Source organism: Apus apus, chromosome 1 (genome assembly GCF_020740795.1).
Source record: "Apus apus isolate bApuApu2 chromosome 1, bApuApu2.pri.cur, whole genome shotgun sequence".
NCBI classification, from domain to species: domain Eukaryota; kingdom Metazoa; phylum Chordata; class Aves; order Apodiformes; family Apodidae; genus Apus; species Apus apus.
Window position 1 is genome coordinate 97452362 of NC_067282.1, and position 144179 is coordinate 97596540.

At 40.8% G+C, this 144179-nt stretch overlaps 1 protein-coding gene across 4 annotated transcripts; it reads right to left on the bottom strand.

The window, feature by feature from the left end:
- Window positions 1-37934: 37934 nt before the first annotated feature.
- On the bottom strand, window positions 37935-101482 carry ERG (ETS transcription factor ERG). 4 transcript variants are annotated; one of them, XM_051641220.1, is made up of 10 exons: window positions 101365-101482; window positions 70638-70855; window positions 56386-56537; window positions 53264-53467; window positions 52227-52307; window positions 50080-50151; window positions 44997-45065; window positions 44586-44642; window positions 42713-42760; window positions 37935-39917 (listed from the first exon to the last, which is right to left on the bottom strand). In XM_051641220.1, the coding sequence occupies exons 1-10, from the start codon at window positions 101380-101382 to the stop codon at window positions 39397-39399; spliced, it is 1440 nt and encodes a 479-aa protein (XP_051497180.1). In that variant the 5' UTR covers window positions 101383-101482; the 3' UTR covers window positions 37935-39396. The 4 variants fall into 4 exon arrangements, with proteins under 4 accessions (XP_051497180.1, XP_051497193.1, XP_051497187.1 ...); XM_051641233.1 differs by lacking the exon at window positions 52227-52307; XM_051641227.1 differs by lacking the exon at window positions 50080-50151.
- Between the last annotated feature and the right edge of the window lie 42697 nt (window positions 101483-144179).

Below are 144179 nucleotides of genomic sequence, written 5' to 3' on the forward strand. Positions count from 1 at the left end.
CTGTGGGCCAGGTCTTGGCCTGAGAGCCGCCAAGGCCTGCAGTGATGAAAGGACTTTTGGCTTAATTACACTTACCGTTACTGTGCTTAGCTTCCTGGCACCATAAGGCCTAGTGGAATGCAGTCCTACAGTCTGCCATACAATACTTTATTCAACAAATTAACCTCATTTGTTGCTAATGTTGGGCACAGAGGTGTCCGTGGCACCAAGAATGGATGTCAAGAAGGGAGCATATACTTTGTGGGGGGAGGTGATAGTGGTAAGGGAGTGTATGAGAGGCTTAAAACTACTTGTTTAGGTAAGTGGTTAGCTCTCCTGTATGAGAAGACACAGATCGAAGTACTTGTCTAGAGAGAGACTTAATCCAAGAACTTTCCCTACCCACCACAATGTAAACAAAGTTTCTCAAACCATTGTAATTGCAGGGCTTACCTAGCATTTCTGAAAAAGAAAAAAATAATGCAGGAGGTATTGTGCTGTGTTGTTACACAGGTTTTCATTTACAGCCAAAGGTAGAGGATGTTAATGTTTAAATTATTTCTTGTTGATTTTCAGTTTTCCTTCACTTTGTTGGATCACTTGTTTCATTGCAAGAAAGTGTGTGTGGTCCACCTTGTAGACCTGAAGTTCATGTCTTACAACTCAGAGAACACTGTTTTGGGATGCTGAGGTGAAAGTGTCCCAATGTCTTCTGCCAAGCTTTAGCTTCCATGTTTTGACATCAATCATACACTCGAATTCTTTCTTATCTGGGTAAGTGGTCACATCATTCCAGAAGTCATTGTCTCAGCCGATACTAAGATTGTACACAGCAAGTGAGTTGGTTCATCTCCAGAAATACCTGATCACGAACTGATCTTCTTCCTCCCATCCCCTTCCCATCTCTGGAAGGAGTCACTTGGCAGCTTTCAGGTGAGCACTCATCTATTTCAATAAGCTTGCTATTGCACTTTCTTTCTTATGTATTAAAGAATCCTAGTGCATTGAGCCCTGTAGGGTACACAGGTGTCAAGCCCAAGTGGGTCTAGGTTTTTCTTGAGTGTCAGATCCAGGAAGTCCGGTGGCTAAGCAGCGGCATAAATGTACTTGTGTGGGAACTTGTGGGAGTCATTTAGGAGCCTAGAGACCAGGCTGCTGAAGGCTTTGACAGCTGCTGAGCAGAAAGTTTTAAAGTTCTTCACTTTGGGAGCTAAAGAAGCAGGTATAGACTTAAGTCCCTTTGTAAGCCAAACCCAAGTTTCAGTCACTATGTTCACTAGGCCATTTCAGTCACTAGGTTACTCTGAAGAAAAAACATCATAAGCAAAACCCCTGGAAAGTAAAAAAAAAAGCAACACCGAAATTATTATGACCTTTTAGTCCTACAAGTCTTTTAGAAAAAAAAAAAAAGAAGACAAGAACACTAGAGCCTGCACATTAGTATTGCATGCATACATTAGTATAATACATAATCACAGCCATTCATTCATTTGTTCATTCCAGTTTCAGAACACAGTCTTAACTCTGCAATGAGCTGTACTTTTCCTGTGTGCTTTTGTGCAAGGATAACTCCTACTGCTCTACCTGCAAGTCAAGAAGAGCAGAAGTGGCCTTGGAGCAGCATTCTTAGTTGCAGGCTACGGATTTGCAGTGGAAAAATATAATGATGTGGACCTAATGTGAATCAAGAGCAAACCACAACCTCTCTCTGCTTGTGGTAAGCTCTTCTATTTGTGTATACACAGCTATGGTAATTTACCTCAGCTGTGGGCTGACAGGATGGAGAATCAGAAAGCAAAACTTGCATGGCCACCCCAAAGCTGCCTTACCTATGGGTAAGGACTGTCCTGCCTACAGGGTGATTGAAGGTGTGAGGGCTTTCTTGTCTGCTGACTGCTTGTCCCAAGTGTGTCATGTCAGAGCATCCACAGCTCCAGCAGGTCAGGTCCCTACACAGCTGGCAGCAGTACCCTCTAACTCCTCTCCCGGCCTCACAGATGGAAGGTATCACTTTGGGAACCACCAAGTTGAATAATTATCCTAGTCCCTAAAATGTACCAACTTTATGAATAAATTTAAATTGAACCTTGTTCTGGTTTGGTTTGGTGGATTTTTTGGTAGCAGGGGAAGGGCCACAGGAATGGCTCCAGTAAGAAGATGAGAAGATTCCTGTAAGGAATCCTTCTTCCTAGGGAGGAAGGAGCAGCAGGAACCACCAGCCTGTGAACTGACTCTAAACCCCATCCCCTGTCCCCCTGTGCTGCTGGGGGGAAGGAGGGAGAGAAACCGGGAACAAAGGGATTTGGGCCCAGGAAGAAGGGAGGGGTGGGGTAACATATGCAAGCCCTGCTCTGTGTGTGTCTGTGTCCTGTGTGTGTTTGATTACTGTGAAATTAAATTATTATTTTTCCCACGTTGAGTCTGTTTTGCCCAGGACCTTAATCAGTGAAGAACCCTCCTTTTCCTTTGTCTCAATGCATGAGCTTTGTCCTCCTCATCCCAGAGTGTGTGTGTGTGTGTGTGTGTGTGTGTGGAGGGCAGTTGAGTGAGTAGCTATGGGGCTGTTCCTTTTGTTGTCATGTTGGGCCCAAACCACAACAAACCCTAATTGCAGGGACTGAAGAAAGCCCCATGTTCCACTGTAGACAGGCACTGCTAGATCATTCAGAAGAAAGTAATCATGGTAAATTAAAATCCACTTTTTAAAAATTACTGAGGCATATGACATATCTTTCTTTTATCCATGTGATATCAGTGAGCAGAACATTTTTAGAGTAGTTTTAATTACTTGGACTTGTACAACACACAGCTTAATGGGAACTTGTTTCAGCTCATGGCCTGTTACTGAACTCTTTGCTTTGGCTTCAATATGTCATTGCTCTTTCCAGCCCCTCCCCTTCCCCCTTCTCTTTTTTACTTTTTTTTTTTTCTCCTGTGGAGGTATATGATTGAAGAAACATAATTTCACTTTCATTGCTTCCTTGCATAATTTCACTTCATCTCCCAAACTGATGACAATGTTGTGGGAAGTCAAGAATTTGACTGGGGAGCATATTGGTCTCCAGAAAAATGTGGTTCTCTGATTTTCTAAATAGAGGTAGGAGGGCAAATAGGCATTAGGTCTAAAAGATATTGGGGTAGGTGTTGCAGAATGGAAAAAACAGAAAAAAAACCCCAAGCATGCACACTTACTTTAATGTCTATGACTGAACATTTTCCACTTGCATAGGATGCCAGGTTAAAAAAACTCAAACAGAGTTTGCTAAGATGACTCAAAGAACTGGGAAAAGTGAATGCAAGTTCTGTATTTGAATAAATGTTCCTGATGACTTCTGAACATGTTTGCTCAATGTTAGTCTGATGACAGCCTGATCTTGAAAGAGAACAGGTAAGACTCTGTGATGACTATCAAATCCAAGTTGGAGAGAAGCTTAAAAAAAGCGTAGTGTATATTCTAGAACTTGCTTATTCATTGCTAATATACTGTTTGGCTGCAAAGCAGTCATGTCCTGGTCACCCTCATATTGTTGGGATTACATGAATAAAGGAATGTTACCCTGACTTGCCTGCTCAGCCTTCAGCAGATACTCTGCAAATATTAGATTAAAAGAACAGAGTCCTTTTAATGCAATAGGTACTAATTGAATATCCTGTACCTAAATGGCTTGAAAGAGTTTTTGGAGCACTTCCAGGACATCATATATTCCCTCAGTAGAGACTGCTCAGAGCTGCCCTATCTTGTGTTAGTGTGTATTACGCAGAGTAAAACAACATAATTCCATGAGTACCACAACGTATGTATGCTTTTTCTTCTCCTCTTAACAATAAATTCTACGGTGGTCACTGTGCAACTCACCACATCACATGAGTGTTAAATTCATTCCTTCTTCACTATTCCTTGTAAATGTTCATGCAGACAAAATATGACATGATGATTGACATTAGTGAGAGGAGGAAAGTGTTTAAGGACATAGGATTTATTACTCTGACAGAGATATTGCCATGAATCTTTCACAGTGGACAAAGACTGTACTGCTCTACCTGCCTGCTCCTCTCCTTTGTTCAAGATCAGCATCTGTGGGACCAACAGCAGAATGGAGCCTTGCCTGACCTAAGCAATGCTCCATCTGAGATTTAAATTTGTGGTAGGTTCTGATTAAACCAAAACCAGCTCATGGAGATAAATTTGGTCTAATATTCTGCACTGTGGAGGTGCAAGACGTGTTCTGTTGTGCTGACTTTCATGTAGGGCAGAAGTGTCTGAGAGGGGAAGCAACCCAAAGCTGTCTCTGGCCACCCTCACTGGATATCCGCTCTCTCTCAGGAACATGCCAGCCTCAAATTTAAATGCAGTGAGCCTGAGTTGCTGTACATTAAGAAGAGCTGAGATGTCTGGGGAAAAGACTTAACAGAGGTCAGATGACTGCAGTACTCATTAATGGCTTTTGCAGTACAAACTGCTCAGTTCCCCTAAACCTATTTCACCATCTTTTCCCTTCTACTGTTCATATTGAATATCTAATTATCTAGTACTGCTTAGGATCATAATTTATTTATCTTTCCTTTGTAACAAAGATATATACTTGAACCATAAGCAGAGTAAGATTTCACTTAAGAACTGTGGTTAAACAAAAAAAATCACATTATTCATTCTTTCCCCAACAAAATTAGTAAAAGGGTCTGTGAAATGTACCCTTTGCTGACCTCCAAAATAAGAAATATCTCAAAATAAACATCAAAGTCTAAGATCTGGAACGAATTAGGTGATTCATGCTAAATGACCAATCTGCTAGTTATTGGAAAAAAATATTGTTATTTTCAGAAAAACCTGATGGTAGCCAAAGTTTGGAAAGAGCAGTATAAACCATGGTAGCCTATGAAAGATGTTTGTTGTAAGCCAGGATAGTTTTTCATTGTAAAATTTCAGATGTATACATGTGAGAAACAAATGTTTAGGTAATGATCATTTCCCAAAGTGTGCCCAACTGACCTTTGTGTGACAGAATTACTCACTTCAGTCTCAGTTCAGTACCATCAGTCATCTGGGGAAGATCAGAACGGAAGTTCAGTGTAATTTCCGATGAGATCCCCGTGTTTCTTCCTCACTCCTTCTCTCCTCTGCTCTCTTCTGTGATTTCATTTTGAAAGGATCTGTTCTGTACACCAAGAACCTTAAAATAGCAATGAATAACAGATTGATTCCCTACAGATTTGTATGAACATAAGGTATCTCTAAAAGCTGCAGACTTAGGTGCATATTATGACAGTTTATGGCTGGCAAAAAAAATAAGGAAGGATGCTTACAAAAAGACATGCAAGAAAAAGAGAAGCAGATAAAAACCTCTAAGTGCATAGCACTTCAGAACTGGGACTTGTTTTCCTCTTTCTTAAGTTGCACCTAAGTATAAGGCAACTTGGGTTTTTTTCCCTAGAAAATTGCCCTAAAACCATATTTTTATTTAAATCAGGGTGAATATGATAGCTGACCTTTTTTCCTTCAACCAAAGTGCTTAAAAGACAGAAGAGACACTCAAAACGTAGGTTTTGAAAACCAGAAATTGTTGAGTCTTCCAGCTGATATGCTGAAAAAATTTAGTCAGCTATGAAACATTCATTAATGAAACATTGATTTTTTTTATTTTTTTTTTTCCTGGCAATCTTATTTATACCAAGTTCACAAAGCTGTGCAAGCTTTTTGTTCTGAGAAGAAATAAGTAAGTGGAATTTTTTTCCCTGATAAACTTTTGCAGTTCTACAGAAAAATGGTAACTTATCTGCACATGGAGTTATTCCAGTGCAATCACTGAACAATTCCAAGTAAGTCAGTTCAGAGTAATAGTACGAGTGAACATTATGAGATTGGAATGCTGGTGTCTTTCCTTGCATCAGCTTCACTGACTTTCATTACTGACTCCATCAGAAATTAAAAAAAAAAAAATAATCACATTGCCACATGACATATCACCATTTTGCCACTCTCCCACTTAAAATTTACAGCTTCTCTTATTCCAGATGCATTAATTTGCATGTGCAGACAAGTCCTAGACTGCGAGCAATGCCTCCAGTTTCTCTCATGAAAGTGGTCCTTCCCAGGAATTCTTTCTGGGTGTTAATGTCACTGAAATCCAGAGGCCAAATTCTTGGCTCCATGATTCCCTTTTCTGCAGCAGCCTGGTGTTGCAAAGAGGCTCTAAAACTGATCAAAGAAGCCAGCTGAACCTTTTCTCTGGCACAGAGAGAAGCATCATCAAGACCAGGCTCTTTCCACTGGAAAAATGAGCCTTATTTTGTTCAAGAAATGAATGTACAGTAATGAAATTTTACAACCCCCATAATAAGCCCATTATTGAGATAGTGATAAAACATGAAAAAGCTTTAAACTTCCAGAAGTTTCATGCTAACCCACAAGAATTCTAGTCAGCTCCAATTCTAGTTTGTGACGATCAGTTTGTGTCAAATACAGGTTTGTTTAAACATTATGTTTTACAACCATAAATTTGGCTTTTTTAGCTGGAATTTGAACTTAGACTTACTTGCTAATCCATGGTCGGTGATTCAACTGGTGTTTCACAAGTTTGTCTGTGGACTTTCATATTCTGGAAGTGTCTATTTTAAACCTGCAATCTGATACTACCATCCCATTACCAAGTATCCATCTCATATGTGAATACAGCTGCTAAATAACAGTAGCTCTGCCTATTTTGTTTTTTCTCCTTCTTAGAGCAAGAGGCTCTTGAGTGCTTTATTAAAGCAGTCAATACGATTTACTGTCATTCTCCTTCATAGCTGGAAAGCTTTGGCATAAAACAGCCAAAGAGCAAGGGTAACCTAGCAGGTCAAAGCTGGAGGTGTAAATACCAGGTGTCAAAGCTGAAGACTTGGGTTTTAGTTCAGTGACATCACAAATAGGTTACAGTAGCAATGCAAACATTTTTAATACTTTTGATGCTACCTGAGAAGTCGTAGGTGTCAGATTTTTTACCACATCTTCCTATCATGCAGGAGGTAGTTCAAATTCACACTGATGTTTGTCCATCAGAATAAACACCGCTATTATTGGCACAATTTTTGTTCTCCTTTTCATTTCTCTTTGTCAGCCCATGCCTGTTAGGGCAGCCTCTCTAATTATTTTTGCATATGTCTGCTCAGTCACCCTCTCTTCTTGGCCTCCTCTCACAAATACAAGTTGTACTGAGATGGACAAGCAAAAATCCATTTACTCCCTCAGCCTGTCAATAGGAGATATAGATTGCCACTGCTGAGACCCATGGCTCAGTCCCCAGGCCTCAGACAGACAGGACATAGGTCTGATTGAGAGCCACCCAGGTGATACATCCTCAACCTGTTCAGAGATGCTACCTGAGGCACCTCATCAAGTCATTGGGAAGCAGAGACTACGAAGAGCTTCATGTTTCATTGGACTTTATCAGCATTTATTTTGTTATGTGACAACTGGAGTCACTGTGTTGCTCACATTTATCTTCTCTACCCAGGTTGGACAGTATTTGACAAGAGCAAGCTCTGCAACTTGATGCTACTAACTGGCGGTTAAAATGGATGATCTTGCTGTCATCCTTCTCCTACCTAACTTCTGCCAGAGAGTTTTCTTGGGAAAGTTATGTTCACAGCTAGGTTTAGAGAACAGACAGCTGGTGCAGGGCAAGAATATGTTAGCTTATAACCACATCTTTTCTGAAGCTTCATCTAAAATGAATTTTCAGGCAGTTACTGAGCGATTTGAGGGGGTGATGAAATAACACACTAGAAGGAATTAAACTGCAAACAAACTGAGGGGCTGAGCACTAAGTGAAAATATTCTAAATGTGAGGAGACCAAGTCCAAATGTGAGCTTGGGTTACAGAAATAATTTGCTGCTAGGGATGCATTTCCAGTCCCACTCCCCAGTCAGTAAGTGTCACAACACCAAATATGTATGTATATGGTGATCTGCAGTATAACTAGCTCAGCTGCTGGCAAAACATATGGAACACCAGACATGATCCAAAGTCCCTTGAAGTCAAGTACCCTTTCCATTTACTTCAAGTAAATGGAGACATGCTACAGGGAGATGAGCCAAGCTCACTGCTGGAACAAGTGATGACAACTCCATGCAACTCTATTTGCTTGTGCCAACAGTGAATCTGGCCTATAAACTTTGTTTTGTGGTGATCAGAGGCTGCATAATTCGTTCAGTGGTTTGGAAGGCAATTAAATTTTCATGGCCATCAGCATATCAGCCATGTTATGTACCCAATTACATTTTGACTATATTAAATATTTTTTTTCTGCAAACATTTATTTCAATGTTCCCTCTTTGTTGTTATTGTTGTTGAAATAGTCAAGGTTCGTTCACCCTCCTTATCTAAAATACTGCTGAATCTTTGAAACCTTCCCTTTCACACAGTGGCAATGTAATAACATTGATTTTATGATTATAAGTCTGGTTTTCATTTGCTAGAGAACTGACAGAGGAGAAATAAAATCACCTGACTTGTAAAAGCGTAGAGTGGAAATAACTGTGGGCATTACTAGCTTTAGTACATGTAGTGGTGTTTCTGAGCTGTCTCAATTCCGGCCATTTTCACTTCAGATGTCTGAATTCAGAGGAGACCTTCAAAGCAGTGCATTTTGTCTTCTCTTTTTTCCAAAAGGTTTAGGTGATAAATCTCTTGCTCAGTGATTCATGCAAGAAGGTCACATAGACTGTAATGGCAATGTTTATGACTGCAAGACTGCACAGACAAAAGCAATAAATAGGAGAGTGTTATGGAGGAGGGCCTGGTATTTCTTCCTCTTTCTGTTGTTTTATTTAAGTCCATAGGCTGACTGCCTGCTTTATTGGATTTGTTCACATTAGCAACGTAACAAATGACCATTATCTATGGATTGTGGCAAATTAAATGCTCCCCACATTTCCATCCCTTTTTGCCCAGCTGAATGAATAGCCTTAATCCAGATAACAGATGTCAAATTTGGTATAGCTTTTTACATATACATGAAAAGTACACACAAAAAAATACATTACATGTTATCAAGGGGAGGTGGTAAATGTAAACAGGGCCTGAGAAGTACTTACAAGCCTTACATTAATATCAGTCTTGGCAGGAGGAACTTTGTGGGTGTGCAGGAAAATGGCACTTACAGTGAAGCAAATAAATTTTGCAGCATTTCATTCATCTGTTAATTTGTCCTTATAAGCACCACCAGTGAACAACGAGGAGGAAACAACTGATTAAAAATGCTTACTGCACCTGCCTCCTTCTTCAGTCTGGAGATTTCTTCCCCTTCAGGCAGACATCTTCCTCATAAACAGTTAATCTGGCATTTAGCATATCTAAGGGACCTGTGGTGGAGGAAGGAACAAGTTAGTGATAGGTGGAATTCTCTGATAGTGTTAATAAGAAGGTAGCCCAATTACTTTTCCTAGATATGATCATCAGGTAGCTGGTAACAATTCAACAGCCTCAGAAAGAGCTATGTTAGAGCGATTAGGTTTAATTAACACATAGTCATTTACCAGAAAAAAAATTATTCAACATGGTAATTTCTCATTCATGTCTTCTTGAAGGGGAAGATGCACGCTCCAGTGTGGCTTTGCATCATTTCCTCTGCTTCCCTTTGTTAGTGCAGGAGTGAGGCCTTGATTGTGTCCTGGGTATTGTACTGCCTGGAACCGAGCTTGGTGGAATGTCAGAATAATAAATGCTTATCTTTCAAAAATAAAAATGCTTTCAGCCTATTAAGAGTCTTCACAATTGCATTTGCAGTAGTAGCCGTCTATCCTGGAACAGTTTTAGATCTGGGAGTTTCATAATTCAGGATAAAATCTGTCTCACATTTCATCTATGTGGTGAACCATGCTGTTAACATTTCTGTTGCTCATAAGGCAAGACCTACATCTACAACCTACCATGAGGTAGGTTTTGTGTGACAGTCACTTCCTTAAGAGCACAAAGCACAGGAACAAATGGGTGGCGATGATCGGAACATTGAGCTGAATGTCAAAAGCAATTTAAAGCATGCTACTGAAAATGGACACTTAGTCTCCCTGAATAGAGGTTGGGATAGGAGTAGTGACATTATCCTGCCTGCAGCCTTCTGCTGGCTGATGTCACATGGGTGACATAAGTGCCACTGTCTTGGAGGGGATGTGATGGCAGATGAGACATATAAGCGCAAATGAATATTTATTGCATATAACATTTGGGTCTTAACTCCTTAAAGTAGAAGGCAAATTGTAGGGAAATTGGGAGATCAGAATAGAAGTTGAAGTCTGAATGCAAATGCTAGCAACCATGTAAATGCTAGCAACTTACTTATTATCCAGTTTTATACTAGGCCTTGAACATGAATTGCCAATCTTAAAGAACTGTATAGTTTTTCAGCTTAATGATAAAAATTACTTTATGTTAAATTTACTAATAAAGACAGTGAAAGAATTAATATCTCTCACCCTTGCCCGGCAGCAGCTGGGTGTCTGGGTGGATCATAATTCTTGAGAATTAGTCTCTCTAGCAGGCACAGCTGCTGGAGGAGAGAAGGACCAGCAACCTCCTGGGAAAGTGTATGGGAAGTCCCCCTGATCAAAGACGAGACCAGGCTTTTTGTAGAACAAAGTGGATTGAGTGCTGTCATTTCACCATTAAGCCATATCTCCAAAATCTCTCATTAAAGAAAGAAAGGAAAATAGTAGAAAAAATAATGAAAGCCCTATTCCCACCAAGTAAACTCTTCTGTTTTTCTGTTTGTTTTTACTTTATCTCTGTTCTAGGCCTGGTTGTGGCTGTGCTGAGCTCTGTGTTCTTCAACACAGGAGAGCAGCAGGTGTTGTGAACATCATCTTGGCCTCTGTTTGTACCTTTCGAGGTTGTTACCAGCTCAGAGTTTGCTAGGCCTTTCCCTTCCCATGGGAATCTTTCCACTTCAGGCCTGGAACTGTAAAACTGAGAGACAAAAAGCAGTTTAATCATAGAGAGAAACTGAGGCAGGGATATTGAGAGATGGAGTGTCCTGCTACAGCCACAAGTACATTTTGGCCTGGTGGCCACAAGCATATGTGGGCTCTTGCTACTGGCCCCTCCATTTCACAAGCCAGTGATGGCATTACAGAGCCAGCTTGTGCCTTCGTCTCTTCAGCTACAATTGGTTCTCCACTAGTCTTACTATTTTTGCTCTAAGGGCAAGCAGTACATCACACTTGCTTTGACAACAGCAGTAATCAGTTTTTGGGCTGAATGCTGCTCTCACAAGCCTTTCTAACAACAGTTTGATGAGGCTAGAGAAGTTTCATCTGCTTAAGAAAAGCCCCCCGAGCACAGAGTGGAGTTGGGAAATATTTTTCATGCCTGTAATGAGTCAGTTGGAATTTCTAATCTGCAGCTTCTCCACAGCTGCAGGCAGCCCTCCAAAATGGGTCTGTCTTGAGGTATTTATAACATGTCTGTCACCAGGGAAGCCAAGCACCACATGGAAATGTGGCACCCAGGTTTGCAGCTGATGCAGCTCATCACAGTTTTGTCTCTCTCCCAGGTTCCCCACTGTGGCATGTTTCCCAATGCGTTTGCTCCAAAAGAGCTTGTTACAAATGTTTGCTTCTTCAAAAGCTCCCTCATGGGAGGAGCAGGCAAGCCTGGCACCTGCTGCCCTGCAGTGCAGCATCCCCTCCACAGGAAAAAAAAGGCTCTTAAGAGAGGGCTTTCACTTTCCTGTTCAAGAGTTTGAGCAAACAGACTTGGGATGCTACAGTGAACAGGTGCATTTAGGTGAATAGTACTTCTACTAACTCTTCAGAATCTTTCTGAAATAACTTTCAGTGTCTAAATCTCCTGAGCTTGCCAGGTGAGTACTTTGCAAGGATCACAAGCCAAGCTAGAGCATTGCTCTTGGTCCTACAAAGCCATGAGCTATTTTGCCCTCTAATCTCCCTTCCGACTGACTCTGAAGGTACTCCAACCTGAACTATCTAATAGCCTGACCCACCATTTCCTTCTCATTTTGTCTGCACTTTTCATCCCTTTCTTGTGTTCTGCTCAATAGTTACTCATAGGAGAGTAATCTTATCTGAAAGATGAAGTTTCTGATCTTCAAAGTAAATATGCAGCTTGGACTGCTAACGTATCATCTGTAAAGTAGCTGATAAGGGAAAATCACTCCCAAGCAGATCTGGTCTGATCGAGATCTGAAGCCAAGGTAAAGACATGGAACACCAGAAAGCAGCCAAGGAATTCAAACATCTGTGCTAACTGGAATATATGTCTGAAACTGTTGCTAGACCAACTCACCCATTGCTTCCCAAAGCAACTCCACCATTGGGTTTTGTACACACTTGCATGGCTGAAGTTTCACAGTTTAGCAAAATATGTTTGGGAAAAAACACTCTAAATGGCATTTAGGCTACAAACAGCTAAGAGTTCATGGGGTAACAGGCATTCCAGGGCAGTGAGGCAGCCCTGTGCCCACCCAGTCACTCAGCCCACCTAACAGGGCTAAGTACAGTTGCTGACCTTCAGTGACTGAGTGAGCTTTTTGTGCAAACGCTCCGAGCAAGACAGATATTTTACCACTTTGAATAGGTTGCTTCACTCTGATGGATGTCCATAGGGCAAATTCTCCTAAGGGTGGATGATCCAAAGGATGGGAATCTCAGAGAGAAATTGCTAACACTCCCTTTCTTTTTTTCTCCCTAAGGTTTCAAACCTGGAGAAAACAGGTTTGCAATGAACTAGCAGCAGCCCCCCTAGTGCTCCCTGCTACCTCTGCCTCTTGCACATTTGCTAAACTCTGCAATTACAGAAGGTTAGAGACACGGAGTCAGATTCTGCCATTGACTTCCCATGTTTTCCCTAGAGAGCAGCCTCATTGACTTCCAAGGTATTACCCATAAAGCAAACAACTGCTTCCACTCATCTGGCCCTCAACAGCCACACTACGTGCTTGCTTTGCCCACACACTGCTCCACAGAGACTATCACAAACCATGGAAAATTCCAAAATTCGCCTTTGGAATTCCTGCATGTTTTGAACAAGGGAAGGGGCTGGGTCTGCATCCAGATTAAGTTTAAATTTGGTTTGTGGCTTAAAGCTGACCCAAGACTAAAGTTCACATTCATAATTGAGGAGTGGAAAACTCGTGGATTCATCTGATGATTATTCTTACCAAAACAGCTGCTACCATTGGATTTGGGGCACACATGAAGCAGAGCTGGACACAGAGTATCCCCTCAGCATCCACTGATGCACATCATGTGACCAGAAGACCCTGCAGTCAAGCCCTAAAACCAGACTATATGAGCCTTACGATTTTCTAATTCTTATGCTGAAAAGTATCCACTGAAGCAGGTTTGCTTGTGGGCATCAAAGCTCTGCATATTTGAAAGATATTGGGACTGCTAAGCTCCATGAGCTGCCTAGACTATGTCAAGCCTGGGATTTGTCCTAATCTAGCTGAGGGTGAGTCCACTTCCACTGCTATGGCTTTTTGAGGTGAGCATTCTTGTTGCACTGGCCAGGGCATTGGGATTGGGTTAAGAGACTTGTGCCATGTGGCAGATTTATACCTTAAACCTGCATTGCTGCTTACTCTTTGAACTTGAATGTGCAGTAGTAGGGCTAAATAGAGGATGTTTATACTAAGATTTTTTTTACTCACTTCCAGGAGACTTTCTTCCCTAAAATCTTACAACACTATGTCCAGCTGCACTATCAAAAATATGGAGTCTTCAAAACTGCTGCGGGTGGCATCTCTCTTAGCTTATAGAAGAAACACAGTTTTTGGCAGGAAAAACACAACCTGCCCACACCAGCAGAGTCAGATGAAATACGCATCAAGTCCTCCCAGGTGATGTGCTCCAGCATTTCTAGAAATAAAACTATTCCATCTTTTATCAGTGCAGCACACAACACCAGTTTTCCATTCATTCCATTGCTGATTCAAAAGGGAAAGAAGCCAGACCTTTCACTTTTCCACTGTTGTTAAAGCACAAGCATTTTATTTGGAGACTCAGAACATAATTGTTAAAAGTCTTAAATGAGATTCCTGTGCTGCCAAAGATAGCCATTCAGAAACCACAAATAAGGCCACCAGAGATATTAAGACTGGTATAAACATCATGAGATCTTAAAAACAAATACTGATTCTTTCTTTCTTTCTTTCTTTCTTTCTTTCTTTCTTTCTTTCTTTCTTTCTTTCTTTCTTTCTTTCTTTCTTTCTTTCTTTCTTTCTTTCTTTCTTTCTTTCTTTCTTTCTTTCTTTCTTTCTTTCTTTCTTTCTTTCTTTCTTTCTTTCTTTCTTTCTTTCTTTCTTTCTTTCTTTCTTTTTCTTTCTTTCTTTTCCTCTCCTCTCCTCTCCTCTCCTCTCCTCTCCTCTCCTCTCCTCTCCTCTCCTCTCCTCTCCTCTCCTCTCCTCTCCTCGATGGCACTTGCAGCCTTATAATAAAACCCAAAGTTTTCAGAAAATTCAGTTATCAATAGACTTTCAGTGCCATTTACATGAAACTGTCACTTGGACTTGCCGTAGGACCTCCACACAACTGAGAGAGCTAGCAAAGTTCCCACCAGTGTAGAAGCTCAGCTGCATGTAATTTACTTCATTACTTTTTCATTCCTGTCTGGTGACAGCGATTTAACAGCTTCTATGATTGCTATTTATTGTCTATATTAGAGTAACACCTACAGGCCCTGGCCAAACTCAGGATACTCACACACACTATGAGAAAGAGCCATTAGCCTCAGGAGTTATGGTCTTACAGGACAAGATGAACAAAGGGAGGAAGAAATCAGAGATTATCTCTCCCTTCCCCCTTCACAGACAGACACTGTGCGGCAGAGTGAGATGGAGTGACTTTCCCACGCTATCTCAGGAAGCCCTTGGCAGAACTCAAAACTGAACCTGGATGCTGATTTCCTTAACCACAAAGCCTTCCTTTTAACCAAAAGCCAAAGAAGCGAGAGCAGTAACACAGACAGCAACCAGAGGAGACCCACCACCAGATGAGCTGTCATCAGGCTCCGCTCTGCCTCCCCCAGACACTGCCTGTGCAGGAGAGGCACCCGGGGTGCTCAGGGTCCCTGTTGGGGAAAGGGAGGTGGGGGGTCCCTCACTGTGGTGTTCCCAAGTGCTGGAAGGCGTGTTTCTGCAGCACAGACCCTGGCAGGTGAGCTGTGACCTGAGGGTGACTTCAGGACTTGTCCGGACACACAGCACTGGGAGGCAGCACAGCTGCCGATGTGCAGCATGAACTGCGGTGCTCAGTCAGCCCCGTCCTCCCAAGGGCTCCCTGCAGCTCCCAGGAGATGGCCAGCTGCTGGTTCTCAAGGTCCTCACTTCAGTCCAAGAGGAAAGAAAAACATGAACAGCCTCACTTGCTGTAGCATGACGGGAACAAAGGAACAAAGTACACCATTCTTGAAAGTCAACACATCGCAGAGAAATATTTCAGAGCTGGCAGGAACATCACTTTGATTAATAAAATTGGTTTGCTTGTAAACTTTTTGTATTTTAAGAAATCTGTCTGACTTTATCAGAACATGGGCTGGGGTTCTGAATTACCCTCTACATACCTGAAAAACCAATGTAAATTCATTTTATGACTCCAGACTATGTATTATTAGGTAATAAACTTAATGACTTTATGAAGGTTATTAAAAGAAACCGTATTAACTGTATCAGGGTCCAGGTATTGCGCAGTTAAATTTAAAGGAGTCCATGGAAAACATAAGTAAGGAATTAACCTACCATTTTTCTGGATATGGTGATTTAGGGTTATATCAAAAGCAGTGCTGTTGGGTTCAAAGGTCTTGCCTCCAGTGCATTGAAAATGATACATCGATGGGGCTTTGAATCAAAAGGAGATTACAGAACTAAAACCATTTTCTGGTGGGAGGTAACAGGATAGGTATGTAAAAGCAAGAGACAGATTTGCTTTTGCAGAAGAAGATGGTGGGATGGTTCAGCCCCACACAGGGGTATGAAACACACAGGTTGCTTTTGTGGGCTTTTTTTTCTGTACTGGTGGTGGCGCTGCTCAGCCAGGCAGGCTCATCAGGAATCACCCGCCCCAGGAAGAAGGTAAGGTGAAGCCTTAGGAAGGGGCTAGAATCAGATCTTCTTGTTTTAATTTTCTCTGAAATAGATTTTATGTAAATAAGTAATTGGCTCTGCAGGTTGTGCCTGTTACTGAAGAGCACTGTAACTGCCCTGGTGGGACTGAAAACAGAGTGGCTGGTATGAACAAGCCCAGCTGGCTGGAGTGATGTGTGAAATGGACAAAGTGCCTGAAACTGCAGCTGGCAGTACCTAGGGACCTGAGGGGACCTGGGAGGACCTGGGGGCACCTGGGGCATGCCTTCACCATCATGGAGAGGGCTGGAGTTCAGGGCATGGGAAAGGGGGTTCAGAGAGCATGTGGATGTCCCTGGGTCAGAGAGGTCATTCATTTTCTATCTCTGGCAGCCACGGGGCTGTACTGAAATACACTCCACTTCTGGGGGCATCTCACAGGCAAGAGCGTGCTCCCTGTCGCCCTGTGTCCTGACACAACCCTGCCTCTGCCATGGCAGCTCCAGGGGCTGTGCTGCTCTCTGTCAACTTGGTGGCACCACCCAGTTTCACCTGCTGCCTCTCTCCTCACCACCACCCCCTACAGAACTGCTGCCGTCCCCAGTCACACGGCTCTGTGACTTGAAAGAAGAGAGAAGGTTTGCTGTTTGCTTTGGAAGGGATTGACACCCCCTTTTGTTATTGCAGATCACACACAAAGGACAATCTTTGTCAGTTTTTCTCTGATCCCTACTCAGATATTTTTCCAGAGCTGATACCAATCTTGCTGGCTTCAAATGCAGGTACCCTTTCCTTCCTGCTCTGCTCTCTCCTTTCCCATGGTTATCCAAGGAAAATAAATTATTTACAACAGACTTTGACTTTGCAGCATTGTTCAATTTAGTAAGAGGGCTCCTGCTTGAAGGCCAAATCATGCTCCTCTATAGACATACTCCCTGGACTTTGATAGAAACTACAATAATTAATCTGATTTTGCTGTGTAAGTGGGCAAATACTCTAAAAGCCTGTTTTGATTCTCCTGGAAAGGCTCTGTAGGAGTGGCCATAGGCCAGTTGATGGAGGGTGAGACATCTTGCACGTGCATGGGAAGAAAAAGTTCTCTGACCCAGGGCACCCTAAGACTTGTCTGAAACGCAGCTCTTGGGGGAGATGCCCACTGACTGTGATGGTCAGTGGTTCAGCCCCACATAGGGGTTTGAGACACACAGGTTGCTTTTGTGGGCTTTTTTTTTACTGTACTGGTGGTGGCACTGCTCAGCCAGACAGGCCCATCAGGAATCACTGCAGTGACCTGGTGCAGATCACACAACACCCCAGGATGAGCTCTATGGGCATGATCTCTGTGTTGTTTCATGGGTTCCAGATAATGGGATGGCCCAGGAAAAAAAGAAAAACAAGTGCAGCTGCAGCAATTTGATGATGTGTCCTAGACCTCCAGTATCCCAGAAGCTTTGTCATTCTAGTTCCCCATTCAACAGGAGGGAAATTACACCCCTTACACTCATCCTTTCCCTTTCTACCCTCAGACTATTGACATTTCCCAGAGGAGCATTAGGCCAATGAAAGAAGCCAGATGGCTGTCTTTTCTTTAACATGTACATTTTATTTAGCAGATCTTTGAGGAGTCGAATTATGAATAAGCATTGTTGTTCTTCAGACCAGATGGGCAGGTACAACCAGTAAAAAGCATGATTTCTGACCCAACTCCAAAATGGAGGGTGAAGGTGGTGCTGGTTGGCCAAGGACAGTGGTTGGAAATTTGCAGCTCTAGTACAGCTGCTTGGGGCTTAATCTGCAAAACTGCAGCAGATTCGTTTAGTCCACACCTTTGGGGAATCCTCCATGTGTGTTCAGTAATGAACGATGGTACCAATAAAGACACTTTTGTTTAACTCTCATTGTCTAGGAACTGCCATTCTTTTCTGGCATGACCATTTGCACTCCCTTGGCTTCCTCGCTTGTCATATAGACAACAGCAAAGCCATAAAGCCATCAGCCCACGGGAACACTACTGCACTGCAAAAGAAAGCTATAGCAACTCTGCTCTGAAATACTGGTTGCCACAGACATACTACAAGCCTTAGCCCAGCATTTCTGAAGAAGTCCCTCCAGCTTTGAGGTAGAGAATGACTTTGCCTTGTCAATAGCTTCCTCCCATAAATTTAATGTTCTTCTGTTCATGAAAAAAGGTTGCTTTGGAAACTGGTCCAAGACCATGAAATCATCTGCCCACATAAACTGTAGGCTATCTCAGCCCTTGCCACCCTCAAATACACACACAGAGAGGAATGAGGATATTAAAAAGGAAGTGCATCCTAAAAACCTGAAAGCACTAAATCAAAACACAACATTGCACAAGTAATTTCTCCTCTGGGAAAGGAAAACCAAACCACATGCATCATATACCAATCATGTGATTTAATGTACTCCTGGAGTCATGTACAGCTCCTGGGAAGATAAAAGCAGTATAATAAAACAAAACACCAAAAACCCCACAACAAACCCCAAACTATGGATAGTAGAACAGCCTGAATAGCACTGCTCACTAGATTCACAGTGCCATTTCCATTAAGCTGAAGTAAAGTATGGGTGAAATGCACAGACAGGTGTTTCTGGTGTCTTGTTTGTTTGTTTGTTTTTCTCCAGAGTGTAATCAAACCTTCAGTCAATAAGAAAAGCTAAATAAGAAGGCTGAGAATGGCAAGGATGAAAAGCAAATCTCATATATACACAGAGAAAGAGAGAGAAAAACATGCTGTCAGAGGTTAAAATAAAAAATCCCATGGGGCTCATGACTCCCATGAGGCTCTGTGTAGTATGGGCACCAGCAGGACAGAGGGCTTGGGTATGACAGCTTCCTGCTCCTCCAGGGCAACCGGATGAGAGTCCCAGTATGCCCCGTGCATGCCCTATGCTCAGATAATGTCAGTGCTGCATCCACTGAAGCCCTCCCATTTCCTTCAGCGAATAAACACCTCTGCTTCCTCTTGATTCTCCCAACAGATATTTGGCGACCAAGCTTCCCAATTTCCTCATGAGAAATGAAGAAAAGTCTAGGTTTTTCCCAGTTGCGCAAATCCCCGTGATTATAACCTTGGCATGCATCAAGAAATGATTTCCTCTTTCATCAGTGAAACCTTTGCACAAGCCTCCCTTGACTCCTGAGCTGGCAGGAAAGGCACTGTTGGATTTGTCTTGGCTCAAGAGAGGGCACAGCATGCTACGGGCCAGTGCAGCCTCATCAGCTACTAAATGTAAGCAACAGAAGGTCATTTATTGGAATTTACCCCAGCCACAATCTTGATAGCTTAATGACAGTTTGTTGTGGCCCAGCTTTACTCACCTCTGCTTCCTTCTCCAGAATGGTTGCAGAGCAGAGATGTTGCCAAGGCCTTTGCCATAACAAACCTAGAGCACTATACCAGTAAAGTCACTTGCACAGTGAAGGACAAGTGTGATGGTATTTTTCCCCCAAAGTTAGACAAAGTACTGGTGAAAATCCACTAGCAGATACCACTGTAACACATCGGCATCTCTCTTCCTTTCAGCTTGGGTGTCTTAAAGTCCTTGTGCAAGGAAATAGTTCAGCATCTCATTTTTCTCTCTTTCTGCACAGTGACAGGTATGTCAGGTCTCATACTGTTGCTCTGTTTTCAGCCTGCTCACCTTTGGTATACGATTCAGTTTTCAGGGATATGACACTGCCACAACAACAGCATTCCTGGGTCAGGCTGCTGCAGTTTTCTTTTTGGGCCCTCATCATGTTGCAGAGTGAGAGAAGGACTTCACTGTATGAATAGCAAGGACAGGATACTGTGCAGTTTTTAGCCTTTTGTGTACTGAATCCATGCTCTGCACAATGGCATGTTTCAGAGATACGTGGTCCCTCAGGAGCAAAACACAAAGGAGGAAGCATTTCCTGCTGTGGCAGTTGACAGCTGGTGTTGAAAAAGGGCTTCTCAAGTGATGGAGAGGAGGCTATTTTGGGGAATTTTTGGTAATGTTATTTTGCTCTTCTTGTTAACAGCATTGATAGTTGCCATAACACAAGTACAGCAACAGATCAAAGGGAAGAGAATGGTAGTTAAGGGCCTCGGGTCAGTACGCATGTCCCACTGTGCAAACACAAGTTTGTGCAAACTCTTGTCATTCTCTGATAGGCTTGGCTGTCCCTCACTTGACAATCATGCTTTCTGAGCAAGGATAGAGATGATGAACAAGAAATTGCCACCAATCCTGATGTATATAATATCATGTGTGGACTATACTAGATGGTTTCTAAGAAAAAAACCCAAAACCTAACTAGATTGACCCTTTTTACAAGGGCATGTAGTGCTGGGATAAGGGGAATGGTATTAAACCAGAGAAGAGTAGATTTAGGTTAGAGATTAGGAAGAAATTCTTCATGGTGAGTCTGGTGGGACACTGGAATGGGTTGCCCAGGGAAGTTGTGGATGCCCCATCTCTGAAAGTGTTCTAACCAGGTTGGATGGAACACTGAGCAACCTTGTCTAGTGGGAGGTGTCCCTGCATGTGCAGGGGGGAGTGGAACTAGATTATCTTTAAGGTCCCTTCCAGCCCTAACCGTACTATGATTCTATGGTTCTAGGATTATATGATGCTATCATTCTATGATTCAGTAACTATGTCTGTGAAGAGTGTGATAGCTGGGGAGGCTGCAGTGACAATGAAGAAGAAAAAGCAGGGGGTGAAGTTAAGCTATTTCAGTGGCTCAGCCAGGTACTAACAGAGCAGGGATTTAATGGGCCATATTTTCTGCAGTGAGACAAGGGCAATTTCGGGACAAGATTAAAACAATTTTGGTGAAGTTCTGAAAATACAGGACCATTTCAGCAGGTAGTATGGGTTTGAGAGGAAAAAGCACAGGAGGTCAGTCAAAAAAACCTCATTTGCTGGAACTGGATAAAACGACTTACAACAAAAGGGTTTAAATCTGAAAACTGTATATTTTGATTTACAAAATATTTTGGTGAATTCCCATAAAATTTGTTAAACTACTTCCACCAGTAAGGGCTGAGAAGACAATGGCCAACCATCAAAATATTTAACTTAAAGATTCTCAAACAGAAGTATTTGGTTTTCCACTTCGAAACTGAGTATCGCTTTCCAAAATATATCTCTGTATAAATATATCTTTAAGATTAAGGCTGGTAGGCAAGTGTTTATCTCTGAAGTAATTTATTTGCAGTTTGGGACAGCTTTACTGGAGGCACAAAAGAAGGTTGCAGAGTTCCAGCTCAAACTGTGTGGCATGTCATGCACCACATATTACAGGACAGCTGCACAGTCTTCTTTTGTCTGTCTATCGCCTGACATGGTGACTGTCAGTACTTCTCATAGCTTCAGCTGACACAATGAACTTGACAACACAGATGAGCTTGTCCTTTGTGTTGCTACTGGGTCCATGACTACTCCAGCATGCTAGATTACTGTTCCCCGCATATATAATTTCCCCGTAGCACTACTGCTGAGGCAAGGCTGGCTGCCTTTTCTCCTTTTCTTCGTAACACTTCCTTTGTTATAAAGGGGCTGTGCAACCTGCAGGAAAAAATCTTCAAGACGAATGTTTACTTAGTTGTTGGTCAAGAGTTGGCTCCTGTGGAAGTCTTGGCTGAAGATAACGCTGTAATACACAGTCCCTTCTACGAGAGTGCCAAAAAAACAAGGGGCAGGTGGCAGTTTTTGAACAATAGTCAATTACACTTTTTAGGCAAATATTTGCTCATGTGTCCAGACAATAATGTCTTGTGGAAATGTATTTGCACAATGTCCTTGACAAAGGCTTGTCTATTAACCTAGACACAATCGTGTACAGTTCTGGAACAGTGTTTAGCACATGAGCTTCTAAGTTTAAGCAACAACAAATCATCATGTATCCAACTCTGAACAAAATAATCACCCCAAATTACCTTCATATGGGGAACAAAAAGAAAGCCTCTTGAAGAGGATTTACTTTTCACCTATAAAACCATCTGACCTGAATGCGTATGCTGGGATCTGTGACTCAGATCCCACAATTTCAGTGTGCTTCCAGTATAGCCTTGGTCACATCACTAAAGAGTGGAATTTCCAAAGCCCCCCTGGGGTCCGTATGTTGTACCATGCCTTGCCACTGCAAGTGAGCTTTGCCTGTTCTCAGTGTTGTTGGGGGCCCTGTGGTTGTCTCAACATGACACAGTCTCAAAGATCACATGCTGAGACCCCAGTGCATAGTTGGCTTTGCTTGGCACCACATGAATCATGCAGATATGGCTTCCACCTGCCCCATGCCTGAGCAGAGGGATGGGTCTGCTTGAGAACTATTGAGGCTCATCCTTGTTCATCCTCAACCTGGACATGAGTGGAAACCCTAAAGTGGGAGCTCCCATCACAGCTCAGCAGCATTTTCTTCTGGGGAGCCAGTGCCACTGATTCCAGTCCTCTCCTGAGGATGGCAGGGACAGCAGAGCCTCAATTTCAGGGCATAAAGGGAGTTCCGGGTGGTATATGGTATATGACAGTGTGCCACTGTACTGCCAGCACTCACAGTATAAGGCGAATAACAGTCTACCCCAATAGTGCCCAAACTTGGAGTGGGGCCTGCTGAGGAGGCCTTGTGGACTAGAGGTACACAAAGTTAAGCTGAATTTTCCATATTCCTCTCTGGTTTTGGGGTTACACAAAAAGAATGGCCTTTAATGGGGGTTCCAGCCAGAAGCATTTGGGAATTTTTAGTTTAGAATTTTGGGTTGTAAATAATAATTCACAAGCTGCTCCTCTGTTCTCCCATGAATTCCTTAACTTGTACCAGTATTTTCTGAATGTTTTGGCTGAAAACGTTCCAGCCTCCGCTTTGCACACCACATGTTCACCTCATCTCAATGGTGATTCAGTATCCACGAGGTGTGTGAGTCACCTCAGGGATGTGGTATTAGTTTCTTAGTCCATGACTGATGGGTGGGCACTTGCACAGGGGAGAACAAAATATTTGCTACAGACAGTAAACAAACAAAGAAACTAAAGAGCAACAAACACAGTAGTGGCTGAAAGTTTGGCAGAAATACACATTTGTGCTGGAACTGATGAAAGTGCCAGAATTCTTGTCGTTCTGCCTGGATATTAATGATAAATTAGGAACCTGTTCCCTGCTGTCAAGTTCATTACAGGAGTAGCTTGATGAAATCATGTGGCTTCTGCTAATGAAGAAAGTCAAGCAAGATGAGCAATTGGTCCCTGCTGACCTCAGAACTGAATCCAGGAGTTACAAAAAACTAAACTTGCATTGTTTGTTCATAAAAAAATGTTCCTGAGCCAATTTTTTAAGTTTTGTCCTTCTTGATGAACAATTAGAAAAATCACAAATTCCAGCTGTAGCATTCTTGACAGGAAATAATTATCATAATAATTTTATTATGATCATTATTATGCACCTCTTTCCCTCCTCAAGCTTATTTTTTTCCCCACATAATTTCAATCTTAATGTTTTCCATAGGCTTAAAAGCTCATGTTTTTGGAACATGATTCATGTGATAAAAGAAACCTTATTCTTCTGGGAAGCTATGATCAGGTTTACATTGTGAAGATCATAGAATGAGACATTTAAGGAACAACAGTTAAGATGGATTGCGCTGAAAGCCTTACTCAGTTATTATAATACTTTCTGTTTTCTTTCTTTCCAGTTCTTCACAGGCTATAAAGGAATGTCTCAACCACTATTGCACATAACTGAAGAAGTGCTAATAAGTAGGTAAGTATCAAACACCAGGACAAGTTCAAAATGCACTCAGAATATTTTTGGGGTACTGGGAGATTGACCAAAACTACTGAAGAGCCTCAAGACTCCAGAGTTCAGCACAGGTCAGGAAGATTTCATGTGCCTAATACACAGCATCATGATGGAAATCCTCCTAGGAGTCTTTGTTCTGACCCCCAGTATGCTGCCAGCAGTGTGTTGATGAAAAAAAAACTTAAATCATCTTCACAGAAGAGGAAAAAGTCACGCCTTGAACAACCATACTCAATGGCTTCTTAAGAGGCAACTAAAATACCTGCTCTCTTAATTACCTCTCTCCAGAAGACATGTGTAACTATGATTACAAAAATCAGAGCATATACAAAGGCAAAAAATATTCATTCCCCTGGGCCAAAAGCTGCTTTTAGTTACACCCAAGAAACCACATTAAAGCCTCCTGCCTGCCAGGTGCCAAGCCAACCTCCAAGCACTGAATCCCATTTGCTGCCGCTGACATCAGCGAGCACAGAAGGCACCCACAGCTCCCCATAGCAGCTCAGCACTTGCCAGATGAAGCACTGGTGCCCTGGCAGGGCATTACATGTGTGCCCAATTTTGCGTCCAAGGCCAGCCCCATCGATGTCCATAAGAGCTGGACTCGTGTTTATAGGTTGGAGAGAAACAGGCCCTGAGGCAGAGCTAGGCCCAATCCAGTGCCTGTTTTGGCCTGAGACGTTAGCTCCTGTGCTGATTAATTTTTGCAATGAGCTTTCTTTTAACCCAATTTCTGCTGTTAATGAAAGCGAGAGGATGAGAAGCCGGGCTGGAGTCCGAGCGGGCTTGCAGAGCTGCAGTCAGCTGAGCATCTCTTTGTGCAGCACCTCCGTCCTGACCCGACACCACACGGCTCCTCCAGACCCTGGCGCCTCCTGAGCGGAGGCTGACAAACATGCACAGTCCTGCCAAACCCCAGGACCGACCTGAAATGTGCTCAAAACAGGGGCTCCGGCCAAGAGGAGGTTGCTCTAACCCACTGCACCATCTAGTGTCAGGACATCTTAAAAACACTCAGGTCTCCCAAGCCCACGTTTTTCGTTCCGAAGAATCCTTAATATTGCTGCGCAGCGCATTTCCACAATCAGGGTCTACTTCGTGAAGTCTTTTTTGTCATTGTTTAATTTATTTAATTATTTTTTTTTTTGTCCTGGGGCGTCCTGAGCTTAAAAAAGGCAGCAAACTGCTGCCCTCCAGAAGGGCTACTGGCTACTCTAGCATGGAGCAGTCCTCTCCTCTGAGGCTGTGTTGCCACTTTATTATTAAATATTATTACCTTTAGGAGTTGTGCTGGAATGGTGCATGACAGTTTGCAATCCACTGAACAGAGCAGCTTCCTACCCAAAGACATAAGTAGCAAAAGTATATTGATAAGGAGAACAAAAGGAGTGGTCAGTGCAGTAATTGGGACATACAAATCCTATTTTGCACTATATATAAGGAACGTATATGTAAGGTAATTCTCAAGGGCAGTACTGTGCTCAGCTGACACCTCCAAGCTTATGTACTTAGAAGAACATCTGCATTACAAGAGCCTCATATTCTCCAGGTCTATCATCTGGGTTCTTCAGCTCAGGAACAAGCAGTCTTCAGACTGTCTTTCACACTTGTGATTTTAACCACAGTAACATGCAAGGGGAAAAAAGTAAAAAAATATCTTTCTGGCAACTCACAGGAATGTCTGTACACTAACCTCTGGTCCAAAAATATTGGAAGCACATGGGAATCAGACATCTGTCTTTCAGGAGACACCAGCATTTGCAAAACAAAGAGCTTCTTGCAAGAACTGTCACTGCTGAACTTGCTATTGACAATGAATACTATTTGCTTGGGAAATTGTGGGACCCAATAGGCCTCAGAGGCTCCTGAACTGTCTGGGAAGGTGAGCTGACTTGACAATTTGGTCCCTTCATTCTTAAATGTACTGAGGCAGCACTTTGAACATTGGAGTTCTGTTGTCTTTAGAAACCCTTCATCTGCACACTTATATTTCTTTTTGTTTGTAGAACTATGATCCTATCATTTTCTTTAATGAAGAGAAAAATCTCAGCTGTTCAGGTGATAGTTCTATTAGAGACATTAATGAATACAAGAAGTCCATTATCTTGGAATGGGGATTGTTTTTCAGGCAAAAAACTATTGCTTCACTGACAAATAAAAAGCTTTCTTTGATATGTGATAAAAATTGCAAAGAGAAAAAATCTCCCCAAATGCTGTTTTCATTAGTTTTATTATTCTAATCATTAAAATATTTCTATAATTATAATTATGTTGAAACATTTGCATTCAAAAACTTTGAAACATGGCTTAAATTGCCACACAGATACTCTATTCATAGGTTTATGGGCTCAAATGAAAAAATAATCAAACTCTCAGTAAAAATCCTACTCATGTCAATTTTACTACAGTAGATAATGTTGGCATAGAAGAAGATTAATTCCAATATTGGATATTTTCTTTCCTCATTGCCTTAGAAAAACGCCACCACATGTATGTGTGGGCTTGTTTCTTCCTGCCAAAGGACATCCCCACCTGCCACCTACTCTCAGCAGGTGGTAACTAGTTTGTCACTCTGCTGCTGCTGCCCATAACCGGGGCCCTATGAAGGTCTGCCTGGGGAGGAGGTGGTTGAAGGGTCCTCCAGGGGTCCTCCTCAGTTACGGGGGTTGAGGCATGGGCATCGCCGGGGAGAGCCTCGGTGGCACTTTTCACAGATGCAAAAATACTAAGGGCGCCGAGTGGTTCACTTTCGGTGAATCCTACTGCCATCTTTTGGGGGAAACAGGAATATGTCTTGACTGACGTATTTGAGGAGGGCAGATCTGGTTATTCTGCTGCCGGCGCCAGGATCCTGATGGAGCAGGACTTTGCTGGGGCTGATGCCAGTACAGGACAGGGCTGAAGGTGCAGTGTTTCCTGGGTGCCTTGCTGTTGCAATCAACAGCCTGAGTAGACAAGCCAAGGCTGACTTTTGTGAGCAGGACTGTGTCCTAGACCACATAGGACAGTGTAGCATCCGACATGGGCACTGGGGGTCCCAGTCAGCACTACAGCAGCGGGTGAGCAGCGGGCTGAGGTCCACTTGCTCCCGGGGTGATTACATTGTCATCTATGTCACAGGGACTTGCTGAGGGGATGGGAAATGTGCAGGCTCTTCCCAAGGAGCAGCAGTATTGCACCTTCAGTGCCACCCAGCTGCAGTGTAGAGTCAGAAGGGGCAGCAGAGAAGTGACAGCACGATCTGCAGTGCCTTCCTAGCCTACTCTGCCTTCATCTCTGGTTCTTACACAGCTCTGTCTCTCCTTCAGCTGCCCTGGTGGGACTAGGCTCAGTACTGCAGCCTTCTCCAGGCTGACACATGAGCACAGCCCAGACCTTCAAACAGAAACTTCAGAGAGCATCTGAAATACAGAGGGCATTAAAAAATGTCCAGAGCCTAGAGCTCTTACTGGCCACCCAGCTGAAGCCCAGCAGGGAAGAGATGAGGACAGAGAGCAAAGAGAGTGAATATGACCTGTGTTGCAAAATACAACCCACAAAAAGACAGTTATAAACTGCTTGGCAAAACCCTGAGGATCACTCAATACTACAGAGCATTGGTGTGGTAATTATGAGATCATGGGAAGACTTTACCAGGGGGGATTTTATTTATTTTTTTAGGGCCATGGACACCACACAAAAATACTGGTACATATGAACATGCATACACGCACACACTCTTCTGCTGGCACCTGAGGGAAGCCCTGACCAGTGCCTGAGGGTGCCCAGTCCTCCCTCTGTGGCTGCCGGGAGAGAAGGGACAGTGACAGGCAGGGGGCACACAGGGCTGCTTGGTAGATCACTACCTACAAAATCCACAAACCCACAGGTTCCTTCCCCAAGATGAATCCCACCATGGGCGGGGCATAATGGCTATGTAGGTTGATAAAGCAAGAGGTTTTGACTTGGTGTCCCTCTGCCCCAGCAATCTCTTGACATAGACTGTGTGGGCAGCCAAAAAAGCTTTCATCCACAGTCCAGAGATGCTGAATGCCAGGACTACCAGCATGGCCATAGCAGAGGGTTTGGTCTCAGCCAGGCAGCCTGTCTCGTTCCACTGCTCTGCAGGAGCACAGGCAGAAGAGCCCTACCACAGCTGTCCAGCCTGGGCACATGGGGTTCAAATTCACTTACCAGTTCTTGTCTATTTTTAAATAGATTTTTTGTTTTTCTTGCTGAAGAGAAAAATACCCAGTTATCTGTGAATAAACTTGCCTGTGGGGACTGACGAGCTGGGGTGTCCAGCTGCTGCTGGAGCCATAGTTTCTGATCTCTTTAGCCTGAGGTAAGTGAGAAGGAAGAGTGGCAGAATCTGACTCAGTCCACCACTGTGTAACATGGGAGAGGGTCAAAGTGGAGGCATGAAGTATTTGCAGGCTAAGTCCAGCATGCACTCCTGTTCTCAGTTCAATAATCAAGCAAGCCACACCACTCCTAGGAAATGTTCAGGTAATCTCTTTCTACAGGAGGGGCAGGGGACTAAGCCTGAGAATCTTCAAGAGCCTCATCATAAAGCCTAAAGCAAGGCCCAGCAGGTGTATGGCAGCACTGCTCCTTCCCTACATTCTCCATATAGTTCACCATGAACTACTGCCCAGATCACTCAGCAGTCAGACAATGCCATGAGCACCCAGAACTGCTGTCATGGTTTAGGGTCAGCAGGCCACAAAGAACCAGGTGGCTGCTTGCTCACATCTACCCTCACTGTGGGATGAGGAGGAGAAAATGGAACTAGAAGCTCGTGGTTCAAGATAAGGACAGGGAGGGTTCACTAACCAATTACCGTCATGGGCAAAACAGACTCAACATGGGAAAAAAATCAATGTAGTATATTGCTAAACAAATCAAACCAGGACAAAGAGAAAACAAAAAAACATAGCTTAAAGACCCCAATCCTCCTTTCTTCCCAGGCCAAAGGTACTTTACTCCTCATTTCTCTACCTCCTTCCCCCCAGCAGCACAGGGGGACAAGGAATGGGTTTTATGGCCAGTTCATCACTTCTTGTTATCTGCCACTACTCTCTTCTGAGAAACCATTCCTCACAGTTTACCCCTCTCCAATGTGGGGTCCCTCCCATGGCACAGAGTCCTTCATGAGCCCTTCTGACTTGAGTCCCTCCCATGAGATGCAGTCCCTCAGGAACAGATTGCTCCACTGTGGGCTTCCTACAGAGTCATGGCCTGCTTTGGGAACAGTCACCTCCCCTGGTGCAGGGTCCTCCATGGCTGCAGGTCCACATCTGCCTCACCATGTTCCTCCATGGGCTGCAGGGGGACCGCTGCCATCTCACCACGGACTGCAGGGGAACCTCCGCTCAGGCACCTCCTCTACCTTCCTCACCGACCTTGGTACCTCTGCTTCAGTGTTGCCCTCACCTCCCCCTCTCCTTTGCCCTGCAGGTCTTACATCAGTTTGCTTCCCCTTCTTAAGTACGTTAGTTGCAGAGGCGCATCCACCATTGCTGATGGGCTTGACCTTGGTCCATGGCGGGGCTGGATTTTGGAGCACGGGGAGCTTTCAGCAGCTTCTCCCAGGAGCCACCCCTGGTGCTCCTCCCCCACTACCAAAACTTCACTACAAAAATTCAACACACCTTACTCAGTGTCGCATATCACATTAATGTTCAGGAAACTTGTTCGCACCATCACAGTCTGTGAGAGCGCCTCTCTGTAAGGATGCTTCGTAGCCTTGAAATAGGTGACTGTGCAGACACTTGTTGGCTGTCCCTACGCTGAAGGCCAAAAGAGGCACCAGCAACCCCATAGAATGGGTAAGGAAAGGTATGGGCATTTTTTGTTGAGGTTCAAGAGCCACAAGGCCTGTATTTCCACCTGTGTAGGAGAACATGCTTGGGAAGAGGCAGTCACATTTGCACATCAACATGCAGGTGTCAGACCAAGAATGTAGACTTCAGAGTCAAGGGTACCCAAACACAATCCCAAACCTGCATTGTTGTCCTGCTCTTTTTCTTTTCAAGACCGCCCCAAGCCCCACCATCGGGGATGGGATGTAAAGCTATCAGTTACAGTTTTGAGAAGTGCTAGGTGAACTATTTTTCCTGTAACAGTGAACATCTTGTATGTTGGCATTTTACTCCCTGATGGCTGCTTTTGCTGGAGGCCACTCCTAGGGCCAGACACTCAGCTTCAAGTCCTTCCAAAGGAATGTGACTTTGTTAAATAACAAAGTAGCAGGAAAGGATGTCTGGAATGTCTGAGGGAATGAGGGACACAAATCCCATCACAAGTCTATCAGATTTCAGAGCCTAAGCTACTTCTAGTCTTTTGGAAACCTTATAGTCAATCAACTAACTACATTTTGCCAGGTATTCTAAATAAAAAAAGCTGCTCTACCTCTTCCAGCTTCTCAACTTTTATATTATATTGTGCCAAAATTGAAGAAAAAAGGCATGCTAGACCCTAATGACTCTGTAACGTTATAATTATAATTATAGTAAAGCCCACCAGATATTATTGAGGAACAGATGACTGAGCCACAAACCAAACATCTCAGCTTTTAGTCAAAGTAAGGAACTGGAAATGCAACAGTAAATAGGAGCACATACCATATCTCAGCTCAAGAGCTATTCCAGCAGTTACGCAGAACATCAAAAATGCCAAAGTAGTGATGGGTTTCCCATCGCACAGACTACTATGCTAAAACCTTTCATGGTGATCTACACCGAGTAGCAAAAGGAGAGCATATGGGATTTGGCACATAGAGGGAGACACACAGTATGCATAAAACTCTACTGGTTTTTGGTATACAACTAAAATAACAAGAGTGAACAAAACCGCTCCAGAGTGCTGAGCCAGCATTTTATACAGCTTATGACAAAACAACAGAGATGTATTGTCTGATGCTTTTATACAGTCTGGAATGATTTATTATATACTATACATTTAGCATTGCAATACATTTAATTGTTGAGGTAAGTGGTTAAAGAATTGAAAAATGCTGGTTAGCTCATTTTGCAGAGCACTCATCAGTGACTGGAGCTGGATATTACATTCCCAGTGCAAATTACCAGCATCGGCAAGGCTATTTTACAGCTGTTCAGTGTGCAGTCTACATTGTAATGAAGTTGTGACATGAAATGTTTGTGGAAATTACAATGAAATGTTAGCTGAAAATATACTGAAGTGATAAGTGTAGAAAGATAAATGAAGCATAGCATTTATAAACTTAATCTTTTCCTCAGTTCAGGCATTTCAGCTCTTACATTAGCCCAGATGTGCTAACCTGCCCCTTAGCAAACCACACATCACAAGTTTCTTTCCAGCAACTCCTCTGGGCTCAGTACTTTTAATTAAATATGATTTTTTCTTCCCCTTAAGTGTTTGTTTTTTTTTTTCTGTTCTCTTGAACCTCTAAAATCATTAGGTTCTATGGTCTCCTTTTCTTCCACTTTCACCTCTTTCTGCTAATATCTTGACATCCAGTTGCTGTTTTCTTCCCCACATCACTCAGATCCATCTTTCACTTTCCATGCCTATATATGAAAATAACCTGTTCAGGTTTCAGTAGGTATTGAAGCCTCCCTGGCCTCCTGTGATCACAGGAGGTTACTCTTTCTCTAAGGGAGAAGTTAAGCTAAGACAGTCTCCTTGATTGCTGCCTTCACACAGTCAGCTCACTTTTTGATGCCCTGATTGGCTCTCTGTTTACTGACTACTCATATCTGATCTCATGTAACCATCACCAAATCAGGTCTAACACTTAGCATGAGTAATCCTTGCAAGAATGTCTTAAAGGTTCACTTGAACCCCTTGCATGAACAGCTAGTAAAGAAGGTGGTGGCATGACACTTCACTACCCACTCTGACATCTCTTCCTAACTCTTTTTCATGTTCTTTCCTTCTTGATTTTGGCCTCCTTGTCCTGTTTTTCCCTCCCCATTCCAAGCACAACAGAAAGTAGTTCCACCAGTCATTTCCATCTATGTTTGGTTGTATGCTGCCTCTCCTGGCACCTCCTTCACTTTAATCTTCCAGGGACAGCCAAAGCAACAACCTTTATTTTCATACCTGTTTTGAGAATCAAGACCTGTTGTGCTCTAAAGGCTGTGTGCTGCTTGTTTTAGTCTAAATTTTCTGTCTTTTTCTTGGAAATCCGTGCTGGGAGGTTTACAACTTGTTTAGAACCATACAGAGCCACTTCCAGCTTTTCCATAGTGATACCCAGCAGTCATTTAGGGAAAGAGCAAACACTTCAGTTCCTCTGGGATCCCATCACAAGGTCCAAGCACCTTCTACATGTTTCCTGGATTCACTTGCTGAGCATGTTAGAAGAAAATAACAATTCCACCCTCCCTCCTTGAAGAAAGACCTGAAATGGAAAATATTCAGCTAGCCTAAGTAAAAAATACAGCCTCTGCAGCATTTATTAGTCTTCTGTATTTAAAGATATGAGCACTTCAAAGCAACATCTGTTAGTCTGTATTTACCATATCCAGCACAACAGGATCCAACTCCTGGCCGGGTCATCTGAATGCCATTCTCATCCCAGGAAACTGAACTATATTGATGTTCCAGACTAGTGTTTCTGGGAACTAGACAGCATGGGGCAACATGGGGTGATTTTTAAACCATAAAAGAAATGAGTATTTTGACTTTCTCTTTTTCCCCCCCCCCTTTTTTTTTTTTTCTTCCCCTTGTATTTTTTCTACAGTAATGCAGGTGAACATACTCATCCCCATCACACAAGGGAAAAGGGACATTGTTTTTAAAATCAACCATTTCAGTGGTCAGTGCTGCTGCATATTTACTGGATAGCTTCACAAGCCCTTCAGGTCTTCTCCTGGAGGGTGCAGGAAGAGATGGTCTTTGAAGCCCTATATCATTCCTGGCAGTCCTGCGCTTCTGTCTCAAGTGGCCAGAGGGTCTACATGGCTCATTTGCTGATACAAACTGGTAAATAGTTTTGCAAAAATCTATGAGATAATTGAGTGAAAGACATGTCTAAAATTTAAGACTTGACTTTCATATCCTCTTAGGACTGCTTTGAAGCCTACAAGAACGATGGCAATCGTTTAGCTCAAGCTTCCGTCTCTGTTCTAAGAAGCCTGTAACCATTTTGTGCAGAGCAGTTTGAAGTTTCTGGTGGAGACAAAAGTACAGGCATTTTTTTTGACAATGTGACTCATGATTATCTAGTGATAAGCAGCAACAGAATTCTGGGTGCTCTGTGGATGTGCATGTTCTGACTGAAGCAGCTTTCAGTCGGGTCAGGACACGGACAGAACAGTGCCAAATAAACACTGCACAGTTCGGTGAGATAAGCTGGTGGAATTAATGCAGCAAGTTCACAACAACAGTTTGGAAAAAAACATCCTAGTTGTTTGTTGGTGGAGAGATCTGAGGAAGGGAGGTTTTTCAGTTCATGAGAAAGAAACTGCTTCAAACAAAGAACATGGAAGTCCATTCAGAACGGAAGGGCTGAAAGGTCTTCTAGCTGCTCAAAGGATAACTTTCAGCCAGGTGAGGCTACAAGCACATTAACTGCTTGACTGGGCAGAGAGGCATAGACTCCAGTAGGAAGGAGGTGGCAGTCAGAAGTTATAGATGGAAATAGTTTAGACAGCAGGAGGTATCAGGCCTGCTCATGTGCAGAGATAGCATTAAAAAAAGTAAAAATTTATATATTAAAAAAATAAGAGCCCATTAACAGTTACCAGAGAAGAGGGATAGGTTTGTGAAGTGGAATATGTCTAAGCTTGGCTAACATCCAGTCAAAGGGAGCATGATAACCCATTACAAATATTTGGAAAGCCATAAACATTGAGGCAGGCTAGGACCTCTGGAGTGTAATATGTGGGGAGAATAAACAGAAAAAAAAAGCTAAATCCAAAAATACAAGAAAAACAAAAAAAACCTTCTTTGATAATGAGATGTATTCTCTCTGTGTTAAGGGAATGGATGGAAATCCCCTGGAGTTGAGACCTTTGCAAATTAGAAGAGAGTTAAGGAAACATCTATAACTATATAATAGAAAATGGGTCTGTAATTGTCAGGGGGATGGACGGGTTTCCAAAGTAGAATTCCTCACTAAATTTCTGGGACTGTGGATAGAAAATTATTCTGCTCCTTATTCTTTTATGAAATACATATGGTCCAAGATTTTGGTACACAGCCCAAGAAATGTTCTGAGTCTGGTTTTGAGAGGTACTCACCCCAGTGATTTAAAAGTATATCTCAGGGCGATTCCTAGCCTAAGCTGCCTGGTTGTTTTACTTAGTTTTCTTGAAAATATGTGTCTTTTTAACCAATGATGACCATTAAATTTTGAAATAATTTTCCACATAGCAGTTTGCCTAATATTATCATTAACCAGCTCACCAAGTTGTTTCCCTTCTTCAAGCAAGGCTCTCACTGCGTCATGCATCTGATGTAGTCTCAGCTGCCACTACCTTGAAGGAGTTGTCACACCACCCAAGGGGCAGTGGTGGAGCCAAGCCACTTTGGAGGTTGCAGATGATGGTTGGAAATGACCAGGGAGCCAAGACAGCCTTCTGAGCAGCTTCATGTGCTTCCTGAAAATTATGTTGCTTACCAAGACTTCATTTTAATGTTTTGCTGAATTCCTGGTGAGACCCACCTGTGTGGTCTGCACAGAGGTCAAGACCTAACCAGAAACTTTTGTGAGTATATAGTTGAGAGCTTTGTGCCTTGACCAAGTGTGTGTATATGCAGTGCTCATTATGGAAGGAGGGGCATAGCGCTAATTAACCAAGGGGAAGGCTCCATGGACTCTTTAGCCCTTGCCTTCCTTGATATAAAGGTAAGTGCTGGAAGGTGGCCTCCTCTGAACCCTAAGGGCTGAGAGCTTTTAGCAGAACTCTGATGAGGAAGGGCTCTCCAAACAGCCCAACACAGAGAGGGATGTGATAACGCCAGTGAGAGAAAAAAAAAAGAAGCAAAATCTTTACAAAGAAGGCTCAAGGGACCTCAGTTTTTTCCACCAGGTGTGCTGCCACATAACTGGGTTACTTGTCACTCATGAAAGGGGTTGTCTTTTTGATGGTCAGTAAGGTCTTAGTCGAGTCCAAGGACTAGCCACAGTCCACAGTGAGCCTCCATGTTAGCACCTGATCTCCTTAACATAGCTGCCAAAGGAAGGCAGGATCTGCTGTAAATATATCTGAAGGCTTCCTCCACTGACCAGACAGGGAACTAAGCACTTGTGTTGCATCAGGGCTACTTTAGCAGTTAAAATTCAGACACAAGTTAAGTGAATCTTTTGGATGGATGAGGTGCCATTCTGTCTTACCACAGATTTGGGTAAGCAGAGACTGTTCTCAGGGTCTTTCCCCTCATGTGACCAAAACTTGAGAAGATGGCACAGAAAAAGATCGTGGAATCATCAAGCATCTGTAATTATTTAATTTAAAATTAGATCTTAGTTAGTGTAAGAAACAGTCTGAGCAAGAATAATTTGCAGAAGAAAGTCTAAATCACTGATGATTGCCTTGTTTCTGTGTGAAGTTTAAAAAGTATGTGGCATTTGAGGTACCCAACAGAGACTTTTCTGAATGTGGAAAGTGAGGGGAATGAGGGAGTTCCTTAAGTTGGTGCTGTGCTATCCTAACCTCTGTCCATCTTCCCTTAAGACTCACAAGTATTGCAAAATGCATCCTTCAAAAGCATTTTTTGTATACTCACTAAGAGAAATTTAATATCAGGGGAAATATCTTGAAGAACGGTGACATTCAAGCTTCCTAGTGTTACTTTTAAAATTTCTCTCACCATCACTTCCCTTAATTACAGTGTAGCTTCTCAGACAGATGGGTATTTCTTGGTGAAAAGTAAGCACAATTGTATATCTCTACATTTCAGGAAAAATAAAGCTGCTTCTTTCAGAGCAGTCCTCAGAGTGCTGTAATAAGCTATGAAGCTTGACCGATAACTGACTTTAAAAGAAGTCCTAATTTAAACGAAAGGCCAAAGTTATCAACATGACCAACTTGTACAAATGTGGACTCATCAGGGCCACGTCGTCCTTAAGTGGCAAACGGACTGCATGCTCAGCTGAGGTCTTGGGGTCTGGCTGAGCCTCAAGTGAATGTCTCTCATGGTATGGAAGCAGAGTTGCTCAGCTTCCTTGAGTATTTTGGCTGTGCTAGGCCCATCCCTTGTCATGGTCTGAACTGGGAACCTTACCCTAGTTTTCCTGGCTCCCAGTACCACAGCCAGATTGGGCAGCAGAGACTGAACCAAGGGTCCAGTCGTCAGAGTACGCAGCAGAGAGTGCCCTCTGCCAGTGCCCTGGGACACCTTGTCCTCCCATGAGGAAGACCTCATGGGATGGCTGCTGCCCTTGGGGTAGGAAGGCCCAACTAGCAGAGCCACCCATCCCAGTGCAACAGCAGTAGGGTCTCTCCATCCTTCATTCTCCTCTTCATCTTCAGGCTTGCAAAATCCAGGTTTTCCAAGGCTCCTGGAAAGCTGTGAGCTTGTCCTGGGGAAAGGCGTAGCTATAAGATGGGTATCCTGGACCGGTTTGCCAGTGAGCTTACCCATGGTCTCCTGTGGAATTTTGCTTTTCATTATGAGAAATCTCCATCACGCCATCTGCTATGACTCCATCTCTGTCCCAGGATTTGGATCCTTTCTTTTAACATCAGGATGTTGTTCCCATTGCACACGATAGCAGCTAGGCAACACAATCTGGAAATCCTGCAGGCAACTCTGTGAGCACTGGGGATGCTTTGGAGGCCTCCAGACATGTCCTTGCCAACCTAAACAAAGATGGTTGTTTTATCTGGATTTTTAAGTGTTTAATTAAAAGGTGGTTCAACAATACCCTTACCGGGTTTTTTTGAGTTAGAAATACACATGAAGTAGATAGCAAGCATCTGTAGATTTATTTCCACTGAAAGGCAAACTATTATTCTTATAGTCAGCACGTAGGTGTGCCTGTTATAGCTTTCTAAAATAGTGAGTGACTAACCTTTTCCAAGAGTTCATTTTTTCTAAGCTTTCCGTGAGTTTTTCTTTAAAAGGGACAGACTTACAGTGCTTATTCCCCAAACAATCTCAAGGTTCATGATGCCACTGCTCAATCTCAAACATCAGTAATATAATCCTGTGCTTATAAACTGCCACCAAGACACCCATAACATGAGAGTCTGGCAAGTAGGCTCCCATTGCACAGCGCTGATTAATGCTTCACAAAACGGATATGCGGAACATTTGCTATAAAACCTGAAACCACACCCATTTTGTCTGAAAAAGAGACAAAAGAACAGCAAAAAAAGAGGGCTACAGTTGGAGGTCTGAGCTGTCTGGGGTCTCTGCAGTAAACACTGCCTGCTGTGGAGAGACACTCATAAATGTCAGTATTGACTTTCCAGACCAGTTCTTCAGCTGGTATTTAAAAAAAAATGGAGTCATGCCATTAGGCACCAGATGTAGTTTTGGGGCCCAGGGTACAATGTGGGAAGCCTCTAAATCCAGAACAGAAAGAAAACATCCTGCCCTTTGTAAACAGCCAGGATTTACTGCAATGACAAATTAACAGGCTACCAAGCACTTCATTCTAAAGTGAGGAATAATGGAAGTTCTTCATTATTCACTTTCTTTACTAAAAATAATATAGTATGTATTAATAGCACGGGGGCACAGTCATCCAATTTTTGATGCAGCATAAAAGTACACCTCAGGCTAAGATTATGTTGCATAATCTGATGGTAACAAAAGATAATTTCTGGGTGTCAGTATTCTTCCTTAAAGGAAGAACAGGCTTCATTTAGACTTCATTTTCAGTCTTGGCCATGAAGTTGTCAAAGAATTGGGCATGGCTGCAATCTCTGGGCAAAAGAAGCTCAAGACAAGAATGGCAAGGCACTGTTAAAGAAGGGCAGCAAATATTTCAGTAGAACCATCTGGAAAACAAGATACACAGCACCTGTCCACTTTGAACTTAGGCTAAGCATTGCAATTTGGTCCTACATTTCCATGATTGCCAGATTTCAGAGAACAGTTTTAAAACAAAATGCCTAGCATATTTTAACGCAGTGAGTAGGAGATCTGATGGGCGTGTCAGGCACTAAAAATGCAAATGCAAAGTACAGTGTCAATCTGAATTGCCATGCTAGGCCAAGCTTATTTTATTACATACATTCTGCATTCTAAGTACTAATATGTTCATAATGTAAACATTAAGCATACAGAGTTAAAATTCAAGGCCACAATATTTTGATTGTCCCTTTTTTGTGTCTTTGGTTGGCCGAGATCAACTCGTAGTGTATAAATGCATAAGTTATATAATAATTATATAAAAAGGAAAAAATAACATTGACTTGTATACTTCATTCTGACAAACGCACAGCGTTCGCGACTCGATAAAGAAAAACTGGCGCCCGCCTAACAAAAATACTTAGATGATTTCTGATTTTGGCAGTCAGGGGTTGTCTCTTGATTAACCAATAGAAAACAAACTCCCTTAATAATGATGAGGTTATAACTGGTAATTTTTAAATACCAAACACAATTCCAGTTTTGGTTTTGGTTTTTGTTTTAAAGAGATGCATAATCTTATTTCTGAATTCTTCTGCTTTTCCCTTTCTCCACTTTATTTTATTACTATAAAATCAAGTCTGTTCCTCCTGTAATACTGGGAAAGATATGATACTGAGCAATATGTTTCACAAGTCCAAACAAGTGTTTCTTCACAGTCCCAACACTACTAAGTTTTCAGTCTTTTCAGTTTCTACTGGTAAAGAAGTTTCTTCTCTCCCATTCTCACCACCTTTGTCTTCCTCTTTCTCCTTTCTGCTTCCTCTGTCAGGTGCAGGCCTCTGATCTACAGTCATACACTTGCCCTTCAGCACATTCTCATTTCCAATGTTTGGCTCAGGGTTCCTGTAATACTGTCAAGGAATCTCTAAGTTTGGGTTGTCTTCACAGTTTGAGTAGCTGATAACACTGTTGAACGGCATGTGCATTTGATTTTAACCAAAACAATGCTGTCCTATTCCAAATCAGCTTCCACACTAAACCAGTCTCTTGTTGATATGTTTTGTTTGGGTTTTTTTAAATACAGGTAGGTTTTTTGTCTGTTTTTTTTTCTCTTTTTCCCTTCTTCCCCCCACTTTTGTAATGACTCGTATACTGTATGCTAGGTCACTATAGACTTATCCTTATATTGCTGTAGTATAGTCCCAGTTTTGCACTAGCAAGTTATCAAACTTTACACATAAGCTTGTCAACTTTTTAAGACCACTAACTTTTGTAGGTTTTCCTTATCATTTCATGCTTTTACCTACAATAGTCTATTGTTTGGTCCACAGAGTCGATGCCCATATACATTACATTTTAGTATCTTAATACTTCTTGAATATCTCCTTTAAATCCTACTACAAAGAGTCTTTGACATCTATTTTTTAATGTGTTTTTTTCCCAGCCAAACCTTCACTTGTCTCTTTAGGCACTTTTAATTCATGTACTCCAATAGAGTTCATTGCAATTCATCAGGGACTGTATCCCAGCGAGAAGTGTCTTTGTTTGCTTTTTCTGGCGTTTCTTCTTTTCCCCACTTAGTAGTAGGTGCCAAGATGAGAAGGCATATGAGCAGCTGGCAGCCTGGTGTTGGGGTAGATACCTCCAGTTGGTGAATTCCAGTACGGATTAGGGGCAGCGAAAAAGCTGGATGATGTTACAGGCAAAGCAGGGGGGTGGGGAGCTACAAAGTTCATCTTCTGAGGGTGCGCGTGATAGGAGCTCATGTAGGGGAGATCTGACGGGTATTTGTACATGGACGACTCTGGGGGATGAGGCTGGAGAGCCTGAGCGATTCCATGGAAATCAAATTTGTAGGCATAGCGCTTACCATGAACCTTAGTCATAATATTTTTATCATAGTAGTAGCGCAGCGCACGGCTGAGTTTGTCATAGTTCATGTTAGGTTTGCTTTTCCGCTCCCCCCAGCGTCGAGCCACTTCGTCGGGGTCGGTCATCTTGAACTCCCCATTGGTGCCCTCCCAGGTGATGCAGTTGGAGTTGGAGCTGTCTGAGAGGAGCTCCAGCAGGAACTGCCACAGCTGTATCTGCCCACTCCCTGCAGGGGGAGACGAAATAGAAATGTCAGGAGTAGTGACTCAAAATGTTAAGACATCGGTTCTTCCAGGATCTCACACAGGGCCCTATTAGGAAATGTTGCAGTGTCTGTTCCTGCTTCTTACTCTTAACTAGTCCCATTTTCCCAGCCTCATGAAATCCTAAAGAGCAGAGATAATGGTAATGTGTCATGTTTTCCTTCTTCTGAATGGCAGAATGCCATTGCATGGAGATTTAATAGTTACCTAATGTCATTCAGTGTAGACAATTGATGGGGAAATAATACAGTGCTCATTTAGGAAACTAATCTCTAAAGTTCAGGACAAACAGCTTTCACTTGCATAATATTTTGCTTGTTCTCACAGCATTATGTTGCAACTAAATGTTCTCTGCTATGGAATAAGCCTACATAAAATGGAGAAGTTTAGAGAAAGCTGGATTTGTGCCAAACCATATCATTCCCCTTCAGCATTTGGGGAAATGCAGAACGGAAACTTATTAGCTTGCTGTTGCACTGCATACAACCATAGGGCAAGACATTTGCAAAAACAGTGAAAAGGTCCATAAAATATGTTCTTGTCATCATTCTGTGTCAAATGAGTTTAAATTATTATTGAAGTTAAGACTTAAAACGTTGGGGTTTTCTCCCTCTTCTGCCAATTTAATGTTAAAAAGAAAATACTTAGTCTGCTGTCAACTTTGCAGAAGTGTGTTGTCCAGAATTACAGGAAAACAAATTTGACTGTTTTAGGCAATTGAAAGTAGATTTTGAAGGGCCTTGCCACTGATATTCATGTTAAAAACTTAGCATTTCTCAGTAAAGCAGCAATGAAATGATGCAAAATACAGCTGAAGCAGCTTGTAAGGCAATCTGTTTCACAAGCACAATGTCAGCAGAATTTGCCAACCAGCTAGTATGTGCTAACTTCTAAGTACATCTCTGACCAGGAATCGGTTGGGTTACTCTTTTTTTTTTTCCAAAAATAGAGTATAATAAACAAGCTTTTCTTTAGAAAGCCTATAGTAATAAATTATAATACCAAGCTAGAGTAGCATCTGAAATCCATTAGCAGTTTATGCTTCACTGCAACTGAAACCCATATTCATTTAAATGATATTTATCCAAACCGCCCTTAATGAATTTCTTCTGTTCCATTAACATGCATTAAGTAAACAAACAAACAAAAGAATCTATGGTATGAGCAAGGCATGCAAGTTTTAATACACAAAACATAACAAGAGGATTAGCCTTAGAAAATCAATAAACAGTTCAGCACTGGACAAAACACAAATTTTTGAATAAGCAATCCAACATATGTTCTAACATAAACACTTGCCTTCCAAATGTAATATATAGTCCTATGAAAATAAATGGTTGCTGTCAATTTCCTTTTAATGAGAGAGTAATTCCACCAATTTATAAACACACAAAACATGTCAAAGCACACAAATGATGGTGTATAGGAATTCCATATCCAAACGTTCAAAGGTATCCCAATCCAGACCATGTTAGTGTCTTCCACAGTAATGAAGACTACCAAATGGACAACTGACAAAATTTCAAAAATCAGGGTTAACAAATTAAAAGGGAGGCAGGCCCCCACTTCCAGTTAAGATCAGTGTCACCAGGAAACCCACCACCTTGGGCCATTTGGATAATTGTGTTCTTAATGCTTATTTAATTGCTTTCCTATGACAAAAAAAAACACAACTGTTGAGAAATAAAGCTAATCTAGAACTGTGCTTGATGTCTCTTAGAATACAGTGAAAAAATGGACCAGTATTTTGGCAATTTCATGCCCTGAAAAGCCATACAATAGCTGTAAGAAGAAAAATTGTTGCTGGGGGTTGAAAAGACCTGTAACGTGGAACAAGAAACACAGGACCCGTGACTGTTAAAGCAAGGGAAATAGGAAGTGGCACATACAATGTGAATCCATTGTGGCAGATAATGATGTTGATAATGGTGGTGTATAGCCACAGTGTGTCCTGCAAGCTCAGAGCAGCAGCAGTGAAATCTGCTCTGTTCACAATCAGTGTTATTAACTCATGAAGAGGTTCCTCATCTTTAGCTAAAATATACTGCAAGCCCCTGTCCACAATGCTACCCATTGCCTTCTTTAGGTGGGAGAATATTTTTTAAGTGTTTAACCCAATTATTCTTTGCACATAGATTATGCTTTTCTGTTTTTTCCCCATATATTTTTGCTGTTCTAGGTAATGCATCTCAAAATTCTGTATTTGTCAAGGTCAGTATGGCATTGTATTGTGAATTAACAGAATCTGGGCCACTAATGACATAGATTGGTAAAACACTCATGCCCTTCTGGGGAGTAGCCTGGAGACCAGATGCGATATATTATAGCACTTAACAAAATCCCAATATTTAGGCAACTGAAGGGAACTCCTATTGATATGAGGATTTTAAATACCTTTAAAGAGGTATTTGACTGACTGAATATAACCACCTACACTGGAGTGATTTGAATAGCTCTCTACAGAGGGCTACATTCACTACATCTCCAATGAATATCATAGGAAATAAAACACCTCGCTCATATGCAGACACCTACATTAAGACACATGAGCTTATGTTTCTTAATTTGTGACCTCAGTCCCACTCTTGGGTAATTTAGAAACCTAATCCTGCAACACATTGGGTACCATCAGCTCACATTGAGCCATACTGAGGAGCTGTAAACTCAGTCACATCACCTTCCAGACTAGCCTTAAAGCTGAAGTGGGGACACTAGCAGTGAAAAGAAATCCTCCTAATTCAGTAAAATCCCTTCTCACCTGGATTTGCAAGTCGGCTGCTGGTCGGTCCGAGAATCTGATATGGATCTACAAAATTGTGAAAGAAAGATTTTAACTCATGTACCAATGATGTAAGACATTGTAGGCATTGTTTTTCAACATTGAGTGGTGCAGTGTATGCCACCTGATGGGATAGCAGGTCTAACACTGGGGAAAGGGGTTCCTTTCTCTGCACTGCAATATTGGCGTTTTTCCTTAAAATCGGGTGTTCAAGTGAACAATTGCAAGGATACACATTTGCTTTTTGTACTGTATTAGTATGCACAAGCATATATTCAGAAAAGCTGTAAATCTGCCCCCAGAGTATCCTGATTCCTACTTAATAAAGCACACATACACACTGGCACTCTTTACTACTATTGACCCTTGTAGTGTGCCAGGGCCCACGGGCACAGGAGTGAGTCTCCTCTGAAAAGGACAACACCCTCTCTTCTTGTGAGGTCATATTTGTTTTCCCCAAGCACTGCTTACTCTGTGGCAAAAATGCCTCCAAAAGAGGGCTGAGAGTGCATGGCTGAACCCAGGCAATGTGGCTGGGTCTGTTCTTAGCCACTGGAGTCCAGTGGGGGATCCCCTGTATTAACCTTGCATGTAGGGTTTTCAGAAGATCCTGTGCCAGCCACATAATGCCTGTAGCATCTCAATGTTTTCCTCCTGGAATTCCCTCCAGAAATGAAAACTTATTTTGGCCTAAATTGAAGTACAACAGGAAAAAGGGAAGGCTGTGGCAGAAGTACAAAAGCCAAAGTGATGGGCTGCAAGCACAGCCCCGTGGCGCTCGCCCCTTGCCCCTTGCCAAACAACCCTGTCACTGGGCTGCCTCATCTCTGGGCAGCTATTCCAAACAGCCACCAGTGTTACAGCCAAGCAGACAATCAGGTTACATTCCTTATATGTTTAAATAACCTGTGCAGCTCACACACAACCATTAAATGGCCATAAGGACCTACAGACATTATCAGTATATTTCTTGAAAGATTCTCATGTTTGGAAGGCCAGACTAGATAAAATGCTATTTGGGCAAAAAGCAGTATAATACTTCCCAGATAGCATGCATATGAGTTAATGAGACACCATTATACACTGTCATATTTAGCTATAACAAAAAACAGAATAATGATTTGAAATCCATGTGATTAACACAGGTTCAGTCTTCTGAGCTAATGATACTCTCCAAATCTCTTTTATTTCCTATTTCAATCCTTTTGCTGTTAACAAAATTAATAACTGACTCAGAATCTCTGTAGTGCTTTCTAGCTGTCCAAAACACAGTCTAATTCACGGTAACAATTTAGGTCCTACCCCATGGATTATGTACTCTGCAAACACAAAATGCACCCATGTAGCAAAACCACTAGTCTATAAACTCATAAACTTCTACTTTCTCCTCAATTTCCCAATAGGTTACAAATCCTTCTCATTTTCCTGTCTAATTTCGGGAGCCAAATTTGGATAGATTTCTGTATGCATTTTTCTTTCTTTGCCCATGCCCATTTTCCAACTGTTAGCATTTCAACTACTGTGGAGTGTAAGTGACATCCTTACCTTCCACCTTTGTACCTAAACTGTATACAGGTACTTTGTTTAACAGCATTTTCACTCTTCAAGGTTGCAATTGACATTAAGGCTCCCATGGCCATTGAAAATTGCTTTTAGTAATGTTTAATTTCAGATCCAGATGTAGAGCCAACTCATATACATCTAGGGATTTGGTGGTTACCAGCTGGGGATCTCTCATTAGTGGTCTGAATCAGATGTTGCAGTTTGCTTTTGGTTGGTAGGTGATATCTGTCCTCAGCATGTTCAACAAATACTGTCAACACAGATGTAATTGAAACAAAATGACACCCACCTAACTGAGGACGCTGGTCTTCTGTTTTGGGAACTGTTGAGGATGATGGCTGAGCAGCTGAAAATGAAAAAACCCATGCAGTTATTTTTCCAGTTTAGAAGATCGTCACCAAACGTGATAGATCACAGGCCTGGGTCTCCTGCTGCTCACTCCTCAGTGATGGTCACAATAGGATTTAGATTTACAGCAATAGAGTCAAGGACCTAATGAAGCCTGAGTTCAAGGAAGAGTCCTGTGACTCCCACCCAGTACTGCCTGTTCACAGCTAACAGGCTTTCCAGCCAAGGCACATGTAAAAACCCTCCAGAGCTGAATGCTGAGGTAGCTCCCATCAGTTCACTTCAGAGTCTACCCAGGTCACAACAGATGTCCACCAGGCCCACAGGCTAGATGTATGCAGATGTGTTTTACCTTTTGACTGAGGACTGGAGTGGGTATGACTTGTCCATGCTGACCTCCTGGCTTGCTCATAAGGCAAATCTGCAAAGGAAAATTATCCTGATTCATGCATATAAAGCAAAGAAACTAAAATGTAAAAGCTTTGTTTAAAAAGTATATATAGTAAATACAAAGGTTTGGTTTACCCTTTGAAATGTTTTACAGCTGCCTGTGATTTTCTATGCCTGGCTTTAACACATTAGGTAAAATTGCTGCCAGAGGCTTACATAGCCTGTCCAGGATCTCAGGGAGGTAGCAGCACCCACCTGGAAGAACTAAGTTGGTGCAGATTATTTGATTCTTAACAGTACTTGTGCTTTATTTTAGAAATTATGTTTGGAAATGAAACCAGTTAGGAAGTAAAGAAATAGTCACAGACCAACTCGGTGCGAAACAGATGTATCTCTGCCCATTTCCAAGCACTTTGAACAGAAGTATTGAGTGGAAATAAAGTGTAATGTGAAGTTCACAACCAAATTGCCTTTTATTTAGTCTGTTTGGCTTAAGGAGCAGACTGGCAATACCAGCACTGTTGTCTCCCGGAATCTTACACTTAAGATTTTGCATTTGCTAAGATATGCAATTTATCTTTAATTTACATTTGAATGAATAGTGCCTTTTTAATCTCTGATTTCTTGAGAATTATTCCACAGTCTTCTTGTCCTTCAGAAACTCAGAAAAAACCACTGGGAACTGCACAACTGTGCATCTCTGAGCAGAATACTGGTGTGTAGATGAATCATTGTAACACGCAGATACCCTGACTAAGTTGAGATCAACGGTGTTATTAACTGTTACAGTTACAGACACCTCATAGCCTGAGGACTTTATCATCTGGCAGAATAATTCAGAAGGACCCTGGTCATGCTTCCAGGGATTTCCAAGTTCTGTCTGTATACAGAGGGGACAGTACTCAAGTCAGGGGCTGCTTGCATGTATCTTGTGCAGTCCTGCCTTGCCTGGCCAGATATCTACCTTCATGGCAGCCTTGCCAGGGAGATTCTGGTGATGTGCCGAACCCTTCTTTTTCCCCCAGTTCTTCCATTCCCTGCCTAGAAAGACTACAAACAACCAGGGGAAAAAGATCACATTGAAAGCATGTGCTTGTCATTAGGCTGTGCAGCTTCTCCCAGAATCTCTCCTCTCCTCTCCTCTCCTCTCCTCTCCTCTCCTCTCCTCTCCTCTCCTCTCCTCTCCTCTCCTCTCCTCTCCTCTCCTCTCCTCTCCTCTCCTCTCCTCTCCTCTCCTCTCCTCTCCTCTCCTCTCCTCTCCTCTCCTCTCCTCTCCTCTCCTCTCCTCTCCTCTCCTCTCCTCTCCTCTCCTCTCCTCTCCTCTCCTCTCCTTTCCTCTCCTCCCCTCTCTTCCTCTCATCCCCTCCCCTCTCCTCTCCTCTCCTCTCCTCTCCTCTCCTCTCCTCTCCTCCTCTTTCTCTCTCCTCTATGGCACTTGCAGCCTTAAAATACATTTGGTACAAATTTAGTCCTGTGAGAAAACTGTTTTGCCTTTAACTCAACACATCATAAGCTTAAATTTTCTGACTACGCCCTCTCCACTAAAAGAAAAATCCAGTAATCAGCCTTTCTTGAAATAGCACAGAATTCCAACTTCTTTCTTAGTTTATTATTGTGCCTTGATAAACATGTTGCTGTCCTAGATAAGCAGATCTGTTCTTATTCATTAAATATTAGTGCAATATGTCCTTATCTTGGGCAGATCTTTGATGGGAATGCTTCTGTTTGATGACACATCTAGACAAACCCATATTAGGTCTTCCTGAGCTCCTGATAGCTTCATTGTATTACTTTCATCTTGCTGAAACCTCATGTTCTGTTGTAAAGGTGACTAAAGAAATCTGCCTTTGTCACTGCAGTTCTTTGCTAGCCCTGCTCATTTCCTATTTTCTATTGTAGTGACTTAACAATGGCAATGCTTAATTACTTTCTCAAAAATTGCATCCCAGGATTTGGCTAAGTCCCATTTAACATTATTTACTCCCCCTCCTCATTTTTGACCTTTGTCATGTCATCAAGTAATGGTCCCCAGGGTTTGCTATTGCTCTCACACGAAGGATGCTTTGTTATAGAAAAGCTTCTTGGCAGTCTGGTTGAAATGTGACATTTAACTAACAGGAAAGGCATGAAATGTGCTAACAAAATAGTTTCTTGAGGAAAAAAAATAATTTCTGCAAAAAAAATATATATTTCTTTCTTTTTGAATGAAAATCCTGACTTTAATGATCTTTGTCAACTTTAAATTGTAAAAAATAAAATAAAACAATACTTTCAATATCACATGATAGTTAGTTGTAGGAAATGTAAACACCAGTTTACATAGAGCAACAGAGACAACCCATATCCAAACTACATCTTCCACAAGAAATTGTATCAACACAGGAAGGTGCTTTTAATATTGACATAAAGCATTTTGTTTTGTAGGTGTCGTAGTAAACGTGATTTGGATGAAAATGCTGAAATTAAGGACTTCACTATGCCTGGGATGCAGGGTTTTTTTAGAACTTTTTTACTTCAGAGAAAACTAGTATTTTTTTTTTTCCATTGTAAATCAGGATGAAACAAATATTTAAATAATAGAATTTCTCATGGGTTAAAAAAAAAAATAATCAGGTTTTGTTCAAGTCCCATGGAAACATACCCATAAAATAGTATTATTCACAGCAGACTTAGTATTTTCCTGAAATCCTCTCAATTGGCATGGTTATTTTCTGCAGGACACTGAGGCCCATCTGTTATATGTTCATTTTGTTTGTAAACTCCTGAGAGCTTCACTCCTCCAGTTTTACATTGCACAATTGGTAATTGTTTCAATAGCTATGGCTTTGTCTTCTCATCCATATTCATGTTCAGCTTCATCCATGCCATTCAAAGCTCCTGGGTCCTACTATAGCCTGTGACCATGAGGGCCACAGTCTGTTTTACTGTTTCAGAAGAATGTCCAACATTTTTTTAATATGCTTTCTTCTAATACTGAGACTAGTCAGGTACTCTGTGACACTCTTTATTTTGATAATTATGTAATCCCTAGATCCTGAGTTGAATAATTTCAAACTTTTATATCTATCAACAAGCTCAAAAAATTTTCCGTATTCCCACAGCTTACTCTAAGCACCTTCTAATTCTGCAAATAGCCTTTTTGATAAGGGATGATTCACATAGCTTTCCGTACAAGGCCACACTGTTGATTTATTTAATGGCACAGTCAGACTTCCCATGCAATCCTCTACTGTGTTTCTTCATTTGTTTACTTTTTTTCTCTTTGGCCAATGGCTACAGCAGTGACTTTCACTGTGCCATAAATAAAGCTCACAGAATCACAGTATGGTTTGGGTTGAAGGGGTCCCTGAAGATCACCTGGTTCCACACTCCCCTTGCCATTGGCAGGGACATCTTCCACTAGATCAGGTTGCTCAAAGCCCCTCCAGCCTAGCTTAAACACTTCAAGGGAGGGGGTATTCAATGCTTATGTTAATTCTTCTTCTCTGAGTGAAAAGGGTTAATCTGAAATCAGTAAGATATGCAAATAACTTGTGTTTTATCTTTCAGACTGTATTTTCAGCTGTTAACAAACTGCCAGTTCTCTGGTCTCTATGAAGGCTCTGGGCACCTGTACAGGGATCCTTTAGAGGAATCTCTGGCTCTATGTAATAACAAAATTATGTGTCATCTTTAAGTTTTAGATCAAATGTTATTGTGTCCTTTTTCAATTATTAATAACTATAGATCATGGCAAAGAATACTAAAGCACCCATGACTTCAGATGTCTATTATTTAGTGTTCATAACAGGTTAATTAGCCAGTTCTTTATCTGTTAAAATATTTAAAAAATAATTTTAATTGTAAACAGTTGTGGGGGTCTTTGGTAAATGTCTTATAAAAGCTGAATGCCAAATTCATGCATTTCCTTTCTATTCACTACAGTACTGTTACAGACAAATAAACCTAGCAAAAGAGTTTGTTTTCCTAGAAACTGAGCAGGATGGATGTGATCATGTAATGGTCTGGTAGCTGTTTCTCTATCTGTCTTTTTCAATTATCAATTAACAAATCTGCAGACATGCATATACACATGTATACACGTGTATATAAAATAGTTACTTGTGTATAGTCTCCTGGATTATACTCTAGAGCAATAATAAAAGATAGATACAATATTTGCTATCCAAAACCTCTTGTTTTCAGTGAAAGAATGCATCTTTTTACAAGCACTCAGTCAATTCAAGTGTATGTCCCTTCAGAACACTTCGATGTATGCCCCTGCCTCAGTAATGGATTTCCTCCAAATGTCATCTTGCTGTTATTTCTCTTGATGTCTCACAGTACTTTGTGCTTATTACTGGAAAAGCAAATGTCCAGATTAGGCATTTTTCCAGCATCTTTATTGGTGAAGGGTGATGTAAAGAAAATTTTTGCTTCATAGCAATGTCCTCATCTTCGTCAATTATTCCCTTCAGCCTTTCACAAACCAGCACACCCACAATACTTTAATGGGCTTCAAAGTTTTAAGCAATGAAAAGTTCCTTATGTTTTGATTTTACTTATTTAATCTCTTAAATTCACAATCATACTTTGTGGGATTTATTTGCTCAAACATAAATAAAGTAAATAAAAAGTAGGTAGCATAAGAAACATGTACCCAGCATTTTCAGAGTATTTTTTCTCAATATCTTTCAAGAAGCATTGAAAAAGAGGGCATTGCCTCATTTTACAGAGAGCTGAAACACAGTGAAAAGTGACTGTACTGGGACAGTGCAACAGAACCAGTGAATGCAGCTCTTGTCTTCTGATTCTCTGGTGCTCTGAACACTAGATAGCATTGCTTGGATGACAAAGATATGTGGTAGAAACAGATTAATCTGCTCTGTTTAATCATCTCTACACAATGATACATGCACACACATATAAATATATATATGTATATATGTGTGTATTCAAAATATAGCCTGATATTTATGAAAAGAGAGTTGAAGGAACAAAACAAGATACTTCAGTAAGTGAAATGAATAAGATCACAGCATACAAAAGATGGTCATTGTTCATACCTGGCCTGGTTGTAATTCTTTGTGTTGCTTCTGGATAAACTGACGTATTTGGAAAAATAAAAGTGGCACCTCCTAAAGAGAAAGAAGAACACATAACACCTAGAGATTCATTTGCACTGTCCCTAAGGCCACTGATATTTTCTGTCTTGTAGTGTGTCTGAATGAAGACAATTAATAACTATTTTCTGTCTTAGGACTGTTATATATAAAAGTTAATTACACCAGCCTTTGCAGCTGTGTAAATTCATTCAAATTTCTGGATAAGAGACTGTGCAAAATCTGTGTTAAGAGAGGAGAGAGTCAAATTCAGGAATTCCCTTCTATGCTCCCCACAATCACCTCCTCCTGGGTAGGTGGTTTAATACCTTCTGAAATAAAACTTCTTTTCCTTCTCTTCCTACTGGTGTCTGTGGGAATCTTTCACAGACTTCGATCAGCTTTGGGTCAGACCCTCAGAAATCCCATTCTCTTCACAGTGAAAAATTAAAAATATTGAGCTTTATATAGAAAATGAAATCTCACTTCTCACAAGCATTGAAATTGCCCTAACTATATCAACAGACTTCTAATGACCATCTCTACAAACATGAAAAGGGTAATAAGAGTTTGTGCAATTACTGTTGACTTCACTAAGAACTTGTTCCTAACTCTTTTTAAGTCCTTTAAAAATCCCACTCCAAAGTTCTTCTGCCACCAGAACAGCTATTTTTCCTTATGCTGATGATCAGCATGATCTTATTCACACTCCCAATGACAGAAATGCAGACAATCTCATTTTAGTGAAATTAATTTCAAAATATCATTGTCAGTGCACATATGTAGAAAAAGATAACACACAGAACTGCTGAGCAACGCTTGGATAACTTTATGTGGAAACTGCTTGGAAAATTAGAATTTGGAAAGCCAGAGATGGAAAAGACCATTGAGTCCACCTGCTTTTAAAAAGGGCTTAAGGCTTATTCCAAACTCCATCAAAGTCAATGGAAATGTTTTTATTGCTTTGCTGGGATTTGCAGCAGGCCTACAGCCCACAGTAGGACTTCATGTAAAGTGGCAAACATCTAATCTTAGGGAAAGATCTTCTAATCTGTTTAATTCCTAGCTAGTTTCCTAGCTAGGAAACTCACTGCTATTTACCACAGTGAAAAACTAAATAAAACCTGAAAAAAGCATAAAGGCATCACAATCCCAGGTGGGGGGGGGGAGGGGAAGGCATGGGGTTTTTTTGTTTGTTTGTTAGGTATGTTGGTTTGTTTTGTTTTTTTCTCTTTTGCATTATCCTTTGTATTATCTTTTTCATTTCTATTAAATCATTGTTATTTCTGGTCACTGTAGGTAACTAACACCCTCAGGCATGATAACGTAATGTTCCAAACATCTTTAATCAATCAGTATGTCTATCATAGTATATGTACAATTCCATGTCATCCTCTGTTGCACAACTGCTAGAGCAAAATAAAGTTTATTCTGAATTATTTTCAGAAATACTTTAAGTCACATCCTGAAAAACAGATGCTTTTGAGGCATGTATTGTTCGTTTATCTACATTCTACTTTTGGGGGCCAAATTAACAAAAGGGTGCATATTAACAAAAATTGGTTTACATTCAGATCAGACTTAGTGGAAATTACAGCATCGAACTTCGTGGAGTTTCCAGCTCAAGTCCCATATAGCTGACAAATGAGATGAGCTAACCCTAAATAGCAATTTTATTGAATTATATTATATATACTGCATGAGAGGGGAGACAGCTCCCACGCACCAGGGCCCACAGCACTTAGGCAAGTGCTAAAGTACTTTTCAGCTCCACCAACTTTCTAGGCATCATGGAGTACATCTGACAACCCAATGAGACAGAAAGAGAAAAGAAGTCCTCAAAGACAAAGGCCCCAAATCTGCAGTTTATCATGTGTCAGGGACTCCATTCTCCTATAGGACACAAGAAATTATCATTTTTACACCATCTGGGCCTATGTGATCTCACCTTTTTCTGTGTGTGTGTGTGAATAAAACTCACACACAGCAAGGAGATAATATGCTTGTCTCCCTCCTGATTTACCATTTCCATTTTTAGCAAGCAACCCATAAAAAGGAACCCTGTGCTTTTATAAGATGACCTACAGCAATGGGAGCAGTGCCAGCATTACCTGTATTTCTAGCATGCATTAACCGTGGAGAGTTTTGTAAGGCCTTATCAACATCATCTGAAGTCAAATGTGGAAGAGGAGCTACAAAACAAAACAAAAAGCAACACCAAAATGAAAAAAAAAATTGTAAATTATGTTTTTAAACCATATTTTCCCCTGATAGGACTGTTTGAATGTGAGCCTACTGACAGTTTCTTTCTACGGTTTGGAGGGAGGCATGTGTGCTACAGCTTAAACTAGGGCATTCATTTATTCAGAATTATGAATGCATAATATTTCTGACTAATTATTGACAGTGTGCGTGTGGAGAAGACTGCACCGCACTGGTGTTGCAATGCTTGTTGTTTTTTTCTTCAAAAACTATGTTCACTTTAACTTCTTTAAACTGAGGCAAGCCTGCAAAACTTCCTCAAGCTTAGATAAAAGCCTTTAAGCCAGGAATTCACTAGTCCCTTCTTTCCCTTCAAAATGCTAGCCATGCACTACAAACAATTTGCATTTGGACTTTAGGGGCTGTTTCTTTTTTCCAAAAATTTACAAAACTTTTATTCAATTCAGCAAAACCTTCCTGATCCTATTCAAGGTAGAGCAAACTGCTCTCAGTCCTTTGAATCATGCCTGGAATTCACTTTATGAATCAATGTTTGCACTCTCATTTAGTATTCTCATAATCAAAATGGAAAGAAATTAGTATGTGACCAGAAAAAACATTAGCACTGAATCCCATATGATTTTCATCTTACAGTATACTCATGAATCTGCTGGGTTTCAATTTGATTTTTCTCTGAGATGGACATGTGGAAATATTCCCTGTTTTCTTTGATGAACATGAATGAAAGCCAATTGAAATTAATAAGAATTTTTTCCATCAAACAAAGAGGCTTTGGATCAGGCTTCCTTCTACATTCTTAGGAACAGCAACACTTGCAACAGACATTTGAAAAGCCAGATGAGTGTATCCACACCCTTAAATCTAAAACTGATACCAATCACAGATTGATTGTAGCCACTACCATAAGAACAGAAAACTAGCTTACTCTCTCTGAGGTAGTGTAGGTGTGACAGGAGGATATCTGCATTATAGCTTGGGGTGAGTCTCTGGAAGTCATCTTTGGTCATTTTACACAGCTCCTTCCCATCAATGTTCTGGAACAACAAGATGTCCACATCTGGAAGACCATACTCCTTCACCGCCCATTCCAGCCACTGGCGTACGTGGTCTGTACTCCATAACGTAGGATCTGGTGGTATCAGAAAGCATAAAATTAGGCAGAGAGGGAAGAGTGCTGATGTACTGGACCAGAACAAAATAAATGCAGATCACAGTCATACTGGAAAGACCTTAATCCTCTGTTTATTGACATACATGAGGAATTAATTTGGGCTTTTGAGTGCAAAGGTGGAAATGGTCTGTGAAAAACTATTAAGGAAGAGCTGTGAGCTCTGATTAATAACAAACCCTGGGCTGTTGAGCTCCTTCTTCCATGTAGTTCTTTTATCTTGTTATTTTTATGCATTATTATCCACAGATTAACACAGGTTCCTGTCTTCATGAAGAGAATATCTAAGAAAGCCCACTAACAGCACTGTGACTTGTTTCTGAACAATTTTCAAACTCTCTGTTGAATTTGTGTCTTTATTCAAATGAAATTTCTACTCAAGTCAGAAGTACTATTTCTTGAGCACAGGCTAAGCAGACACTCACAGATTTGGCTAGTTACTTCACAAACTGGAGTGGGTCATACTAAAAGATTCTGCACTTTTTCCCCTAGACTGCTGTGTTACACTTGTGCATATTGCTGCACCTGCATAGGTTTTTACTTGCTACCTGAAGAATTGTCAAAACAATCTGGGTAAAAAAAACAAGAACTAGTCCAGATTTTTGGGAAAACATCAAGCCAAATAAGTGTTTGCTGAATGAAAACTTGATTTTAACTTGGATCTCTTTTTTGCCTCTAAACTCCTCCCTTTATATTTCTCTTCTATTGTACTTTTCCCTGTTCTTGAGTTACAGTAAGCATCCACCAATGTAAGGGTCCCAAAAAACCTGCAGTGCACATCCCCATAATAACACAATACCATAATAAAAGACACCGCAAAGAACTTATACTTTTTAAAGAGAAAAGAATAAAGCTAAGGGGGAATAAACTCCTTAAGGGCTTGTGCCTTCCAATGTCAATGATTCTGTGATATCCTGAAGACAGAATGGAGCACACAGAGGTCAAATGGCTGTACTCTGTCACATAAAATCTGTGGAATGACTGGGATTTAAGTGACAGCCTAAATAGCTTTCCTGTGGCTTAATTCAGTGCCATCCTCTCTCTTTTGACTCTTCAGGATGGTTTGAAAGAGGTGTGGACTTCTCTCCATGGGCTCGGAACTATTCAGAGTCTGTCAGGGTGTTTCCTCATTCCCAATCCTTCACCCACTAGTGCCTCCCATTTTCAGATGATTCTTGTGGCATTTAAAGCCCTTGCAAGTCAGAATATTTAATCCTCTGGAACTTCAGAAGGTTCCTCTGCTCTCTGAAGTGCACAAAAAACACTTAGAAGAATCCCTCCATCTGGTTTTAAATATGTAGCAATCTACAGACTTGCAAGCCTGGTTGGTAAACCTTGGGGTCTGGGTGAGATTGCCCACACCTACATCAGAGAACTCCAACAACTACATTCAGTTTGGTTTGAAGTAAACAATCAAACACCAGTAAGTCTACCTAAACATATATTTTTTTCTTCTTTATGGTTAAGTAGAAAGTTAACACAGCTGGAAATGCGAGTTTTGCTTTTCTTATTCCTAAACACTGCCAGATGAACTGCACACTGCCTATATGGTAGTCAAACAAAACCAGCTGATTTTTACCCATGCCTTTCTTCTAGGGACCTCAAAGTAGCAAGACTGTGACTGTAACCACATTTTTCTTTGAATGTCACTCAAACACACCTCAAAACACACCTCCAGGACTACACTGAGAAAAAAAAGGTTTTGCTGAGCTAATAATGCTATTGGTTACTAGAAGACTGAAAAAAATGCCAACCACCAAGGAGGCAAAGGTTTTAGAAGAACATTTTAGATTAATGTGATGAATTTCAGTATGATCTGCCTCCAGTTAGGCAGGACATTTCATTATTCAGTGCTTCAGTCTTCTGTGCTTCAACATAGAACTGTCAATACCATTGCAGATGATACTGCAACATATTTGTCCACACTTATCTTGACAAATAACTGAAATAATCACAGCTTGCAAAACTGGCCACAGTTAGTACTCTTGCATATCTTAGCAACTGAAAAACTGTAAGAATATTAAGCAACAGAGGAGTAGCAAAAAATGTTTCAGACAGGCACATCACTGTTGGAGAGGAACTAGCAGCAAAACATTTCTGTTTGCAGGTTGCAGGTGTTGTGTCTGTGCTGTGTGTATTGAGTGGTTTATGAAAACCCACATATGTTATGCTTTGGCTTTGGAAATTAGCATGCTAATTATTTTGCAAACTGAGGCAACAAATGTTCCAGTAGGGATTTGTTTAGAGGACAAGGCACACAGGAATGAATGCCTTCCTATTCAATTAATTGCTGAATCCCACAAGCAAACTTGCCAAGGCTAACCAAGAATTTCTCAATTGTGCTCTTACATTGCAGTGGAGTTGTCAGTTTGCTTATTAAAAAGTTTCACATCACCCAAACTCAGAGGATAGCATAGTTAATTGCTTTTCATGCACTGTTTAATTTCACAGAAGTTACTGTGCTTTTAGCATCCTGAGGGGTGGACTGCATATTTGCAGGAATATCATGTGGTACAGCTATTCTTTCTCTCTCCCCACACTCTGCACCCAGCCAGTCTATGGTGTTAGGAAATGGCAGTGGCTTTTCATTTTGCCCACTTTAGGGTGAAATACTCCAAAAGGAGCTAGAGGATTCAGATAAGATATAAATGCCTGTAATCAGCCAGTTCTGCTGCTGAAATGGGAAGAACAGGTTGAGGAGGTGGCTTCACTATGATATTTCTCAGCTTGTTTTCTTAATAACCCTGGGAAAACGACTGCTTTTTCTTCCTGGTCACCTGTATCACATCACCACTTTACTCCAAATCTTCTTAAATAATGTTAGTAGACCTAGGGGAAATGCACTGGGTTTTTAAAATTTTTTGTGTAGAGGGCCTAACCTGCAGGCACAATGACTCTTCGTTCATTGGTAGTCATATTTGGGGGTGGAACATGCTTCTCTTCCATGTAGTTTCCATAGTTCATCCCAACATTGTCTGAGCCGCTAACCATTTTCCCTCCTTTTGCCACGCTGCAGTCATCAGGAGAATTCCTAGACAGAGAAGAGAGGTGTGCTTCTATTATTATTCTGGTCCCTATTAATATCCTCAGCAAAGAATCATACTGAATGAAATTGAAAAACTGAGACTCAAGCACCAGGGTTGGGCTTTCACTGAAAAATTCAGTACCTACCATTCAATGACTCTGCTGATTCCTTCAGTTGCCTCAGAAAAAAAACAACCAGCCTCAGGGGACCATACACTTTTTTTATTTTCAAAGGATCAGGTTCTTATTTGTCTCCAAACACATAAGCACTAATGATTTATTTCCAGAGACTGAGCTAGAATGGAGGCTTGTTCATGAGCTTACTGAGCCCAATGGCTGCGAGGAGCTGCACTTACCAAACCTGTCACAGACAACCCAGCAAACACAGAGATGCACTTCATGTAAATTTTCTGAGGGCAAGCTATTATTAGTTATCATGGTTCAAGCCCTGGGCAAGGTTTGTTTAAGCCTTGGAAATCTTCCCATCTCCACTGCTGCCATTGTTTCATGTGGACCATGCTCAGCTGAACGTTATGTCATGCAATGCAGACGCACTTCTACATATGGCTTACACAAAAGGAGCATTTGCCAAAGCCATGATTCAAAATACCACACTCACAACTGGAAAAAACTTTCAACTCCTAACTAGCACAGTCTCCATGGTACTGTAGTCAAGAAATGGAAATCTGCAGAGGATCTGCAACCAGACACCTCTTTAATTTTGGCTTTGCTTTCTGAATAGAGTCTTTAGGTTTAGCATCCCACAGGGGTTCCCTAATGGCATTTTAATTGCATCACAGTTTTCTTTCTGGCAGACACAGACATATTTGCCCCTTAATTTAATGTCTACAACGTGTTTCATCAGAAAGGAAAAATTCTTACAAAAACCAAAATAAAGAACACAGCCATGGGGAATACCTTTAAATGTAAAGAGGCTGTTTGGCAAGGGAAGGAAGGTGTTAGTTGGGTTTTGGTTTCTTTAGTGATACTACATTACTAACAAGCTTTCTTTTAGTCCTGCCATTTAACTCCAGAAACTGCACCATGGTCTTACTAAACAAAGAGCAAGTCAGGTTGCAATGCTTCATTTTGGTTCCTTGCAAACCAACTAAGTCATAGTCCAGATAACCAAGAGTCCCTCCAAGATCCAGACCCCTGGAAAACTGTTTCAGGATCTGCCCCACAAAATGTGTTTCACCCAGAGCTTCTTGCTCTCCCCATCTCAGAACTCCCAGATCTTGCTGCTAGTGTTGGGCAGTAATGTCACTGTAGGCCTACCTGTGGTGAGAATACAGGTGCTTTCCCATAAATTTTTGCTATTGAGTACAGAAAAGGAAAAATTATATACAGTTTGGACCACTGTCTGCTCAACATACATCAAAAGGATGTAGAAGATATTTTATCCAATGCCCAAGAGACTCAGTTGAGTTGACTGCTCAGCACTATACAGGGTCAGGAACTAACGCAGTTACAAATCTCCTACATATTGTAAATAATAACTCACACTTGGAAAGCTGAAAAGATTTAACATACATCTTAAATACTAGAAGTACTTGTAAAGTATATCAGGTTTTTTTCTATGTGGTGTCACTACTAATTTTACTGCATTTTCTTAATGTATGTATTCAAAAACAAACAAACACACAACCAAAACCAAACCAAACCAAAACAATCAAAACCAAAACCAAACCACTGATGATTTCAGTTTAAAAATATATCACAGAAATCATTCATTGGGTACCATCGTCTTCTTTAGGAGAAGCAACTAAGTCTCTGATGTTGCCGAGGAAATACTGGCTTTACATTCCTATTCAGATATAAAATATCTTGAGGACTGCACAATGAATTACATCTGAAATCTGCCTTGTGTAAAGCTTCTACCACTGCTTTGTCAGCCATAGGACTGAATAACCACAAGGAAGATACAGGCAGCACATGGTCTTGCCTGTCACTGAGTGGTGATGGATTTAGCATTTCCTCTCAGAATCAGAATACCCGGGCATTATTCTCTCAGGTTTAATCTCTCCGTCCTACTACATACCTCTAAATATAATTCTGGGATGCAGCTTATTTCTGTCTAAACAGACCTAAGCAAAAAAATGTAAATTTTCTTTTGTATGTAAACATATTGAAAAAGAACTTTTGTGATGATTGCTTGTGACTAAAACATTGCCTTTTTCTGTTTACCTTTAACAAATACATATGGTATATATGTATAAGTGAGTCTGCATACTAAATCATGGATATTTGGAAATATCATCCAGCTCCTACCCTTAAACCTGTGCAGATGATCACCCTGACTCCCAAGGTCAGTTATGTTACAAAGACAAAAGAATGAACCATCTGGCCCATTCACTGACTTTTTAGGGATGTTTTTGGGAAACAGAGAACTAGCAGCATCCTTTGGCGTAACTGGCACAGTTTTTTTATTTTGTTTTTCTTGTGAAAAGGAAGTTGGGATACAGGGCCATCAAAGTCTTGCTGCTGATGTGAAATATCACAGCAGTATTATCCTACACCACTTCTATGGGCAACCATGCATTAAAACCACTCTTGTAAACACTGAACAGTAAATGATGTGAAAGATCCAGCAGCAGCACACAGCCTTTGGCAATCTGACAGGGCTTTGGAGCTGGTTTTCTGATCTGAATATAAACAGATGAGGGTGAGGAAGAAGATCATAAATAAGTCATAACTTTTTATTAAAATCCAGAAGCAGATGGTCAAGGGTTTTGTCCCGTTAGCTTACTGGACAGACCAGGAAATACCTAGTTCAGGACATCTTCTAGGGACTATGCTTAACTTCAAACATATAAGCAGCTCCATAGGAGCTAACAGGACTACTCAGGCACTTCAAATGGAGTGTGTGCTCACACATACCACTGAACCAAGGCTTAATTCAAATGGTGGGAATGGACTCATACAGTGTAGAAAGCAAAACTGAAAATGCAAGCAGACACTAGAAAATGGTATTTTTAGTGCTCAGAACAACAAGAGAGTGATTGTCTGTAAAGGCTTTTTTTAGGACTTTCTGTGAGTCTGCTTTATTTCTGAACCACCAGGGGAGCAGGGCAGTGGAAAAGCAGCTTTCAGAAAGTGTGCCCAGTGTAAAGGGTGCAGCTTTGCAGTGATTCATCCTCAGCTCTAGGTCTGAAATGAAACCCAAGATGTTTTTCTTCACAGCTGCACGTTATTTTTACTCTGAGTAAACATACTGTGTTACACCTGGAATTTAAAAAAGATTAAAAAAAAACAAAAAGGAAAGACTACAATAACAGAACCCAAGAGCACTCTGCCCAGCCCTGAGCTGATTCTGTTGAAGAAACTCTTTTTCCATAGGTACTTGAACCTGCAAGGCTTGTCTTTATTCAGGGCTACTTAGAATCAAATTGATTTGATGGTTAAATCTACTGTCCACTCCTACTGAAGGCGACTGGAGTTTTGCCAACCATTTATTCTGATGAAAGCGATGTAAGTTCATAAATGAGTGTGTGAAACACATTTTTTCCTCTTCACTATGCTACTATTTTCCCCATGTGACATAAAACACCTGTGTCGTGTTAAAATGCAAGGTGTCACAGAAACACAGATCAGGAATCAGCAAAATTTTACTTTATTTCCATGACATTCCCACAATATAAACTTCTCTATATAATATTTCTGAATTTCAGATGGAAATAAATAAGAAAAAAAAAAGTATTCTCAGAATATCTACCTATCTTTATTAGTTTGTTTAATACCACAGCTTGGATAACTTCCTTACAGAGTCTACTAATAGAAAAGGGATCTCAGGAGAGTGGTGAAAGGTTATTTTTGAAGAGTTTTCCATGCATGGTGCCCATCCATCCCTTGGCTGGTCAGGCTAGAGGACAAACTGAGCTACTGGTAACTTTCTTCTCCAAGGCTCTGGCAAACAAGCCTTGACACTGTCCTACAGGATACAGATTTGTCTTCTCACCTCTCCTCTCTCATTTCTTAATGCTAGTGATCTAAGAAAGAAGGGAATGGTTCCAGCAGGGCTACAATGTTCCCACCCTGTCCTTACAAACAAGAAGGAGAGCTCCGCAAAACCAGCTGCCTCAGATAATTTGAGACAACATATATAAATTTATATTTAGCCAAAATGACATCATGTGAAGGTCAACTCATACTGACTGTATTGCATAGCATGTTCAGGCTCATCTCTTCATTGCAACTACTCAAGTTGTAGTGAATTTTGTCAGCGCTTCACCTGCAAAATGGTTTGTCACTGAAAAAATGGCCTATGAAAAAGAAAAAAACAAAACTTTCCTGAAGTTTCTTACTTTGAGGTACACTGCTACTTCCTAAAGCACATCTGCCATACTTCAGTCCACATTATCAATTCCGAAGGTTGCACAGCTGCAGGCCTAAACTCTCTTCCCTTCTCCTCTCTATACCCTCTTCCTCTTCATGAATCAGTGGGAGTCACATCTCCTGAGATCTGTCACAGCAGTGACATTAAAAGAGGGGTCCTGTGGACTCCTTTTTGGGTTCCCCCTTTGGCAGTAATCACTGGGGACAGCCCCACTCTCCCTGGTGAGAAGGAGATGTCCCTCCCTAGCAGCAGAAGTGTGGCTGAACCAGCAACTTTGCAGAGCCCCAGCGGCTGCTTCACTAGCACCCGGTGATCCACATAGGTGCTGACACACTAAAACGACCTTTCAGTGGTGATATCTGAGGCCCTGACACTTGCTTTAACAGAGCTCGGTTTCCACCAATGCACACTCATTGCCCTGCACTGCAGCTAGATGCAGCTACCCAGCTTCTTCTGTGCACACACCAAGCCAAGCCTTGCAGGAGCACCAAGCCCTCTGTGCCTGTGCAGGCACCTGCCCTAAATCTGCTGCATGAGCACCACTACACTTAACCTGCTGAAAGGAAAACAGAGGCTTTATTTTCCCTTCCAAGGCTTCTTGTGAGAGCAGTGCAAAATTCCCTACAGTGTACTCTGGCATAACAGAGGCATTAAAATGCCAGAAAGTGCACGTAGGTCAAAATATCCCTGGGGTGCTCACACAGGCTCTCATGCCACTGCTTAGCAAACTGGGCTGGAAAGCTGCTTCCCCAGCAAATATCCAAATAAGTAAATAAATAGGTGGTGGGTAAGTAACTCAGTGCTTAGCTATAACCTGAGTCACTCCACCACCCACGTGGGGAAGGTATCTGCAGGTGATGCTTGCCCACAGGAAAAGGCCGTTCAGAGTGGAAGCAAGCTGCCGAGGTCTGGAAGGGAGGGAAGCTCCCTGGGACTTGTGCCACTTGCTAAAGCTGGTTTAAGCTGATGCTGAAGCCATGGAGACACTCTGTTTATCTTTGCTATAAGGTGACTGTCAAAAGCAGTCCTAAGAAGAAAAAGGAAAATTAAAAAAGGAAAACCTAAGTCCTGGCTGGGCCCGGGGCTGACACTGCTGCATGGGGTGCCCTGGGCTCAGTAGGTGCCCAGGGCTGCATGGGGCCAGCCCAGGGGTCCACTCAGAGATGTCGCAGTGTGGCACATAGAGGTGCCTCCAGTTCCCTTCTCCAGTGAAAGGAGAAAGCAAACACCACATGCAATGTTTTGGGCTTTCTGTAAGCAAAACAAAGGATGCTTGTTTATTGAGTTGTATATGCAGCAGCCATTCATTTTCAGTCAAATAATAACTTTTGCTAATTGAAACAATCTTTTTTTTTTTTTTTTTTTTCCTTAACTTTCCCCAGCTATCTTGCAGTCCACAGCTGCTTCAAGCCTTAAGGCCATCACAGCAAATTAAGGCAGTCAGTGTCTGGCTCACTAGAGGCCAGTCAAGCTATAAATATTACTGGCCTGGCTCTTTGTGTTCACAGTGTGGGGAAACAGCTGGTTTAAGTTTGACTGCACGTTGTCATTTCTCCATTAGTGCAAACACTTCAATATTTCTTACGTGTGAGGTTGGAGTGAAGAAAGGGAAAGAAGGAAAGGGGGTCACTAAAAGCCAAAGCTAAGAAATGATGCTCCATATATAAATAATTTACAATTAGACTGCTGCCTAGGAGAGGGCTGAAATCTGACATGGTGATAGCTTGGCCAAAGCCACAATAACTTCCCAGTTGGCCTATAACTTTCAAGACCTATTTTCTTTTGTTTTTCTTTTATTATTTTTATAGAAATTCTATTATAATGGTAATAGATTAAATTTCTTAAGTTGTATTTCATTTCAAGAGCTTGTAAGACTGCTGTGTTTGTGGTTCCATAAAATATGAAATAGTGGGTGACAGGGCCCTTCCCAAACCACATATGCCTTCTTTTGTGGGTGGGGATCATATAGAAAGTTAGTGAAGCAGAGCATGCCAGGCATAAACAGAAGTGACATCTTGTATGGAAACCATAATCCCCCATGTCTGTGGAATGTCTGCTGATTTTTGTGATTAGCATTATCAGGCTGTGAGGATGAGGGGTGTGAATGGTGAAGTCAATGATTAGTCACTTTTTTTTATTAGTCTTCTGCTTTTTCTTAAAATGCTATTCCCAAACTTTAAATACTGAACACCCCCATTAATACTACTCTGATCAAAATAAAACACCTACCAATGAAGGGGGAGAGAAGACTCATCTCCAAAAGCACTGGGTCAGAGACAACCTATCCACTGACAGTGCCTGTACCACGCCAGGGTGGGGGAACACCACAACCATCAGACTCTAAACGCTCTAGATCCAGAAAACACTGTATTGGAAATAACACAGTAATGACAGCAATAGTCATCAATAATGACAGTGATCATAACATTTGTGGGGTCTGATGTCAGTATTTTAAGACTAATTTTATATTTCACCACCCATATGAGAGTTTTTGTTGCCTAGCACTTTTAAAATTCTGGCTACCCTCCTCTCCCTCTTAAACTCCTGAAGCTAAGAGTGCAATTTAAGTATCCATGGTCAATCCAAAACGCAACCAGGCCAATTATGAACGAACACATTATCCCAGAGCAAAGAGCTTCTTACCTAGCACCTGCCAGCCCAGTAACCCCTGGAGAAGCTGAAAAATACCAGCCATAGTAGTGGTGAGCTGGGTTTGTTTTTCTCCTTGGCAACATTTGCCTCAAGAACAGAGCCAAACCATCAACACACACACTAACATTAAGCTGGTGGATTTTCAGAGCAAAGAGGATATTACTGAAGTAGTCACACAAAAAGTCCTACATGGAGAAGATCCTGAATTTGTAGTTTTTCCAGTTTGGTAGGCAGCCACTCTGCCAACCACAGTCCATGGGAAAAAAGATTATCAGTCTGAGATAACTAACACTGTGTCTTTTTACCAAAGATTAATGTTACTTTATATAGGCAGCCCCAATAAATGCATTAGGAAAGTCATCCTCTTAAGACAGATCTCCCAGCTTTGCTGTGGACTGACGTAGGGGCTGACTCAAGCACTTGTGGAGACAGAGGAGAAAGTCTCATTGACTGCAATGAGTTTTGGACCATGCTTGTTGTTTAGTCTGAGCTGAGGCTTACCAAGAATACCAGGGCTGCATACCAGTGGTAAGCCACCAGATGTGGAAGGGATGGCATTAAGCCTCCACCACAGGGTTGTGCTCCAGGGATGGAAAAAGCCATGCCCTTGAAAAACAAGTGATGTCAGGGTGCTTACTGCAGAGCAACCCTGTCTCTCCATGTGTCAGACACATGCAAGGTGTGCTAATGCTCTAACTACATCCGTGAGTATCATACCACAGACCATAATGGAGAGGTGCCTCACCTACCTTAAAGGACATCAGCCTGGATCTTGGGAGCAGGACGGCTCTGTCATGCTGGCCATACAGAGCTCGATATGGGTGAATGCACCCTCCTTCGTGACTGGGCACGTCAGCTTGCACATGGCTAGACTGTGCAAGGCACATCAAGTGCTGTCCATTTAAATTTGCTGGTTTGTATAGCAAAAAATAGTTACAACTTAGGAGACTTTACACCAAGGGAAAACCAAAGAAAAAAAACTAAACAAAAACTTGAGGTCACTTTGAACTCTGAAAAGTCCTCCTGTGTGTCAGATGCACTCAACCCAGCTAGTACAGAGGCTCTTTGATGAAAACTTAGAACAGTAATATGCAAAGAAAAATGGTATTTCCCAAAAGAGCCAGCACAAAAGATATATTAAGTGATAATTTCATTCTTAAATGGTTTTTAAGCAACAATTGGTAGCACTTAAAGCAACATTTTGCACATGATTAAATATTAATGACAACTAATTATTTCTGGCATTTCTTTAAACCTTCTGTATCAGCCAAGCTGCTGTTGGAAAACTTCTGCTGCACTTTCACAGCAGCTAACTTTCAAAATGCTTTTTCAATGAAATCATCACCCAGCTCATGGCAAGTGAAATTTATCTGTGGCCTGAATAAGACTCTATGTTCCATTTCAATCTCCCTTAAAAAGATTTATTACCTGCCAGTAAATGTAGTTCTTCCAAGCTACCTTCGTATAGTCTCATCCATGGGCATGGAAGAGTCCCATGGGTGGGTGTATTCAGAGACCACTGAGCAAACCATGGATTTACATGCTGTTTAGGCAGTACCCAGGGCCTCATGAGAATATTTCCACAGGGGTGAATTTCAGCCTAAATGCATAACATGAATTGCATTCGTTCATTGTAATGGAATTGCTCATACTTAATTTGATAAAGAATGTAAAGAACAATAAACAGAAAAGCAAGTAACATTATGACATATGCAATCTCCAGATTTATTTACAGAGCTTTACTAGAACAGGGTGAATCTTTTGGTTTGACTCGAGAGCAATAAATAGCAGGAAACAATATTATTACATTCAGGTGAAAGATTTGCTGTATGGTTGCACAAAAGGTCTCATTAGATTTATGTACCTGGAGGAAATATATTGGCTGTAGCAAAATAATGGATTTGAATAAACTCAATTTGATACCACCTGTGACAATCTGCATGATATATGTAACAACAGCAAGGTAAATCACAGCTTTAATTTAAACTGTTCTTGCTTTATTTAATTTAAGGTAGACCCTTAGGCTATCTTTTCTGGTGCTGTGCAGCAGGGCTTAATTTTAAAAATACTGTTATTGTTAGAGAAAACTGTGTAGCTAATCCCTCTGCAGCACACTGAAAATAACCTTTTAATTTCATTCTAATGTTATTTCTTCAGTATTCACAAGCCTGCCAGTTTTGAGACTGTTATGTTTTGAGATTTAATGTAGGGCAATTACAGCCAAAGTATATCTGGGGAGAGTCCTAGCAGAGTGAGTACATTTCTGCTTTGAGTGGTTACTGAATTGCTGATGTGTAAGAGGTTTAGTACACTCCTAAAATTTTATACCCCCTTCCAGACGTCAGAATATGTGGCCAGGAAGCAGCCCAGCATAGTGAGAAGGGGGAGCTGGACAGCAAAAAATAAAAAAGCTAACTATTCTCTGGTTGCCACTTTCTGGGGTCTGCTACCCTGTTTTGTATCATCTTTACACTGTATTATTCAGACCCAGGCTCCCCTATAGGAAGACAATTACAGAGGATACTCAGGAGATCCTAAAAGTAGCACTTCAGCAGCCCTGCGGTGTGGCTGTTGTACTTCAGACTCCTTTGGGATAACACAGATTTTCAAATGGGTGTAAACAGACATGGTACAATGTTACTAAAAATGAAAAGCAGCTCCAAGTTCTATAGCTACTGCATATGTTAATTTTTAACATATGAAGCATTTTTAGAAAGAAGCATTTCATTTAAGGAAATAAATTTATGGACTGCAAATGAGCAGAGTGCAGAAGACTTCCACAGAAGAGAAAATGCAAAGTAGCACACAGAATGGCAGGGTACCACTAACCTGCACATATAAATTGTGGTCAATATTATGATGATTATCATATGATGATCAGCAGATAATCTGTCAGGAAACCAGTGAAACACCAACATACAAATGTCAAAGGCTTAGCAGGACTTTAGGAATGAAAAAATGGTTTTCAGATTTGTAAGAAAGAGATGTGTGTTTCACACTGACCTGTAGTGACTTCCATGTTGACAGTATGAATCAATATATCAGAATATTTGCTATGAATATTTAGCAATTATGTATTACTGGTAAGTAACTCCATTTTATGCAAGGCTTGAGTGACACACCCTTTCGTCTACAACTGGCAGGAATATCACGTACTAGGAAGTATAGTAATTCCTAAAGTGTTAACACTGTATCTATTATATGCAGACGTGTATATGAGTCTTAGAAATGCCATAACATATTTATATTTGTTACTTGGCAATATTAGTTCTTCATTTAAAGTGTACTATTAAGAACCATTTTTTCAGGTGTGTGCTAGGATTTAGAAAATAATATTTTTAGGATGAAACTAAAAGTGTATGTTAATTACAAGAATAATTTTTATTTTTTATGTCAAGTATAACATGCAGGATTTTTTTTTGTACTCTTAACCTATTCTTACCTTTGATAGTCTATAAGTGTTTTTTCTTTGTTTAGTTTTCAGCATAATGTCATGTCTTAGGAGTCAGAATAAAGTACAAATTTTCCCTATTTTCTCCAATTAGCAACTCCAAATGGTTTTTTTCTATAGGGAAGGCTGTCAAATCAAAGACTAATGAATGAAATCCTGTGTTCTTTTTAATTCAAAATAGAAAGAATTAAATTTCTTCCCATTATATTTTCAGCCATAATGTGCCCTTTAGAAAACCAGTGTTCTGATCAAAAACATTTTGCAGTTCAGAAAAGCAACTTGTACAGCTTCGTCTGGCAGCACCGTCTGCCTGCCAAATCATACACTGGTTGATATTGGGAAAGAATGGCCACTGCTGAGCTGTTCACTTTTTAACAATAGCCACATTAAGCAGCTTTAAGTGATGCTGTACAGAGAAAAATTAAGAACTTAGTCTTTATGTGCTGCTCAGCTGATTTGCACTAAAGTCCAAGTCCTAATGATGGAGTAGGTCGACATAATGCTATTTTTTTAGAGAGGAGGTACACAAATTTCTTCTTGTCATCTCCAGTAATGGTAGTAAAGGTGGTCAGGATGGTGCAAAATATATCACTGGGGTTCCAGATGCCTTGGCAACTCCTAGGTGCCACCTCTTTATAATAATTAACAGTTCTGCTGGAAAAGGATGAATCAAAATTATGCCTCATGACTAATCAAAAAAGATCAACTTAAAAACAATTCCCGCAATGCTGAGATTATATATGTTTGCAAAAGTGGATGCCTGTTCTGTAATTAACAGTGCAGAATGTATGCACAAGTGTTTTATGTAGCTTGTGCAGAGACCAGGATACCTCTGAAGGAAAGGCAGATACCTCTCTTTGCAAAGAGCAACTTGGACAGCCTAAAGCAGTGACCAGCTCCTGTCTATTGACTCTGCAGGTAGCCAAAGTACCACCCTAAGTGATTCAGTGCACGCACACACTGACAGAGAACAGCGTAAAGGAAGGAGAAATTATAAGCATCATAAAGATATGTCCAAACAGCCTGTTTCAGGGTTTCTGAATATTTATTCATCACAGGGGCACTGGAATTAGATCATCTTTAAGGTCCCTTCCAGCTCAATCCATTCTATAATTCAACGATCCATGGAAAGTATTCTGTTTCCAAATACAAGGTGGGGATTTGGGAGATACAGACAGCGAAACCCCCAACCTGAGTGCATTCCCCCAGACACAGGCTGTAAAACACGCTGAACATGAGCCCACCCTGCCCAGCCTCCAGCAGTTGGGCTTCCAGGCAGGTGGCAACATGCAGGTTCAGGTGACAGATGGGTAGCCTAACTCCAGCCTTGCAGCTGGGACACCCTGCTCTGGCGGCTGCGCTGCGGTTCCCCACTCCCTGGACTATGGTTTTTATCCAACAACAGCACATGCCCCAGGAGAGAAGCCAGGGCACTGAGCCCAGGATTTCTCCCAGCTACATGCCCACACACATGTCCATCCACAATAACACTTCCAGGCCTCTCTGGACAGCAAGGCAGGGCTTGGCTACCTCCCTTGGCACCCTGCAATAGCAGGGATGCCTCAGGGTGCCTGACCCTCCCTGGACCAAGGCAGCCCAGCCAGGTGCTTTAGTGCCTGGAGCTGTCTGTGTTCCCAAATCAGGGCTCTTACCAGTGTCTACTGGCATGGGACATGTAGCTGTGTGACATCATATTTTCTACAATATGCTCTCACCCACAGGCTATATGGGTTTGTCTGGAGACCAAATTTAGCTGATCTGACTATAGGCACACATTTTGGTCTTGGTAAGGGTCCTGACCTCCAAAATCTGAGTATAATCCTTACCTGGGTTGCTAACAAGGATTAACCAGGACAAGTTTTCAGGTAAAAAAAAAATGGCATTACTGCCCAAGGTTTTGTCCTTAAACCAAATACCTAAGATTCACAAACTGAGCTCTAATATTCAGGCTAGTTAAGTATTTCAGGAATCCAATACAGCAAATCCAGGATTCTGGCTTGATTATTTAAAATATGTGATTGATCAACAATTTCAAATGGATCTTCCTAAAGATCTGGGAGTATGTCAAAATAGGAGTCTGTGTATGACTGACTTTAGTTATGTATAACAAATGATTACAACTAATTTCAGTAACAACACTAATTATCTACTCTAATGTACTTTATGGAATTTACACTGAGAAAAACTGTGACCAATTAACTTACAGAAATGCCAGCACAAATACTTAGAAGTAATTTTAGGAAGCAACAGGTTTTGAATCAACACTTGATTTGTGATTATATATTTACACTTGCTTAGCACAAAAAAAAGAAAAAAAACAAAACACCTCACTACAATTGATTGTAAGTTCTGAATAAGTAGGCTTACTAGAAGACATCCCCTAATTCTTCGTAACTTCAGTTCACAATTTCTTCCATGTATCCCAGATCTTTGACTATTCACTGGAAATTCTGATTTGACTTCAGCAGTTTCCATCCTTACCAGTGAAAAGTGTAGGGGTGATAAGCTGTCAAACCACTTTGCCCAACTTGTGGTGCTCATTACATTAGCACAGCAAGTGTGAACAGTAACCACAGTGTCCATAGCTGAGGTTTTTCTAAACATTTGATGCTGGGTGATAAGGTGAGTAGGCCGGTGCTTGTGACGAAGAGATGTGAAGCACAGTCTTCACTTGTACATCACTGACAATTGTGAGCAACTGATTCTTTGGACCTCTGCCCTTCAGCAACACCAAAGGAAAACTGCTCTGACAGTGAGGCATTTTAAACAGGAAAGCACTTGTTTGGATAGTTTCCTTGAAAAAAATAATCTTCTTTGTGTTTTTTCAGATGGATGAAATTACAGAGTGCTCCTATGCTTCAGAGAGCTACCAGTCAGTATCCACAAATCCACTCCATAACTTTTTCAGCTTAATCAAGACAATTCTCCTTCATAGCAACACTCCTAAAATAAGTCTCAAGACAACAATTAATGCACTGACAGGCTGTGGCTACTGTCCGTTGAGCTGAGTAATTTCTTTTCCTGTTCCTTTCTACTCCCCTGCTTGCCTTCATACAAGTGGTGTTTCTTCAGCGTAAGCACTTCTTAAATCCAACTCCATAGTTATGATTTTTGGCACTATGTTTTCAGTAAATATAAAAGTAAAGATCAAGAGTTCACTCCCTCTGCCATTACAAGAATTTACTTCCTCGTGCTTCTCTGTTTGGTTATATGTAGAGCAAAAGCAACTGCCCAAATTACCATATTTTGACAACTTCCACTGAGTGTTAGAACACATATGCTACACCTTTCGATGGATCAATGGCACTGCCCCAGACTACAGCAAACTTGTATTTTGCTGACTTTAATATATGCTATTCTACCTTATCTGTGATGCAAGCTCACAGCCAAAATTATCCAGTCAGAGGAAACACAAGAAGGTATGGCACAAGCTCATGAGAAAACTGTGCCTGTAGCATCATTTGAGACCCTGTGTAACACCTGAGTGGGCCTCATAATTGTGTCCTACAACGTATGGGAAAGCTGTAGGCTTTCAGGATGGCAGTTAGTGGCCAGGTAAAATCTCTTGGGTAATCTAAAATAATGCAAGATTGGCAGATTTAGACAACTGAGCTATACCCATCATAAGAAAAAGTGTACTTGAGCCACGCTAACACTGGCCTTATTACCTTGACCCGTTAACCTGGTTTGGGTTACACTCCATCTTGATGGTGACTCTGGCCGGGGGCTGCGATAACCAGTCTTGCTGGGGAACGCGTGGACTCATCTTTGATGTCTGCCCATATTCACTGGAGGAGGAGGCCGTCATCTCTGTCTTTGCAAGGTGGGGTGATCCGTAGGCGCACTCAAACAAGGACTGGTCTTCGCTCACCACTGATAACGCTTCCTGCAAAACAGAGAAGTCAGTGCGACCATGTTTCAGAGCAGACATCACAATATACCCCAAGATAAAAAGGCCTTGTCCGTCTCACAAGCAGATAAACAGCTGGTCACTTGCTCAAATGCTCATTACTTTTTAGGCACATCACTGCTGTTAGTGGAGGTGAAGACTCATGGTAATAGACATGCTGTCAGCACATGGCAGGACAACAACCTCTCTCTTGGGGAGATTCTTCCCACCCCGGGCTGAGAAGATGCACAAACACGTGCTACAAAACACTTAGGAATAGTGGTCAGGACCTGGGAGAGAGGAAAGGGCAGGATGGGCAGAGAAGCTTGGGGCTCTGGTGTCTCAGGTAGGGATAGGTGGCCCAGATCTTCTGGAGGTGAAAGCAAGATGCCATTGCTGCTTTCACTGCCTGTGTAAGGAACAGCCAAAAGCCAAGCTTTGCCGACTCCTTTGGAGCTCCTCTTCCTTCCTCTGGGACCAAGGCCAAGTCCCTTCTGGACAGAGAGTCAAGACAGCTGGGCACAACCTCAAATCTAGGCACCCTGCTATTTCTGCCAGAATCTACCACCAGCTTCAGTGGAGGTGCCCACCAACAGCACCAAGAGGACACCATGCCCACCAGCCACCTCTCTCTCTCTCTCATGGCAACCCTTCCTGGTGGGCCAACCTGGCTAGGCATTCTGCTCCAGCACTGTGGGAATGGCTTTCTGGCCACCTTCCCTCACCATGGCAGCACTGTAGCGGAGACCAGAGAGACACCAGAAGAAGCAATAGCTCTCTCCCCTCTGCAATCCATTCATGTTGGCACCAACTCCTTCCCCATGTTATCCAGAGCCTTGCCATGGCAGCTAGGAAGTGCCTGGACCTGGCTTGGGCAGGCAGCGTTCCTTCCAGGCCCATCAGGAAGCTGTGGGAAGTGCTGATGTTGTCAGAGAGATCCATCCTGCCTGAGCTGAGGCTCCCTGACCACGGGAGCTATTCTGAGCTCCCACCCTCCTGCTGGATTCAGCACCACACAGGTGCAGGAGACCACCCCTCCAAAAGCAGCTTTCCAGGGAAAGCCCCCCATCCTGAGGGACTACTTAGGGTGACCACAGGGTGTAAGAATGCAAATGGATGGTAACACAAAGTGCAACTCCCTCCTCCCATCCTGGCACCACAGCTCTGCCCAGGGATGACTGGAACAGGGCAGGCTGCTGCTCATCACCTCCCTGCCCCACGGCCCCCAGTGGCAGCCAAGGAGCAAACCCAGCACCAGGCCAGAGGAGCAGGCTTGGTGTGCGGCATGTCAGATGACAGCAGCTGTGGAGGTGGGCAGCTGGCAAGGGCTGCAGGTGCGGGGGCAAAGGGCTGTGGTGCAGGTTGGAGAAGCCCCAGCCAGATTCAGGGCAGGGTGCTCCACGTGCACCTGCACCCTGAACAAGGCAGCATGGGTGGGCCCACGTGGCTGCCAGCCCTGACACCGATGGCCATGGGAGGACAATAAAACCATGTGGCCCTGTCAGTGGAGGAGGATGTAGTGAGAGGAAATGGAAAAGAGGCAGAGTGATGGGAGCCATCCACTCCAGGAAGCCAGGTGGCTCTCTGCAGACTCCTACCTTCCCCAACTGCTGGGGGAGGGCTTTGCCAGACTCCAGAAGTCACATGCTGTCACATTTGTTCATTTTAAGGTGTATAAATTCATCATTCTTTCTATTTGCCTGGTTTGTGAGCCCTTGGGGTGCCCTCTGTTAATATTAATAATTTTCTTTGCAACCACAAGGGCTGGAACATCACTTTCTTCTCATTAATTCCCATGAAAACTGAGATCACCTCTTAATCTCTTGACTTGGGGAATGGGATCTCAAGCAGCCCTCCAAGTGCCACGGGACTCATGATTGAATCACTAACACTTGCCAACTCCCTCTTCCAGCCACAGGTCAGGACATGAAAATCAGACAGCCATCAGTGCCATTTCAGTACTGCTACTCAGATATCATTTGAGCGCAAAGGTCACCGCTATCACCATCAGTTTTAACTGCCCAGTTACTATCCCTGTTTTCATGCCCTCCCCCCAACCACTGCCTCTTAGATCTCTGAGGGTGTGAACGTTCTGTGAGACAGGAGAGATGCCCGAATGACATCTCTCCTTTTTGCCATTCCTCTCAGACTTTTGCATCTCGCCTGCAAAAATAAAATGCTGCTGCTGCTGGTCTGAAGCTTTTCTGATGAGTCGTTTCTGGGAAGACCTACAGATGGCTCCTGCTTTTCAAGGAGGTGTGGAGGAAGAAGACCTTGCTCTTTGGCTACACTGTGCAGAGGGCAGGGAGACTTGATGTGCCTAGATGTTTAAAGTAGCAGGGATTATATCACAATAACTAAAAAAAGAAAATGTTACACTGGAAGACTAAAAAAAACACACCTCATGAGAGGTGTGTTTCTCAACAGTCCATGAGAGAACTTCAGGAAGATAGATACATAGATACATAGATACTATATAGTATTATATACAGCCTGGCTGGAGAATCACAATGCATCCCATGCCTAAGACTGTTTACCGCACAGTTCCCTCTTTTCTGCCCAACTGTGGAGCTAATACATGAGCCAAAAAAACATAATGTAATGAAGCGCTAATTTTGGAAGACCTAGGTCCAGTAAACACATGAAAGTGCGAACTATATAGGAGAAAGCAGATACAAATTTGTGAATATTAAAGAGAAAATGTTATTCTACTCTGTAAACCATTTACTAATATACCTTTACAAAACAGGCCTCAAACACCACATAATGGAAATATTTTTCATCCTCCCACACACAAACGAAACAAAGCAAATTTATTTGGTTGGTTTTAAACCTGACCCCACCTAATGTAAGTTAATTTAGGAATACTTAGTGTAAGTATAAATGTAAACCAAAAAAGAAAGTTTTGCATTTATTTGCTTTACTAATGATAGTAAATATCACTTATGCTATGGATGCCTATTATATTGCACAAAGAGAGAAAATACACCCATGTTAGCTTCCTGAGAAGGTCAGCAAAAGCTGGAAATATGAGCCAAATTACTAAGGATTGTGTCAATACCTAAAAGACTATGGCAAAACCAAGACAAACATAAAAGAAAAAGACTCAGACTTCACATTTCAGGAAGATAAAAGCCTATTTATTCACGGACAAAAAAAAGCTAGAGTTTTGTTCTGATTGAATAGCAAACACTCATCTGTACTCCATCCTGTTATTCTCAGTCAGTGCACACTGTCAGGTCTGTAAAGGCTCTGCAGGAATAACTGAGTTTCTAGCACATTTTTACACTGTTGGGTTTGTCCTTATGTGGAAAGCCTATTCATGTATACTCTACGATAGCAAGTATCTCTGACACTTTATTCTGAGTCCTCACTGATCTTTGCTGGCCTGTCTTGAAGGACAGTAGGACATGTATTATTCCTTCCTTGGGCACATTACACAAGCTAAACTGGCCATCTAAGCTGTTGCATAATTTTGCGGAGTCAGCATAACTACAGGTCATGGTCTAAACTAGAATTAGCCTTACTTTCTTTTTAACCATCTTTTCTCTCTTCTCACATATAAATGAGTTTGAGGTTTTAGTGTGAAAAACATGGAACCTATGATTAGTGTCTGTATGGCTACTCCTGCCTTCAGGTGACTGTCCTCTCCTTCAAATGCAGTCAGGGCCATTGATGTCCATTTACCAGCCATCACTTCAGGTGATATATGTGGTCTTTGCATATCCTCACAGAATTACAGAATGTTAAGTGTTGGAATGGACATCTGGAGATCATCAAGTCCAACCCCCCTGCCAGAGCAGGACCACTTAGGGCAGGTCACACAGAAATGCATCCAGATGGGTCTTTAAAGCCTCCAGAGAAGGAGACTCCACAACCTCTTTGGGCAGCCTGTTCCAGTGCCCTATAACCCCTACAGTAAAGAAGTTTCTCCTCATGTTGAGATGGACTTCCTGTGTTCTAGTTTACATCCATTGCCCCTCATCCTATCGCAGGGCGTGACTGAAAAGAGATGGGCCCTTACTTCTTGACACACACCCTTCAGATATTTATAGACAGTAATAAGATCCCCTCTCAGTCTTCTTTTCTCTAGACTAAACAGCCCCAGGTCTCCCAGCCTTTACTCATGAGACAGATGAAGCAGTTTCTTAATCATTCTCATAGGCCTCTCAAGTAAATTCTCAAGTCTCTTGGACTCTCTCAAGTAAATCCCTGTCCCTGTTGAACTGGGGAGCCCAGAACTGGACACAATACTCCAAGTGGGGTCTCATTAGGGCAGAGTAGAAGGGGACGAGAACCTCCCTCGACCTGCTGGACATGCTCTTCTTAATAAACGTGAGGATACCATTGGCCTTCTTAGACACAAGGCCACATTGCTGTCCCATGGATAACTCGTTGCCCACCAGGACTTCAAGGTCCTTCTCCGTGGAGCTGCTTTCTAGCAGGTCAGCTTCTAATCTGTACTTGTGCCTGCTGTTATTCCTCCCCAGGTGCAGGACTCTACACTTACTCTTGCTGAACTTCATTAGGTTCCTGCTTGCCCAGCTCTCCAGTCTGTCCAAATCTTGCTGAATGGCTGCACAGCCTCCCAGTGAACCAGCCAATCCTCCCAGCTTCATATAATCAGCAAACTTGCTGAGGATACACTCTGTCTCCTCATCCAGGTTGCTGAATTTCTAGTTGTAATTTCTAGTAACCAGTGTCTGGGATAATGTAATACAAAGAAAGCAACATATGCTGCTTTTAGTGGCAGGTGGGAAAGGTCTTTCATGCAAGTCTGTGAAGTAGAGCTGCTGGTAATACTATGCAAGATCAATATTGGACATGGATTTTCTTCATTTCATCCTCCTTTTTCCACACATCAACAGCAAAACGTAAATATCAGTTCCTTCATTAAGCTTTCAGGGTTGTTTCTTTTAAAATCAGTTGTACTATGCGAAACCTGGCTTTTCACTTTGTCTTTCCATACTAATGATACAAGAAAAACGTCTTCTCTGCTTGGTTTTGACTTTCAGCTTCACTGGTAACTTAAAAAAAAAAAAAAAGAATAACAGACTGACAAATTTGTAGAACAATAGCTACAGCAACGCCTTTAGAGTAGGCATAAAGTCATAAGGACAAAGGTGTTTACTTAATCAAATGCAAGATAACTTGGCCTAGAAACATGAAGTTACAGGAAATGTGATTGAAGTAGTTCCCAGCATGAGAAGTATATGCAAGCTGACTTGTCCTTTCTATGCGAAGTCAGGAACTAAAGACAAAGACTTTTTTTCCTAAAGCTTTATCAAACTTAAGAAATAATTGAAGAAGACAATGAGGTGTACAGCTTACTAGGATTATTTGCTTGCACTGAGGGTTATTGGGGAAAAAATACTGCATTGAGATTTTAAAAGACTTTGGAGGCCATTCTAACATGGCAACTCTTTTTCTCAAGTTAAATCTCATTAGGGAACATTCCAACTTGTGCGTGAAACACATTTGTGTGCTGTTCTGTTCCTCCATGTCATCAACTCAGGTTCTACTTTAGACGTGACACCAATTCCATTAATTTGTATGGCAATCAAACTGAATCATGTCTCCAGGCACATACTAGCTGTATGTGTGTTTATATACATATATCTCAAAATATTCTGCTTTATTTTTAAAATTTCTTCAAATATTGGCATGGCTTATTGCTCAATCAACATAACATAAAAGGATTGGTAGATCTTTTTTATTCCCACTGGCTATCCAAAATCTATCAAGCAATTTGCTGCTCAAACAATGCTTCAAGAACTTTGAAAGTCAAGAACTTACTGGTCAGGACCATTAAAATCCTAGCAGGCAACAGCACACCAGTATGATGAAAAACACTGGCCACACCCCAGGAGGACCCTGGGCAAGAACTACATGTAAAGAGGAGGACACATGAGGAGACAAAACACAGCAACAACCCTCTTTATATTTTGAGAGATTCTGCAGGCAGTGAAATGCATTTATTGCTTGTGGAGTCATCCTGTGGAGTCAGCACTCCCACATTCTAAAATGGACCTGTTGACTGTGAGGGACTTGCAATAACACTGCAATCAAGAACTTTTAATTAGCTTTGCTATATGCAATTGCATTTATATAATCTATTTTTACACCGGTTTATGATATTTCTCCTCATTAATGCAAACAACTTTTCCTTCTTCTCTAATCTGATTTCACGGTCATATATATTTAAGCACAAGCTTAGAGCTCCATACGCCCACAATCCATTGAGACACAAAATGTTTTCTATCACTTGTCGGATGTCTACAGTTGGTGAAAAAAAATTAATTATCCATGCTACAAAGGATTCTGACAGACCAGGCCTTATTTTCATTTTAAATTAGACAAAAAGCTGCTATACAAAAACTTTCACCAAAACGTTTATTAAAAGGATGAATTATACCACATTGGCGTGTGTTCGGCAGATGTTAAAACACTCCAATAAATAGAACATTTGGAGAGGATCTGCACTTTCTGAGGGAAGACTGTTCTGATGAATACTCTGCAATTAGCTCTATTAAGTGTTTCCATGCTTCTCTGCACCCAGTATCCCTTGTATACTTGGTGACATTTGTTATTGGAATTGTGTGCAATCAAATTGCATGCAACTGTAACTGAAAGAAGGGACAGGTCAAAGTGTGCAAGAGAGCACACAGTATGCACCTTCGTACGGCTGCTCCAGACGTCACCAAGTCACTCTTCTCACTTGATATTCTCCTGTTCTTCCTCTGACTACATCTTCTGATGCACTAGGAAGCTGTTTATCTGGAGTGAAAGCCTAATTTCAAACAGGCTGGGAATGTCATTTCCATACTGGAACAGAGAGCACACAAGAGGCTGGACACCAGAACCTTGCAGAGCAGCAGGCAATCTTCCAGTCTGAAACTCTGCTGCACTCACGTCTGCAACAGGCACCACCACGTGATAAAGCAAGCTGTGGTTGAATGGCTTGAAGAGCTTCTAGCCTAAATTTGCTGTCCCGCTTTAAAGCCAAGCCTTTGAGCCTTGGATTCTTTGCCTCCAGCAATAATCAGTGAAACAAAACACAAATGATTGATGTTTTAGCCTTGCTATAGCTTATTAATCATGATGCTCTTACAACTCTCTTCTGACCATTTGCAAAAATAAGCTGTTTTGTAAGATATTCAATATAGTGTGCTGAAAATGCTGGAAAAGGTTATTACTTAAAAAGCAGTCACCTGAGTCAGGAATTGCAGCACACATCTGGAATATGTTTTCCTTCTAAATCTCTGAGCCTTGGATTCATTAGATCAGACAAAAATCCACATATCATATTCATGAGAGAGTTCAGGAACAACAAAAAGCCTTGGCAAGTACAAGACAGGAAAGACAGATGTTGTCCTCACCTCCACCCATGAGAATCTTATTGCTAGCTCAGCTAACATCCTCCACCAATTTGCAAAGAGCACTTGAATAGTCCATGTTAATCCAAACACAGGCTTGATGCTGTCACTTATCTGATATCTTCACTTCTTGCTGAGAAAAATACAAAGGATGTTGGGAAGCAAAGGAGAGCCACTGCTGCTGTCCCACTTGAAAAAAGGAATAACCAAGCATCCATCAAAGTGGTGTTATGAAATTGCAAGCTAGAATAATTTATGGGAAACAAAACCAGATTTTTAAGCCTCACAGATAGGCCAAAGTTTTGGGTCTTAATGAATAAATTCTGAGACATTATAAATTCAAATATAGACTGTGGTACTTTACCATAATTTCTAATATACAGACTGTCCTTCCTGAAATGTCAGCAAACCCTATTTTTGCCCAAACGATTTTTATCCCCCCCTTTCATCCTAAGACAATTTTTGTAGCACAAGGCATTCATCTCCAGGTCTCCAAGTGCTTCAAAATATAAGAAAAAAATCACTGTTTCACTATTGCAGATGGGGAAACTTTTTTAAGAATACTAAACATGGGTCTTGGCTCAGAAAACATACCTTCTTCATGCCAAGCTCTGTGCCCTATTTAGGACTACCCTGTATCTCACATACTAAAATTATCTCACCAACTAGAGTTGATAAATTGCTAACTTCTGGAGATCAGCAAGTGTCCAAAAGCACCTGATTCAAAGAGCTGCCATTTCACCATCAATTATTTCGCCCGCAGTCTTTACCTGACAGCAAAATGCAAATGAATAGTTTAACCCCAAACTAAGAGTTAATAAATGGAAATAGGAAAATCTTTCATACACATCATATGCCTTGGCCACCATCAAGGCAACACAGCAGGCTTGTGCAAACACAATGATGAAAGCCTCTGTCTTGCATCCATTTCAGTGCTCATTCAGTGCCCAAGTGACTGCAAGAAGGCTATGCCTGGAAGCAGGTCTGCCCATGCACAACCACTGAAGAACTGCATCAGGCTTCTGAATGAAAGCAGACCTCAAAATTCACAAGACTGTATAAAACATCCTAGGGAATAAAGCAGACAATCTCATGCTATACAATGATGAGTCCAGCTCCATTTCTCTTTCTGCATAAGTAGAGTCCTGGTAAGGTGCTTAAATGCTGAGGCGACACCAGGTTTTATTCACTTTATTCACTGCAATAGTAGCTGAATTAACAGGGTTAGTGGATGCAGGGCTGGGCAGCACAATAATCCATTTGGCTCAGAATGTTCCTGAACGTTTATGTCAACCTTAATTCCCCAATGCTAAAAACAATACAATTGCATCCTGCAGATTGTACATTGTATACATATTTTAAAGAAACTGTAGCTTTGTATGCTTATTTTAGCACTTCCATCCATATAAAGAGCTGTCACACTGATGTTTGAATGACTATTTTTTCAATACAATAGACTTCTTTTCCTTTTTATCTTGATAATATTGTCTATTACGAACTTAGAGAGCTTAAAGCTATTTTAACCTTCATGTCTGGCTGTTAACTTCTAGTGCTTCAAAATGCCTAGAAAACTCGGAGAACTTGGGTATCAAACTCCTTGCAATTTCTGCCTCAGTCCAGGGCTAGCCTCTTGCTTCTGTCCTGTTATTCTAGTACAGAACTTTATCAATCTGAAGGAGCAGCCAACCTTCTACTTGGTATAAAAATATAAACAACAGGGTATTTTTTTTCAGCAATCCTTCAAGCAAAGACTTGTTTGGACAAATGGGTGGCAGGTTTGTAAAGTGGTCCACAGCCCAATCAGAAGGGAACTGAGGCTGCATGCCACATCTCCTATGAACTTCTGCCAGTAGATCAAAACAGTATTGGGGAAGGCATCTTTGGACCTAAGCAGCTGCCCAAAACCAGACACCAGTTCCATTCTAGGCATTCAATCCCATCCCTTCTCCGTGTCCTCTTAAAATCTTTGGCATCATGGGTAGTCTCAGCAGTTTGGATGGGATGTCTTCAGGAACTACTGTGTGTTCCTTGGAGTTAGTCATCTGTGCAGAACTAAAGGCTCTGCTTGAACATGGTAACTGCTCTAGGATTTTGGTTTTGGTAATGTTATTCAGAAAATTCTTAACATAAAAATACCACACAAATTTTTCTGCCTTATTCAAAAGATTTGCCCAGTGTTATCACAAGGGAGTAACATTTGCAGTACTTTTTCCTCCTGTTTAATATTAAGCTGTGGTGGGCTGAACCACCGCATAAACATTTGTATATATAATTATATATGCCCATTATATACAGACACGCACACACAATTTTAAAGAATTCTATCCCCAAGCTCTGAAAAACTAAATGAAGTAAAAATAATTCAAGCTTTATAATACCTTTCTCTAAGGCAAACTGTATACCAAAGACAAATTCATCAGCAAAGTTATGAGAAATGTATAAGAAGGTATGAAGAGATACTTACAGCCATGACATTGATGAAAGAATGAAGTATAAGGGGTAAAATTGAAAATAGCATAAAAATTAGTTTCCTTTCCAATGAACCTTTGGTTTTTATGAATGCCTAACAGTATTGCAGAAATAACACTTGGATGATGGCCATGAACTGAACTTCTGGGTGACCCATCACTTCCCTGTAGTGACTTTGTGTATGGTGCTTGTGCATGTGCGCACACGTGTATGCCAAGAACAGGTCACTCACTTTCTGGTTAGAAACTTAGATTAAGATCTGGAGGAACTTAGCTCCAAATGTAATAGTTACCCCAAAGAAATAATGGGAGTTACCCCAAAGAAATAATGGGAGGACAAAAGGGTGTTCACTGGCCGTGTTATCTATTACATCTGGATGGTTCCCTCAAACTAGCAGCCAGGCATGGCAACTGGCCAAAAGAGAGAAGGGCAATAATCCTTGGGCATCCATAGAGATGCTTTTCTGCAGCTCAGCTTCCTCCGCAGGGATCCTTTGGAGCTGGAGATGCTCTTCTTTGCTGCATCAGGCTGACAAGGTCTCAGATGCTCTGCTATGTTCACCTTCACACACATTTTAAATTTTCACCTTCCTGTTTAAAGAACACTTATCACATTCAACATTTACTAATTTCCTTGCTTGATAATTTTGGCAAACAGTTTAAGACATATTTATTTGTAAGAATGTTTTTATTTAATTCCAATTGTGTTTATTTCTCTTTATATTTCTTATTGACTTCTCTACATTAGAGAACTGGAATTTAAAACACAAATACCGATTGCTTTCTAAAAATTCACTACATTAAGAGTGCTCTCCATTTTTTCCAACATTGTAACAGAAAGTCCTTTGTTTACATTAGTTTCCCTTCCTTTTCCTCCACCACCCTTAATTCTAGATCTTCCATGTATACATTGATTATATATATACATACATAGTATGATATGCTTCTTATGGTTACTCCCCATTTCTCGAGCATATGGAAAATTGCTCAGATGGGTAATCTTTCTAAATTCAGAATGAACTTTCCAAGAATGCCCACTGTGTGTGTAAAATATGACTTCCTGTCATGATAACCTTTACAGTGTATAGCCTAACATACTTTCCTATAATTGTTTATAACTAATATCTTGATTCATACTTCAGCAAATGTTATTTTAGTCATTTGCCACAAAACATGACTAATGAAATTAATACGAGGTTGAATGTCACAGGATTAAGTAATTTCTTTGTGTGTAAAGTTTAACACAGGAGAGTGCTTAGTAAAACAGCCATAAAGTTAAGTATGTGCTTATGTTTAAGCATAGGTAGCCTGCCCTGCTGAACCAGTATAAAGTAAGGATATTGTTGGTTTTAGATCTGTCCTGGTTTGAGCCAGGACATACACTATGAGATCAGTCAAAGACACCGGTATGGTTTTAAATATATTGCAGTTGAAGAGGTAGCCCAGCCAATGGATCAGAAAAATGTTTTCAAAGTATGACAGACAAAGGTTGGAATGAATGTTCTTTGTTTGTCCCCAGACAAAACAAAACAGAACAACCAGAAACGCTCACATATACAAAAAAAATTGCTTTGTGACACTAAAAAGTAAATTAATCCAAATTACACCTGTGGTTTTACTTTTAAATTGAGTCCTTATTCCTTTATTTAAGCAATGTCTTTTTAAATAAATTCACCAATCCAAAATTACAGAATTTGAAAAATTATTGTAGAAAATTTTCAACTTTTTCATTCTTTTCCCCATCTCCATGAAAACTATTTCGCAAATTCCACCTTTTACCTTTATTGTGAAACTTGTGGCTCTGCGATCACACTATCTGCTGGATCCAGTATGCAGCAAAAACAGGTTGTGGCCCATTTTAAATTGTAGATGTGAAATGCACATGACGATCTTTGATCTGGCGACAAGAGAAATCCTGCAGTTTTTCCCTGTAGCAGCATCTCTTCTGAACTATGGATCACCAACACTGTAACTCTAAAACCATGCCCTGTAGCTCTGATATTGACTGTATTTTTCAAAGCCCCTCTAAATGTGTTTATATACTACACTATGCCTTCAAACATACAGAAGAGGTATGTGACCTGTTTCTCTTTTATTGTTTCCCCAAACAAACCCATTTCCTACAAGCTGTTCCCATATCTTTTGTGCCATGTCCAGCTTCCCAGAAAAACAGCAGGAAAGCAAAGTGTGAACTCAAAACAACCCATTTCCACAGAACAATGTGCCATACCAAGGAGTGAGAGAGCTAGATGGGGGAGGGCTGGGGAGGGGGGAAAGACTGAGAGAGAAGGACAGAAGCCTGTTTTGATGCTGCCAAGGGCCTTAAAGAAGAAAGGAAGGAGGAACTTTTAAAAGTCACAGAGAGGAAGAGTTGTGTAACTGTAAATATGCAAGTGGCAAGTTTCCAACTGTTTCAAAGGATTTGAGCTTTCAAAATCATCAGGAAGGTTAACTGATTTGCACTCTGTATTTTGAGCTTCCAGGAACACCTTTGCATGTCTGAGAGCCAGAAACTATCCTATCTTTTTATAGACAACTCAAGCCATACTTGGTCATAATTTTAAGTTGAATCAGTAAGGAATGTAAACAGACACCATTTAAGCTTCTCTGCAATCTCATAAAATGAAAGCATGGACTAAATAAAGCAAAATGATACATGTCGTTCTGTAATGAGGGAAAAGCAGAAGATCATGTTGATTTAGTTCCTGGCTGAGATGAGCAATCTCTGAACTTCCTGGTATTCAGTAAACCAAGAAAACTCATACACTAAACTCCCATAAGTATAAGGCATATCACTCATTGAGACACTTAGGATAGAAGTCAATGATAAATGCCACTGTGTCATTTTTAAACCTTGTTTCCATATTTGGCTTGTCAAGGATATAAAAGCCGAAAGAAGGAATACAAGTAAATAAGGAACACATTATTTTAGCCATGCTGTCCATGACAATTTTCCAAGTAAGAAGGAAACATTTGTATAATGAACACAGCAATTGGAATGCTTTTTCCCAAATCAAGAATCTTACCAGCTTTGAAATTTTTAAGTAGGGAGACATTGTTTTGCAGAGTAAAAAATATGGTTCCTTTCTTTTTCTGTTGATAAAAAATGCAAAAACACAAACTTTGCAACCACTTGCAATTAAAACCCACAGTTCACCACACCACAATATGTCAGCAAGTGCTGGCATTACCATGAAAGGTGTGCTCTACAGAGAAGGAGACATGGGGCAACACTTGTAACGATATGTTGACTTCCTATTGTGGACTTTGAAACTGCCAGAGTACTGCAGCAGAAAGAACCTTTCAAATGCCTCAACAGTATTTACTAACCATGAATACTATGCAGTGCTAGATGCAAGAAAGCAATGGACTTTGCTAAGGTAAAAGCAGTAGACAGACCTTGTCACAAAATGCTTGTGGCTGACAGAGGGAACTCAAGTGGAGGGAGATAGATACAAAGCACAAGTGTATAGTGTGACCAATGCGACTGTCACCGTTGTGCCAGAGGTTATTATTCAATTGGAATGTGCTATGCAAAAGGTATTTTAAAAAATGAAAGGCAGGCAAGAACTGGAGTGGTGGTGAAAAGAAAAGACTGAGGAAGGGGGAAGGAAAAGAGAAGAGCTATTAAGCACAGGCTGGAGCAAGTCCAGCTAAAACCACACAAACAACTTATCCCTGTCTAGGCTCCTTCTGCAGCTGCCTTCTCTGACTCTACCCTAGCTGGTGTCTCTCTGTGTGTTAGCATCATGGTGGCAAGGGGGAAACTGGAAGGATCTCTCCAATTTTGGATGCCCTTTGACTGTTTAGGACCATCACTGTACCTCACAGAGGGGAGAAGATGTAGGAGCAAATACGTGTGTTACTGAAGTGCCTGCATACTCCCCCATCAATCCCAAATTCTCTCTAAATACCTGTGCAGGGTGGAAGGCAATATCCCTGCAGGCTCCTTCTGTGGCTAATGCCCTAATGCAGCATGTCTCATCAAAGGGAAGATGGCTCTCACTACTCTTGTGCAGAATCCTCCTGCCCTATTGCAATGCTGGGGTTTGGCTTTTGATAGTGCCAGGAGCTGCCAACAGCTGCCGACAGCTGAGGTAAGTCAATAAGACCACTTGACATGACAGCAGGAAGGTGGGCTTTGTATGTTTTATTTTCTCTCTGAGGGCCTGACAGATTGAAGACTGGAATTTAACCAAGGAAAGTCTGAAGAGTTTTCATAATATATCTTTCAATTCACCTGGAACACATCCAGTTAATGCAGCTTTTGTAGTTGTGAGTGTTCAATACATTTGCAAGTCGAGCAAATAATCACAATGCACACATAATGTGTAGGTGCCCAGACTCTGGTATCCAGTTTGAACTAGGCATCTGTTCAAAGCACGAATATCTCAAGACTCTTATTCTGCAGCCAGTTAAATACAAACTGATTGCTGAGGATTTCAAACAGCGTTTTGACCAAAACCAAATTATTTTAAATCGTTCAATGCGAACTAATTTCATTCCATCAGAGATAACAGAAACACATACTTGGTTTTGCTAAGAGAAGGCCAACTCTTCTGAACTCTTTTAATTATATAAAATGTTTCTGAACTCTTCTCTTACAAGATACTTCCAGTAACACTGAAATCGAAAACAGATCTTTAGAAACCAACTCTTTTGTAGGAATATGGAAAACAGATCTAAGGCTTCAGGAAGATTTTTCCTTCTTCGTATTCAATATTTCATCACTGACCAGGCATGTTTTAAAGCTGTTTATTACCCTCTGAAGCTTCAGACTTCAGTCACGACTGGGGAGAAAATGTTTGCTAGAAACATTTAAAATTCCTGCCACACTTTCTTGTATTCTACTTTTTCTAAAAATAGGCATTGTATGTTTAGTACACTAAATATTACATTTGTCATATAAACAAATACTTTTAATCAGTTATTTGAAAATTAATTTCTTATTTATGCAATTTTCAAAGTCTAGAGTTCCTGACTCCGTATTTCTAGTACAATCCCTGAGAATATTTTTCTAATTCTTACAGTATTTTTAGGTGTCACAGAAATAAATTCTTGCAAAGAAAACTACAGTACTCATTTTAAAACCTGGTGGCTAAAAAATTTGCATCACACACTGATCTTTTATATGAGCACTTCTATTGACATAAATAGATGTATTTGTAAATAAGTGCCAATAGCCTTTTATTTATAGATATTTACCAGAGCACTAGAACAACTTCAGCATTAATTGAGCTTTGTGGCAGCTTATGAAACTTTAGCACCTCAGTAGTATAATATCCCATTTCACAGCAGATTAAAAATGTAGAGAAGTTAGTAACTACTCCGGTTCTGTGAGGAACTGAAAAGCTACTAAAATCACAATTAACATGTCTCAGGATGAGAAGCTGAAAAAAAGCAGCTGTTTCTGAAAATACACAGTGATTTTTTTTCCAAGCTACACTGTGGATATAACTGAAAAGCCTCCCCTCCAGTCCTCTACCTGAGTCATTAACCATCAGATCATGCATATACAGAACCTCCTCTGTCTCACTGGTGCTACATAACTCTCTGTTCCCACTGGAGTTACAACATGAGAATGAAAAAAAAGGCAAAATGTCCTGTACTTAGCCAGCAACAACAGGAGTAATTAGTAGGCTACTGATTATACAAATAGGAGGGTCCTAGATTTTTTTTTCCTCCTGTATTTTCATTATTCAGAGGGAAGTATTTTTCCACACAAGAAAGGTAATGAAATTTGTAGAGTCAAGTGAACTGCGTTTCTGGTGGAGAGGGATACAAGATGTTTGTGTGAAGATGCAGGAGACAGTGTGTAACCAGCTCTGCCCTTCAGAAATATGTTTAGAAGTTTAGGGCAACTGAGGATTACATAAAGCAGGGAACAGGCAATCTGAGGGAAAAATGAAAACAGAGGAAAAGATTAAATAGTCCTCAAGGAGATCAAAGAAATCTAGAGAAGGAATTAATCTAGATTATTAAGAAAAAGGCTGAAGTCTTTCAGACCGGAGGATTCTCCTGGTGGCTGGAGCACTGGGAAGGCATCGTGTACAACAAAGCCAACCAGAGAAACTAAGAAAATTTGAGGCAATTGAGGTAATATTCATGAGGACTTTGGTGTGTTGGAGATATCCACAGAGGTTACAATTTATATGAGACTATGCATTGCTTAGTTTGGTAAGACTTCACTATATGGAGACAAATGAGATGAGTTTTTCTGGAGGAGTGTACAAAAATAACTTAAAAAATATATTCATTTTAGCTTATAGATATATTTTGACATCTGATAAGCAAACCCACAGGCTCTTGGAAGTTTATAAAGTAAATCAGACAGAAATACTAAGTGAAAGGGGATAAAAAAGATATTGAAGGTCTGGGAAGTGAATGTTTCTATCACGAGTTTCTGCATTAAATTTCCTGTACCCTAAAAGAAGACAGAAGCAGCATTTGGTATTTACTGGACACATTGGGTAACAGACTGGAATGGAAAGGATAGATACAAACACATTCATACTACAGCAAACACAGAAGATACAGCTTAGAAAAACACAGTGGCTGGTTAAACACATTTTTCATGTCAGCTCTGCTGGGGCTTTTTAGCAGTAGGGCACACAAGGGAATCACAGTGCAGCTTCTTTCTGAGCCCAGCTGAGATTACAAACAGTCTTACATAAATCTTTGACAGGTTATGCTAAGCTTTTTGCTGAATGACCTGCCCCACAAATGATATGTGTGATAAGGACAATGTATTCACATGTATGAACTGAGGACACCTCCTTGTGTACAATTTCCACAGTTGTGCTGGGACCACCATGGGCATCACAACCCCTAGAACAGCCATGACTTGCTCTGCCATTTGCCCAAGTACAGGGCAGGTAGGGAAGTGCTTGTCTTTGCCCTGACACAGCTTGCCTGGAGAGGAAGGCAGCTCCTCATGGCAGACAGCAGCACATCCACTCCTCTGGCAGAGGTGATCGCCCAGGGGATGGCACTGGCCTGTGCACAGCAGCTCTGCCAGGCTGTGGCCAAAGGGTGCAGTAGAGCTCACTGCTTGATCCCAGTCTCATTCAAGAAAAGAAGCTCAGGGTCTTTGCACAAAAAAAGAGGCCCACTGTTCTGAAGAAGCAAATGTAAATTTTTAGCTTTCATTTTCGGCTTTGGATTCTCTGTGCATTTGCCTAATTTATAGGAAAAATCTGAAAATTTTGGTGATAATACGTGTGGGACTTCTTTGCTTGGAAAGCTAGACTTTTTTGGAAGTTTGGGCCTCTATTCTCCTCTGTTGGGCATACTGTCACTTATCTACACAAATCTGGTGATTGTAAAAGGTCTCTGGAGTACTGCAGATTGCAGTTTAGACTCATTGTTATGAAAATTCACAGCATAATTACTTCGTTTTTCTTGTCTCCTTGTGTCCCTTATATACGAAGCTGATGGCTTCAAAAAGTCCAAAAGTTTGTCCTCCTTAGGATGCTCCATGATTCAAAGTACTTCCTTGACAGATTTTGTTTTCTCACCTTTCACTTTGTTTATGTCAGCACTGACTGGCACTGACTATTAATGCTTCAGTTGCTTATGCAGTAGTTTGTAAATTACTTTGAAACAAATCACATTGTTGCTGCTTCTTCTCAGCATCCAGTTTTAGTGTCATTATCAAGCTCAGAAGCTCAAATTTCAGCATCATCCCAATCCTATTTGCTTTATCTTATCTAGAATTTTAAAAGAGTTGATTCTGAGGATTTATCAAGCTTCCTTTTTAACAACTCTAGTTGCCAACTTTCACAATCTTGCTGAACCTTAGGTTTCTTTGAACATAAATTCTAGGGTCAGCTGAAAACCTAGGACTGCTAGTTTTCATTAAAGCTAAAAATAATTAATTTCAATATTTAAGAGGAAAAAAAGATTAACAATATAACATCCACTATTCCCTGAAATCCTATTATTTTTAAGGTCATGCCATCATCACATGAATTCTGAACATTTTTTTACTAACAAAAAATGTAGCATTCCTTACTGTTGCCTTAATTTTAATATCAGGTCCCAGTGCTCCCTACCTCCACCTTGAAACTTTATTATAGGCCCTTTTGCAACATTTTCCCTCATCTGCTTATTCAGCCTTCTGAATTTCTCTGAGTCCTTCTCTTTTCACTAAAGAAACGAACAGAAGAGAGGATGGGAAATAAAAAAAAACAATGCCTTAGGGCTCACAGACACCTCACTTAACACTGACCTTTCTCTAGCAACCTACCAGCCCCCTTAATTGATCCTCTCCAGTGTCATAAAAGCTTTCAAGCTGCCTACATTGCAGCATTTGGAGAGAAAATTATTACTAAGATATATAGAGGTATGTTATCTTAACTTGTGATAATACAAACATTGGGTATTTACAGATTCTAAAAAATGAGCTGAAGCTTTTATCAGTTACTATACAGAAAACACATTTCTCCAATAAGTTAGACTGCTAGCTTTATTTCTCTATAGCTTCAAGTGTAAGGCTTTATATTGGAAATCTGATGGCAAGAAACCATCTGAATCCAGGCTTACAAACTAGAAACATGACTAGAAATATATTTGACTCTTTATTTTTATTAATTCAAAAGCATACCCTAAAATTCATAGAATCATAGAATCCTAGGGGTTGGAAGGGACCTCGAAAGATCATCTAGTCCAACCCCCCTGCCAGAGCAGGGTCACCTAGAGCACATCACACAGGAACGTGTCCAGGCGGGTTTTGAATGTCTCCAGTGAAGAAGACTCCACAACCTCTCTGGGCAGCCTGTTCCAGTGCTCTGTCACTCTCACAGTAAAAAAATTTTTTCTGATATTCACCTTAAACCTCCTATGCTCCAATTTGCATCCATTACTCCTTGTCCTATCACTGGTCATCACTGAAAAAAGCTTAACTCCATCTTCTTGACACTCACCCTTTACGTATTTGTAAACATTGATGAGGTCACCCCTCAGTCTCCTTTTCTCCAAACTAAAGAGACCCAGCTCTCTCAGCCTTTCCTCATAAGGGAGATGTTCCACTCCCTTAATCATCTTTGTGGCTCCGTGTTACTGAGTGTTCATCTGCATCAGACCCTTAAACAAGGTACTCATTTTGTGCAGATCTACTTCTGTACAGAGGAAAAGGTCAAGACCTAAGTGGTACTACCACCACATGCAGCCCCTTAATAAGCAGGTAAGCAATGTTCAGGCACTGTGTTTAGTTCTGCTGCAGGGTGTCTGCCCTGTGATGCATTCAGCCCCGATATATTAAGTTTTCAAAGTTTTAGTCAGGCCTCAGAAATAGAGTACCTAAAAGCAAGGCACTTTGGGTCTGCCTCCTGGCTTTTCAGCCTTTAGGCTAGATTCTTTACTACTCAAGAGTCTTTTGCCAATGAAAACTGAACCTTTCAAGTATTCATATAATTTAAGAAACCGTCCTTTAAGAAAATCACTAAATATCACAAGAGTCCTGATGAAAATCGTGAGAGTTGGCAAGAATTGCATCCTCCAAGAAGCAGATGAGACTGACAGAGATTAAGGCCAAACAAAACCTCTATGAAAGAGGAGAACAACACTATGAAGGCCCAAGCTCAGAAGAGAAATACACTTTAAATTGAGTTTGGTCCGGTCTGGGTTCTAAAATGTTAGATTAAATATGTCATGAAGATGTGAGGGAAAATAAATTAATCTGAAGACATATAAGAATTATCATCTATGCTAATTGGAAATGATCTGGGCACCATTACGGAGAAAGAATTAGTTAAAAATTATTTAGAAGTCAATAATATAAATATGCATTTAATAGACTGTGCTTTACTTCAAATTATTTTTAAACATTGATTTAAATGTACTTTTTTTTTTAAAAAAAAAGGTGTTATAGTTGTCAGATCTGCAACACACTTTCCTGCCAAGCAGTTTTGCAGCTTGTAGTTAATTGTTAATGCATTTGGAAAGTTGGGAGTTAAAAACTCTCGTCCTAAGTGAGAAAACAAAATGCAAGAGCATTGTATGTGTAGCAACAGTCAGTGGCAATTTTTTGTCCTAAAGTATGTCATTGACACCACTGTGAATAAAAACCTAAACCACCACCATCAAATGAAGACTTTAAAAGGGAACAGTTACTACTTTGGAAAACAAATCCAGCCCCAGTTTCTGTATATTAAAGATGGGAGGGGAAATACAGAAGTTCCCCAAAACTGCAGTTTTCTAGCATATCAGCCAGTTAAAACTACACGTTGGGAGGAGGGTATAAGAAATTTTTCTCAAATTCATCTCCCATGTGACTGTCTTTCTTCAACTTTCAATTATATTATTTTACTAAACAAAGTCTTCTCTTAGGTTAAAAAGATCTAACCCCTTTCACTTTCCTCACTTTTTCTAGAAAGGTGGTATTGACTAAGTAGGGGTTTTTCACATCACTGCAAGCGGGTAACATAACAACACTTTTCAAATGTGAGTAAGCAATCCATCTTCAAAAATCTATCTGAAGTCTTGCTGAGCAGAAACAGTGGGAACTCTCAAGCTGATCAGCACCTTGGAAAATCAAGATCTTGTTCAGGGATCTAAGCAGAGATTTAACAACCTAATCTGAGGGAACGATTATTGTAAAACATTCAACATAGACCATTTAAAGACTTTCTACTAAACTTGCCTCCTTTGGCATAAAGCACCAATGATTTAGTTTGGATTGTAAAGATTTACTATGTACTTTTCCTATCTTATTAGAATCAGTAATGAAATCCACTTACTTGAATTTCTTTGGCTCTGAATGCATACTGCTGAGGAGTGAGACATCCAGAGGTTAAATTCCTGTCTACCTTTCATTTCAGCTTTATACCTGTAGTGAGTATACTTCCTTAAAACTTGTGGATTCTAAATCAAAGGAAAATTTATTTTTAATCTTACTAGTATTTAAAAAAATCCTAGGAACTCAGCAGTAAACTGATTAGACTACTCTGATTATTAAAAAATAAAATTAAGACACTGACAGAAGTGTAGATTTAAGTTTTTTTTAACAAAATACATTTCCCAGATAATTTATTAGCTTTGATAAATGTTTCTAAAACATTTATTAAAAATAAACAGTTTCAGTAAAGACCTTCCCTGAAACATTTTCAGAAGAATAACTGCTTCTTGACTGATATTACTAACAATATATACAGTTTTATTTTTCTCACTATGTAGGAGCCCCATGCATGGGAACAATAACTCCTTTTTAGCAGTGTGTCTATTAGACAAGGACAATGATCTGTTTCACTGTATTTTTTCCTATATTTTTGTTCCAAATCGGAATAAATATAATGATTTTCTGATGTCTCCCTTGACGTACATCTCCTCACTACTTAACTTGTCTATGCTATGTATGTGCAGACACTTCCATCCTTACAGGTGTATAAAATATGCTGGATTTATCTTCTTAGTTCAATAAAAAGAAAGTGGAGCTGTCACCTCACCACTGCAGAGCTCAGCATGATGAGGCACATTTGCACACTCTTAATCTAAAACATCAGTGGAATAGCTCAATTACTTTCAGTTATGCACAAATCTGTACAGTTTGATGGATCACATCTACAACGACCATTTGATGAATACGAAGCTGCCTGCGACCCTCCACAGAGATTGCTTTTTTGGCTGGGACAATCCAGCCTGGTTCAGAATTCACTGAAGCCAATTGAGAGACTCAGCACCACCAACAGGATCGTGCTGATCCCAAGCCAGGACAGGAAACTCTGAGGAAACATAAGAGCTACCCTGTTTGTTGCCTTGAATATTTGTATAGTGTTTTGGAATTTAATGACTCAAGCTGCATGGAAGAAACTTGGCAGCCAGAGACTTTCGCCAATTTGTGTTATTTTGGTTGTATCAGAACTCCTGAAATAAACCCAAAACTCCAGTGACACTTTTGTATTCATGCCATAGCTTTCTTGAACTCACTCCATTGAAGGGTTCAGGCAGATCTGTCCTAGCAGTCTTGGCTAGCAAGGCAAAATTATGCTAAAAATATGATATGCCCAATTCTCCTCTCACTTTATATCCACCTTCATAGCCCGTTTTATATAGGGGATCCAGTTCTGATTTACTCTAGCTTAGAGAAAGAGGAAAATTCAACAGGTTTACTGTAGAGCCCAAGAGAAAACTCCCAAAGTTTGAAATTCTTCGAGTGGCCACCGTCCTGTATTTCCTCTTGCTGAAAAAAGTGCTAACTGAAGTGGCCACATCCATCAGTTAATTGACTGAAACATGGTCCTGGGTTCCACATCTCACAAATGGCTATTTTGTTGACAAAAATTTTCAAGAAAAATACACCTTTGGATCTAAAAAAATAATAACATATTCAGAAGGAAACAGATATGAAAAAGGAGGCTACAGATGATTCAGCTGGAGTTTGTGTTCATTAAGAGGGTTAATACAAACGTTCCTGATTGTTTCTGTTGTTTATGAATCTCGACCTTCAGAACAGCACTGAAATGTGCTGTCTCCTAAAGATGTTCCCTACCGATATGACACACACTTTGTATTGTTTCACTGCACACAAGCATTAGTGTCCCAGAGGTAACCCACCCTTCTTTTAACGGCTGGTGACAGGTCCAATGGCTGAGCAAAAATCAGTTGAAGGAAAGGGAAGTCTTGTCGGAAACGAGATTAATCTTGTAACGAGTGTTCAGCCCTGATAACCCATCTGTGCAGAGAACTGCTTTAACTGGAGAGCAATTAACCTTCACCTGACAAGCTCTGTCCAACCGTTATAAACAACATTAAAGGCACAGGATCCCCTTCTTTCTTCCCCCCTTTACGTAGACTAAACAATCAGATTCTGAATTCCATGAACACGGCACATGTACAAGTGCCTTGATGACAAATCGCAGGAAAATTTTTTTAAAGGTAATGGCTGTATGGAAATAATGTGAAATATGTCTCTGGCCACCACTTTAGTGAGTTGCTCTGATTAGTAAAACACAACAATTTTGATCACTTCCAAGGGAATACCTTACGCATGAGGGAAGCTGATGTGAATACACCAGTGACTAACAATAATAAAAATGTATGCAAGTAGATAAGAGCTGGCTAACCACATCCCAGGAACACTGCTTTCAGCACAGAGCGTCCATTTCCCCAATACTCCCGTAAACCCAAAGCCAAAGGGCAACTTTCTAGAGGTTCTTCACCTGTGGCCTAGTGGAAAAAACTTGTCAAAACTAACTTCCAAGTTGCAGAAGCCATCTGCAATAACTAGGCTTTTGGGTCAGGTCCCCACTGGACCAGCTCTCTCACTGGATGGCTCCAAGTGATTCAGTGTCTCAAGGGGTCTGTAAATCCAACCTCAGATTCCCAGCCTGTTAGACCACAACACAAACTCAAACAGCTGCTCTTCCTAAAGTAGTCTGAGGAGACAGCTGAACATGGGTCTGTTCTTCAAAGATGAAAAGGCACGATACATATGAAGTAAAACCAGCAAAGGATTACTCAAATCTATCTGGAAAGGCCAAGATACCAATCTCAGTCACAGTGGCAGGAACCTGGAATTACTGCAGGGGAATCATTGGCAAAACAATGCACAAAATTTGGGCTGAGCCCATGAATAACTTGGGTAAAATGCTTGGCCCCAGTCAAACCACTGTCCAAATACTTTTCACTTCTTTTAGGGCAATTTCACTTCAGGTTTTGTAAATCCTTATTCATTCTATACATGTGCCTGAAAGCAATTACCCTGAAGTTAGGATTAGCAAAGGAGGTTTTCTGTATTTACTTTTCTTTTGCTCTAGATTTCTCTTTTTCTTAGCAGAAGTTAAAACATACAGGTTAGTCATGGTGTTACTTCTCTGTACAGTGAGGCAAAATTTCCATTTCAGTAATTTTTGTTGAATACATATGTCACCATGGCTTACAAGAGATAGCCATGACTCTTTATTATATCCCAAATACGCTCTAAACTACTTGTCAGAGAAGTCCACATCAAGGGCTAGTGAAATGTTTATTTTATTTGGTGATGCACACTATTAAGGAAAGGATGCAGGTAACAAAGAGTTGGAAGGAGGCTGGTTGTTCTCCATCTGACAGAACGATTATGCATTTTGAAGCATCCCGATTTACAGTATTTTAAAATGCAGGACCACTTTTCCTGTCACTACAGAGAAAAACCCTGGTATTTCATAGTCCAACAAAATAGCATTGGTCTTCAATTGTTACAGAAATGATGTGCTGTATGGTGGCTTAAATATTTAAATAGTAGCAGGCAGAACACTACCTTTTTATCAAACAAGAAGGGCTTAGATCTTTACAGTGAACTAGATATTAACAGATAGGAAGTTCCTATTGAAAGCATTTCCTGTATTGGTAGTCCCTGATTTTGGCAACTTATCTGGGTAGGAAATGAATGCAGGAAGTTTCTGTCTACAGTCTCTTTATCATCAAGGTAATTGCTGTGGCAGCATTTTGCTGTTTATCAAGCTAATAAACATATAGTCTAAAAAAAGATGTTTTTCAACTCTGAAGAATGAAAGTTAAAAAAATCTTACAGGCTAGCATTGCAGTTATGCAAAATATTCCATAGAGAATTAATATGTTGCTACTTATTTCTCTAAGTACATCTGTAATTAGGGATTTGTCAAACAAAACATTTCCAGTCTCCTGTGGCTTTTTTCCCCAGTTACAGCACTGTTTCTCTGTATCTCGCTCTTACACCTCTCTTAAGTCAGGTAGGTAATTTTAAAGAGTTCTGCCACTTCCCATAAATAGTTATTCACCACCCCTTCCTGCAGGTATTTGCATAGACCCAGTCCTTGTAATTTGTTGTTGTATTTCCTTCCTATCTATCAGGCACTGGTTAATGTGGCAACACATGTATTTAACCATACAAGTCAGATTTTTTCCTAGTGTGAATAGGTTATGCCAGCCTAGTGACACAAGTTCCCACCCACCAGCTGAGATATACCCTCAATAAAAATAAACAGACACTGCAAAACAAAGGAAGCATCACACCATATACATTCCTTCCACTCAGTAATTTCCAAAATCCCCCATGCCAAAAGACCATTTGCCTGTTCCACTGTATGAGGACGATGGGGCGTGTCCCTCAGCCTAGACTTAAAAATTGCTATTATTGGTTATTCTTTTTTACCTTTTAATGTTCAATGACATTTTTATAACAATAATAGTAATTTCATTAATTTTACTTTGAAACAAGTTAGATTTATGACTTTATAGTTACCTGATGTGCTAATCACTGCTTTGTACACAGTACTTATGAAAAGCCATCACTAATATTTGTTTATTACCAATTAATATCCCTTCCCTGAAAGCAATGCTTAATGTTTGTAATAGGACGACTATATGCATAGTAAAAATCAGCAGCTTGGTGCCTAAGGATGCCTGCCAAGGACAGGTAACTTCCACGTGACAGTTTTGCAACCTGAACCTCATCAGATTTCCTGAAACTTCTTCCTCCTCTGTTCACTGTGATGAGCTGTTTCCATTCCTCCTTTTATGGGGGCCCCCAGAATATATTGAGGGACACAGCCCTATCCAATCTCAGGCATGCTTGGTTACAACATTTAAAATAAATCCATAAAGACACATTCATCCTTTAAGGAAAGGATTGATACCTTTTTCACACAAGCACATTGAATTTTCTGTGCCATTATCAGTGTTTTGAACACAGTCAACATTTCTTCTTTAATACACAAATACAGGACAGCAGGATGACTAGCAGAACACGTGCAATTTTGTAAGACCATTGGCTTTTCATTACTGACAATGTGAAAAACTGCTAGTATTTATCTACTGTATAATTATCTATTAGAAGAAATGAATTTTTTAATAGTGATGAATCTGATAGAAACCACATTGGAGTAAATGAAAAGGTTTTTAACTTCACAAGATTTGGCACTGCATGTGATATTTTCTGCTGTACCACTTTTACTTTGTTAAAATTGGTAATACAAGTGATGCAAGCACAATCTTTCTTTTTTTCCACTTCGCTGTTTTTCAAAATAATTCCGTTGGCTTGATTTAGAAACTTGTATTATGAAGCCTATGTCTTTTTGTGTGAACAGCATTATATATTTTTACTGCATTATCAACTGTCACTTGGAAAATAAATATCTTCTTTTGGCATTCAAATTTCTCAAAACTACTTCTGTATTTATCCTTCAGCAACTCATTCTCCAAGAGCACTTGATTCTTATTGCATTATTTTTTGAAAGACCTTTTGTAACTCATAGAACTTGCTGAAAAACACTTTGTTAAGAGATAATGTAGTCCTTGTTAAGAAAAAAACAAACATACAAACAAACCGACTCAGACAGTCAAACATACGCATCTTCCAGCTGTTGTTCCTTGCCTGGGGACTTAATTCTGGAAAGCAAAATCCTTATATTTGACTTTGTTTTGGCATATATAGCCACAAACCAGATTGAGTTAAATGACTGCTGACTGAAAGCAAAAGAACAACATAAAAATCCCCTAAATATCTTCTTCTGTTCTTATATTACTATTTCTTTCTTGAAATTGTACATTTGTGTTTGAGTCGGAAATACTATTTTTCCTGGAAATAATTATAGGTCTGATTTTACTGCATTTATTGGAACAAAATCTTAATGAAATTGGTGGAAACTCTGAATTAAGGAGTGAAAGATCAGGCTAAGTGGTTTAATGCAGTCTTCATGTTCTTGCTTCTTACTTATCAGAGTATGCAGGTGTGTGCTTAGATTTAAGATGGTTGTGTCATATCACCAATGCAATGGAAGTTATTTAGAAGCTTAAAGTTAAATATACCATTGGATCATTTGCTAACTGAGATGAGTGGAAAAAGGGAATAATCCTTATAATTTTTAATTCAGGGAACAGAAGTACAAATTACTGTATTAGTTCTATTGGATTCTGAGCAGATGCAGTCCTCTAAATAAAGACTTAAAGACTTAAACATTTCGACATGCCAAGAACAGGTTTTTTTAAAAACACTGTCTCCAGCTTTCCTTGGATTTAGAAGTATTTAAGTAATTACATTTTCTAAAAGAAAGTAAGAGAAAAGTAATGCTACACAGAGAAGCACAGACTAAGATTCCTCACAAAAAAAAAAAAGAGCTTGCCACTATATACTGCTTTAATCTGTATATTAGTACTCTTTCAAGCCTTAGAAATCACAAAGATTCTCTTGTCCTTTATCACAGACTTTCTCCCATAAATCATAGCTTCCACATGACCAGCACGTTAGAAATCAATAAAAAGAAGAAAAGTGCATATTTATAAGTAAATTAGTGTAAAATAAACATCCACATGTGTAACAAATAAGTTATTGTAAAGTCAAGATAACTTACTGAACAGCTTTTCTAAGAATGATTGCATTGGAAGGCAGGGAGAAAAAATAACAAGGCATATTACAAGGCAGGGAAGTAAAAGTCTAGTAGTATTTTTCCTATATAATGTTTTTTCCTTTACCATAGGATAATGGGGAAAAAAACAAAATTACTTTCAGGGTAAGTATTTTTACTTCATCTCAAAGTAGTAAAAAACGAAAACCAAAAAGCAAACAAACAACTCCAACAACACCAAAAAAAAGACAGATGCCTAATTCAGAAGCCTTTGATGTTTTCTAAAATTGCATTTACTATAACTAGTGGGACACTTACAATTAGCACTGCTGTATTGATTTGACAGTCTTCAGCTTTGGTGCCCTGCACCGTTGTGCTACAGCTCATATCTGTCAGGTATTACTTGTGCCAGAAGGAAATATGTCACCTTATTGCTGAAATCTTGGCTGTTGAAAAACTTGGAAAAAAAAGCTTTTTATTCTTCAAATGCTAAAAAAAAGGCATAACAGTGTGATTAGCCATGTGCACACCAGGTACAGGGAAGTGAATGCATTAGTAGTATCAGCCCCCTGACTGCATCGTGAAACCAAAAGCCCTTCTATGGAGCTGCACACCTTCTTCCACCACCTTCCTCTCCTCAGTTTCTCACGCCGCCCTCCATGGGAGCCTGCCCTGCTCCTGGTCAGAGGGAGAGGTCCCTGGCCTGAGTAAGGATGGACGTTCTTACAGCTTAGAGGTCAGAATTGAAGTTAGCCATCTATGCCATAGCCTAGGAAGAAGGCACTGTTGTGTCCTCCTTCTTAGGAGAAATCTTCCACCAAGGACACTACCAATGCAGGAGCTGCCCTGAGAGGTCGAGGAAGTGCGTGGGAAGCTGCTCTGCTCCCCTGCTTTCCTTGGCATGGGGAGAAGGGGAAGGGGGCAGCAGAAGAAGGACAGGGGGTGAGAAGAAACATATCTTCCTGTAAAGCTATGCTCGTGATGTCAACCCCAGTGCCAGAAAACTTACACAAATGCTTGCCTTCATAGATACCCATTAGCCCCAGCTAAGCCAGCCTCATTTCTCTGGAGCCCTGAGTGTCCCGTGAATCTGTTTGCAGGTTATGATAGGAAATGGATGAATCAAACAGTCTTACTGGAAGGCCACTTTCACATGCATATATGTCTAGAGCAATTTCTACAGGGTTATGAACAAACACATAGTCGCAACAGAATTTTGGCATTTAATGACAGAGGCCACAGCCTCTTGTCACCTACACAGAGATAGCTCAGCTACTCATTTCCAGCAGACAACACAAGTCATGATATTGAAACTGCAAAAAGGATTTGCTAAACATAACTGTTTAGCAACAGCATAAACACCCGTTTGGCATTCAAATGGAATGTCTTCATTTTGGAAACCTCTCAGTTAAATGACTTCTTTATGTACTCAGTATAGAAGAGGAATTGAATCCCTTTGGACTGGCTTAGCTTCATGTCAGAGTACATTTCCTGCACCTGAAGTACATAGCACCTGTAATTTCTTTTCAGTCCCTTTACATTTTGCACTTGCATAAATAAAATCCTTGCTTCAGAATATAAGGCCTTCCGAGCACCCTGGACACAGAAATCTTCAATGTTTTGGAGTGCCTATTTTCTCCTTCAAGTTTCACAGATCCAGATAAGGAGGTAAAAAATGAAAGTTTTTCAATTCAGAAGGCTTTGCTGTTTGCATTACATTAACAGGCTGCGTAATACACAGCTGCATGCAGCCTTCTCACTTAAGTAAGCGTAAGGTAGAGGTCAAATAGTAACAATGAGATACAGTTTACATTATGTACCCTATTATAATTCAGCCAACACAAAACATAAGAAACCTCCCATAAGAGGTTGCATACAATATCTAAACTCACTGTACCATCATTTTTGAAAAAAAATTCTCATAAACATCAATAGTGCGTTCTGATTAATAGACGCGAAACCCAGCATCACTATCATCTCAGCTCATAGCCTTTCTTTTAGCAATGCAAAACCTGACTCCATGAACATCAAGATTTTCCTACAGCACCTGTCATGTCCTGTGTGCTCTGAAATGCTCAGCAAAACCTAAGGGAATTCAGCTGTTTCAGGAACTGCTTAGCATATAATAAATACTGGCCAGCAATGCAGAAGAGATTCAGATCTTTGTCTCTACAGATAGCCTCTTGAAAGCATCAGTGATTGCAAAAAGAGATGTTTCATTAGTTTTTTTAGCCACATTGTCTCCAGGCAAGACTTTCAGATTTCAAAGACTATAACAAAAAGCAATACATTCTCTATAAATGTAAACATCTAAGCAGAAGTTACTGAGAAATCAAACTGCAGCTCCACTTAGCTAATGGCCAGCTGCCGCTGCTATTCTGTATCTTTGACTAAATCTCTGGCATAATTAGAAAAGTACAGAAACACACAATACCATGAAGAAAACAAATACCTTGATCCCAAATCTGATAATGCAATGTAACAGAGTCCTCACTGTACATACTGATTTGCTCTTTACGTAAAATTAGTTTCACTATCACAAAGTGTTTAGTTACAGTTATACTTCTGCAATTAATCACAGCTATTGCTATATCTGTAACTGCTACCTATTGCAACATACAGAGAAGCAAAAACTAGATCCATAGACATATAGAATTATTCAACTTTCTAAGTGATACAACCTGAAAAACGCAGCAAAGCCATTCTTAAAAAAAAACAAACCATGCACCAAGATCAATTTATAAGCCAATAAGTTAATTTTATTGTCCAAATAATAAAAACAAAAAGAACACACCCATGAGATCTTGCCGCCACCATTAAAATAACATTCAGAAAGGTCCTGAGTATTAGGATAGAGTTTTGATAAAAGCACATAATTAACACCTGCATGAGACAGAAGCAACAGCTGGTGCCTCTCATTCCCACTTGCTAATCCTTGTGTCCCCATCAACAAGAGAAACCTTTAAAAGTATCCAAAAGGTTAGCGCTCTTAGGAACCCTTTCTTTCCTTCCAGTGCACACACCCTCTCGCCTTAGAGCAGTCCGCAAACACATCCAAGTTGTCAGAATGATACCTACAAGAAATTTCTGAAGCTCTCATAAAAGGGCTTTGCCTATGCAATCCACAGCACTGAACAGTGAATTTAAAAAAACCAATTTTTTTTCCGAGTTTGAAGTTTTTAAGCCTTGCGGATGGTTGGAGTAGGAAAAAGGAAATTTACTAGGCAGTACAAAGGAAATCTTGTTGTCCTCTATTGTGGCAGTGGGGGTGTTGCCCAATTCTAACTTATCTAGGTTGATAAAGGAAACCAAAGAACACGCCACTGAAAATAATGCCAACAAAAAAGGTACCCCTTTCTTACCTTAATAGTGCTTGCCATAATGTGATCAAGATTATTGATTGCTAATAATTGCTAATAATAATTATTGCTTCGCTCTGACCAGAAAGAAGTTTTGATGAGGTTGTTTAGAGCGGATGAGATTGTGCTAACTCTGGGAAATGAAGTCAGCCAATGGCAGGAAGAGGTTTCTATTGGTCCTGGCCACTGCAGCTTGAAGAAACAGGATATTTGGGAGTGAAGAGATAAGAGTCCTAAAACAATGTTGTTTTTCTTGATGATATGTGACTGATTTTTTTAATTTATTTTTTTTTTAACAAAAAAGTCAATTGCTTGTGACTGCTTGGGCAGGTGTGATCTGATGTGCAGTAAGTGTGACATGCCACTTTGAGGCAGGATGCAGATGTCAGATGAAATGGGCCAAATTCAGGACTAGTTTCATGCAGTGTATTCACTTGGGAATTGCTGATTCAGAGCCAAAGCCAGACTTGGTATAAGCGGGTGTAACTTCACATATGTTAATGAAGTCTAGCCCAGCTTACACCGCATCTATATTCGTCCATTAGCTTAATTCCTGGATTCTTAAGCTATTGACACTTTCTAGCCTATCTGATCTACCACTTTTTTTTTTTTTTTACATTTTTTCTTTTTTCTCAGAGAAAAAGTACGACTGGAGACAATAATTTCTTTTTGATGCCTCTTTCTTACCAAGGAAAGGAAGTCGCAAAAATACATCTATTTCAAAGAGTCTTAAGTTCTTCATACTCTTCCTTTACTTGACAGTTCTATCCATGCATGAAAATAAGATTTCACTGGCAATTCCCTTTCCAGTTGGAGTGTGATAGTAATTTTTTCTGCAATGTTATATTTTTATTTGTCCTTCTGTAGCACTTGGCAGTCACTGGGCACCCCAAAACTACCAGCTGTGCAAACAAAATACTGTCCCAGAGCCTTGCTTAGGAGTGCTGTACTGAAAAAAACAACTCAGAAGTATGACAATAAGAAAGGCTAATTGTTTCTACAGTACCAGCCAGCATAAAAGTCCACCTGTAAAGAACCAGTCAGGATCCAGTGCTGACACAACCCTCTTGCTCGTTTGAGTCTTGCAACACTTTGTGGGTTTTTTTTAAAGACATAGCTCTTGGAATTGAGAGATTCTGAATTTTCAGCTAGAAGACAAAAGCTTGAAGATAGGACCCTCAAAAATTAAAGGAAAAATTAAAATAAGTCAGAGTGTAGTAATCGTTTAATAACCCTGTAACTTTAAAAAGCTAGTCCTGCTAGAATCAGTTTATAATTTCTCAGTGCTTCCTATAATAACATCAAACCATGGACTGCAATGAGGTCCTGCCCTCTGCCTCTGGTATGATAAAAAAGAACAAGAAATAGCAATGGATTGTCATAGCATCATGCAGAGAAGGCAGATGACGTCACTCTCTCAATGCCTTCCTCTCCTGCTCCTTAAGAAAAGAAAAGGAAATCGGAGCGTTGTTCTGTAACTGGTGATGATGGCTGGCATTTGGTGTGCATTTTTTCTAAACCATACACATGACAGCAGTAAGGCCCACTTCACTCTTCCCCTCCTATCCTGAACCAAAGAAGGTAAAATGTGGCCTTGCACTCTTCCAGAGATGCACCCAGAGAACATGAAGTGCTGCCTGCTTATCCCTCGGGCATTCTCCCTGCAAGCACTGCTCCATCTCACACAAGACAGGGCAGAGGAAAGGCTTGTCCAGCTGCCCCTGCCAACAGGAATGGCTCTGTCACCCACTAGGTCATGGGAAATCCTGGTTTCCAGGTGTCCCATGGGGACCACAGTGCTGGAAATCCCTGAACATGATGGAGTGATACAGGAACAGCACAGGACTGGCATTTGTCAGAGCTGCCGCTGAGTGATCGCAGTTATTAATTGAAATAAGTAAAACTTTGGTGAAAAATCACATAAAAGAGAATAAAGAGACATGGAGAATAAAAAAAGAGCTCACATAATACTGAAACAGCAAGAATTAGAGAAAAACATGTCCCAAGTAGTCAACAGCCTATCCTTGAGACATAAGCCTGCAAGACAAATGCAAGGGATGGAAAGGAGTGCTTCCCACATCTTATCTTGGTCAGAGCCCTGAGCACTAGGTATGAAACCCTGACTAATTGGACTTGCCACATTAACATCTCATCAGTATATTAAAGTACTATTACCATAAGAAAATACCCACCCATAGGCTAGAGGGACCCCTACTAGCAAAAAGCTCCTACTCTTTCAGCATGCATAGCGAAATTTTTAAGCACTGTCACTTTAAATGGAAGCAAAGAACTACTTAACTGATCATGTACATGAGTGATAGAACACAACTGGAGATTAATTGTATATGTTTCAGTGTATTAAAGTAGCCCTTATGTTTTGGGAAGCTGAGATTGCTTTGTGGAATACAAGCTTGTTCCTTTTTCAGTGCAGAACTGGATAGTAAAGGAAATATCTCAACTCTGTGTGTATCAGCTTATTGTACACCTGATGGTGGACCCCACTTTCAGGACCACGTGAGGAGTCCCTGCTTCAAGCTTAGAGATGTGTCTCCTCCTTGAACCTGTATCCCAATTCATCTCCAGCTGCCTCACAGCCTCAGGGCTTCCTTAACCAGCTGCAGGGGCTGAGCAAGCCTCCAGCAGAATCCAGATCCTGAGGGACAAACTGGGGAGAGCTCTTCCTCCCGGCTCTGGATCCTCAGGCACCACAGGTTCAAACCCCTGTACAAGTTTAGCTTGACCTGACAGAATCATAGAATTGTTTTTGGTGGAAAAGACCTTTAAAATCATAAGTCCAATTGTTAAAATAGCATTTTACTTTAAGGAGCTCTGGTTTCCTTGTCTGCAAAGATGATATCTGGTCACTTCAGAGTAACCCAGAGTCAGCAGTACTGTGCAGTAGTTTATATTCTCTATTGGTTGATTCATATAGAAATCGGGTCTTGCACTAATGAATGTCTTCTTGCAGTCTGCATCCACCGAATCACTGTGCTTCTGCAGAGTAGCTAACTTCTGGTAAGGTTCCTATTTTCATTACAAATGGTATGAAAAGAAAGCAATTTACAGTAATTGTATTTCATGGGGATGTTGATTTCCTCCCTTTTCATCTCCAAACAATGAGCAAGACAGCCAAAAGATTAGAACTTTTTCTTGAAATTTCAAAGCATTGTATAACATTTCAGTTGGGTGACTTCCACTCCAGTTAAGTCCATGATGTTTTGTTGGAGTTTTTTTTGTAAACTATATTGAGATGCTTAAAGTATCGTTTCCATCTCTCCAGAAGATGGGCTCTAACAAATTCATTCACAAGCAGGTTTTAGTAACGATTCTTCCCCAGTTTATCCCCATATAGACAAACTTCCTCTTGATTTTTATTGGGCTTTTGGAAGCATAAGGCAGGCAATGTCAGACTCTGCTGAGCTCTATTATTATTATATAAGTTTTACAGAGCCCACGGCCTGGTAAGGATTTTGCTATTTTAAACTGGCACACATTCTGTTCCAAAGAATTCCATGAAGTTTATTTGACTTTCAAGCTAACACCCACAGGCAAGATTTCTGAGTGCTTATGCTTATGTCGATCCAATTGCAAGACACAGCCTTGGTATTGTAAGGAAAGGAAAATATTGGGTTATCAAATCACCATCATCTAGTTGCAAAAGAAAACCAGTACAAACACTTCTACTCTTTTTCTCTCTTCTGCATTTTGTTAAGGTTAAATAGAAAGAAAATATGTTTTTGTTATGTTAGGCAACTATGTGCTAATGTCTGAAATAATTCTGTGCGAGTTTGAAAAAAATGCAGCTCGGTCAACAAACAGAACAAAACCACAAAAAAGTATTAAAAATCCACACAAGTCACCTAACACTTCCTCCCCCCCTTAATCTCTCCCTCAAGCTTGTCACCCTAATTTGTTTGGGCTCATTTCTGGTAGAATTTTTTTCTATATTCAAGCCTGCATCTAGAATCTACAGAGCAACAAAACCCTACCTCATGTGCTCGGCATTACACGTGCTTAAGTTTCTTGATCAAAACCAGGTTTTGCACATGCTTTAGAATTACTTATACTGTGCTTAAGTTCTTTCCTGAATAAAGACAGGCTTGAACACTACTACTTTAAGTGCCTTCTACCTTTAGGACTAAAGAGCTTTCCTTTAGGTAAGTGCTTTCTAAACTGCAGACAGAGGATCTGATCTGTGCTGATCTAATTATCTTATTATTGCTTAAACCAAGAGGGCCCTGTACAGACCTAAAAACTTTTTCTGACTATGCAAAGCAAGCTATTAGACTAAATGCTAATCCAAAGAAAAAAGGTTTTTTGCTTATTGCATCCTTTCTAAGATGTACTAAAAATATGCTCAATATGCATGTACTCACCTAAACACATGTAAAATATTTCCAAAGAGACCATTTCTCATGCTATTGGAAACACCACTAATAACTCTAAAACAATCCTGTCCTCAGATTTTTTCCTATCCTACCTGCTATAGCATTAGGATGTAAGAAATATATTGCAATATTCCCTGTGTAAACAGTCTGCTGCTCTGTCTTTAACTTTTGTAAGTGTTCCTGGATAGATTCTTTCCTTTTCTGAAGTGTTTTTAGTACTGCTAATAATATGGTCTTCCTCCCTTTATTTGTAGAGGTTTCTTTACATTATAAAGAACTCTGGGTAAATAATTGGATGAGCTAGAGACACATTACCCTTCTATGCTATGCTCAGTGTATATTCATACAGTGTCTGCAAATGTGGGTATTAAAAGAAAAGAAGATAGTAGAGAAAAGGTGAGCTCTGTTCCTCTTGCCAGCATTACATGTAAAAAGGAGGTTCTCCTCTAGGTAGAGCCAGGCTACAAACAAAAAACAACTTGAGCACCATAAAAGACTTGGCATGTGTTTTTTTTTTTAAGCAGGTGTTAAGAAACTCAGGTTAATTAATGTTATGGCACATGAAGAGACACCTGTAAAGATCTTAATCCTCTCAAAAAGATACAGCATTTTGCTTACATGTAGCTCTAAGCATCAGTTTGGCCATAATCAGCTCAGTGTCTGAGGGCCAAATACCCTCTTACCAAGTTTTCAGCAAGCCCTTCAGCAGGACTTCCTCCCATTAATTCACAGTTTTCAGTTGGCTCTGAAGAAAAAAGTCAGTAAATCTGCTAACTGAAGGGAAACTCTCCCCTGACCACAAAGCAAGCTCTTACAAGTAGGCTTTTAGCAGGGGAAGAAGGAGGGGTGCCCAGGAGAACGGGCACCTGCTCCAAGGGGCGGCAGGGTCAGCAGACTGGGCGCTGCTCTCTGGGATGAGCGACTGTCTCCGCCCAACCCCAGGCCTACTGGGCTTTCAGGACTGCCCAGGGGACCTCTTCCTTCTACACCTGAGTGGGCTTGATGCAGCAGGTCTGAAGACACAGGACAGGCTCTGTCCAGGGAAAAATGGGGTCCAGTTCTGTGAGAGGCTTGTGCCCACTGACCCACAGCTAGGAGCGTGGCGGTTAGCTCAGGGAGGAAAACGCTACTCTGAGTGAAGTGGGTAATTTTCTTTCACCAGACTCCAGTTGTCAAAGCAAGGATCCCACGTAAAACCAAGTAATCAATACTAATTATCACTACTAGGGCAACATGGCATGCATCCCATGAAAAGCACCTTCTCTTCCAGTATTGTTTCCAAGCTTTCAAGCTTCTCCTTTCCCTGGGTGCCAGGTCATCCAGCAGAGCGGAGTGGGGAGGACCATGTCCCCATCCTCACGATGCTCCCGGCTCGGCGGCGGGCACTAGAGGGTGCTCCCGGCCCCTCTAAAGGAACGCGGTCGGCTCCTGCACGGCTTGCTCCAACAGCGCTTTCCAAAGGCAGAAATTACTTCTTGTCTTAGCAGGAGTACTTTAACAGAAACCGATAAACGAGATTCCTTCCTGCTGCTGTGGCACCCACCGCCAGTTTTGCCCTCAGGGCTAGTTACGATTCAACATCTTCCCGCTCTCCCATCTTTGCTTCCTTTCAATCACCCCACACACTCCAGGTGCTCCAACTTGCTCAGGCAATTAGACCCTTCGCAGCTTTCCCCCATCCTCACCTTCCTTCCTGTAATAGCAATGAATTCACTTCACTTGGTGGCAGAACTGAAAAGTTGGAAGAGCAGCGGATTTGGAGGCAATACGATATTTTTTTTTTTAACTTTACTGCATGGAACAATAGGAGTCAAGAATGGATTGTTTTCCAATAGACAAGGTTTTACATAAATGAAGTGGAAGTTTTCTAAGTGAAAGTCAAAAGCATTTCATTTACCAAGTATAACTCCCTAACTATGACTCAGGATATCTAAGAGAGGGACTTCTGTAATAATAGTACAAGGAGTGATGGTTTAAAACAGAAAAATGGTAAATTTAGACTAGCTATTGGGAATAAACTATTTCTTGTGACGGTGGCGAGACACTGGAACAGGTTGCCCAGAGAAGCTGTGGATGCCCCCTCACCTTCCTCCCCACCGCCCCGAGGTGTTTAAGGGAAGGTTGAATGGGTTTTGAGCAACTCGGTCTAATGGGAGGTGTCCCTGCCCATGCAGGGGGGTTGGAACTAGATGATCTTCCAGTTCCCTTCTAACCTGAACCATTCTATGATTTTTGGTGACTACACCACTGTTTGCCCACCTCTTCTGTTCTGATCATCTTTGGAGAACAGCTATATTCTCTACAAAAAAACCCCAACCAACAACAACAACAACAACAATAAAAAAACAACAAACAAACAAAAAAAAGACCACAACAACAAAAACAAACAAACAAAAACCACACACACAAAAAACCAAAACCACCACAGAAATGGGAAATTAAATGGGAGCTCTGTCTACATTAATTACATTAGCACAGTCACTATTACATTGACACTGGACTTATTTGCAGTAGTTAATGCAGGTACTTCATAATAGGGAAGGGCTGACACACTCATTTACAGACAGGGAATTGACCCACTATTGCTGAAATGGGATTCACTTCATCAGGTTTCAATTTTTTTAAATGTAGGTGTCCAGACTAAGTTAGTTCTCCGAGACCACTTCCGCAGTTCCCGATACAACTGTCCTGTCTTCAGTCTCATCTACAACAGCTACTTAGAAGAGGTGAGATAAATAGCACCTTTAAAGTCCTCTCTCTCTTCATTACTGACACAGAGAACCTGTATGATTACCTGAGACATCCACATTTTGGATAACTCTGCTTATATGAGATCAATCTCACCCAACCTTCCTTTCAAACTTTTCTTAATTTTCCCATCTCCAAAACAATGGCAATTGTACCACCAAATGCCAAAGGAGTGCTGTATGGATTAAGAGTTAGGGTGCTGACACTTTCAGCTGAAAGTTGTCACTCATATGAAAGCTATTTGTTTTGTGTTTTATGATAATTTAAAGGTGGTTAAGTGACAATGATACTACAGGACACAAAAAAACCCTCCAGACCAAAACAATTTAAAAAACCAAATACTCTGTAAGGAAAAAAGAAATAACTGTGAGGGCAAAGGCCAACATTTTTCATCACTTTCTTCCAAATGTTTTAGATAATTTTAATTCAAATACACAATAGTTGGAACTGGTTATTACAGACTCTTATCCTCCAAGGTCTTACCATCCCTAGATTGATGGGCATTGCACACAGCAAATATGTCTGGCATATTGGATTTCTACACTGTATTAGTGAGGCTGTTTCAAGATTTTCATCAAGAATGGAACCTATTAAAGTGTCTCTCACACTCTTCTGGCTTTTATAGCATGCTTTGGAGGACTGTGTGCTCTTTTTTCCTCTCCGCAACCAGGAAGTCTATAGAAAATGCTTTCAAGTGTTTGATTTGGCCTTTCACCTCTGGGCTTTTGCCTAATCTGCAAATTCAAATAGGAGGTATATCAGTGCTTTTTTTATTCCTCTCTCTGAGTAACTAGCTGAATTCCTTAAGGGACCAGACACGCATCTAAAACTGGGACTCTATTGGTATTGTACTTCTTTGTTAGTGGCTGTGAACAAGAAACAGATGTGAAATATCTGTGCTTGAAACTTAGTGACCCAGAAAGACCAGGGCTAATCCAGATCATTCTTAATAAATGAAATCTGCCACCTTTTGACCACCGTGAGATGTGTACACATACCCAGGAATATCCCAGCCCCAGCAGGCAGACAGACAGAAATAAAAACCTTCAGGACTTTTATACATCTTTATGCTACGCTCAGATGTAGTTCAAGATTTGAACATCAGCAAAAAAAATATTATTCCCCATTGAACTTTTTCCCCAATAACCATAACCGTCCTCCCATTTAGCCAGCTGTTGTCCACCAAAGGTGAATTATTCAGCAGCAAGGAAGAGAGCAAATGTAAAAGAAACAACAGATGATCTACTTAGTTTGTTTCAATCCGTGCCAGGTATCTCACAGTATCTTATGTTAATGCTGAAATAACTGCCCTGTCTGTAGTAGGGACACCTTCCCTGGAGCTTCTGTTGGCTGTGGGTGACAGGGCACCGTTAGAAGAGCAATGGGGTGGGAACTGATGGAGTAATGTACTGATTTGACTCCTCCATGAACACTCGTCTTTTGTCAGAATTATGAAGGAGAAATTCAGGTTGCAGGAGACGCCATTCCTATTCCTGTTTCCAAATAGTAAATGCATGTTGCATACACATACAGTAAAAGTAAACTACTTCCAGTGCACTGGTAACTTTTTCTTTTCTTTTCTTTTCTTTTCTTTTCTTTTCTTTTCTTTTCTTTTCTTTTCTTTTCTTTTCTTTTCTTTTCTTTTCTTTTCTTTTCTTTTCTTTTCTTTTCTTTTCTTTTCTTTTCTTTTCTTTTCTTTTCTTTTCTTTTCTTTTCTTTTCTTTTCTTCCCTCCCCTCCCCTCCCCTCCCCTCCCCTCCCCTCCCCTCCCCTCCCCTCCCCTCCCCTTATTTTCTTTTCTCTTATTTTATTTTTTATGTCTGGGACAGAAGAATACATTTAGCTGGCCTTCTTAAATACTTAAATAATGATAACAATAATCACTGAACAATTATTTTGAAAGAAGGTTCAAAAAATAATTAGAAATCAAGCACTTGGAAAATGTGATAATACATCTTCTAGGAAAGGAAATCTACCCAAAAAGGGTAAGATTCACACATTTCTGTAACTGTCTGATATTTCTGTTTCTAAGACCCAGTAATACCACATGCCTTGTAAAAAATAAATAAATAATTAAAACCCCACTGTTAACTAACTGTGGTCTATCTTGATTCTCAGCTATACAGTTAAACCAAAAATATTTATCACCTTGTCAAAGAGCAGAGCAAATATGTTGAGGAAATAATAGCCAAAAATGCCTGTAGAGACTGTGGTTTTCATGTGGCTTTCTGAAGAGCAGAGAAGATAGGTTTCAAATCACGGTACGATGATGTGCTACAAATAGCTCTCACACTTCTCTAGCAATGAAACCCCTCACTCCTCTCTTCTGCTAGATCCCATGTCAGGGAGCTTTACCCTGTATCTGCAGGATCATCTGGGTAGGAGAAAGGACTTTTGTTTGGAAACAGGGTGATCCCAGGAACTGTCGGTTGGCAACTTTCTCCCTTTGGCGTTATTAAAGCATTTATAAAATATTTTTTTACTATCAGAACAAAATGTGCCTGTGAAATCTTCTGAAGAGTAAGAGTATACCTTGGATCTGTAAAGCCTGATGACAAATACCAAGTATTTCCAACACCCAAGAAATGCCATGTTGATGAAGTCCTACCTGATCTGATTTCCGTATGACCACATTTCTAAAACTCAGTACTTTTACAGAAAGACATTTCCAACAACATACAAGAAAATTCCTTTATTATCTTAAAAGTACTACAGTGAAATCAAAGGACTTGGCAACGATAAGCCGAAATATTTTCTCTTGGGGACTAAATACACCCGCAAGAAAGACAGCAAAGGAGTTCCCAGTTATTTTAATGGATAAAAACTGTGGGCATAAAACGCTTATCACTTCAGAAAAAAAAACATTTAATATAGTCAGTTGCCAATATAATTCTAACTCAGTTTTTACAGACCTGAGATTTGTCATCATCATCACAATCTTTTGACTCATATCTAAAGCACTTTGTAAGTTACACAGTGTTTTAAGACAATGTGCTGCTTCCACTGACACAGATGTCAAAACTCCTTTTGCTTCAATGGGACTAAGGTTTCAACCTACTGAGAATTAAAGAAAATTATACATTATCACAGATTCCTGCAAACTGGAAAATCTGAGTTTCAAAGAGCTCTAAGTAAGTCAACTTACAAGACACAAGAAGTACTGTCCAATAACAAAAAAATGAGCAGTAATGGAAATGGGGAGGGAACCAATAATTGATAGGATTTAATGCATGATTTAAGGCCCAGGGAAGAATCCCTAAAGCCTTCTTCTACTATGAAAGGCTTGCCAGACATGTGTGAAAAACTTGCTAAAACATGTGTGTTGAATTAACTTGGTGGCCTGTGACTTTCCCAACAACCATTTGCAATTATCCGGGATCCAGTAAAAGAGAAACAAAGTTTTGTATGCAGCATTAGTCCTGTAGAATGGGGCATTTATTCTAAAAAGATTTGTGTTTTGGGCCTTGCCCTAGAAGATGCCAAACTTTTCCACTTCATGGCACACAACTCCAAAGGGTGTCTACATCTCCATCTTCTCAAAAGACTATCAGCTGAAAGATAACTGCTTAAACTATCCCTTCTTCTGCTGGGCCGGATGTGACTTTGAATCACTTGACCTTACTTGTTCTAGAATTAGCCCAGTATTTCTCACAATGTCCTGTGACTGGTCTGCAGAAGAAGTTCCCTGTGAAACATTTATCTACAAAGTGCTACTGCATTTGTCATAAAGATGCAGTTTGGTTTCCTTTGCATCTTTGCTCTCAAATCCTTCCACCCCACTGCCAAGAGCTCCTCCACTCCCTCCCATCACCCATGGATGCTATGCAAGAGTCAGAGCACTGTCAGGACCCAGTCTGGGTCCGTGCAGATTCCTGAATGCCAGGCAGCTGTGCCCAGAAGCAATGCAAAATTCATCCAGTGCAGCACAAAGTGCTCCTCCCACTTTCCCCTTGATGGGCACACAGTTTGTCTCACTCACATCCCTGCTGAGCTACACAACCTCATAGCAAGCTAATTATCCTCAGCTGATTATCCTTGAGCTCTCCACCCCTCCACTGAAGAGATAGAAAGCTCTGTTTCCTTATGAAATCTGGACACAATATATTTGAGACAGACAAGTTCTTGAGGCTTGAGGACAAACCTGTTTCAGACTCTCTCTCCAGTCAAATCTGTCTCTACATTGAATGGCTACCTTGATGGAGGGGCAATTCTCTTTTCACCTATAAAGTTGCAACCAGGATCACATACACAATTTTATTATGATAACCAAGAGAATCAAGGTGAAAATTTTGTTTAGCTTCTAAATGGCATATTACTATGAGGAGAGGGGGACATGTTATTCATGTGAGTGTCATTTTTTTTAAATGACCTGATATTTTTTTAAAAAAAGGAAAAGGGAAAAGAAAAAAGAATGGGAAAAGGAATGGGAATGGGGAAGTGAAAGTAGGAAATTCCCCTTAGACTATAAAGTAACTGAGATATGTTTTCTTTAAGTGTTAATATTTTATAGCTTTTCCTTTCTTAGGTTCAACAAAGGACACTACTGGTACCTGCATTGCTGTCACTTAGCAACTGTAACTGTTTGATTTCTTTTTAATAATCTGATTTTGGATTTGAAAATAATACCACAGATGTGAACTTCAGTCCTGCAAAGACTTGTATATGGGCTTACCTTTACACAATTGAACACTATATTCTCAGTGACTTCAGTGAAGACTACATAAAATGTAAGAAAGGAATTTATGGATGTGGTTTTGCAGGCTAGGGGCTTTATTATTTTAATTCTTACTTTTTCTGAGAACTTTCATTCTAGCTGTAACTGAACCTGCATTCATGCCTTCACATACCATAGGCACAAAAGCTTAAAGCCACTGGTTTGTATGTCTAGTGCAGGTCAGCCAGCTGCAAGATACTGTAATGTAATACCATATACTCAGTTTTAGGAGACCTAAACTGCAGGTGAAAAAAATTGTTAGCAATTTTCAGAAAACCAGAACTTTCTGATCTTATGCGGAAAATAAATAATTTCAACAGAGTTTTCTTAGACATGATATTGATAATGGGCTTACAAAAAATATAGAAAAATGCCATTTGAAAAACAATCCTGTGTAGATAGACTGACCTTCCTACCTTGAGCAGCTGGCAGTACTATTAGTGCTAGTACTTCACAGGGGTTACTCGCTGTATCAATCTACTTTGCCAGGTAGCCATAGGTATTTAATACTCTTGCACTCAGGCACAGCACTTGCTCCCCTCCAAGGCCAAGCTGTAGTTCCAGTTTTGCAAATGACCCCTTACTGTATGCAATGTTTCCATCACTGTTTGGTGCAACTGTATTTATTTATGGGCAATGCAGTTATTTGCAAAAGAATGTGGCTTAGGGACAGATGAAGCCATTTGCTAGCTGAGGACAAACTTGCTGAGTAGTATTGGCCTGAACAAAAATAGCAAGCTTTGAAAAACATTGGACGTTCCCTTGAGCAGATATTTTAAGTGGTTTCAATGCTTTCATTTCAGGGTACTTGTCATGAAAGCAAAGGAAGGAAAGCACATGATTCTCAATGTTTTTCAAGGAGGGAAAGCTGCCCCTCCTTTTTCCACAGTAGTCCAGCACGTGCCCAGGCACAGCACTCAGATCACCCCCATCCCTGGCCAGCAGAACTTGCCACCAGCCAAGACAGCAGCTTCATCACTCACTCCCCAGATCAGCCTCTTGCTTGCTCTTTATTTGCCCTGTGCAAAGAAGGAATTACAAGCAACTGAACTACAATACAACATGTGGTGAGGTGCTATCCTGGATCAGGACAATCCATCCTCTGGGTTCTGCACAACAGATCTGGCGGTTGGGAAAGCTTTGTTTGCCATTGGAGAACAAATATCACACAAGACTAATGTTATAAAAGAATGCATTTCTCTCAAAGTTATGTTTGTGTAGGCTTTGTTCAAGCCAAGCATATGCAGAACCAAAGTTGTGTATCTGCCAATTCACATGTATGATCCAAGCAAGTCCATCAAGATATTGCCAGCCACACAGCTCTCTCCATGAGGAAAGAATTTGGGATTAATTATTTGACAGAGAATCATATAATTGCTGCGTCAAAAATCATAGTAAATGGTTCTAATCAACTGCCAAGAAGTGGGATATTTTTCTGGCTTGAGCTTCTAATAGAAAAAAAACCCTCAAAAAAAGTTACAAAAAGTTTGCTGTTACTGAGCTGTCATTATAGAAATGGTGCCTTGAAACAAATTGAAGTAGATAACAAATAAAATTATACATGTTAGTTGAAGCAAGGCTGGAATAAGTAGATTGCTTTTGCAAGCTTCCTACACCAAACAACAGAACTTTGTGCTCTCTGAATAGCCAGATTCATACAGGGTAATTTATGTTATTAATTTTAAAGACTGCACAAAAGAAGTCCAAGCAGTTGACTCTTCAATTACAAGGATGATTTTAGTGTGTACAGGTCTTAACAAAATATTTAGCTGCTATGGGTGAATTTTCATTTGAAGGACCTTCCCCCTCCAGCTAACTTTCTTATGGTGGTGGTTTTCTCCTATAGGTTTTTACTTATTTATTTATTTTAAGTTGCTCTGCCATTTTCAAGCTGAAATACCTACAGATTAAAACAAAGCTCACACACTAAAATACTTTGGGGAATTTATAAGAATAAACCCATGGTCTAATCACCATGCTATTCTGGGTTTCCATCTCATTCATTACATTGTGATTCCCTGGTCAAGACATGGAAGGAACCTCCTCCCTCAAATATTTAGAGTGTACTAAGGAAATACAAAAGATACAGTATAGTGACAAACATCCTTATGCACTGGACAAATTAGGCTAAGTAAAGTGGATCACTAGGAAGTAGGACTTTATTGGGAGAATGTTTTTTGAGAACTGCAAATGTATCATAATGGGGATATTGGTGCCACATTTTGGTGACCAATTAATAATATATCCCTTATAAAATACAATTCTGAGCCATCTGAAATATTTGCAAGTTGGAATTTAATTTCATTAGTTGCTTTGGGTTATTAAAAAAAAAAAAAAAGGAAAATCAGGAAATGTCAAAACATTCTACAACAACATTTCTAAACCAAAATAATTCTGTATATTCAGAGAGCCACGCCGCATTTACAACACACCACAAACAGGAATAATGATGTGTATCTCTCATACTGCATTTATATGGTAGTGTGCTGTGTATTTAGACTGTATTTTTTCTCTTTTCAAAGTTTTCACTGTATAATGCCTATTCAAGGGAGAAGAGACATGTACATGCCCCTTGCACTCCCTACCCTCCTTTTGTTCTGCAGCATTTGGGGTTCATCATTTTGTGCCCACTTCATGAGTCCTGGAGGCTTTTGTCTTCATCTGACAACTTCCACTTTCAAAATGTTAGTACATGAGCCCAGTCTGTATTCACAAAAGGGGTTACCTCCACTGACTTCAGAAATAAAAGTCACACCAACTTCCTATGTCTGAGCAGCTGGGTAGATCTCTTACCTACACAACCATAAGCCTATGAAGCTTCCCACACAATTGCTCCTGCAGCTAGGGCTGCTGACCAACGGTATCAAAGCAGCAGACTGAAAGTGAAGGAAACTTGTGGTTTCTTTATGACTTGGAGATGAATTATTTCATCAGATTAACCACTTCTGAAAGCATCCGGCATGTCTAACATCCTCGAGGGACAGTCAGGATCTATTCTAAGGCAATGCATGCGGAGTCTGACTCAGGAGAACATCCTTATTCAGGAAGTACATTTAATTTTGGGTTTCACTTTAAGCACATGCTTAAATCCCATTAAAATTTTAATTTAATAATAAAGTAAATATTTGATAATATATTATATCATTATATTATATATAATATATATTATTTACGATATTATAATATAATATATGATATTATTATATTATATATTATATATAATAATAAACTAAAATTTAAGCTTATTCTCAAAGTTAAGCATGTATTTTGGCAATACAAGGTCAGTAGGCAAATACAGATAGAAATACAGGTTGCTACTGGTAAATGAAGAAACTAGTAGAAGAAAAAACAACCCAAATTAGGTTGTAATAACATGTCAATTATTATTAAGAAATTTTCTAGAAAACTAGAAAGAAAACCTAAGTGAATGGGACTAGAAGGAAAGGAGTCTCTTACCCAAAGTCACACACCATCCCTGTGTGCAGCAGAACAGAGACACACTGTGCTGCCACAAGATGATTTGTGGAAGACATCTGATCACACCCATCAATCAGCTGTTGCCTGTTGCCCCTTTCACCTCTGAGCAGAGATAAAAGGTCCATCACGCCACGGGCTGAATCCCAAGCTGTGCTGAGACTGGCATATCTGAAATTGGGGTGTGTCTTGAGGCACCAGCACCTCTCCAGGTCTGGCCACGGCAGAGCTTCAGCTAGGGGCCTTGATGAAAGAAAAATACATCTCTGCTTCATAAAAGCCAGAGAACACTTTGCTGGAAAATACTCAAATCTGACATAGGCTTGGACATCTTCCAACATTTAACAGAAGAGCAAATCAGGTAATCAGATGCATGTAAGACAGAAGAAAAACAGCTCTGCCAAACTTCAACCATACCAAATCTGGTGACCAATGGTAGAGTCAGAAAATCAGAGAAGCATTCAGGTAAGTCGACAAAGTCACCCAAAACTGTCTGGATATGAAGATAGTAATTGGATATACCGTATTAATATCATATGGATGTTTTGCATAATAAATAAATAAATGTATAATGTTAGGAAATCATTGTTTATCTGGTCATGCTAAAGAAACAATGCTGATCATGCTAAATAAAGCACAGCACTACTTCTTAAGAAGAAAAGTTCCTATTTGAAAGGGTTTTAGCTGACTGTAACTGATTTGGGGCTCTGTGCTGTCCAGGTGTGACAGCAGCTGACAGAACCACTCCTGAGCATTGCCGTTTAGATTCAGACTTTTCAGTCCACTAAGTTAGAGTGGGCATGATTGTCTTTGTGGGGACTGACCATAATTCTGCATTCAATCTCATGGGTTGCAAAACCTGGTTGCAATTTATGGGCATAGCACAAATAAACATGACAGCAACCTGCTTCCAAGGAGAAATCTCAGGCAAAGAAAGCAACTAAAACCAAAACAAAGCAGTGTGAATCTGCAGTGTTATTAAACAGTGTGAAACTATATTCCTGGGGTGGCAGTGTGTGCTCAGCCCAGTATTACTGTGCCTACACCTTGAGGTCGCATGTTGCTGTCAGGAATGGTGCTCCTCAAGCAAGATTTCCATCCAGACATTCCTGGACAACTGATGCAACCTGGAAACCAAGATAGAACAACAAAACTCTCTGGTCAAAACTATTTAGCTGAAGCTCACTGAAGAAGAATGTTGCCCCTTGGTTCTGCCCCACTGCTGCACTCCTATTAACTGCAGAGGATGATTACATGGGCATTTCAGAGAAGGTACCACCAGCAAGGGTGGGAAAAGAGCACATGCAGCAGAAGGATTGGTTGCTACTTTGTGTTCCAGAACAGCACAGCTATTATAACAGAAAGGCTACTAGTTAGTATCTCCATTAGCAGTTTTCATACCTTCTGTGGATAGAGGAGGAGATGTTGTCAGCAATTAGCTGAGGGAAACAAGTAATACCAGGTTCTGAAGAAGCACAACAAAGCACTAGCTCAATAAAGACCAAGTAAACAGCACCCAGCAGTCTACTCTGGCAAAGAATGGAAACTGGTGGTTAGCAAACCACTTGCGACGTACTAATAAAAATTACTAAAATTTATTTAAAAGGATTTGCTAATGGGAAAGTATATTTCTGTGCTGACAGAAGGATCTGAACATTTGTGAAAAAGTCACAGCAAACTCAATGGAGGAGAGCTTAGGGTAAGTATTTTGAAGAAAACACTGTTTAGAGGAGGTAGTTTTTCTGTATTACAATCTCCACTTCATCCAACCTCCAGGAAAGGTCATTGAATTAATCAAAAGCTTTTTTCCTTTGGTTAGACTCCCAAATGTACATACCATCAAGATCTGGTGCACAGAAATAATTTGAAGCAAATCTTCTAAAAAAGGTTTTGAAGATTCTTGCCAGTAGAACATTGTGCCTCACAGCTATAATATCAGAAAAAGCCATTCAATTTAAATTAATATATTTGGCCAGACAGCTATATTAAAATTCTTGTTGTTTTTTCTGTTATAGTGGTAGCCTGTGGTATGACTAGCCCTCTTCAAAAATCTGTATAGTTATTGCCTTTCTCTTGCCTAGGGTGCATCATATGTTTTTGATTTTGATGAGCTGCATTGCACTACCTCATTAAAACAAACACTTATGCAAAACAAAAGGCTGTGTATCACAGAGCAGGGTATGCAAGCCAGCTTTGAAGACAGCAGTGTTTCAAAAGCATGTTTCAAAGGAGAACTTCCGTCGACCCAGCTCCACTTGTGTGTAACAGTTGTGGATGATGTCAGGCACACTCGGTACTTTCTTCGCTTCTGCAAACAAACACGGGGGCTTCAAAAGCAGTGCTAGCTGCAGCTGCAAAGCATGCAAGTGCAGTGCTGACTTGCTGGTGGAAGGGATGGGTAGGATGTTCTCCCCACCAGCATGTCTTCCCCCCGCAGCCAGGCTGAGCAGCTGCCATACCCCAAAACCACCAGGGTGGGCTGGTCACTGCTGGACAGCTCCGCTTCTCTGGGACACCCATTCACCACCCCCAGGGAGAGCCCTGCCCAGGGCCTACTCCTCCAGCAGAGACCTCCTCTTCTTTTGGGAGACACCATGCCCAAAGCATCTTCAGGGACAAGCATGAAGACTACATTCTGCATTATCTTTTTTCTTCTTCTTTTTTTTTTCCCCTGTTTGATTTTCAGTGACTGCTTTCAGCTGACATTATTCCTGCCTGTAAAAATGGCTGGTTCCCTCCCAGGAGCACTCATGTACAGGGAGCTTTGGATAACTAGCTTAAATGCAGATATTACAGACATCTGAAGTGATGTGAGACAAAGCATAACAAAACAAAACAAAACAAAAACACACAAAAAAAAAAAAAAAAGAGAAGAAAAGCTGAGATATGTGACTTTTCAGTGTATACATTTTTGGTGGCTTGTTTAAAAAAACTCAAGTTCCAAGGTTGATGTTTTTCATCCAAATCCCTCAAGCTGTTTACAAGGCAAATTACATCATTGCTACTACTAGCTTAACAAAGTTTACATCGGCTAGAATTTGGAAGGTCATCAAGATGTTATAGAATCTCAGTGATTATCGTGGTTTTGTATAATGTATTCCTCATGCTAATGCTTTTTCATTATGTGTCAAAATCCATAGATTACTGCAGGCATGAATGCAAATATTTGCATGCTTTAAAAAATGTTCACTGCTTGGCGTTTTTGATGCTTCACAAGCTCTTTTTTAATCGCTTATTTTTGAGATTCATTAACCACTGCTAGTAAAAATTCAGTAGAATATTCTACAAATTCCCTTAAAATGTAGCACCATTTGTTTTTATAATTGTAATTCGAGACACAAAAGGATTTACCAGGCTGCGTGCTACATCAAACTTCTGAAAAAAACTACTGCTAATTCATATATTCTACAGTTGTAAAAATCCATATACCTTAGTTTTCCAAGTGGCGCATTCTGAAATCCCTGACACAAAATTATGACAAGACTGTGGTGTTTCAGAAGGTAAGGATACACATGTCTTTCCACTGTGCCTGTATCTATGGAAGTTCTGTACTGAAGGATGACTTCAGTAAAAGACAATTGAGCACTGCCAGGTTTGTTTCTGGCCCTATAGCTTAGACAGTTTTGATCATCCATTCAGAAAATGTACTGCAGGAAATGCAGGAAGCCAACTGGTCATATAGTTTGATGATAAGTTGTTAAATCAAGGTATTGATTTAAGAGCTTGTGAGCTAGCCACAGTCTGAATGCATTGATGCAATGTGTGAATTACTTCAAGGGACATACAATGTGTAGAAAATAATTCTATGCTTATGGACAGCAAAAGAGGACAGTATTTAGAATTCGCCTAGTTTGATTAAAAAATGTTCAAACATTTTACCTTGTAAAGATCCCTACTCACTAGTTTACCTTGTCACCTCCCTCTAGATGCCTCTACTGCCTCCTTTTTTTTTTAACACCTTAATACAGCTATTTTTTCAACAGATTAATTATGCTTAAAAGTGAGTATTTAATTTCCTTTCACCAAGCTAGCAAATTTACTTAAAAAAATTACATGTTATTATCTAGTATTAAACTCTGCCGAAGTGGCAAAAAGTGATGGCGAGGGTTAAATCCTGTCTCTGTTGAAGCCAGGGGAGTTTTGTCACTGTCCTCCTTAGAGCCTGCACTTCACCCTAGCTACTCCTAATACTTTTTATATTTTATAGAGAACAATTTAAAGTGATAAATAATAGCCAAAATGAATGTGTATGTGAGGGGGGAAAGTTTAAAAACAGCCTCAGTGTTGAAAGTAAACTTCTGGCAGTTTTGAAATTTTTGGCCTACCAAGCTAAATCTAAGTTTAAGCAAGGGATACATTTCTGATTATATGAGCTATATGAAACCTCTAGGCTAGTCAGACTGGCTCCCTCTGAAGACACTGGAGTTCCTCTGGCTTCATCTTAGAATCACAGAATCTTCTAGGAGGTTAAGTCCAGGCTACCCAAATTTTAAGAAGTTACAAGGGCCACCAACCCACATAACCAACCTTCACTTAGAAAATGAAGGTATTTCTATTTATGTGTCTATATATTTGTTTAAGATCTAGTTTCTAGTATTAAAAAAAAAAAAAAGGCTCACACTTCCCTGAAGCAGAATTTACACCATGAAATATGAACTTTTTCCTCATTTCCTAATGGTAGAAGTTTTACTGTGAAGCCCTGATCCTGGAGTTACATTCACAATGGCTGTATCTCTGTCCATGTAGAACTAGCAGCAAAATTTCACCCTCGAGACTCAGTGCCCATTGACACTGACCACTGACTCAAAGTGCACTGAGAATGGTTGAAGCTGACCTCCTGGCTCCATAAACCCTGCTTGAGGGGGTGGATCAATCTCACTGAGAGGAAAAGCTTTTTCCCTGCCACCCTGCCTTGCTCTCTGCCATATCCTGCACTTTCCTGTGACCCTGTGCTTTGAGCAATGTCCTAGGAAGGGTAAGATACATGTTTAAACATCCTCATGTTAAGAAAGATGAGCAATCCAGGCTTGCCAGGAGACTGTTTTCCCCACCCTTAAATGATAAGAGAAGAGGATCTGTTTAAAGTTAGGCAACTTCTCTCAGAAAAAAATTTTTTGCTTTAGACCAGCCCAGGCACAGGGTCCTCTGCCTGGAGCAGGGCAGTCACCCCTCACCACTGATTTCCTGCTCTCCTGCAATGGGACCACTACATGTACAGTTCCACATCTTTGTGCCAGCTCTCTGTGCCCAAGAAGGTGACCTTTGGAGTTAAAAGTGTTGGGTTGGAGGCAACCTTGGGAGGGTTCCCCTGTGTTGTGGCCACACAACAGACCTTGTGATGTGCCAGTGCTGAGCTCCCCTGCAGGTGCATGGAAGTGATGCTTAGGTGGGTCACAACCTGACCACCTCCCCTGCTCCTTACCTAGGGCAGGTGCAGGCTCCATGGACCTCTGGTTTTGGTCATTTTGTGGTTGCACCCCAAAAGTATGAAGATAAACCAGCATGCAAGAAAGTAGACCAGAAACATTACCGTTAATTGTATGTGACTGTCTTTTCTTGTGAAACATCACTACACTTAAATTAAGAACTGTGAAGGTATTTTACATCTTTTTATTTCCTTGATAGGTTTCAAAGGTAATTCTTCTGTATTACTTCAGTTTTATTTCATTCAGAGAGCACAGCTCCTCAAAGCAAAGATGTATAACATTTTGTTTTGTTGGCATAAATGAAGGTTATGTAATTACAGACTCCTTTACTTCTTTTAAGCACCTCTACTTACAAAGACCCACTCTGTTTCTCATGCTCATGTGAGTGAAATATTTCAGGAAACTCCCTCCCAATTTTTCTCTGGAGGAGGGGGGAAGCTGATGTGCAATAGTTTATGTCTACATGTGTGAAGCTGATTTTTGTATCCCTCATTCAAGTCAATTTTTAGCCAAAATTATTTGCCTGCCACAGAGGAAATAATAGTCTTAAGTTATAACCACATGCAGAGCAAGACAGATAGAAGATGCTACCCCCTGTCAAGCCTGTCTGATTTCTGGCATTAGAAAGACTTTTCCTGTGCCTGCCATGCCAAAAACAGTAATACTATCAGTGCTGCTCTTACAGGCAGCACTTCCAAAACTGTCTTCTCATTAAAGTCTATCTCGTTCAAAACAATATAAATAATCTATATGTAAACCACATGAAAGTATGTAACAGTGGGGCTAGGCATATCCAAACCTCAGCCAGCAGAAAGGCAGCCTGGTTTGCTCATCAAGATCACCAGCAGTATCTAGTAAAGCTTCTGAAATCACAAGCCCACTGCCCAGTTTCCTGGAAAAAATGTCATCAGCCACACACTTTCTTCCACACAACTCCACCCATAATGTCATGGACTTGATTTTTATCATATTTTTTAGGACACACTCTCAGAATCATAGATTCATAGAATGGTTTGGGTTGGCAGGGAAAAGCCCAAGTGATGCCATGGGAAGTCCTATATTACCAGATCCCAGGGTTCCCATTAACGTGTCTTGGAGAGCCTCTAGTTAAAGCATGTACTTCCAAGATCATGAGAATTAAAGAGAAAAAGCATTAATTTGGAGCTGCTGTTTCATTTCTTCAGTGTGAGACTTCCCTGTGACAAAGAGCACTGCATTTGTAGGCGTGATGTGTGCCAGGTCAGATCCTATGGCTCGAACTCAAGCAAACATTGCATAGATATTTAGAGGGGCTTTGGACTTCATGAGAAGAGAGGTTCCTTTCAAAAACTTTTACAGGGATAATATCTAATTTTATTTGTCTTAAGTGATGGCAGAAAGCTATGATTTCTAGCTTCAGGAATCTGAGGTGACCTTGTGTTGTTTACCTCAGGAATTCTACCTGGTGTTTGTTTTTAACTTATGCACCCACCTTGCAGTTCTTTGTCTATGTTTCACGATTATTCACGCTTATAACAGATGCATTAAGTGGGAAAAATACTGCTGCCTCCTTTGATGCTGGCAAGATGCGATCTCCCCACCGCACACCAGGAGACTGAAGAAGGAGAAGACCGCATGCCATGCTCAGGATAGAGCAGGTAACTGGTGGAGCTGCCCAATCTGCCTGAAGATCAACAAACAGAGGCAACCTGAGTTGCTACCTCCTATAAGAATCAGCCAAGGGTAAGGCTGTTTTTCCTTCCTGTCATCCTGAAGTGAAAAGGGTGCAGGGCTGGCGCCAAACGCAGCTCATGGCTCTGGGAAAGACTTGAAGAGATCAGTGAGCAGCAGGGGTGAGGAATGGGAAAGGGCAGTGTTGTTGTCCACTCAGGTCAACACTGTATGGTTCCTCTAACAGCTGCTTCAAGATTTACAAAGTACAAAATCAGATTGAAGTGGCTTTTTTATAATCAAGGCTTCAGAGAGGGAAAAGTGCTCAGACAGGAACAGCTTTGCCATGAGTCGAAATCCCAGCAACTCTGCAGACACCAGTGAAGACAAAATGTTAACTTATTAAGGAGCTGGCATCCCATGATTAACGTCATCAAAAATATTGACACTTGGCAAAATGGTTCCCATTTTTCAGAAGCAGTGCAGGCTCCCACTACCACTGAATGGTTGCCACATTTTACCCTAGCACTGGCTCCATTTCAGTGATGAGTGAAGTGACTCCTATAAAAATAGTTTGAAAAGCACTTGGGGATTCCTTCATGATAAAAGCTGCAGTTATTCACCATATGGTGCAAATAGCTGGGAAAGCTGTGCCTCCTTGTCAGCAAAAGCTAAGATCTGCAAGAAGCATGAGGACCCTAGCTAGGAGTGATACCATCAACCTGCGCAATAAGGTTGTACATTTGAACTCATTTTAAAAAAACCTCATTCTGGAGCAGGGAAAGAATAAATATTAGTGTGAATTTTATTTTTAGGCAGGGCCAAGCAGACACAAAGCATCAAAGCAAAATATTTCACCCAACTCATGAAGAGACAGGAATAAATATGCTTTCAAAACTATGGGTAATCCTACAAGTGTTGGTGAAAGGAAAATTAACACATAAAACCAAGTTAAAAAACTTTAAAAAGTCACAATCCCATGAGGCCATGAATTACTTTTGCCCTCCTACTCTCCACAGAAATGATAAAAACATTAGTTTGGCAATTTGTAAATCCAAATTACTAATCCACATACTTCTGATACCATTAACTGAGTATTAAAACTACCCAAGATAGCAGTTTGAACTATATTTGTTAGCACCTTTTTTTCCATTGATCTGTTGTTATAAAGTTGGCATGAGATTTTTCTTTTAAAATTTTAGGCAGACTTTTCAAGTCTGTGAATGCACCTCTCCACCACAAAATCGAAGAGCAGCAATATATGCAAATCCTTTAGGCAGATTATCTTTCCCTTACCTTTGCTGCCCAATGTCTGACACCTAGGCTGAAAGAGTGGCCTAGGCTCCTTTGAAATCTGTTTTTTAAATGGGATTAAATATCCTCTGGATATGCCTCTACTTCCATTAGCTCTGGAGAGAGGTTTAGCTTTCTGACAGGTCAAGTCAGGTGAGACAAATCTCACACCTAGTGACATAAAGTAGTGAAAAAACAGCATGTAAGTCAGAGGAGAGTTTCATAGGCCTTACTTACAGGACATCAGGAAGACAGAAATAATGGGAGATGGTAAGGAAAAAGCACTTCCTACTAAATGAGTGGCACTGGGCAGGCAGTGCCAGCCACACCAGCTCCCTGATCTGAGGGAACAAAAAGAGCTCTGAGATCTCATGGACACAAGTGACAACTGGACTTGGCACCTCCCCATGAGCTATTACTAATGGAAACTCTGAAAGAAATATGTGGCAGCTGCTGAATGTAGTTTCCCAAGTAAAGATGTATCTGGGAGCACGGGAGAGCTGAGGAAACTGTAAATAGGAATCGGGTCATCCACATTACCATTTTAAATCCAGCTCAGCTTGGTCACAGCCAGAAGTCATCACCAGCATATAGGTGGTTATTTAGTGGTGGGTTTAATCCAGGTTCCAAAAAACAAGACTTTGACCACACCTCGGGTTACACCCACACATGGCTATTAACCTTGGCAGTCTCCTCTGGAAAGGAGGCTTCCTTGAGGGATGGAGATCAAACTATTCCCTCATCTTGCAAGTGGATGTTTGAAACCATGCCTGAAGGCACTGACATGATGGGAAGGATGCTCACCCAGCTTCCTCCTGCTCTTTATCATTCTCCTGGGCAAAAGCAGTTGCTAGTCATCAGGACCCACATTCCCTTCCTAGTGCTCTTCCCTCATGTGAACACAAACATGATGCCCAAGTAGAAACTTCACAGAATAATACAGCATTTTGCAGGGGTGACAGATAACCCTGAGACTCACTAAAAGCATTTCTTCAAGGACAACACTTGACAATATGGCCAGGGGCCCTTTGTGATACAGTCTCAGAATGACTGAGATTTCTTTGGCCAGGGGAGAGTTAGAGAGAGGGATTCTAACATGTCACTGAACACCAAATCTTCTGTCCTTCATTTTCATATTCCATTTCTCTGTTCTGAAATTGCTGAACTTCTCTCACTTCTCTTAATACCAGTTGAAAAATGAACATTTTTATACTGCAAGAGACAGTAAATGTAAGCCAGCTAAAAATATTTTATACAGGTATCTCAAAAAAATACACTGATACCAAACTCCGCACCAAAACCAACAGTAGCAGCACTAAGAATGATTCTGTGTAGAAGCAGTTCCAGGACACTCATTAATCCTGTATACACCCGAGCCAACACACTCAGTCACAAGCAGAGGCCCATCATACCAGCTAAAACAGCTCATCATGGTGTTAAGTACCATCATTGCCATTTGTCAGCCACTGCACCACATGGATCACTGGTTGGACAGTATACAAGCATACCAGAAGCTCAGGACTTTCTGCAGAATATCTTTACGGAAGTTATTAAAGAGGAAATGTTGGCATAGTATACAGTTTCTTATTTCATAAGAAATTAGAATGTGATAAGCAAAGGGTAGGAGACCAATTTTTAACAGGGAAGAAGATTAATGCAGCATCTCAACAGTGGTATTCAGAATATTTAATTACAGTGACAGTTATTCAATGGCACATCTTTTTCCCTACCTACATTTTCATAAGCATTTTCATATTGATTTCTCATAGCACAGTGCTTTCTACAAGGCTTGGTGAAACATTCTGTATTTCCTTCAGCTTGTCTTGAATAACCTAAACAATATATGCACATGCATATCATCTCCAGTCTGATTGGGACCCCACTTCCTGTTTTCCAGCTCATTACTAAATGTATCAAACAACACCAGATTTAGGATGCAATTTGAGACACCTCGCTGCTGATCTTGAGTGCCAGGCTGAAAACTGAATGTTTACTATCATTTTTCTTACTTTCTCTTTCCTAACCACTTTTAATGGGTGATTGAATGTCACTTTTTCCCTTGACAAGAAAGCTCCTTGAGCTATTTTATAAAAATCAACCTGTTCTTCCAAATTTGATTTTTTGTGCATTATAAAAATCATGGTACAGCAAAGACTTCCAATTTTCCTTCGGAAAATACATCCCACTTCATCTCTTCCATATCGCTGATACAGGAGGTGTATTTATAACTTCACCATTGTTTATTATTGTGACTAGTTAGGTGTTATTTTTGCCCTGCAGTACGGCTTGAAGGTGCTTCCCAGCCCCACTCCCATGTTAGTTTTGAAAAGCAAGTACAAAGTCTGTCACTCTCGAGTTCTCCCCTTTCCTCGAGTCCCTAAATTTCTATTGTGAGCAGCTCAGGCAATTCATTCTTCAGACCTTTCACAACTCCTGGAGTAATACCATCAGGTCTGGGTAACTTGTTGCTATTTAATTTATTAGCTTGTTCCAGCACCTCATCTGTTGATCCTGGCAATAGAAGCAAAATGCTTTAAGTGCGCCTCTAGAGCAGACAGCTAAAGCAAGTCACACACACATCCCCACTCCAGCAGACGGAATTACAGATTACAGTCTTTTTCATGGGCACAAGCCACATCAAATGAAAAGGGGGTTTCAGGTAACTCAGGTCTTTCTGCTACTGAAGAGATGGTACCAAGTCAAAACTATTTTAAATTAGCACAATCTACAACATGCCCAAAAAACACAGCAGAAAGAGCAAACCAAGGAACCGGCAGTGCTTGGGAACCTCTTTGTTTACATGAGACCAAGAGCAGCCTGGAGACAGACACACTAGGGGCGGGGGAAGGCTGACCTGCCAGCAGCCCCCTTGCCCTTCTCCCCCTGCCCCAGAGTTATTAGGGCTGCAATGGAATCCATGTGTGATGGCTGGTCAGCCAGCCCACATGTCCACTGTGCTTTCCGCACTCCCAGCCCTGCTGGGGATGGGGTTTGAAAGGAATGACCGTGTTATAATTATATATCTGCCGCCAGAGGCCCACAAAGGCTTTGCTAATTCTGGACACCTGCGAGGTCTGTGAAGTCCTGCAGCCAGCAGGCACCAGAGCACAAGGCAGCTCTGGGGAGAAGGGTCTGGAGGAGGGAAAAGCAGTGGAAGTCCCACTGGAAGCAAAGGCCTGGAGCAAGAGGAATTGCTCTCTTCTTTTGCGTTGGAGTAATCCTTCACGTTTTTCAAGACCAGACTCAAACCTCATTACATTTGGGGTCTGAGTTAGCCACGGCTGCATGAATGGGTCCTTGCTCCCACTGTGGGGGTCTGCAGGTCACCCCAGGGGAGGGGCAAAGCCCTGGCACAACTCGGTGACCAATATCCGGTTCTGCACAAAAACTCTGGGTTTTGGCTCCTTTCCACCTTGAGCATATTAAACCAAACACAGCCAAAAAAAGGTGGGGGAGAATCAAATCCATGCTGAAGAAAACAAACAAAAATGCTTTCTCCAAAGCCCACCTGATAGATTTAGTATTACACTCTTTTTGTGGCTATCTATCATCTTAGTTTGGCATTTATATAAATCAAATAATCGCTTGATCCCAAGAAGGTACTGAGGAGACTCAGTCAGGCCTCCAGAAGAGATGTGCCCCTTAACTTGGAAAGTTGTCAGATTATTTAACTTTTGTTAGCAAATTTGACAGTGCCATAGGAATTTTCCAAAATCAAAGAGCCCTTTCATAGACTTCTCTACCCAATACTCAATCCAGTGTCTAAGAATAACATTCAGCCCTCATTAATTAATGATATCAGTCCGAATAATGTCAGATTGCCTCAGAGACCTTGCCGGGATGGATGAATCACACCCTGCTGGCTCCAAGGCTCTCACTCTGACAAACTGCAGTGTGCAATGACGGGCTGCTTCTCCTGGAAAGCTCTCGCCCACAGAGACCCAGCAGCTCTCAGCCCAGCCCTGTCTTGAGGCGTGTGCTCATCACTGGGGCAGGCTGCAGGGTTAATGGGTGTCTGAGATAACACGTGGCTCCTCAAGGCCCCAGAGGGCAGGGGCAGATGGGCACAGACCCCATCCTCCACTCTCCTGCGGCAAAACGGGATGCTGAACCCACACAATGCGGCTGCCAAGCAGGGTGAGCTAGCAAGAAACAAGCATCACAGCAGCATGCCTCTGCTGCAGGCAGCACCAGAGGTGGTCCATCCTCACAGAATCACAGATTTGTCAGAGTTGGAAGTCCCTTCCAACTAGAGATCATCTAGTTCAACTCCCCTGCTAAAGCAGGATCCCCTAGAGCACATTACTCAGGACTGCATCCCAGTGGATTTAGAATAGCCTGGTTATCTCTGCTGGGCACTCAGAGCTACACCCTGGCTGCATTAGAAAGGAATTATTATTTTTTCACCCTGGTCTGGTGGTGCTACACCTTCCCATGTACTTTGTGTGACAGATGCAAGAATGAACTGCAGAGGTCCACTACCTTTTGCAATGCACAGCAGACCCAAGATCATATCCAGTGGTGAAATGCCACATAGAAATTTATGTCTATGAGTCTGGCTTTCCCCAAACTACAAACTGAGATTTCTCACAAAACCTACTCAGCTGATACTATTCCAGCTTGGGAAAAGATACATCAGCTGACTCTATACATTTACAATTTTATTGAAGCCATAATTATGCATGAAAACATCCAGCCTGCTTCCAAAGTACACTGTACTAATATTAATATAAAATTGCCTTGGTTCTATTTGCAACAATAAAAATTCCAGCCTTCCAGTTTTCACATATCCACTTTCTGCTTTCTGCAATAGCTGACAGAGCAGCGACTCCTTATCAGTCATGAATATGAAGTTTAGTAACATTTGCATATCACCATCTTTTTACATAAATGTTGCATTCCTGAGGCCTCATGAAAATTTAACAGGCAGGAACAACAACCACATTGTTTAACACATTGAAATAAATGTTTATTCATAGATGCTCTCCCTCTCCCCTTGTGATGGCCATGGCTGGCCAGGCATGCACATCATCTCCTGTCCCCACACCCTGGCTTCCCCTCAAATGCCCTGATCCTGCCACAAGTGGGCCAGATCAGCACAGAGCTGAGTCAACCTCAACGTAAACACGAGCTCAGCAGGAACACACATGTGGCATTCGTTCCTTGTGGGATCCAGGTCACAGAGGCAAAGTGTCAGAGAGATAAAGCTGGGACTTGTCTTTTTGTGCAGTTTGTTTATACACTGCACACGTTATGCCCAGTAACATGAAGCCATCAGTTTCAAGTTATAAATATGCCACAAATGCCGTAAGTAATTTATTTTTCTGCTGTGCCTGGGAAATTTGGGTTTTTTTAAAAAAAAAACCTTATTTGATGCTGATGTATTCTGATTGCCACTGCAAATATATATGACTTTATTATGCATAAGCATAGTTTTGGTTTGATGGCCAAAGCTCTCAACGGGTTTGACGCTAAGGGGTGGGGCACATGAGACTTCAGGACCCCTTCTACAAACAATTTTCAGTTCAGTAGGACTGGTTTGAGAACAACTTTAACATGCTGTTTACTCTAAGGCATCTTGGTTCTAAAAGCAATTGATAAGTTTCACACACATACACTTGTGTTTGGAAAAGGGACTGCCAAATAAGCCTGTAAAAAGCATTAAATCCAAAATTTGTTATTTTACTAAAGCACTATGAAAAATTACACTAGTGACTGATTTGAAAAATCTGGTAATGTTAATTTCACCACTGAAATATGATTTCTTTTAAAAGCCTTTTTCCTTCGTGGTCCTTGCCACAGCATCCACCCCAACATCTGGATAACAGAATCCAGGCTGACAGACTAATGCACATGTGGAGGAGTGTGTCTGCTACTTTGCTGCTTCTCAGGACAGACACATTGTCTCCTTCTCCTTGTCCCCTCCTTTTCTTTTCCTTTTTTTTTTTTTCTTTTTTTTTCTCCCTTTAATAATATTGCACATGTCTTCCAGCTCTCTGCGGCGAATGTGACCAGGATGCAATATTGCCTTGCATCGACACAGAAGGTCTGGCTTAGGTGATACCAAGTGGTTACTGCCCTGGCTTTGAATGCTTGCTAGGTTATTAACCAGCACATCTGGCTCTCTCCCTAGGAGGGTGAGTTCTGCAGTGCCCCAGGAATTTCTTTCATACACCACTTTTATTAGCTTTTCAAAAGAATACGGATTACCACTGGAAAGGAAGACTTAGGTCATTTGCAAGCATATTGGTCCCCAACCTGTTTACCATGTTTAAAAAGCAACAATAACCAAAACTCATTATTTGACTTTCAGAATAAATCTTTCCTCCTTTTAACACGGTTCTATTGTTCTTGTATTTGAAAGATCCTCTTTACTGAAAAAAATGGCTGGTGATTTGTGATAGGTAGAATTAAGAAAACATTTCAGAAAGCCACAAAGATAACTTAGTTTAGAAATAAAGCTCCCAAAACATTAATTTCTAATCCTGCTTTTCCTGCGGGCCTCATTACATCATCACAGGAGGGAAGACAAAAGTGCTTCACGCTTAATCAAAAGAAAGAAGTGCACGTGTAGCCCCAGAGAGCAAATTCATCTCTTTTGCCCACACATGGAAGTTACACAGGACGTGAAATTCAAATGCAAGAGTTATATTACTATAATTTCCCATCTGGACATCCCTATTTCTGTAATGTCAGAGTGGCCTTTTCTGGTTTTGTTTATGTCACTTCCGAAGCAGTTTAAGAACACCGGGAAAACTACTTTTGTTTTCTTATTGAAAAAAGATCCACGTGGGGGAGTTACAGAGGTAGCTCTCTCCAGGGCTTTCCTTCTACCTGACTAGTAAAGTTCAACACTCCTAGCTGAAGCTCTCCTGAAGCAAACCTGGGAAAAGTTTCCTGTCAACCTAGCTACCTGCCTGCCTACCTACCTACTGATTCAGCTGTAACTCCACCTTCCCAGGAGGAACCTTCCTCTTAGTGCATCATCCACAACAGCTGAGTACACAGATAAAATTCTCCATGTAGTGCTAAGCAAGTACAGAAAAAAAACCCAACACAACCACAATACAAAAAAACCCCCAAAACAACACCACCAAAACACAACAAAAAAAAAACCCAAACAAATAAACCCCCAACAGTTCGCTGGACTTCCTAATCAGTCCCTTTTGATTCCGTGTGAGGCCAGATTTTCAGAAGCTGTCAGCATTCACCAGCTTCCACTGCTCCAAGTGGGAGTTTTCTGGCTCCCACAGAATTTGAAGGAATGGTATTTCATGTAGGTGTCTAAAAGGGATCTCTGCTCTCCACTAACCTTTTGCAATTGCTTTTGGCTAGACTGATCATCCAGAAATATCACATCATAATGAGGAACATGTAAGGACTCACAGAAAGTGTATTTTAAACTACGCATAAATAGCTCATACTCCTCCCGCCAGGAAAAAGAAACAACATTCTGCGACTTCCCCAACCAGGGAAGACAGCCAGGCAAAAATTTCACAAACTTCAGTAAATTCATACAATGAAAAAAAAAAAAACACAAAAAAAACAAAACCCCAAAATTCCTGATTATGTAAATGAAAATAGTGAATGTTTTCAAGAATGTCACAATCTTACCCGGAGCTTTCTGCCAAACAGAACAAGAAGCTAAGTCCATCAGATAAAATCCTGATTTCTGTAGATCAATATCAGAACTGAATGGATGTCCAGTCAAAACTCTAACTCATAAATTCTAGTATAAAATAAATTACAGCCAACAAAACAGGAAGATCTTCTCACCTCCTCAGGTCTGAATCTTCTGAAAAGCTGACCTTGGCAGCATTAGACTTGGCATTATTCAGTCAGCTCCAATCTTAAAAATAACCAGAACTCATTTCGTCCACTAAACTTCATGGAAAACCTTGCAGGGTTTTTTGTTGTGCTTGCCTATAAATTGCATCGTCTTCTTAAGGCTTCCTGTCCTGCAAACAGAGGCACTAGCACAGAGATACAACTGAGATTGTTTTCCCCCTCTTCTGCTGCTTTTATTTAAAACACACACACACACACCAAAAAAAAAAAAAGAGAGAGAGAGAGAGAGAGAACTGGTAGAAGTTCCTTACAGGAGTTGGAAGAGGACATCTGCAGGCAATTTAACATGAGGGTTTGTTTCTGTGTCAGCTGGCAACCCCTGGATAACTCTGTCATGTAACTTATATGCTAAAACATGATGTAGGACAACCAGTGAGATGGGTAAATATGGCAGCACATCAGTTTTATTTGATTAAGATTTATACTTTTTCAAAGTGAGCAGCCCTGCCATAAATGATGAAAATAAATACAACTCTGCAGTCAAGAGATTGTCCCACCCTGCTGCACTCCAACAGCGCTGATCTTCATCAAACCTACATTCTGCTGCAGCCCAGGACAGTGTCTCCCTCCCTTTCAATGCAATTTGAAGAGCAATAGAAAACAGGTTGGGTTTTTTCAGATTATTTTTCTCCATGCCTTTCACAGGGAGCCATCCCTAACAGTAGCCCTCTCTTGATTCAGTAAGGATCCAGCTTTTCCTCCTTTGCAGGTGATGGCAGCAGAATATGGAAAGACTCATGCAAGCATGAGGCCAAGCCAGCCATTTTTGCCTCAGTTCACTGTTTCCTTATGATTTTGAAAGGCTTTTCAGGAACATAGACTAGTATCTACAGCAAGTGCTGGAGATAACCCATCTCACAAAGGTCCCTCACTCCATGTGTTTGACTTCCTCTCAATTAGAGGAATCTGGTCAAGTGAGGAGTGCTCATCCATTTTGGTTCCACTTCTGTTCTTGCATCATATCTTATGTATTTTGACATTTACAGCCACACATTTGAACTGAGGCACTGATTAGATTAAATTGTTAAAATTACCTTCCTCCCCCCTTCCTCTTTGTGTGCATGCTTTGGTTTGAATTATTAGCAATTTAAAATCAATCTTGCAGTTAAATGCTTAATGATATAATTGCTTCTGTTGCCTAAATTTGTTTAGTTTGTGCTTTATTAGTGTGTAATAACTGAAAGTATATTTTCATCTGTCTGAGCTAATAATGTCTCTGTGATGGCTCATGCACCATTAGCCAACTGGCTGCAGTTTGGAGACAACTGGAAAGATTTTCTGAAGCTGTAACCAAGGAGTAGGTGGATTTCTTTAGTTTCTCTAACTGAATGAATCTGAATTCTCAGTTGGCCTCCACTTCAAGTTTTAAACATTTTTTGTTCATTTTGAGGGCCTCTTAGTGTAAATGTTGGCCAGAGAAGTTCTGCTATCCCAGACTTGGAGACATGTGCCATCTGGGTCCATGCCAGGCAGCACATTGTGCTCTGCAGCCTTGTCCCCAGATCTTCTCTGTGGAGAAGTCCTACAGGAGGGCCCTGCAGGTCCCTGTCTGCTCATCTACATAGGAAGCTTGGAGGCTGGGAGGCAAGTGGCTTAGTCTGTCTCGTGCTGACAAGGCAGCAAGGACTGTGTCCCAGGTGTCTTCAGACCACACCTGCACTTCTGCTGTGCAAATCTCTACCCTGCCATCCAAAGTCAGGTCTGGGACATGGCTGCCCCCACACAACCTGCCATCTACTCCCTATTTTCCAAAGTTTACTACATTTGTGTAAAATATTATCTTGATGTGATTATATTGCTTTTAGATTTGGAGCTACCTTGTTTGGAAAAGGCTCGGGTGTATCCCTAGTCCTGTGTTACATATTCAAGATACGTAATGTAAAATGGGATTTGTTCCATCTAATGAAAAGCCACCCACAAGTCCCGCTGTGCTTAATCTAACTATTCTAGAGTCTTTGTGCAAGCAGTGGAAGGACAGCAGTGCTTTCTAAGGACAATTCACCCCTTCCTAATATAGGTCTCCCCCCATTCTCTAAAAACAGGACTCATAAACTGCTTAAACTAAACACAAAGAATAAGCAGTTTAAGGTAGGTCAGCATCTTGTCCAGTACATCCTCAGGTTCTCCCTAATCATTTCCCTTATTAAAGTTATCCCATCTTATTCTATTCTTCCTCCCCGCAAGGGTACAAAGTAAGCACTACCATTCGCAACGCCAAGCCCCATCAGGGCAGAAAACATAAAACACAGAGGCAAAAAGGATTACATATTTGGGAGCAAAACCCCCTTCATACCCCTGGCAGTTCCCCTAGGGCTGGTGGTAACAGGGTTGGTGCGCATTCAGATTTCTGCTGCAGTGATATTACCATTGATTTAAGCCAACGTGCAGCACTGTGCTCCTCCCAACATCCACCTGAGAAGCACAGGCAGGGCTCAGCCTGCAGGCTGGCTGTGCTGGATGCAGGATTTCTCATGTTTGCAGGATTTCTCCCACGTTATTCACAGCCCTGACATCTGCCAGGTTTCTGGGTCCCTGGAAAATCTCTGTATATGACCAGGGCAGTATGGACAAATAATCATGTCAGTTCATCCTAGAAGACTCGCAACACATGGTGGATTTATCCACATCCTTCTGAGTGCTACTTTGCTGAATGTGAAATAGTAGGCTACAGTGTCCTACCAAATCTGTACTGCTCACAAGGAGGTGATAATGACTCCCAGCAAGTTCATCTTTGATCCAAGGTAATCACAAACAAGATGAAATGCATAATGTACATGCCAAATACTCTTTTCAGGCTTCAACAGCAGAAAAAATTGATCTCTTTCATGTCACAATAAAACCAACAAACACTGCAAGCAACAGAAGTACTAGCCTAGGGATGTAGAAGATGTAGTACAGTAAAACCCACCCACATCAGTTGAGTTTAACCATGTAGTAATCTGGAGGGTAACATCTGGGTTTTGTACGTTATTAGGCAGCAAAAAGCTGGAGCAGGACCTGGTAGCGATGGGAGTCCACTCTAGAGCCTGTTGGGTACAGGGCTCACTGGCAAGACAGACATGGGAATTTAGGGTGGGACAGCAGTGGTCCTTTCATCCTTTCTGGATACACATTTTCAGCAAAAAAAAAAACAACCTAAACTGCACCAAGAATACAGCTACAGTGTATAATCAGTTTCTCTTTCTAATAAAACATACATGGAAATAGCCAAATGCCAGCTACTGGCTTGAGCCAAAGGAGAAATATTTTTCACAGGAGGAATTTGAATTGGCTTGGGAAAGAACACTGTGAGTCTCAAAATGTCCCACAGAATAGTGGGCAAAGATGTATGGCAAATGATAAAATAGCAAGTTAGTGGAAGGTATCTAATCAAATGCTCATAACTATTTATGAGGTAATGTCTATATTAATAATCTAAAGAAGGGGACTATACAGCACATCAGCAAAATATATTACATTCTAAAGTCAACTGTGGGACACCAACAGCTCTGCTGAAATAGTCCAAAGAATCTTGAGGACATGGGTAGGAAATAATGAAGGAAGATTTAGATTTAAGAAGGATGGTTGCCTGTATGAGTAGGCAATATGAGATCAAAATGAAGGGGGGTGAGGAAGAGACAAAGAGAGAGAAAGAGAGAGGAGGGAGAGTGAGAGAGAGAAGAGATTGATTTTTGAGCATCATGTGCAGAGCAAACACAACAGCAAGCCTAATGGAAGCATCTCATCTTGTCTGCGGGCTGCAGGATTAACAACCCTTGGAGTATGCCTTCCAGCTCTAGGATGGTGTGACCTCCTAGAGTTGAAGGATAACAATGTGGTGATTCCTGACCAAGCAACAAGTACAGTTGAAAGCAGAGCTGTATGCAGCTGCAGAGGTGGGGGGGGAAGGCTGCCTGGCCCCATCACCTGAAACAGACTGTGACCAGAACTAACGCAGACAGGCTGTGGGATGTTTGGCAACAGTATCCTGCTTTAAGAAGGTGAGGAGGAGCAAAAGCAGTGTGAAATTAAGGAGTTTGGATCTCTATAGGGCAGATACATAAAGGCTAGTTAAAGAGGCGAGCAGGGTGGATGAATGTGAGGAAATACTTCACGATGAGTCACGGGGAATGATCTCTTAAGAAAGGTTAAAGATGACCTGTTGCTTGGGATATTTGTGGCTGGATCAAGGCAAAATGCAAATCCATTATACATTAAAAAGTAATCTCTTACTCAATGGGAGATAATCTCTGCACATCTTTAGCATATGCACTGCATATTTACACAAGGACAGTCTTGGGCAGGTGGTTTCTGTAACCACTTGTCGAGGAAAGAGGAGACTGTCATTACAGCTTTCGGAGCCCCAGGGCTCCCCAGGCATCAGCTGGTGGAGCCTCCTGAGGCAGACTTTCTTGCACTCCTCCCATTCAGTGCTCTCACTGCAGCCACGTGCAAAAGGCACAGACTTTTGAAAGGCACAGGCATGAAACACAGCACAGGATATTTGGGCTACTGGAATCACTGGTCCTATCTGCTGGGATGGCCAAGACCTAAGAAGGAGGAGACACCTACTTTGGCACTGGGCTTTTGAAAGATTTATAGGCAGCACAACAAGCCTGTAATTCAGGACCTTCCACTCCAGGCTCTAGAAAGGAGGTACAGGAAGGGGAACAACATTTTTTCCTAGTTTTCCAAAGCCTTTCTGCCCCCTCTGTCCTTGTCCCAGTCTGTCTTGTTTGACCTTCCCAATTTCTTCTCATAACTTCTTGCCACCCTAGCTCTAATTTCCATGACCATCCACTTTATGATTTCTACCCATCAGCAGTAGAAATGTCCAGACTTTTAACCATCTGGCAGACTGCAGAAATGAGATTTAAATGCATCTGACTCTGCATAAGAAAGGGTTAGTGTAAAGCATATATATCAGCCAGAGCATTGAAAATGCATTTGTACTCTTTTGTTTGCTCTTTCCTGCTTATGAAAAAGATAATTTTTGTTTAAAAATGGCCTCACTTAAGGAATTAGCCATGCCATTAGTCCCCAGAACAATAGAGATTAAAGTCTCTAGACCATCCCCTATCAAAATAACATACTTTTCTTTGAACACATCATTAACACTGTTTTCCATCTGGCCGTTGGCAGCAATCTTGGATTTGCTCTAAATTTCTGAAAGTTCATCAATTATAGTACACAGAAGCCATTATCTCTCTTTTCCTTCAGCAAGGAGGCATTTGCTCAGGCAGAGACAAGAGGCAGACTTCAAGAAAAAAAAACATTAAAAAAAAAAAAAAAATTACTCATGTAAACTTTATGGCAATCATTTGGTTACAATCCAGAATTCTAAATTTTTGAGAAGCAGATCACAATTTCTGCATATATGGAGATTCTAATGTTCAAATACAGCAGTGATTATGGCATTATTACAGGTAACTGGTATATGCTGACAGAGGACAGAAATAACAACAGATTTTAAGCCTGGCCAGTTGGGGGCTTAGTGAATGAGTGCTGGTGTGGAGGAGTGTCATCCACATTCATGATAAATTCAGTTCCTTTATTTTATGAGAACCCAGAGTAAACCACAGCTATCGTTCAAACAAGATTTACCAACTGTGACCCAGCTAGCATAATTAGGAAGAAACACAGTGAAATTGAAACAGTGGTATTATCCTGTTAGTACAAAATCAGGGGAAGAACTTTCAAAGTTTTGCCAGAATAATGAATCAAGTACACAGTGAGGGGTAAGCAGAGGGGATAGGACTTAGAGCTACTCAGCTCTGGGGACTGCTGATACCAATACTTTTGTACATCTGTCACCAAGGGTCATTTGCAACCCATGAGATGAGAGCCTGCATTCATCAGTTATCCTGGAGCAGCTATCATGCAGCAAGTTTGCAGCCCAGATAACCCACAGTAGCTTGTTCATCTCTGTGTGCTGGGGCTAAGGGCACCACCCAACAGTTAGAGGCCATTGCAGGCAATACCTCCATGGGGTCATCACTGATTCATACCTGTGGGAGGTTTGGCTCATTAGCCAACAACTTTCAGGAGCAGTCATTCTGCATTTTCTGAAGGGGATGGGAGTGTGTTATCAAATTGACTCCAGTGGTGACATACTGTGATACAGTAGTATTACATACTCCATATGGACTGCCTGCTCAGCTAGGCTGCAATGTGTCTGCCATTAGCTTGCTTCACATGTGACTTGGGCAAAGCTGTTTGTATCTTTGGCTTGGATTTCCATGCTCTCACTCTTAGCTGAGCTGCCCAAGTATCATTTTATGAGCAATGAAAGCAGTGCTTTTGCAATGCAAAGAATCCACAAAGACTAGGCTCCTAGCTTATTTAAGACCCTAAAAAGAGGTTGGAGGAAAAGCCTAGCTTTATCCTCCTTATCCTGGAGGATAATAGGAATTCTGTCATTCTTCCCTTCTTGTCCCCCTTGTCTATTCAGGCAGAGACAGCATTGTGCATACAAAACTCCCAACATAACAAAGTCTTGGATCCTATTTAGAAACTCTGCAATTCCAGTAAAAATAACAGATTATATCAGACTCAGAATATGCTCCTTAATGAATAATACTGGTTTAAAAAAATCCAATTTAACCATAACATAACAGATTAGGTACATCCAGCAGCATCTTTACACTGCCACCATTTGAAATCCAACATATTCTTTGGCCAACAAAGGAGCTCTGGGATCAGGTCTAGCAGTACTTCCAATGGCAATATGGGAATGCTGTGCATGGAAATGTGCACATGTCACCTGATCCACAGCCCAGGCTCATAAGTGCTAAATTCAGGAGTAATTTTCAGAAACATTTCTGGAGTAATTATTTGATTTCTCCTGGAAAAAAAGAAAAAAAAAAAAAAAGGCAGGTATTCCTTCATTGTAATATTTGGTACACTTTTCAGATTTCCTAATCTCAATCTGATAGATTCAGGAGCAACAATCTCTAGTGATATTGACAGAACAAATGAGACCAGCTAAATTTGGCTGATGCCCTTTGAGAATCTTTAATAACAAATGTCCTCTTGGACAAATGTCCTATCTGGAAGATGAAGTGTCCCCATTTTTCAAATTCTACAAGGTAAAAGACAGCTATGCCATCCACAAGCACCTCTGTTCATCTGCTTGTCTCTTCAGTCATCCCAGATCTCAAAATCCCCACCAAGGAACAGAAAAATTCTTACATCTAACTACACACAAACCAAATCTTCCACCAGCATAAATCAGCCTAGACTGAATGAAAACTATACCCATTTACCCCAGGTTAGACTCCATTCTTGATAAATGCAGGAATTTCTTTACCTACAAGCTGTACCCTGAACTCTTTCCCTCCCAGGGAGAGCCAAAGAAACAGCTGTAACTCATTTTACCTTTGAATTGGTTCCACAAAATCCCCTCACAGTGATGGCACACGCTAACTAAAGCCAAACAAGCATTTGATCTTTGCAAATGAGGCTGCCGAAAGCAGAATTTAACCCTTAAAAAAATAAGTTTTATTGAATGGTCAGTATACACAAAGCATACATCGTTAAAAACAAAAAACTCAGCATTTGCACAGTCTGTGACTACTGTTATAAGAACTAGAGTTTAGAGAATACTGGGGGGGAAAGCACATTCAAGAAATGCATGTAAACGACAAATACTCTTGCCCATATTAAGAGACAACCTAGCCAGTGACTTCTTGAAAGCATCTCTAACCTTCCTTTTGAGTTTGATGAGATGTAACTCTTGCTAGGAGGTTTTATTTAACACCAGTCTAAGCAGCTGCATAGCTTCCAAATTATTAACTACCTGAAGCAAACTTGTTCAGACTGACAAGCAAAGGCTCAGCTTGCTGGTGAAAACAGAATTCAGCACCTTCATGCAACACTCTGTTTGGAAAGACAGCAAAAATGGTGTGTTTTCCTGAAGTGATCTTTAGCGTACCACTTCTGCTGAGTTTGAAAACTCTTTTCCATATGGCTGTTGGCAGCAATTGGTGATAAAAGGACCTTGATCCTCTAACACCAAAGACAAAAATCTTCCTTAATATTATTTTTAATATTGAAAATTGTATAGCTTTCAATTAAAATGACAGCCCTTTTCAGTGTTGTGGGCAGGGTGAAAGGTGAGGATAGAGCTGGTTGCAGAGTCCTGTCTATGGACTCTTTTCCAATGTACAGACTCATCAGAGAAAACATATTCTGGAAGGGCAAAAGAATACACAAACCTCAGGATGAACATGAGCAGGTTATACCCAAGCCCTTTCAACTATCAAAAACTGTCCAAATGACTGTCCAAAACCAACATCTTCATTCTAATTAGGGATACTGGATATGAAGAAATAATTTGTCTTGCTTAAAATCAAATAAACACTTTTTTTTTTCTTAAGAGTTTGCCACTAATCAAAATTAATGGTACTATTTTAAACTTTCAGCAGTAGCAAACCTTATTAAAATAAGGTGCTGATCCCACAAACCATTGAGGGTACAACCAACTTGACTGATCTGAGGAGCCTAACTTATTTCAGCCCTCTGACAGGCACTAAATGGCAGTGCTCAAAGGATCAAAATTCCCCTTATTTTGCTGAACTGGTTTTAAAAGTCCAAACATACACATCCTTTTTCTTGTGAACATGAGATGCTTCTTTCCTTTATGCCTGGCCAAAACACTAGGCTGTGACTCAGGTGAAACTACACATTAGGAAGAAACAAGAACATGGGTTCACCATATAAACTATGGATGCTTCATTCAAGCTGAAAAATGTAAAGCCTAATCTTTAGTAGCTCTGGCATGAAGCTGCCAAAACAAAATGAGGACACACTAAGACTTTCAAAACATTCCCAAAATTTGATAGGATCTGCCTGGGTGCTAGAATCTAATCTGGCTCTTACCATTTCTCATTCTGAAATGGAGGACAGGAGTTGTGATGTTGGTTACAGTTTCTCCTGGTAGCAAGAAAGGAAGATTCTAAAATAGCACACATAACAAGTCACATAATGCAAATTAAATCACCCTTTCTGCAAAAATTTTCCCTGAATATTCATGTTGCCGTATCCATTTATCTTTTGCATTAATTTTCTGCACACGTTCAAGCAGAAAAATCTTAGTATCTGTCAAATCTTAATAATTCAGTCACTTCCTAGAAAGTGATCTTCAATGTTACAGCTCTATATGTGCATAAATGAGGCTGTGTCTGCTTACTCAAAAAAAATTAAAAGAAATGATACTGTGTGACCTACCTGACAGTACAGTTGAAACAAAACCATACCAAAGTCGACTGTAATGAACTCTGTTTGCCCTTCTACCTCAATACAGCAATGAGAGATAGAAAAGACCATCACACCAAGAAGTCTTTCCCATGTCCCATGAGCTATACCTTCTCATGGCTTATTTTTAAGAATGTCGTTAAATTCACTTTTAAAGTCTAAGTGAAAAGAACATCCCTGGCAGCTTTCTGAAGAATGTGTTTAGACCAAAGCAGACCCTAATGACATAAACAGAAATGTGGAGGATTTGAGGTCTACTTGGCCAGCTTTCTTATCCCAAACACAGTATTAGAGTAATTGCCTTCTCACACCTTTAGTCAATGTAACAGCATCTTCTGCATGCTGTCCTGCTTAAAATAGGCTCCTACAGGTTCCTTTGAACATGTAATTACAGAGATTTTTAGGCAGCTCTCTTTTATTTGCTGTAATAAGGTGTATGTATACTCAGCCTTGCCATCTCAAACTCTTAACTCCCATAGATAAAAAACCAAACTGCTTCAGATCCCAGTTTTGGGAGAAAGCATGAAACTGAGTTCTTCTTAAAGTTATTTCTGATGCTGCAGGCAGTTAAACAGTGTGAAGAGGTACTAAATCCTCTTAAAATTTTTGAAGTCTTACTGGTTGAAATCCAGGTGACAAGACATTTTGAGGCAAAGCTGCTTACAGAGGGGGTGGTTTTCTGCTCTTTTCATAAAAACAACTGAGGACAAGACGACTGAAAATCTTTGGAATACTTGGAGAGAGGGAAAGCACAAGCTCTCACACTACTGCCCAACATTCTAGTACCTAAACACAATCCAAAAATGCTGTAGGGAGCTATATAGAGAGCTTCTTACATTCCCTGCCTTTTAAGGGGAAAAGCAAGTTGTTTAAAACAGTATTTCATTTTTATTCTGTTAAAAATAAGTTGAAAAATACAGGTTTTCTATAGAGAGCTTCTCACTGGTACATAGCAGTCAACTGAGAAGAAACTCAATGAAAAAATCTGTAGAAAATGTAACTTCGAGGAAAGACATAAAGACTGACGGGAAGAAAAAAAGAAAACTTTTCACTTACAGCCTACTTAGCATAGCTGATCTTTTTCTTTGATTACAGCAATCTTATCACACCAGCAGTATTTTCAGAGAGCAAAATCCCTGTGAACTGTAAGTATGCCATTTCATCTTATTTCTGTGTAAGGATTAGCAGGGTTTTCTCACCAAAGACACTGCTATACGAGTGTCTTTTTAATTTGCAAAGGAGAATTAGCGTTCTTCTCTAGAAGCAGTCAGGCAACCATTTTCCAAGCCTCTAGATGATGAAATAGTGAGGCAGAAATACAGTATAGCCCCAAACCAGTCAGCTCTTGGAGCTCAGATGCTGTTGTTTATGAATACTGTCCCCAAATATTTTGTTCTTAGCAACACACCATCCGCTACACCTGCTACGTCTAGCAGGTTCCTATTCTTCAGTGAAAAAGGATAAGAAAGACAGAATATTAATAGTGACAATAAAGTAAAAACAGTACCACAGCTTTTGAAATGTAGCAAAACAATGTTGGTTTTAAAGCAATAGTTCAATGCCTACACTCCTATGACTTACATACAACTATGCACTGAATCTTTTCAATGGGATGTTTCTTTGGCTTTGAATTTCTGCATTACAGTAATTTTCCTTCTCCAGTTGAACTTAATGTTTGCCACTGGCTTTCATGGAGCAGAACTGGGGACATATGAATTCAGTTTTTTTCAAGTTGGTGTATTTCATGAAGCATACCAAATATTAAAGGACAATCAAGGGGTTTAGTCTTAAAAAAAGTTATCCTCAAAATATCCACATACTTCAGAGCACATCAGGACTGTTGTCAGCAGGAAAGACTTCCAGAACTGACTCAGACAATAGCATATAAATATCAAGGAATCAAAAAGCCAGTCTTGTGTAGTAGCACAACCTATAAACATGCTAGAGAACCTGCAGTATGTGTACAAATTCTTTAATTTTAATCTCTCAAAATATCTGAGGACTCACAGTAAACAGGAAACTAACCTTGATGTGAGCTGCTGGA

Coding starts and splice junctions, on each gene's coding strand:
- ERG (XM_051641220.1), bottom strand. Junction 52,308..53,263: donor CCTACACTACCTCAGAGAGA/GTAAGCTAGTTT, acceptor TTTGTTTTGTAG/CTCCTCTTCCACATTTGACT. Junction 39,918..42,712: donor CAGCCGACTTGCAAATCCAG/GTGAGAAGGGAT, acceptor CTCCCCCTGCAG/GGAGTGGGCAGATACAGCTG.